The 144,179-nt window shown below is 42.7% G+C and overlaps 1 protein-coding gene across 8 annotated transcripts; it reads right to left on the bottom strand.

Annotated features, from left to right (window-relative positions):
- Positions 1 to 45,644: 45,644 nt before the first annotated feature.
- Positions 45,645 to 137,834, bottom strand: Ktn1 (kinectin 1). Of its 8 annotated transcripts, XM_041634185.1 has the most exons (44): positions 137,588 to 137,834; positions 120,777 to 121,329; positions 117,200 to 117,337; positions 114,638 to 114,808; positions 111,614 to 111,744; positions 107,025 to 107,141; positions 104,929 to 105,069; positions 104,029 to 104,135; positions 102,531 to 102,663; positions 101,020 to 101,107; positions 97,546 to 97,712; positions 96,942 to 97,010; positions 95,495 to 95,532; positions 94,336 to 94,426; positions 93,911 to 93,979; positions 93,197 to 93,234; positions 93,023 to 93,104; positions 91,823 to 91,891; positions 87,962 to 87,996; positions 87,463 to 87,553; positions 86,815 to 86,883; positions 85,565 to 85,602; positions 84,571 to 84,661; positions 84,369 to 84,437; positions 83,049 to 83,086; positions 82,354 to 82,444; positions 82,208 to 82,276; positions 81,519 to 81,556; positions 78,072 to 78,162; positions 76,097 to 76,165; positions 74,004 to 74,038; positions 71,792 to 71,882; positions 69,621 to 69,707; positions 66,439 to 66,528; positions 64,061 to 64,141; positions 63,427 to 63,516; positions 63,207 to 63,299; positions 62,059 to 62,130; positions 61,742 to 61,825; positions 61,502 to 61,585; positions 54,411 to 54,494; positions 52,150 to 52,245; positions 51,430 to 51,546; positions 45,645 to 45,731 (listed from the first exon to the last, which is right to left on the bottom strand). In XM_041634185.1, the coding sequence occupies exons 2-43, from the start codon at positions 121,297 to 121,299 to the stop codon at positions 51,442 to 51,444; spliced, it is 4,053 nt and encodes a 1,350-aa protein (XP_041490119.1). In that variant the 5' UTR covers positions 121,300 to 121,329; positions 137,588 to 137,834; the 3' UTR covers positions 45,645 to 45,731; positions 51,430 to 51,441. The 8 variants fall into 8 exon arrangements, with proteins under 8 accessions (XP_041490119.1, XP_041490117.1, XP_041490118.1 ...); XM_041634183.1 differs by lacking the exons at positions 61,502 to 61,585; positions 137,588 to 137,834; XM_041634184.1 differs by lacking the exons at positions 69,621 to 69,707; positions 137,588 to 137,834.
- Positions 137,835 to 144,179: the final 6,345 nt, after the last annotated feature.

Here is a 144,179-nt window from a genome sequence, read left to right as displayed (position 1 = left end):
CCAAAGCTACAGAGAAATCCTATGGGCGGGGGGGGGGGGGTAGGGGGGGGAGACAACACAAAAACAAAAACAAAACCAGTTGAATGGGAAACCTGGTGGTGAAGCATCCTATAGCACTCGGGCAGCCTCTCCAGCCCAAATGTCAGCAGCTGCAAGGGGACACCCTGCAATGGGTACAGGAGACAGACAGGAAACCTTGAGAGTCGCCATCCCTTTAGCCTTTTAGAAGCCTGTCCCTCCCTAACTAACCTTTTCCAGAGTCACCAAAGCTGAGGCTGTAGAGACAGCCAGTCTGCCAGGGCCTGACTAGGTTTTCAGAACTATTCCAGAACAAAGCCACGTGATACTTACAGTGATCACATTATCATACCTCGCTGGCTTGTCTTCCAGCATAGGCGGTGCACAGTAGAGACATATCAAAACCGGTGTCCCCACTGCAAATCCTTATTCCCTGACTTACAAAATATTCGTTAAGAACCTGGTAAGTTCAAGAAATGGCACCCAATTTCTAAAATGAACTTGTTGCTCACAGGGAGATGGGCCTCTTTGTGCTCAAGCCCAATATGCCATCCAGATGAGAGTCACAGGCCTGGGGCCCTGAGGAAATCACCCCCTGCTGAGACAGGATGGCTTTATTGCTTGCTGGCTCATTGAATACCCTGACCACCTGGGAGCAGATCTGCACAGAACCAAAGGAAGCTCACCCAAGACCACTTCTGCATGGGCTGCAGAGGAACCCAAAGGCACAATCTGGGCATCCTCCCAGACTGACCAAAGCTTCCTTCCACCCATTTCTTGGCCAGGCTTGGCTCCAACCGCTGCCACCTACATTAGGCTAGTTAAAGGGCAGCGAATTCCACCCTCAACATAGCCAGGTGGCCTACCTCCCCTCCCACTCCCCTCTCTCCCCTTACCGCTCCCCTCCCTCCCCTCCCGCTCCCCTCCCTCCCCCTGCTGCTCCCTCCCCTCCCGCACCTCTCCCTCCCCCTCCCTCTCCCCTTCCTCCCCTTACCGCTCCCCTCCCTCCCCCTACCGCTCCCCTCCCTCCCCTACTCTCCAAGCAGCTGTACTGTTTCACAGGGGAAAGGCACTCTAGGGTAGCTTGCCCTGACAGTGAAACTGCTCAGGGGAAGAATTGAGAACATTTTGTGCTCCAGGGCCACAAAAGATTTAAAAGTCATTCTCCCGACTGGAGGTCTCATTTAGACAGGGCAGAAACAACAGCCAAATAAAACTCAGTCAAATGGATTGTGAAATACGGAGCAAATCCGAAGAGGCAAACGGGGTGGGGGTTGGTGGGGGACGGAGGATGACAAACACTGCCTGCAACAGAGAGTTTCCACCTGAGAAACTGAGGCAGCACTCCGCTGAGTATCAAGTAACACAGCTCCCATGCCTCTGCCCAGACCAAAACTCCTGGACATGTCTGTGTGCCTGAGACCTGTTATCAAGGGAAGAGCAGCCAACAGCACCGTGCAGGACCTGTGGTCACAGCAGAAGCCACCATCGTTTTATATGACTTCCTCCTGAGTCTTCAGAATTCTGAGGATCATTCCTCAGGAGAGGCTTCCTCCAAGCCGGGACTCATTCATTCGCCCAGCAAATGCTTTCTGATGTGTACCACTGGCGCCCAGTCTCCCCAGCTAATCCTTTTAACACAAATGATTGTGACCAGTTAGCTACTCAAGGAGCTATTGCTCATGGTTTGTTCCTACCTGCCTTTCTGGGATAGTAAGCCTCTTGAGAACTGGAGACCAATCTGATCTGATAACAGCAGTAGCCTCAGGATCTAGCCACTGCTGGCATTCCCAGGGCCAGCACAGGTTTGTGGGGGGAGGAACACAGAAATAGACTAATTGTCCAGGCCAGTGCCGCACAATGAAAATGCTAGCCATTAATTTTGATGTGATGTTTGTACATTTGCAAAACTGAAGCTTGTTTTTTAGAAAGAGAGGATTCCGGACATGTATATGATATGTCTCGATTATATTTGTCATTTATGCTTGCTTCCCAAACTCCTCCAGGATCCCCTTTCCAGTCCTTACTCCTAACTTCATTTCCTTTTAAAAACAATTCAATATATTTTTAATTATTTATTTAAAAAAGAAAAGAAAATGCTAGCCACAAACTCAAACCATGCTCATTTTAAATTTCCTAAGTCACATTTTAAACTTTAGGAGTTTTGGAGAAAAAGCCAAGTGTGATAGAATCTCAGTTACTCAGGAGGCTGAGACAGGACTGTCACTTGAACCCTTGAGCCAAAGACTGGGTTGAAAGAGGGAGAAATGGAGAAAAAGAGAAAAGGAGCGAGGAGAGGGGAGGGGCAGGAAGAGGAGGGGAGGAGAAATTAATTGCCAATTATATGTTATTTAACCTAATACACAGATGTTCCTCCACTTATGCTAGGACCTTATTCCAGTCACTCATGGTAAGTTGATGATATCAGGAAGTCGAAATTCTCTGAGTGTCCCTAACCTGTTGAGCATGCTAGCGAGCAGCGCAGCCCACTGCAGTCTCCCTGAGTGCCCCTAACCTGCTGAACACGCTAGTGAGCAGTGCAGCCCACTGCAGAGTCCTAGCCCTGTAATTCAGCTGCCTTGCCCCCGTATCAGAGTTCCTAAGAGTAAATTGCTTGGCAGACTTATAAAAGGTTTATTTCTTAGTTTTATTTTATGGGTATGAGTGTTTTTGTTTTTTCTGCACTTAGGTGCTCCATATGCTTACAAACCGTCACCCTAACTAGAACTGGGGTTACCGACATTTGTGGCCCTCCATGTGGATACTGGGAACCAAACCCCAATTGTTTGCAAAAGCAACCAATGCTCTTAATGCTTTGGCCATCTCACCAACCCCCCAAATTCCACCATCTTCTATTCTTTTTATTTATTTTCTCTTGAAGCAAGTTCTCACTATGTAGCCCCGGCTGGCATAGAACTCGCTATATAGACCATACTGACCTCAAATGCACAGTTGGTCCCTGATTCTCAAGTGCTATGGTTAAAGGTGTATGCCACTGTGCCCATCTGGCACAAAGTTTTATAGGTGAGAAATTGCAAATGGAACCATCACAAACTAGGGACAAGTTGTCTTAGCCAGTGTCCTATTGCTATGAAGAGACCACGGCAATTCTTATAAAAGAAAGCATTTAATTGGTGTTTGCTTACAGTTTCAGACATTTAGTCCATTCCTCCAGCCATGGCATCTGACTGCGCACAGGCAGACCCTGAGAGTTCCAAATCCAGATCAGCAGGCAGCAGGAAGAGAAAGACACTGGGCCTGGCTTGGGTCCTTGAAAACTCAAAACCCAGCCCCAGTGACAGACTCCCTCCAACAAGACCACATCTCCTAATCCCTCTTAAGCAGTGCTGCTCCCTAATGACCAAGCATTCGAATATATGAGCCTATGGGGCCATTTTTCTTCAAGCCACCACACAGATTTTACCTAAAAATTATTATTTAGCTAGCCATCAGGGGTCTATGCCTGTTCTTTTAACACTAAGGATGGACACCTAGGCAGGAAGAATGCTTCACAAGAGGCAGCCTGGACTACATAGTGAGACTGGAGAGAGAGAGAGAGAGAGAGAGAGAGAGAGAGAGAAGAGAAGAGGAGAGGAAGGAAGAGGAGGAGGAGGAGAAGGAAGAAGGAGGAGGAGGAGGAGAAGGAAGAAGGAGGAGAAGGAAGAAGGAGGAGGAGGAGAAGGAAGAAGGAGGAGGAGGAGAAGGAAGAAGGAGGAGGAGGAGGAGGAGAAGGAGGAGGAGGAGGAGGAGGAGGAGGAGAAGAAGAAGAAGAAGAAGAAGAAGAAGAAGAAGAAGAAGAAGAAAAGGTAAAAGTTCTTTCTTCTTCTGAACATGGATGGCAGCAGGTTTTCCCGGGAACTGGATGAAGACGACTTTTGCCTCCACATGGACAGCACAACTTTGAGCAGATAACTGAGCACTCTGAGTCTTGGATTCTTTATACTATGATGTGCACAGTCATCATTCCTACACTGTGGAGCTGCTGTGGAAATTAAACCAAGACAATGCATGCCAAAAGTCTGGCCCAGTTATCAGCATCATTATTATTATTATTATTGGCAATTTAAAAACAAGGGCATACAATTAGCCAGGCATATACTTGCCTTATTGGAAAAACCCAAACCCTAGTTCACTGCTTGGAAATTGAGCTTCCCAGAGCCCTTGGGATACTGGGAAGATTGCAGGTGAGACCCTTGAGGGAGCAGATAGCAGACAACTGAGCCTCATCTTGTTCTTCAGCTGGATGAGGCAGCTCCTGTGGCTGAGACTTCCAAGTGGAGGAAGGAGAAAAAAAAAAGACTTTATCTTCTCAAAAGAAATGTGAGTCAGTTTGCCTATTGTCTTTTTGGCCAGATCATTTTAATGCCTATGTCAAAGTCTGTAATAATTTTTATCTCAAAACAAACATAATTAAAGAAGACAATGAATAGTTTGTCAAGATGGCTGACAGTGCCCGCTCATAGAGATAAGGGACTCTTCCCTTCAACATGCCTGGAGTCTGGGACCTGTGCCAAGAGCACCTGCTGCACTCCTGGGGCTTCAGCCTCTTCATCTGCAAGTATACTGCATACGTAATGGAAAACCGGAAAACTGTAAGCAATGGTACTCGATCCAAGGTAGATACTTAAGGACTGTTTCCTTGGGGGAAACGATCTGATGTCTATGCCTTATGAATTATGTCATTATGATCTCATTTTAAAAGCCTTTTTGCTTATTAAAGATAAAGATGTGTCCTAAGTCTGCCCTGATTTGATCATATAGAGTGAGCGATCCCTCAAATATATAAGGGTGCCCTCCCCACAGCTCTTCTTTTCCAGACAAATATTCCAAGTTCCTCCTAAAAGAAAAACAAGCTGATGTCTCTGAAATAACCGTGAACTCTGGGAGTCTAGTGGGTTAAGACAGCACAACACCAGCATCACATCTGGGAACCCCAGGCTTGACCTTGTAAATGACCGATGATATTCACCCCTGATCAGTTTATGGCCTTTGCTAGCCAGCTAAACTTCTCCAGGCCCTCCGCCAGCTCCCAGCGCTACTACACAAACGCTGTTTGGTCTGAAGGGGGCTGTTGCAGGGTCAGCCTGCTCCTCGCGGGTGAAAGCCAGTTCTGGGCCTTTGACATGTCATTTATTGGAGAGTTAGGGAAGGTTGGGGGGGGGGGGGGGTTGAGCATCACAGCTGAGGGTGGTAGCTCAAAGGAAGCTTCAGTTTTAATTGAAGAGCAAATGATCCCCTGTCAGCCAGTTCCAGCAGGTTATGGGTGGGTGTGTCATGTAACTGGCGGCAGAATGTTGAATAGGGACAATCTCTACCTCTGCTAAGAGGAGAGCTTCCATCCTCTGCTTCCATCCTCTGCTTGCAGTTTAAGCTACCCGTGAAAGGAGAGTCCTGTTGACCAGACATTCCTGGGCCGATTAGAATCACAAAGCCTTCTCTTGGTGTCATTTGAGGCCTGTTTTTCCACTCCCTTGTCCTAGCAGCCTCCTCAAGCAGAGCTGAGCCAGAAGTCTGGCAGTGCTGAACCAGAGGGTGGCTAACCCCTCACCACAGTGACCCCTGAGCCCTTGAAATCTGGCTGTTTCAAATCAGGATTGCTCTATGTGTCGGATTAAACCATACAGAATTTCAAAGATTTCTCAAAAAGGTTCTCTTTTAATAACTTTTATGCTATGATGGGGTTAGGATGTGGTTCAGTGGTAGAGTACTTGCCTGGTGTGAGTGGGGCTCTGGCTTTGCCCCCAGCACTACAAAAGATAAAAAGTTCTAATAATCTTTTATCCTGACTGGATACTTAGAATACTTTAAATTTAACTAATCACACACTAAAAGTAATTTCACTGATTTATTATTATTATTATTATTATTATTATCAATTTTATGTATATGGGTACATGTGTGTCTATGTGCTGTGTGCAGAGGCTAGTAGAGGGCCCGGCTGCAGTCATAGGCAGATCATGAGCCGCCATGTCAGTGCTGGGAACCGAATCCTGTCCTCTGTGAAAGCAGCCAGTGCCCTTAACCGCTGAGTCATCTCTCCAGCCCCAACTGCTTTGCTTTGAATCCCAGTGCTGCAAATGCAGAGACAGGCAGATCTCAGGAGCCTGCAGGCCAGCCAGAGTAGCCAAGTGAATGAGCTCCAGGTTTGGTGAGAGACTCTGTATCAGAATTGTTTAACAAAAAACAAAAGGAAAGACATTAAAGTAGGGACCTGTTGGGAACAAGAGGTGGATTCTGTGGGAGGTGGGTGGGTGAGAGGGAATGATGAGGGTAAAACTGACCAGAATACATGATACACTTGTACGGAACTGTCACCGAGAACTACGTTTCTAAAAACCAAGACGGGGAAATAGAGGAATGCCTGCCATCAGCCTCTGACCTCCATATTCACGCTAGCATGTGTGTGTACGCATATACACACTCATATACACACATATGCACACACACACACACACACACACACACACACACACAGCATTATCCTCGACACTGTCAAAGCCCGACAGGGGCCAGAAATTGAACCTCTAATTTTTCCAGGCAGTGGTAGCCAGTTTGGGCTGATTGCACCAATCCTCTCTTAGCCAAGCACTTTCAAGCATGCACCCTGCCAGAGACACAGATGTTTCTTGGCCTGTGGTAGGGTTCCTTCCAGGAGTGGAAAATATCCCATCGTTGCCTACACCTAGCCTGCTGGCCATCTTAACTTCAGTATCTCTCCCTGTAATACGGAGGCTGACCCGGAACTGCTCCTCTCTGCCCTTTGCCCAGTGCTATCAGGGCCTATGCCCCTGTCTGCCACCAACCTGGGAAAAGATAAGACTGTGTATGGCCTCTGTACCTTTAAAAGTTCAAATACCCCACGTCAGGCTGTCATACGGTGGACGTCATCTTGCTGATAAACAATATGTATCCAAATGTAAGTCACATACTAAATATTAGTAATGGTAATTTTTACGTCAAAAAATAAAGAGCATGAGGTGTTTTCTTTCTCCCTCCCAATAAATCATCTTCATTGCGGGGAGGACCGTCACTGAACTACATATTATACTTGTTTTTGTATGGTGTTCCCATCCTTCCCCTCTGCACTTAGAAAACGCCTGAATCATAGCTGGGGAGCTCTTCCAGACCGGCCTCCCTCAGGTGCAGCTGCAGGTTGAGCCGAATCTGAGCACGCCACACAAATGTTACTACTATTGACTTACCGTGAGGAATGTAAATGTTTGTTTAACCTGTCAGCTCCCAAACCCCAAGGCGTCCTTTGCTTGTTTCACCTGTGCCTTGCATGCAACTCCTGGAGCCCAAAACGGATATTTTCTCGGTGTTTGGAAAAAAAAAAAGCAAACTCATGCATACAGTTAATTGATACTTGGAGGGAGCCATTGCCTTCTCTGCAGAAGCAGATTCATCCTGCTGCCGCATGAGAAATGACCCACGCAGAAGAATGCAATGCAAAAAGCCTTAGTGGGCTTTCCATTTGTGTTCCCAAGCTCGTGCCTGATTTATACCAGGGCTATAGCTGGAAGTCAGCGAAGAGTCTAAACAACCAGCAGCATGAAGAGCGGGGTGGGGGTCTTTATAGCTGAACTTTTTAATTATTCAATTGTCTTACAACCAGGACCCCTTGGTCAAGTAATAAAAGATGGTCTTTGAGGCTAGGTGGGTTATTGTAAGGCGGGACAAAGATGGGCAGACCCAGGAAGGTTCAAGGGAGTCAGAGTCATCTGGGTAAGGAGAACATGATGGAAGTGCCAGGAATTACGTGGCTCTAAAGAACCTTTTGAAGCATGGGTCTTGCATGGGGCGTGTGACAGCAAGTGTCTACCCTTTGTGAAGTGGCCTTGTTAGAGGAGGTTTGTTACTGTGGGGGCAAGCTTTGAGGTCTCATATGCTTAGGCTATGCCCAGTGTGGCACACAGTCTCCTGTTGCACACAGATCAACATACAGAACTCTCAGCTCCTTCTCCAGCACCATGTCTGCCTGCATGCTGCCATGCTTCTCACCATAATGAAAATGGACTAAATTTCTGAAACTGTAAGCCAGCCCCAGTTAAATGTTTTCCTTTTTAAGAGTTGCCATGGTCATGGTGTCTCCTTACAGTAATAGAAACCCCAACTAAGACACCCATCTTCATGTTCTAATTGGTAGGACTGAACTCACAGTCCCACTGAAAACGCTTCAGGCTTTTACTAAGGTTCCCTTAACATACTTTGCTAACTGCTGGTTCTGAAAGAAGTTTAAAAAGAAAAGTAAGTTACTACTTTGAAAAGAAGGTGCTTGGGTTACAGAAAGTTGCATCCTAAATACTGAGTCAAATGGCAGTAGGAACCCCAGTGTCTGCTTCAAAGAACTTACAATTGATTTGTGTGTAGTGATAGGTTATACTGCATCACTGTTTGATACACTTGCTACCTGTCTTGCCACATACTTCTTGCTGGACTTTCACACTTCCATTGGAAGACTAAATTCTGCCCAAATCAGTGTGTTTGGTAATCTGACTCACTGGCTTGTGGAATGGGAAAAGGATGGCAAGGGGGCACTTCTGAGCAAAGAGTCGTTACATAGTTTCCTCCAAAACTGAAGCATTCCATCCTGCGTGGAAGCTCCTTAAGTAGGAAGGGAAATGACTCAACACAGCTCCAGGAAGTCCCTGAAACTGACCAGATTCTCTAGACCAAAGATGATTGTGTGAGTTGATAGCAGACAACCTGACACACTATCACGTCCAAAAAAGGCTGTTTGCCATGCTCCTTCATCTCCCTAGCTCTCCCTAAGAGTTGGGATACTAATCTTGGCTCTATGTAGTAGGTTTCCAGATACTTTTATAAAGTTTAGTATATGTCTTGCACTCATCAAGTGATTATTGAATGCCATTATCCATATTTTACAAATAAGATATGCAATGAGAGTCTGAATAACTTCCAAAAGTCCTAATATTGGCACATGTGTGTTTATCTCATTTTTGATGTTTTTTTTTTTTTTTTTTTTTTTTTTTTTTTTGGTTTTTCGAGACAGGGTTTCTCTGTGGTTTTGGAGCCTGTCCTGGAACTAGCTCTTGTAGACCAGGATGTTTTATGATGTTCAACAATATTGACTTACTACAATTTACCTCGGCATTACCATTTTGATGGCTATTTTCAAGTTATATTTTTATCTTTATCACAAACAAGAAATACCCTCATAAAACCATTTTCATATACTATGAAGTATAACTACAACTGAGCATAAATTCTTGGAATTGAATTGCAAGGTCAATGAGTATAGCAATTCAAATTCCAGTTGGTTTTATCAAAGAGTCTTTGCAGATGTATCCTCCTGCCCCTGCAGCATGAGGTTACCCTTTACCCAAGGCTTCACCACACATAATCCTGAACCTTCCCCAACTTGTGCCTCCAGACCAGTTCCCTGGTGCAGCCCACGGGGCACTGTTTTGGCCAGGCTGTTAGGTAGAGGGGCCGTTTGGTTCATCCCCGCTGAATTAAAAACTTCTTTCTCTGCATGGTGCTTTGGATGAGGCAACCGGAAGTGGGCTTTGTTCAGCTCTGAGCTACCCAGGAATAAATCATGTATCTCAAAGGTAACTTGTATATTGATCCAGAAACATTGCAGTAATGTAGCTTTTTCATTGATTATTTGATAATGCGTTATTTCATTTTTATCTACTCCAACCTAACTCAGACTTTAAAAAAAAAAAAAAAAGTAGGTAACTCCAAGCACATAATTTATCTCATTGGAAGGCATTTTGCTGGCCAATTCACGTTAGCTCACAGGGTGAACCCATGAACCTCCAATTCATTCAGAACAAACACTGTAGGGATGGGGCCTCTAACCTGCTTCATTTTTGTTTAATATTTGGGCAAGAAACTAACGGAGTGCCTGGTTTGAAGCAAATTGCCTCTCATATCATCTTGGAGTAAGGCAACATCAAGTCTGCAACATCTCCCAGTGGAGGGAACACACACGGGCAGCAGTGCCTGGAATCGCTGTCCGTGCCTCTTAGCCAGCTTCCAACAGTCATTGAATTAATAACGATCAGCTGGGACTCAGAAAGGCCCAACAGCCAGGGTGCCATTCTGGGGCTGCTGGCCTGATGTTAAAATATTTATTGATGATAGCCTGGTGACAGATAGGCCTGAGCTGAACTAGAAAGAAATGCAATCTGCCTTCACACGCGAAGCCGTATCCTTGGCAGGATCCTCCTTGGGCCACAGAGCTGGAGGACGAAAGACCCTGAGGATCTCGACAATGAGGAAGTTAGGACATAGTTTTCTGGTTGGAAAGACAAATTGTTTGCTTCATGTGTTTTGTCTGCCTCTTTTACCAGATTGTCAACTGAAGAGAGAGAATTTGGAATTCAGTCTTCTGCCTCCTCGTGTTCTGCATCAATCCCCTCCTCCCAAAAATATCTAAGTGCTACCATGCACCAGGTGTTCGATTGGCCTACAGGTCACTAAGATGTGGAAGTCAACATCTGCCAGGCTCACGGGAGACATGTAGATCAATGGAATAGGATAAGGGACTCAAAATACGTCTGCACAGCTATAACCACTGAACTCTTGATGTCAGTATCAAAAACCATGCAGTAAAGGAAAGTCTCTTCTACAAATAGTGCAGATTAGTGGAATCCACATGCAGGAGACCAAAATTAGACTCATAGCTCTCACCTTGCACAAAAATCAGTTCAATGGATCGGACACTTTAGCATAAGACTTGGAGCTTTAAAACTGTTAAAGAAAAGTATAGGCAGCAACTTCAGTGTAGGCACACACAAAGGTTTCTGAACAGTAATCTAGCAGCACTGAAAATAATACCATGACTTGGAGGATTGCAGGGAATTGAAAAGCTTCAACACAACAAATGAAATAATTGAGTGAAGAAGTGGCCTACAGAATGGAAAAATCATTGTTAGCTATACACTAGATAGACGATTAATATCTAGGGTATATAAAGAATTTCAAACAATGAACCTCGAAAATGCAAAGCTGCTTACCTATAAACAGATTGAAGAGTAAACAGGTCTCAGAAGAAGAAATACAAATGGCCAACCAATATTTCTGAAAGTCTTCACTAGGGGAATGCAAATTAAATGTACCTTGAGATTCCATCTCATTCTTGTCAAAATGGCCATCAAGAAAACAAACAGCAACAAACACTGGCAAGGATGTTGGGAGAGAGTAGCCCACATACACCTCTTCTTCGGTAGGAGTAGACACTGGTGCAGTCACTATGGGAACCAGTGTGGAAGTGTCTCTAAAACTCCGTAACTAGAACTGCCGTATGACCCAGCTATATCACTGCTGGGCACACGCCCAAAGGACTCTGAGTCCCACCATAGTGATCCTGCCCATCCATGTTCATTGCTGCTCTGGTCACAACAGCTAAGAAATGGAACCAGCATAGGTATCAATAGAACGAGTACTGAAAATGTGGTGCACATACACAATGGGATTTTATTTAATCATAAAGAAATCATGGCATTTACAGGAAGGTTGGTTGAACAGGAAATCACATTAAGAAAAATGAGCCAGCCGGGCAGTGGTGGCGCACGCCTTTAATCCCAGCACTCGGGAGGCAGAGGCAGGCGGATCTCTGTGAGTTCGAGGCCTGCCTGGTCTACAAGAGCTAGTTCCAGGACAGGCTCCAAAGCCACAGAGAAACCCTGTCTCGAAAAACCCAAAAAAAAGAAAAAGAAAAATGAGCCAGACTCAAAAAGAGAAAAAAACCTCCCTTGTATGAAGAACCTAGAACCTAGATTTAAATTAATGTGTGCGTGCATGCGTGTGCATGTGTTTGTGTGTGCGCATGAATTCACGCGTGTGAGTGTGTGTACATGTGTACTTATGTGTATGTGTGCATGCACGCGTGTGTGCATGTGTGCAAGCATGTGCATGTGTGCGCATGTGTGTATATGTGTGTGCATGTGTGTGCGCATGTGTGTATGTGTGTGTGCATGTGTGCATGTGTGTACATGCGTGCGTGTGTGTACATGTGTGCATGTGTGTACACATGTGTGCGTGTGTGCATGGGTGTGTATGCATGTGTGCGTGCACATGTGTGTGTACGTGAGTGTGTGCATGAATGTACTTATGTGCCTGTGTACATGCATGTGTGTGTGCGTGTGTGCATGCATGTGTGTGTGGTGATGAAATGAGAAAGGAAAACATGGCAGACTAAAGGAGGGAGGGAGAGAAACAAAGCAATATGTGTACATGAAACAGAAAAGGTCTGTGTACTGGGATGAAAAAGCCCAGCAAGGTGCCCAGGAGACAGGGATCGTGTTGAGGGAGGGGCACAAACTGGAGCAAAGCCTAAAAGGAGACGCCACAGTGAAAACTGTTACTTTGTATGCTAACGTAAAACTAATTTTAGAAAATACTTAAAAACTAACAAAAAAAATCTTCCAAGCTCTGCTGCAGTAACAACTCCAGCATCCCAGTGAAAGTATGAAGGCTCCCGTCATGCTCTGTTCGTCCATCTCGGGCATGGGTGTCGGTCAAGGATGTAGCCTGAGGTCAAAGGTCATGGTTTGTAGGTCCATCTCAGGCATGGGTGTCAGTCACGGACACAGTCTGAGGTCAAAGGTCATGCTCTGTGGGTCCATCTCAGGCATGGGTGTCAGTCACGGACACAGTCTGAGGTCAAAGGTCATGCTCTGTGGGTCCATCTCAGGCATGGGTGTCAGTCAAGGACGCAGCCTGAGGTCACAGGTCATGCTCTGTAAGTCCATCTCAGGTGTTGGTGTCAGTCACGGACACAGTCTGAGGTCAAAGGTCATGCTCTGTAGGTCCATCTCGGGCACAGGTGTCAGTCAAGGACGCAGTCTGGGGTCAAAGTCAGTAGGGCTGCAAAAGTGCTCACAGAAAAGTGTTCTGGCCTGGAAGCCTACAGGGCTGGTGGCTGCTCTGAGTCAGGTTGAAAGTAGGGTCTGAATTGCAACACTGCTTCTCCTTATGAATTTGAACTGTTTGCTAAAATTCTTGGAGGCTGAGTCTTATCTTAAAAATGAGAATAAAATCATTTACTCACCAAGCTGCCCTGGAGAATAAATGACATGATAAATATATAGATCCAAGCACAGGAGGGCCTCAGTAAGGAACAGGACTCGGCTTTGCGCTGTGTTCAAAGTTTCCATGGAAGTTGAGCCTAGTGGTGCACGCCTTTAATCCAACACCCTGGAGACAGATTCAGCAGGATCTCTGTGAGCTGGAGATCAGTCTGGTCTGCAGAGCGAGTTCCAGGACAGCCAGGGCTGCATAGCGTGAGCTCCGCTTTTCCTTGTCTCCTTCATTTCACACAAGGATGCTGGAAGTGTGCACCGACAGTGTGGACATGCACCTCAACACGCTCACTGCCACAGGCCGTGCCTTCCTACACAGGACGGCAAGCTGCGAGTGTCTCATGAATCAACACCAAGGCTGCTCCTTGGTTCTGAAGATGCAGCAGCCGACTCTGCGTCCATGATGATCCTCCAAGGTATTCTGTATGAGAGGAAAGAAGGAAGAAGAATGAGCTGTGCCCAACAAGAACCAGTAGATTATCAGGTAGACCTGCTGGCAGACACTTGCTGTCCCAGCTCTCCAGAGGCCAGTCTGTACTGTATCCTGAGACCCTTTCTCGGAGGGGAGAAGGTAGGTGACAGTATTAGTTACTTTTCTCACTGTTCTGACCAAACACCTGACTGACAGCGATGTAAAGGATTATGGGTTTATTTTACATCACAGTGTGGAGGTACAGTGATCTCTCATAAGGAAAGAGGGAGGCTGTCACGCTCTCTCTTGCTCCTGCGCTGGCTTGGACAATAGGAGCAGAGCAGGCAGCTGTTGGTGCTCTTTCCCTCTGGGCAGCCACATCAAGCGTGTCCTGTGTCAGTGAGTGTTCACCCCATTACACACGTAAATCAACTCTTCTGAGCTGCTCCCAGACTGGGGAGTGGGGAATTCTCACCACTCCAAGGCTGTCACAGCAGGAGGCAGCTGGTCGCACTGTGTCAGGAGTCAGGCAGCAGAGGCAGGTGGATGCTGCTGTTCCTTCCACTCCTTTTATCCAGTATGGGTTTCCAGTTCATGGTGTGGCACCATCAGTGTGGGTAGTTCTTCCCTCCACCACACCCTCTGATAACACTCTCACTGACACGCCCATAGGGGTGTTTTCACAGTGATCCCAAATCCAGCTATTGCCAAAATTCCTTCCCAGGGGGAGAGGTAAGCAGGGTCTTCCCTGCCTCGTATGCTCCCAATGGCAAACCAAGGCAAAATTCTGCCAAAGTTCATTCTGAGGAACCAGTGACTTTACTGGGCTTTCTTACAGAGCACAGTTGAGGGGTTACCTAAAGAAATGTGGTGCTCCTCCCACAAAAGGCCACATCAGAAGCGGTGAGGGCTTCCCCATAGTCACGTAGCCCCCGCCCCTCCTCTCCCCTGGCCTAGATACGCCAGCCTTCCCCAAGGATTCCTGCAATTAAGACAGAGTCGCACACCATGGGTGGGAAGGAGCAGGAGCTACTGGACACTCAGCTGAGGGCCTAGTGACCCTCCCCACTCCTCCAGGAGTGCGAATAAACAGCCAACAACACCAGCAAGCTGACAATGAAGAGCCACCATTGCCCAGGGGAGTCTTAGGGCTCCTGTTGCTGTGAAGAGACACAATGATCACAACAACTCTTATAAAAGAACACATTTAATTGGAGCTGGCTTACAGTTTCAGAGGTTTAGTCCATTATCATCATGGTGGGACATGACAGCCTGCAGATAGACAAGGTGCTGGAGAAACAGATGAGAGTTCTATATCTTGACGCTCAGGCAGCAGAAGGAGACTGAGTACACCACACTGGGGTAGCTTGAGCATATGAGACACCAACAGCCACCTCCACAGTGACACACTTCCTCCCCCAAGGCCACACCTAATCCCCCAAGGCCACACCCACTCCAACAAGGCCACACCCAGTCCAACAAGGCCATACCTCCCAGTAATGCCACTCCCTACGGGCCAGACATTCACACACATGAGTCTATGTGGGCCATTTCTAATCAAACTGCCACAAGGGGTATTGCCATTTTTATGTAGTAATAACTTCGCACAAATGTATCTTGATAACCGAAAAAGCTAGAGACTAAAAAATGACTATGATTATAATTTTAAGAACCATAATAAAGGTTGGTGTGTTGGACAGTTATATATCAACTTAACACAAGCTGGCGTTGTCTGACAGGAGAACCTCGACTGAGAAGCTAAGATCGGGTTGTAGGCAGCCTGTAGGGCACTTTCTTAATGATTGATGAGGGAGGACCCAGAACACTGTCAGTGAGGTCATCCCTGGGCTGGTGTCCTGGGATCTATAAGAGAGCAGGCTGGGCGAGCCATGGAGAGCAAGCCAGTAAGCAGCACCCTCCATGGCCTCTGCATCAGCTCCTGCCTCTGAGTTCCTACCCTGCTGGAGCTCCTGTCCTGATTCCTTCAGTGATGAGCAGTGCTGTGGAAGTGAGAGCTAAACAAACCCTTCTCTCCCTGAGCTGCTATGGCCATGGTGTTTCATGGCAGCAATAGCAGCCTAACTAGGAGAGCTGGCTAACATTCTGCAAGCCTTTGAAGGATCATCTACCTCATCTGAGCTACTCTTCCGGAATAATAATTTTGTACACTGTAAAAATGTGCTACTGATTGGTCTAATAAAAAGCTGAATGGCCAAAAGCTAGGCAGGATGGCCAGGTTCACAGAACTCTGGGAAGAAGAAGGCAGAGAAACCAGGAGATTCAGAGCAAGCAGGATGGGCAATTCGGAGATGAGGTAATAATGCCTAAGACAGAATGTAAGTAAATAGAAATGGGTTAATTTAAGCTGTAGGAGCTAGGTACAAACAAGCCCAAGGTAAGGCTGAGCTTTCATAGCTAATGACAAGTCTCTGTGTCATTATGGGGGGCTGACGGTCCCAACAAAAATCTGCTTATGAGATTCACATTATAGCAGAGAGAACCGTGGCGTCAGGAGCTCAAGATCTCCTGTGCATTGAGTGACAGTGTGACAGGACGGTGTGACAGGACGACGGTGTGACAGGACGACAGTGTGACAGGACGACAGTGTGACAGGACGACAGTGTGACAGGATGGTGTGACAGGACGGCAGTGTGACAGGACGACAGTGTGACAGGACGACAGTGTGACAGGACGGTGTGACAGGACGGCAGTGTGACAGGACGGCAGTGTGACAGGACGGCAGTGTGACAGGACGGCAGTGTGACAGGACGACAGTGTGACAGGACGACAGTGTGACAGGACGACAGTGTGACAGGACAGTGTGACAGGACGGTGTGACAGGACGGCAGTGTGACAGGACGACAGTGTGACAGGACGACAGTGTGACAGGACGACAGTGTGACAGGACGACAGTGTGACAGGACGGTGTGACAGGACGACAGTGTGACAGGACGACAGTGTGACAGGACGACAGTGTGACAGGACGACGGTGGGACAGGACGACGGTGTGACAGGACGACGGTGGGACAGGACGACGGTGTGACAGGACGACGGTGTGACAGGACGACGGTGTGACAGGACGACGGTGTGACAGGACGACGGTGTGACAGGATGGTGTGACAGGACGACGGTGTGACAGGACGACAGTGGGACAGGACGACGGTGTGACAGGATGGTGTGACAGGACGACGGTGTGACAGGACGACGGTGGGACAGGACGACGGTGTGACAGGACGACGGTGGGACAGGATCGTGTGACAGGACGACGGTGTGACAGGACGTAGGTGTGACAGGACGACGGTGTGACAGGATCGTGTGACAGGACGACGGTGTGACAGGACGACGGTGGGACAGGACGTAGGTGTGACAGGACGACGGTGTGACAGGACGTAGGTGTGACAGGACGACGGTGGGACAGGACGACGGTGTGACAGGATCGTGTGACAGGACGACGGTGGGACAGGACGACGGTGTGACAGGATCGTGTGACAGGACGTAGGTGTGACAGGACGACGGTGTGACAGGACGACGGTGGGACAGGACGACGGTGGGACAGGACGACGGTGGGACAGGATCGTGTGACAGGACGACGGTGTGACAGGACGACGGTGTGACAGGACGACGGTGGGACAGGACGACGGTGGGACAGGATCGTGTGACAGGACGTAGGTGTGACAGGACGACGGTGGGACAGGACGACGGTGGGACAGGACGACGGTGTGACAGGACGTAGGTGTGACAGGACGACGGTGGGACAGGACGACGGTGGGACAGGACGACGGTGGGACAGGATGGTGTGACAGGACGACGGTGTGACAGGACGACGGTGGGACAGGACGACGGTGGGACAGGATCGTGTGACAGGACGACGGTGTGACAGGACGACGGGGTGACAGGACGACGGTGGGACAGGACGACGGTGGGACAGGATCGTGTGACAGGACGTAGGTGTGACAGGACGACGGTGGGACAGGACGACGGTGGGACAGGACGACGGTGGGACAGGACGACGGTGGGACAGGACGACGGTGGGACAGGACGACGGTGGGACAGGACGACGGTGGGACAGGACGACGGTGTGACAGGATGGTGTGACAGGACGACGGTGTGACAGGACGACGGTGTGACAGGACGACGGTGGGACAGGATCGTGTGACAGGACGACGGTGTGACAGGACGTAGGTGTGACAGGACGACGGTGGGACAGGATCGTGTGACAGGACGACGGTGTGACAGGACGTAGGTGTGACAGGACGACGGTGGGACAGGACGACGGTGGGACAGGACGACGGTGGGACAGGATCGTGTGACAGGACGACGGTGGGACAGGACGACGGTGGGACAGGACGACGGTGGGACAGGACGACGGTGGGACAGGACGACGGTGGGACAGGATGGTGTGACAGGACGACGGTGTGACAGGACGACGGTGTGACAGGACGACGGTGGGACAGGATCGTGTGACAGGACGACGGTGTGACAGGACGACGGTGTGACAGGACGACGGTGGGACAGGACGACGGTGGGACAGGATCGTGTGACAGGACGTAGGTGTGACAGGACGACGGTGGGACAGGACGACGGTGGGACAGGACGACGGTGGGACAGGACGACGGTGGGACAGGACGACGGTGGGACAGGACGACGGTGTGACAGGATGGTGTGACAGGACGACGGTGTGACAGGACGACGGTGTGACAGGACGACGGTGGGACAGGATCGTGTGACAGGACGACGGTGTGACAGGACGTAGGTGTGACAGGACGACGGTGGGACAGGATCGTGTGACAGGACGACGGTGTGACAGGACGTAGGTGTGACAGGACGACGGTGGGACAGGACGACGGTGGGACAGGACGACGGTGGGACAGGATCGTGTGACAGGACGACGGTGGGACAGGATGATGGTGGGACAGGACGACGGTGGGACAGGACGACGGTGGGACAGGACGACGGTGGGACAGGACGACGGTGTGACAGGATGGTGTGACAGGACGACGGTGGGACAGGACGACGGTGGGACAGGACGACGGTGGGACAGGATCGTGTGACAGGACGACGGTGTGACAGGACGTAGGTGTGACAGGACGACGGTGGGACAGGATCGTGTGACAGGACGACGGTGTGACAGGACGTAGGTGTGACAGGACGACGGTGGGACAGGATGACGGTGGGACAGGACGACGGTGGGACAGGATCGTGTGACAGGACGACGGTGGGACAGGACGACGGTGGGACAGGACGACGGTGGGACAGGACGACGGTGGGACAGGACGACGGTGTGACAGGATGGTGTGACAGGACGACGGTGTGACAGGACGACGGTGTGACAGGACGACGGTGGGACAGGATCGTGTGACAGGACGACGGTGTGACAGGACGACGGTGTGACAGGACGACGGTGGGACAGGACGACGGTGGGACAGGATCGTGTGACAGGACGTAGGTGTGACAGGACGACGGTGGGACAGGACGACGGTGGGACAGGACGACGGTGGGACAGGACGACGGTGGGACAGGACGACGGTGGGACAGGACGACGGTGTGACAGGATGGTGTGACAGGACGACGGTGTGACAGGACGACGGTGTGACAGGACGACGGTGGGACAGGATCGTTTGACAGGACGACGGTGTGACAGGACGTAGGTGTGACAGGACGACGGTGGGACAGGATCGTGTGACAGGACGACGGTGTGACAGGACGTAGGTGTGACAGGACGACGGTGGGACAGGACGACGGTGGGACAGGACGACGGTGGGACAGGACGACGGTGGGACAGGACGACGGTGGGACAGGACGACGGTGTGACAGGATGGTGTGACAGGACGACGGTGGGACAGGACGACGGTGTGACAGGATGGTGTGACAGGACGACGGTGGGACAGGACGACGGTGTGACAGGACGGTGTGACAGGACGACGGTGTGACAGGACGGTGTGACAGGACGACGGTGGGACAGGACGACGGTGGGACAGGACGACGGTGTGACAGGACGACGGTGGGACAGGACGACGGTGGGACAGGACGACGGTGGGACAGGACGACGGTGGGACAGGACGACGGTGGGACAGGACGACGGTGGGACAGGACGACGGTGGGACAGGACGACGGTGGGACAGGACGACGGTGTGACAGGACGTAGGTGTGACAGGACGACGGTGGGACAGGACGACGGTGTGACAGGATCGTGTGACTGGACGACGGTGGGACAGGATCGTGTGACACGACGGCAGTGTGACATCACTCTTCTCAGCTTCTGTTCAAACTGCTTGTTTCAAATTGCGTACTTCTGTAAAGACACCCGCAGCTGCTGAGCCAGACGCCAAGATGTGGTTTCCACCTTTTAAAACCCCATGTTCTGGGCCCTTGGGTCTATACCCAGGTCCCTGAACCCTGGGTGAGGTCACACCACCTGGAGTAAAGACTTTCAGCGACTACACAGTGTCCGAGTGGACGTCTCTAGTGGGCTCCATGTAACAGCAGAAACAGGATCGAGGCTTACTGTTTATGAAGAAGCCTGTGTTCTTAGCCCCCTCAGTACGGCTGTCACACACAGCCTGTATTCTGGAATCTTAGTAAATGGAAAAGGCGTGTTAGGAAATGCAATTGGTCCACGGTTTAAAAGGTTGTACTAGGAATTGTCTGTTCATTCAGACGTACTGTTTCACCCCTATCCAGGGCCACACTCGGCATCTCTCTAGCAATAACAACTAACTCAGAGATATGCACTTGAACAAGACAGACCAGGAAAACGGGGCAGATTCTAACCCATGGCTGCAGCTTGGTGAATGTGATGGGAAACCGTCGCCAGCTGAAAGTGGTACTTAACAACATCCCTTTCATCACGAGGGTCATTATCTCATGTCAGCACTTTAACACAAGATACTCCCGCCAGACTCCACATCTTAAACCTCATTACAGCACAGCCTTCTTCTGGACCAAGGTCTAACACTAGGGAAATGTCCAGAGAGAAGCACAGCGGGACAGGGGACACCCCGCAGGTGGAGTAGAGACTCCATCTTGTCCACAGTTGCTATCAGTGTTAAAGGACCAAAAAATGGAAGTCACAATTTAGTACATCTTATTTTAACACACACTAAATAAAGATTTTAATGCTGTATTTATATATTTGTCAAGAAGGACCCAGTAGCTTACACAAGCCCCAAGATGTCAAGGCTATATTCTGTCAAGCAAAACAAATCTCTTCACAGGTGAAAAATATATTTAATGTAATGTAATTCTCTGTGTGTTTTAGATGCAAAACCATTAACAGTTACTCAAGGGTGAAGTAATAGAAATTTCTGGGTTCCCCCTTCCTGAATTCTCAGAAATAATTGCAATTAAATGAGATGGAACTTATTAGAGTAAGCCCATAGGCCATTTCTTTTTTATTTGTTTGTTTACTATGTATGCCATGTTCTGGCTGCATGTATGCCTGTATACCAGCAGACGACAGCACCAGATCTCATTCTAGAGGGCTGTGAGCTACCATGTGGTTGCTGGGAACTAAACTCAGTGCCTTTGGAAGAGCAGTCAGTGTCTTAACCCCTGAACAATCTCTCCAGCCCCCCATAAGCCATTTTTAACCCCATGGCTTAATTTTTTTCTCTTGCATGACAACATGAACAATTTTGTCGTCATAAAGAATGTCACCTCTGGTAAACAGAGACTGCAGGGCTGACGGCAGTCCTCCAGGGCAGTCCCTTTGCTGTTGCTCGAATAATACTTGAAGCTGGCTACTTTACAAAGACAAGAGGTTTGTGATGGCTTTAGAGATTAACAGCCCATCAGGGTGGGAATGGCTGTGAAAATGAGATGGTATTGTGAGACAGGAAGCCAGGGACCCTAGGAAGGAAGGTGTTGCTTCTTTATAACGGCTAAGAACTTTCCAGACAGACTCAGTGCCTGTCTGGGGCAGTACCCCAGGCAGTACCCCACCCCGCTGCCACACTAGAGTGGAAGCTTCTTACGCATCAGCATCTAAGATAAGCTTTCAACCATAGCAGCTAGAATCCCGCACAGGCCTATCAGCCAACAACAACATGGGACCTATCTGCTGCCCTGCCTCCCTAGCTATGCTTGTAGAGAAAGCCTCAGCAACCAGCGAGGTTCGTGAGTAGTCTGTGGACCCACTAGGACTCAGGGGTATGGAGAAGTCTTGCAGAAGGTAGAGGCATATCCAAACTCATAATCCCTACACCAATTATGTAAGTCACCAAAGTTCCCAATTTGCTGTCAATGCCCTTCAAGGCATCCCCTGTACAAGAGAGCCAGGAGATACACGGAGTTCCAACAGCTTTTGACGGTTACAGATCCTTGGTTCGGAAGTGATGGAAGAAACTTCTGCTTGTGTCTGGAGCAGGTTTGTAGCTTCCAAGAAGTCACCTTTCTGCTTCCTGTGCTGTTCTGAGCTTGGGCAGAGGCTGTGGTGAGAATGGGTGCCTCTGTCACCACCATACACATGTCCTACGTGCCCTTATAGAACAGAGCTTGTCCCTTTCTTCCAGGGAGCAAATAGCTCAGCATCAAACGGCTTTGCAGAGACAAGCACTGAGGTTGGTGATACCCCAAAGGCTTTTGTGAAACCAAGGTCTCTACCTAGACTTTAACAGTGTCGTGATGTGGACAGCATCTTTACATTTACGACTACTGTTAGAGCTGTCCACTGTTCTGTGGGTGCAGGGTGCTCTGGAAAGTCCTGTAGAGCACCGCCAAGAAAAGGGGGAGAGAGACGGTCAAAAGGATGGGGACCCATACTACCCCATCCCTCTAACTTCTCTCTTGAATACGCAGGACTGTGGGCTTCCGTCTGGGGAGATGGCAGCTAAAATTGTTTGAAAAATCGCTGTCCCAAGAGCTGCCTGAAAGCTGGAGAGATGGACTTGTATTGAGTGTGACCTAAGATGGAGAAGAGCTGTCTTACAAAAATGTCTTGAGTGTCCTTTGTGAAGGACTTTCCTTTCTCAGCACTGATCCTGGGTACCCTACCAGCACCCCAGCTCTGCTGGGTGCCCTGACAGAACCTTTATCCATTAACCCACCTGAAAAGGAAAAGAAAAACAGGAAGGAAGTCAGAGAGAAAAGATAACATATACCTCAGAAAACCACCAAAATTGGGACACCATAAAAAAAAAAAACTATCTGTCCCCTGCTTTCTGGGACTTACCCAGTCACCATCGCTGAAGGATGACCCAGCCCAGCTATTACAAACGCACACAGAGTGGAGCAAAGGGCCGAGGAGATGCTGTGTCTGCATTTAGAGGGCCTTTGGGGACCATCAACTCCTAGTCACGCTGTCTACTAAGGCAGAGAAACCAGACCCGGGCTGAGTAATCTGTAGTTAATTCTGGACGCAACTCCCAACAAAACAGCAGCCAGACACCCTGGCACCAAAGATATGACCAAGAAAATGTTGAGGACACGTCTCTGTTTACAAGTCTGTGGTCCCCAAAGAGCCCTTTAATAAAAAGTCTTCGATTCCAGATGCATCGGTCTGCTTTAACCTTGGTTGTCCCTGGAAATAGACATGTGCCTGCATCCCTAAAGCATAGAAGTGGTAACCACCATGGAGGAAGGGAATTCTCCTTCCAAAAGAATCAGACTCCGGATCCTAAAAGAATCCTCTTCATTCTAAAAACCTCTGCATGGGAACCATTCTGTCCCCAAGGCTCCCAAATCTATCCTGTCTCTTTTGGAAATCAGACAAAGGCAGTTAGTTAAACAATCCAGAGGGCCAAAGTGGCATTAGAGTTGGCAAGTAGATGGAGAAAGAGACCCAGGGCTTGGACAGTGGAGCCTCGGAACTCAGCCTGTTTCTGAGAAGCTCTTTCATGTAGAAACTGAGGTTTAAGTCTCAGACAGCCTGGGTCATCACCGTTTTCTATCCCTTTCACACCTCCTACTGTTCCGCAGGTACCTCTCAGACTGGGGCTTCTTAGGAGATCGTGGCTTCCAGAGATGCTCTGTTCAGAGGGCCTGATCCCCACACAGCTCCTTGGAACTGACTGCCTGAGATTTTCAGGTGGACTGTGTACTGTGGTTCACTTGCTCTGACCATCAGGACCTTTTCTGTCTGGCCTTTTGTCATCATTCCCCACTTACTCGGACCATCAAAGACCTATTCCTACCCAACCTAAGGGACCCTAAAGCCATAGATGAATCCTTCTTCCTCAAATAAAGCAACTTCTTTTATACAATTGCAAAGGCTTGGTTCCACAGCTGGGTTACAGGACTCCTCCCTGTGATATTTGCAGAAGAACTTGGGGACATTTTCTAAACTCCAAAGGCATGTACTGGGTTTTCAAGATTTATGAATCCATAATATCTTGGGTTATGTCACTGAGATCTGAAATAGAGGCCTCTGGTAACCCCATGGCTTCTCACAATGCGATTGCTCCATAGCCAGGGGCCAGTAGACGGCCAAATGCCTAGCTAAGAGGGAACAGTGTCATCGTGTTCTACTCTTCACATTCCTCTAGCCCAGTAGGTTCAAAGTTCTAATTTTCATTTCTGTCTGTTGACAAAAGTCCTCAGCTCTCTGGAACTCATCTGGGAAGGATCTTGCGGGAACTTGGCAGTCACATCAGAGCAAAGGAACTCAGCGAGATTAGAATGGAAAGTTATGGCCATAATTTTCTAATACCACCAATTCACAGCAGGGATTTGAGGTCCCAGGAGACTGAGTCACCATTTAGCATATTAGGATGGAAAAACACAAAGCTTGGCCAAAGGAATGTGGATAGACTCAATACAATGCCATGTGAAGGCCAAGGGTATGCCTCCAAGTGCACAGACAAAGAAAAAAAAGTGAGGCTACCAAACCAGCACTGGGTAAGCAAGGAATGAAAGACAGTAGCCAGTAACATGATTCTCTACTACTGGGTTCTCCATCCCACCCAACTGGCCAGGAAGAGAGTGGAAAAAAGGCCCCATGCAGAGATCATCCCTCTCCCTTGAGAGCTACCGGGCTCTGCTGTTTAGCCAGCCTGGTCTTAAACTGAAATGTATAGACCACAATAGAGTTGAGACAAAACTTCACTCTAAACACTAAAGCCCATGCCAGTGATCCCCACTCTGGATTCCTTATATAGGGACATACAGTGGCAAGACAGGGAGAGGGGGTGTCGGGCTAGGAAGGGAGTTAGTGCGCTTGGATGCTGTAGTATGCTGTCCACTATTTTCCAACAAGTCTCAAGGAGATGCAGCTATGTCTTGATGAGTACACTTGCTTGGCCACACAGGTCATCGCTGGCCAAACTGTAGAGAAGAAAGAAGCATCATCTGATTAATCTATCCAAGGGAAGACTGGAGAGAGAATGTATTTACTCATCTTCAGTCTTGTTGAGTAATTGATATGGGATTCCCCTCTGTATGCTGTGAATATGTTTTATTACCATTGGTAAATGAATAAAGCTATTTCAGCCAATGGCTTAGCAGGGAAAAGCCAGATGGGAAATCCAAACAAAGATATAGTGAGAAAGTAGGCAGAGTCAAGGAGACGCCATGTAGCTGCTGAAGGAGAAAGATGCCAGAATAGAACCTTACCCGGTAAGCCACAGCTCCGTGGCAATACACAAATTAATAGAAATGGGTTAATTTAAGATGTAAAAGTTAGTTAATAAGAAGCCTGAACTAATAAGCCAAACAGTGTTGTAAGGGATAGAGTTTCTGAGTGATTATTCAGTCTGGCAGCTGGGAAATGAAAGAACAGTCTCTGCCAACAGGTAATTTCTGAGTGGCATCAAATATCCCATTGCCCTAGAGAAGCCAGGATCCCACACCCTGTGGCATGATGTTCAATCATGTCCAGAAGGTAGCAGAAGCAGAGACTCTGAATGTTAGCCTCAGGCATCAGCTTTACATCAGAGCCTTGCCAGAATCAATATTCAAGACCTAGACAGTGCAATCCTTGGAGAATTAATGAGGGCAAGAGAATAAAGGCACCTGAGATGCGTCCGAGAAAATGACAGGATACTTGGCGAAAGGAAACCATTTCCCCTCAGTCCCAGACAGTTATTGTCAACATAGTTGTCTTCAGCTTTTAACCCATCACCGGGATGGACAGAATCTGAAGATTAGGGATCAAAGGGTCCTTATGTGTCTGCCTCTCTGAGTGGCTGATGCTTACTTGTCTGTTACTGAGATAAGCACCAATTTAAGCAACAAAGGAGTTCACTTCAGCTTCCCATTCCAGACAACAATCCATTACCGAGAGATACTGGAGCAGGAACTCAAGGCAGGAACCTGGAGGGGAGACTGTGGTTTTGCCATCCCCATCATGCATTAGCTCAGGTGATTGGGTACAGACTGAGGCTGGCCATGAGGTGAGGACCGACTGTAAAGAACCCTCTGTCCTTGTCTTCAGTAGGAATCTGGGAGAACAGGGAGACATAAAGGGCGAGTCTCACAATCCTGAGAAACCAAGCAATCCAAGCAGGCAAAAGCACCTTGGTCTGAATACTGCCATTTTGACCTCAGGCTCCATTTTACCTGCATGGTGAAATCGAGTTCAGGTTCCCAAGCCCTAGGGGAGCTGAGGACTTCCCAATGACTGACCAATCTCCTCCCTAAACCACAGGAATAGTCGGTATGCACATTTTGTTCTTTAGGAACATCATGGCTGCTCCTAACAACTGTAAGGAGAGATAAATTTGATTGGTTGAACTGAAAGGCGTTCATATCAGTTGACAATGATGGAACATTCAAGGAAGCCCCTAACATCTATGTCCTGATTGGTGAAAATTGTAACTGTAACTTGGCAACAACTATTTGTGGGTTTTGTGCTTATGAACCCCACTTCTGCCCCTGCTCAGGGCTGTGAGAACAAGGCTTCTGAGTCCTTGTCCTGCAGCTCTAATCCATCAGTGACCTGCTAATGTGGTGAGTTATCAAAATCTTTGGAACCATGGGTGCTGTCTCTCAATAATTACTGAGGACTAGGGGTAAGAACATACATAAACAATGAATTATGTTTTGTTTATTTTTAATTTTTCCCTTATTAACTAAACTGTGATTTTGAGTATGGATATACTACTGTGATTTCCTCAATTTTCCTTACACTTTTCTTCTGATAATGGCTTAGACAACAGTTATTGAATGCCTTGCTGATCTCTCGTAATGTGGGACTTTTATACCACTGACTTTTTTGTGTAACTATAATATAATTAGATCATTTATCCTAACCCTCTCCTCCCTCCAAACCCTCTCATATACCTCTCCGTGCTCTCTTTCAAATTCAAGGCCTCTTTTTTCATTTATTGTTGCTATAGGTATAAAATATATATATATATATATATATGCATACATTTTTTCCTAAATACAACCTACTCAGTCAGTGTAACTGTACATGTACGTATGTTTTAGGGACAGACCATGTGGTGTTGGGTATAACTGTACATGTTTTAGGGATGGACCATTTGGTGTTGCATGTAACTGTACATGTAGGTATGTTTCGGGGACGGACCATGTGATGTTGGGTAACCAGTTGCCATGCTCTTCCCAAGGAAGATGGTTTCTGCTACTCCCAGCATTCACTCCTTAGTTGCCTGCATGTCTTTGTGCAGGGTTGCCCCCATGGACTTTTCTTTATCCACTTTGGCCAGTCTGTTGTTGTCTTTGTTTAGGTCATGTATGAGCAGCTGTGTGGTTGAAACATTATGTGTGTAGCTTCTAATATTACTATGAGACACACTCTCATAGCAAGCTCACCAATCCCTCTGATACAACCTTTCCGGCCCCTCTTCCTTAATGTTTCCTGAGCCTTAGGTGTGGGAGTGTTCTGTAGATGTTTCCATAGAGACTGTGTTCCACAACTTTGCATTTTGATTGGTTGTGGATTTACCAATGACTTTTTGAAATGTCTAGGTCAGCTGTTTTTCAGAATATCCCTTGATTTGGATTTCTGTAATTGTTTCTTCTCTGTTAGGTTCAGATTTGCATTTGGGGCAGGAATCTTATGTAGGAAGTGTTGTGTCCACACACCGCCACCACAGAAGTGAAGTCTGGTCATTTAAGTAAGCAGTGTCTGCCAGATTTCACCAGCACCAAAGGTTGCCTTTTCTTGTGTACTTAGTAAGCTTCTATGAGACAATACTTTGAGACTGAATATGCTCCTCTAAACAACCTTTCACTCAGTGACTTTAGCGTATACTAAAAATTCTTTCCTGAATTATTATAAAGATGGTTGAAATGGCACTTTTCAATTCTACCATTCCTTTGTATTGATTAACTGCCATTCTTCTACAAAAAAGGGAGGGGGTAGTGGGGGTGGGGGTGCCTTCCAGGGACTGATGGCTCAGTGGCTGAAACCACTGGCTGCTCTTACAGAGGACCAAAATTCAGTTCCCAGTACCCACAAGGTGCTTCCCAATTGGCGGGAAATATAGTTCCCGGGGATCTAGCACCCTCCTCTGGCTTCTGTGTGCACACGTGGTGCACACAAATCTGTGCAGGTAAAATACCCATACACATAAAATAAGAATACTTATTTTTTGAAGAAGGTGTTCCCTTCTCTCCTCTCTTTTATTTGGTACAAGTATGAACTGAGAGTTTCGTTTGGTTGGCCACAAGAACACCTTAAGTAAATCCCATACCCTTCAGTTTTGAGCACAGTATAATGGTATTTAAAATGGAAGTAATAGCTTGAAGAAATAAACAGAAAGGACCTTGAAGGACTGATAACAGAAAGAGCTATAAAAATGACAAGCCAACAGAGACTCACCCTTGGCCAAGCCATGAAGACATGGCCATGGTCGACATACATGCAGTATTTACCGGTGGGCTTAAGAATACCATCTGCAGCCTGGCGGTGGTGGTGCAGACCTTTAATACAGCACTTGGAGGCAGAGGCAGGCGGATCTCTGTGAGTTCAAGGCCAACCTGGTCTACAAGAGCTAGTTCCAGGACAGGCTCCAAAGCTACAGAGAAACCCTGTCTCGAAAAACCAAAAAGAAGAAGAAGAAGAAGAGGAGGAGGAGGAGGAGGAGGAGGAGAAGAAGAAGAAGAAGAAGAAGAAGAAGAAGAAGAAGAAGAAGAAGAAGAAGAAGGAGAAGAAGAAGGAGAAGAAGAAGAAGACGACGACTATCTGCTTGGCAAATAATCCAGAAAGACACGGAAAGCAAGCACAGCAGCACAACCATTGGATCCTCAGTTGTCGTTGTAGTTTCTTTTCTGTTGCTTCTAAAAACATTCTGACCAAAAGCAACTTAGGGAGAAAAGGATTTGTTTCAGTTACAGCTCATCACTGAAGGAAATCAAGGAAGAATTCAAACAGGAACTGGATATAGGGACCATAGTGATGTCCTTCTGTATATGTGTTGCTTTTATTGATTAATGAATAAAGCTACTTTGGCCTATGGCAGGGCAGAATATAGCCAGAGTAGGCAGAGTCGAAGCAATGCCATGTAGCTGCTGAAGGAGAAAGATGCTGCCAGAACCATACCTGTAGGCCATACCTGGAGCCTCATGGCAATATACAGATTAATAGAAATGGGTTAACTTAAGATGTAAGAGTTAGTTAATAAGAAGTCTGACATAATAGGCCAAACAGTGTTGCAATTAATATAGTTTCTATGTGATTATTTGGGTCTGGGAAGGCAGGAATGAACGAGCAGGCTCAGGAAAGGGTACCACCCACAGTGGGCTGAGATCGCCCCCTTCAACAATCCCCCCAGAGACATGGTCACAGGCCAATCTGATTTAGCCAGTATCTCAGATGAGGCTTCCTAGTTAGCGCTGCTATAGCTGTGGTGATACCGTGACCAAAGCAAGGTGAGGACAGGGTTTATTTCACTCACATCTCCACATCATTGTTCATCACTGAACAGTCAAGACGGGAACTCAAGCAAGGCAGGAACTGGAGGTAGGAGCTGACGCAGAGGCCCTGAAGGAATGCTGCCTACCGGCTTGCTCAATCTGATTTCTTATAGAACCCAGAACCACCAGCCCAGGGATGGCACCAGTCACAATAGGCTGAGACCTCCCCCATTTATTGCCAATTAAGAAAATGCCTTTCAGGTGGATCTTCAGGGGGCATTTTTCTCAATAGAGGTTCCCTCTTTCAGATGGCTCTAGCTTGTGTCGAGCTGACATAAAACTAGAAGCACTCCTTCAGCTGACTCTGGGCTTTGTCAAACTGACAATTAAACCTAACTAGGACAATTGTCTAGGAAGAGCAGGGGTTTTCAAGAGAAATCTGGGGCCACTATGCAAGCCGACCTCTGCTAGCCCTGAGGTAAGGGAGGCAACCAAGAGGAAGCTGAGCCCTGCAGTTCATGGAGGCTCAAGCAAACTGACTCATTTCACTGAAACAAAAAGAAAAAAAAAGAAAAAAAGAGAAAAAGAACAGCCATGCTTCCCTTGGACAGCCTGTTAGGGATTAGATACCAGTGTTCCCCAGATTCTAACTCCTGATGTGATCTGTTAAGAGGTGTAGGCCTTGGGCTGGGTGTGACGGCCTTGGGACTGGGTGTGGTGGCACAGACCTTTAATCCCAGCACCTGTAATGCAGAGGGAGATGGATCTCTATGAGTTTGAGGCCAGCCTGATCTACACGGCAAGTTCCAGGACAGCTAGAACTACATAGAAAGAACCGGTCTCAAATAACAAAACAAAAGGAGAAGTGTGGGCTCTGGGAGATGAACAGGTCATGAAAGTCAAGCCCTTATTAGTGGGATTGGTACCCAAGCGAAAGGGGCCAGGTGCCATCTTGCTTTCTTTTTTAGCACAGAAAGAGAAGTGGGCGGGCACCTATTTTCATGGAGACAAGAAGCAGGCCATCTGCAACCCAAAAGAGGCCCTCACCAGGCCATAGCCATGCCTGCCTTAATCTCAGGTGTCTCACACCCAGAACACAGTCCTGGTGTTTATACCTGTCCACAGAACGGCGCTAAGAGCAATAGCAGACCAGGCATGCTGTGTGGCTTTAGTCCAGGAAAACCACAGAGAAGCCACTGAGGCTGCGATGGGGGTGTCACGCGTACCTGGGGGAGCGGAGCATTCCCCGCAGTGAGGGCATGGTCACAGAACTTTTGAAGGACAGAGAAAAGAGACTGTAGCCAGCCACAAGAACAACTGAGCCAAGAGACAGCAAATCAATGCTACAAAGTAAGCAGCCCTTTCCCAGCAGCAGAGCAGGTCAGCCTCTAGTTACGACCTCTCCTGGCGTGGCAGGGTTCTGCCATACCTCACAGCTAACTAGGCACGAGCTGGTTGGTATCACAGGTCTGGAACACAGCCTGGCAATTCTTTCACCAGGTAGAATGGAAATGAAAACAGATGTAGAATTTCAGAACAATGGAACGAGAAAAGAACGAATCGCTACAGGAAGAGAAGTGGGGATGAAATGACCTGGAACCATCCAGAATAGAATACACAGTATCCAGACAGGCCAAGCTCAGGGACCCCATGCTAGCCACCACTTGGAACCTTGCAGGACAGTTGCTAAGATGGCAACGCAGTGGAATGGAGACTGAGGCACCCCAGAGAAAACCGAAATGGCCACGGGTAGCGCTCCACAGGGAGACAGGCAAGAAGTCAGAGAATAGGAAGGCTGCAGATCTAAAACACTGGAGACAGTGGAAGATGCCTTTGTGTGACCAAAGCTCTAACCTTGATAAGGAGGGCAGCAGCCCTGAAATCAAACCTCTGCTCCCCTATGCTAAGTTCCTAAGCATTGTTTTCAAGAAAACTGTTTTCCCTCCAAGACCAAGTTTGCTTATATGCATTGTCTCTTACCTCCCCCTAGTGTCTGAACACGGGAATGTCGGAGGCATTGGAAGTTAAAGGACCCCAGGAAGGTGATGTCGCTGGTGGTGGTAAGAAGGCTTCTTTTTGCTCCTGTGGTGTTGTAGGTCCCTGGGTGTGCTTCTGCAGGTAACCCCATGTATCTGGGCAGCTCTGGAGAACAGGACATGTTCTCCCACCCACACATCTCACTTGATCACTGCTTTAGACTCAGGCTCCTTCGGTCTTTTGATATCAGAAACCAACGTTATCATCTCCAAATTGACACTTGAGAACTGTGTGATCAAGTTCCAAGAAAAAAAAAATCACAAACATGGGGTTGGAGAGATGGCTTCATCATTTAAGGGCACTTTCTACTTTACAGAGGACCCTAGTTTGGTTCCCAACACCCACATCAGGTGCTCCAAGGGCTCTGTGCCCTTGTCTAGCCCCAAGGTGCAGGCATGTGCATGGTATACATACATACTGCGGTTTGGATGAAATCGACTCCGCACAAGCCCATAGAAAGTGGCACTATTAGAAGGTGTGGTCTTGTTGGAGGAAGCATGCCACAGTGGGGGTGAGTTTTGAGGTCCCCTTTGCTCACGCTTTGCTCAGTGTGACAGTCAGTTCGCTTCCCATCGCCTTGGGATCAAGATGTAGAATCCTCAGCTCCTCCAGCACCACATCTGCCTGTGTGCTGCCATGCCCCACCATGACAATAATGAACTAAACCTCTAAACTGCAAGCCACCCAGTTAAATGTTTTCCTTTATAAGAGTTGCCGTGGTCATGGTGTTCCTTCACATTAGAAACCTTATACATATACACACATATTTATTTTTCACATACTCATACATATTTTACATACACTTATACATATAAGGCACATACACATTTTTAAATTGCAAACAAAACCTGTTAGGATTTATTTGCATGTGTATATGGTGTGGTGTGTGTGCTTGCTACTTTTAGTGTGTGCAGGTGTGTGTGGGTGCACGTGAGGCCAGAGGTGGGCATCAGGTGTCCGTTTCTTTTTGATCGCTCTCCACCTTCTGTGTTATGGCTGTTAATTTATGAGTGTGGACATTTCTCCCGTATGTGTATCTACACCATGTGAGTGCCCAGTGCCCTTGAAGGCCAGAGAAGGACACTGAGTTAGACAGTCATGAGCCACCCATGTGAGTGCTGAGACTTGAACCTGGGTCCTCTGGGAGAGCAGCCAGGGCTCTGAACGAGTACAGCTCTCTAGTTCTTCCAACTTCAGTCTTTGAGACAGGTCCTCTCACTGAATTTGAACCTCATCAATTCGCCTAGGTTGGTATAGTGCTTTTGTTTGTTTAACTTTTTATTGTTTGTCAATTTCACACCGTTCACCCCAATCCCACTCATCTCCCCATCCTTCCATATCTTCCCTCTGCCCTTGCAACCTTCCCCCCAAGAAAACAAAAACAAACAAGATCAATCAATTAAAATTCAATTAAAACAAACAAAAATCTAGCCGTGGAAGCTAGGGTGTGTCACGGTGCTTCACGCAGTCCCCCCCCCGCCCCCGTCAGCCCAAACAGCTTTCCTCACAAACGTTCACTGTGATGATTGGTCTGGCTCCAGGCCTCTGGCTTCTGCTGCACCATCTGTACTGGATCCTCACTGGTGCTCCTCAAGTATCCCTGTGTCTTGGAGATCCTGCAGTTTGGGGTCTGTAGGACTGGCCCCTTCAGTCAGCTCCAGCGGTTTTTAGACGAGGCAGATATTGGGGTGGACCAACTCAAAGCCTTGGATCTGGGCCCTGGTGAGGGGCAGGACCAGCTCACCCACTCTCATGCTCTTGGGGCCAGCTCCCCCCATCAACAGGATCAGATCCATCATGCTGACCAGGGCCCACTGTCCTGAGTGCTGTAGCTAGTGAGGGGCAGGGCTGTCTCTCCACCTAACACAGGTAGTGAGGGGCATCTCTCCTATGCCCACACATCACCAACCAGTTAATGAGAGGTGGGACCATTCTACACAGTTCCCTGACATGGGCAGCCTAGACAGGAATATCCACATGACCGTTGATGGTAACGTGGGCCACGGATATTGATCTAGGCCCCCCGCTGCTGCAGGGTCATGGACCTGGACATGGCTCTTGGTGGCAGCACAAGCCAGGGCAACTTCATGGCCTCAGGTGGCAGCATAGGCTATCACATCAGGCTGTCCCTCATCACCCTCTCATCTCCAGCTCCACCTCTCCTCATAGTGCACAAACCCTTCTACTTCTCCTCTCCCATCTCTCTAACACATACTTGCTTACTGAAGTGGCACCCATGGGACATGAGGTGTAGATAGAGGACCTCTCTGGTGTCATCTGCTCTGCCCAAGCCAGGTGGCTGGGGGTGGGAGCCTCTCAGGTGGTGTGGTGTCCTTGCTCCATTCAAGTTTTCAGTTTTATGAGTGGAACCCACCCTCACTAGTGCAGAGTGTTAGAAAAAACAGCCCATCAACTTAAAAGCTTGTCTTACCTGGGCTCACACTCACAGCAACGTCCAGAATAATGTGCCCCATGTCTAGCCTCGTGTGCGGCGGGCTTTCTTCACTGAGCTCTGCCTGAGCATTCTCCCTGGCTTTCTCATCTTCAGCTCAGGATAGCCATGATGCTCTGTTCCTTCTGATTAGCAGACTTCCAGATGAGTATGAAGCAGGAAGGTCCTTCTGAATGCAGATGCATACACACACTGCCCAGATGAACATCTGTGCAGCGATACTATGCACTGGGTGACAGAGGAAGAAATGGCTACATCTGGCAACCACATGCACCAGAACCCTGATTCTACCTCCTCCTGTTGGTAGGTGTTAATCTCCTCCTAAAAATGAGCACATAATCGGGCCACCCCACAAAAAAGAAATCAAGATTAAAGCAACACTTGACCCCTGAGGACCTCAGTAAAGAGGGGTTTTGTCACTGTCCCCAGTGATCTGGTAAAGGATCCTCCCCTCTGCTGTGTCACCTGCCTGGCCCTGCAGCATCCTTTGCTCTCTTGTGGATGATGGCCCTCCATCACAATTCCTGTTATCTAGCTGTTGGGCTTCATTAACTGTAGAAATCTGCTAGGCACAGCCCTCTCGAGACTTCTACTGTGCCCCCAGAGTGGCGTTCAAGTCTTCATATTAAACCTGAATACGTCTGACTCTTTTTTTCTGACCCCAAGCCTCCTGGGACTCATTGAAAACTATAATCAAAGCCGTATAAGCAGTTGGCACAAGCCAACTAAGGGCAGGCTGCCTCTAATTCTGTTTCTCTTAAGCTTCCTAAAAGGCTTCAGCTCACTTAAATAGTCTTTCTTTCCAGGGATAGAGAAGGATGCTAACATCTTGAAGTTACTCTGCACACTCCCACCAGTTGGATTCCCCGCTCCTGTGAATTCTCACCTTCTTTTCTCCATAACCTTCACACTTCCCTACTATCTAATCTTATCTTGGATAGACAGTTGAAAAACGCTTCTTCCTTCTCTACAGTCTGGCCAGCAATGACCTGTGTGACTAAGCAGGCGTACTCTACCACAGGACGAGCATTCTGTACACACTGCACTCTACCACAGGACGAGCATTCTGTACAAGGTGTACTCTACCACAGGACGAGCATTCTGTACATGGTGCACTCTACCACAGGACGAGCATTCTGTACATGGTGCAGTCTACCACAGGACGAGCATTCTGTACACACTGCACTCTACCACAGGACGAGCATTCTGTACACACTGCACCCTACCACAGGATGAGCATTCTGTACACACTGCACTCTAGCACAGGACGAGCATTCTGTACACGGTGCAGTCTACCACAGGACAAGCATTCTGTACACACTGCACTCTACCACAGGATGAGCATTCTGTACACACTGCACTCTACCACAGGACAAGCATTCTGTACAAGGTGCACTCTAGCACAGGACGAGCATTCTGTACACACTGCACTCTACCACAGGACGAGCATTCTGTACAAGGTGCACTGTAGCACAGGACGAGCATTCTGTACACACTGCACTCTACCACAGGACGAGCATTCTGTACATGGTGCAGTCTACCACAGGACGAGCATTCTGTACACAGTGCACTCTAGCACAGGACGAGCATTCTGTACACACTGCACTCTAGCACAGGACGAGCATTCTGTACACACTGCACTCTACCACAGGACGAGCATTCTGTACACAGTGCACTCTACCACAGGACGAGCATTCTGTACACACTGCACTCTACCACAGGACAAGCATTCTGTACAAGGTGCACTCTAGCACAGGACGAACATTCTGTACATGGTGCAGTCTACCACAGGACGAGCATTCTGTACATGGTGCAGTCTACCACAGGACGAGCATTCTGTACAAGGTGCACTCTAGCACAGGACGAGCATTCTGTACACACTGCACTCTACCACAGGACGAGCATTCTGTACAAGGTGCACTCTACCACAGGATGAGCATTCTGTACACAGTGCACTCTACCACAGGATGAGCATTCTGTACATGGTGCACTCTACCACAGGACGAGCATTCTGTACACAGTGCACTCTACCACAGGATGAGCATTCTGTACACACTGCACTCTACCACAGGACGAGCATTCTGTACAAGGAGCACTCTAGCACAGGACGAGCATTCTGTACACAGTGCACTCTACCACAGGACGAGCATTCTGTACAGGGTGCACTCTAGCACAGGACGAGCATTCTGTACACACTGCACTCTACCACAGGACGAGCATTCTGTACACACTGCACCCTACCACAGGACGAGCATTCTGTACACACTGCACTCTAGCACAGGACGAGCATTCTGTACACACTGCACTCTACCACAGGACGAGCATTCTGTACATGGTGCAGTCTACCACAGGACGAGCATTCTGTACACACTGCACTCTACCACAGGACGAGCATTCTGTACAAGGTGCACTCTACCACAGGATGAGCATTCTGTACACAGTGCACTCTACCACAGGACGAGCATTCTGTACATGGTGCACTCTACCACAGGACGAGCATTCTGTACACAGTGCACTCTACCACAGGATGAGCATTCTGTACACACTGCACTCTACCACAGGACGAGCATTCTGTACAAGGAGCACTCTAGCACAGGACGAGCATTCTGTACACAGTGCACTCTACCACAGGACGAGCATTCTGTACAGGGTGCACTCTACCACAGGACGAGCATTCTGTACACACTGCACTCTACCACAGGACGAGCATTCTGTACAGGGTGCACTCTACCACAGGACGAGCATTCTGTACAAGGTGTACTCTACCACAGAATGAGCATTCTGTACACGGTTCACTCTCCTCCTGTTCAGTCTGCAGATGAGAGAGAAACTCACATGGCTGAAGGTCTTGCCCCAGTCATAAGCTAGTGGATTCCCAAACCCACCTCACTTTCAAGATCTGCCAGTAATCTCCATCCTGTAGTGTCCTCCTTTACTGGCCTCATCCACCCATTTCTCTGATTGGAGGCTGGTTCCCTCTGGCCTGGATTCTCAGTTGCTACTGTCCCTCTGCTGGGCTCATTGCCACCAGTTTCCCCCTCCCCCCATTCACTCATTGAACAAAGTACCAGGAAGTTGTTAGTACGCTCTTAGGATCCAGGCTCAGCAGTAGACTTTGGGGGTCACTGAGATGAGTATAATTGTCTTTGGCGCCAAGGTACTCACAGAATTAGGAAATCTAAGATAGTTGAAAAAAAAAAAAAAAAAAACGAGTACCATCAGTGACTCTGGATGGAAAGCTGTGTTAAGTGTGAAACAAACCACGAAGACTGTTTTTCTAGTGTGGCATGGCAGGACTTGACCAGAGTGGAAATCACTGTGATGTTTTAGTGGGGTTTTTTTTGTGTGTGTGTGTGTGTTTTCTTTTGCATACCCTGAAGTCTGGAGGTAAGCTGTTTCTAAGATGGGACATTTTCAATGGCGATTCTCCCGCAGATTTTGGTCCTTTCCTTCCTGGACACAGGGTGGCTGTTGCACCTCTAGTGGCCCTTCTTTCTTCAGAGTCTTCCTGGACACAGGGTGGCTGTTGCACCTCTAGTGGCCCTTCTTTCTTCAGAGTCTTCTGTTATCACCTGTCTTTGAATCCCTCCTCCCTCTTTCTGCATTTAAAGGACTCTTATAATTTCATTGCCCACTTCACCCCCACCCCACCCCGATAATCCAGAATAACCTGCCAAACACCTCAATTCTACCCACAACTTTATTTCCTCCTCAGAGATTATAACACACGCATCTCTGGGGCCATTATTCTGTCTGCTATACTAGAAGTCAAGAAACACTCTTCTACCCTGGGCTGGCCAAAGGGATGTCCACCATCGCCTGGAGAATCTTCCTGGGGCTGGAGCTGACACTCAGCACGGCTGAGCACCAGTGTATGCATCCCACACATGCTGTTGACAGCTGTTGTCCAGGAGCAAGATGGAAACCTCCAGAACGAGAAGGTGCTCCCAGGCCACATCCCTCCTACACTTTGTGCTGACACAGGTTACTCAGTGCAGCAACTTCGGAGAAAGCTCTAAGACTCAGCTCTCTATTGGCGAATGTGTGGGTGAGCTAGCCCTGAAGATGTAAACACAGAAGAGTTGTCCCCGTTTCTCATTGGGCAGACCAACCTTACAGCTGCCCAAGCCCAGACCCAGAGTTCAGACTTGACCCACCCCTACATCTACCCCACCTATGACCTGCTGGAACACGTGAAGGAACCTGACTCGCAGACCCAAAGCTGCAGGGCCTCCAGAAAGCAGGGCAACAACAGGAAGAGTCCTAGTGAAGGCCCAGCATTGACAGTGTAGAGGCCTTGAAGCAGACCAATGACTCTGCAATAAGCACTTAGAAGATACATGGACGAAGGGGTTTTCGGCATGACTAAGTCACACTGCAGCTTCCATGACAAGATTTTTTTAACTTTTCCCCTTTATTTCTTTCCTTTTTTCTCTTAAATTTTGTTTTATGGCGCGGGGGGGGGGTGTAACAGGGGTGGAGGGCAGATGCAAAGACACATGGAATAAATAAAATTTTTTAAAGAAAGACTCCAGATCTACCTTCCCGTGAACAACGAAAGGCATACGTAGAGCTAACACGCAGCAACGGCCTGGCATTGGGGCAGTAGGCAGGGAGGATGCTCCGCGAGGCTGGTGAGCTCACTGGTCTGAGCTGGAGGCTTTGACGGTGTGCAGCTGAGCCAGCCACCACCTGTGGATGTCATCTGGTGTACCACAGGCCAAGCCATACCCAGGCACACCTGAAAACCCAAAGGCCTTTGGTAAGCTGGGCTCTGGGGAGCATCAAAGGCCAGACTTGTGAATAACACCTAATTCACTAAGGACTTCCAGATACTCCCCAACACTTAAAGAGCCTAAGACATCAAATTACACTTGCTCTTCCTTCTCCTGGACTCCATCCCGTCTAGACTAGCCAACAATCACAGGGAAGGGCACTGGCTCTATCCCGGCATACAACAAACAGTCCCAGCCTCCAACCCTCCTAAACTCTTCACCTAAATGCTCTGGCTAAGAGTCCTCCGGCCAGCTCCACAGGTGGAAGCAGGTAAACAGAATCCCATGAGACAGGCTGGGAGTCAGGTGCGTTCATCAAGTGTGCTATGACACAGATCACTAAAATACTGAAAATCGAAGACTGCGGCCGTCATAAAGATGGTGGGAATAGAATCTGCCATTCAGACTCTGTGCTGCCCAACTGTGCCTGGCTGCCAAAGCTCCCACTGTTCTGTCAATTACTTAGGCTTCCTTAGGAAGTCCATGAGGGTACATTTCCCCTCAAGCCTGTGTGCCTGGCATCTGACAGTCAGGATCGGAGGAACAATATTGAAAACCTAGTAGATAGTTCTACCGTGGAGCTGGTGTCTGGCGTGGTCAAGAAGTGGGTGTTGGGACTTGAAGTAGGAAGGGGAGCAGAAATGACATTAGTGCACGTACTCATGATGCAGGCAAGCATGGGGAAGGCTTAGTAGCCCAGGCCACTGCTTGCCTTATGCTCTAGACATCATTTTTCGTCATCATTTATGCCCCGGCAATGCTTAAGCACACATGGGCAGCCCGTTTATGGCGGATCTCCAGTTGTTCCTATCCTGGGCAGTCCTAGATGCTTGTTACTGTCACACCCAAGGTTCCACAGTCTTCCTTTATACTGACTGACTATCCAGCGTTTTTTTTTTTTGTTTTGTTTTGTTTGTTTTTTTTTGGGGGGGGGGGCTTCCTCTTTGCCTTATTCTGTGCACTCCTTCAAGCTGGGCTGTCTTCGGGTCTCTGCTGTTACTCATTCTCATAGCATGGTCAAAGTATCTCAAGCACCGTTGCTGTACCCTATAGTTTACTTCTTTCTGTAGCTGGAGATGTTTCTTATCTCTTCATGTGAAGTCTAGAATCCTCTTGAGACATGCCATCTCAAGCACATTCAGCCACTGTTCCGAGGAGCGTTGTACTGTGCAGGTTTCAGACAAGCGTCTCAGATACTTGTAACTTTGTTGTCGTTATGCAATAGTGCTCTCAACAACCTTGGACTCCATGGGAAAGGAGAAACAGTACACCCCTCTCCAAACAAAGCAATCAGGTCACTCCAAGCTGTAGCTCCCTCCTTAGAAATCCTTTTAGTGGTCAAACAAAGCCTAAAACATTCCCGAAACTAGGGATAGTAAGCTGGTTGAGGGTACACGCACAATTAGGCAACATGAACTTTAGGAGAATGCATATTTACCATCTTATGCCTATGCATAACAGACCATGAGTATGATTAAAAGCAGATGCATCATAGGAGATGTGTACAGTGAACCTAGACTTAGGTAACAAAAGCCCATGGGTAAGAACAGAGCCTCACCGAAGCTCTTCCCCTACCAATCTATTCTCTTCCTAATCCACAAAAGCAGCTGCGGGCAGCAGTTACAACTCTTGCATAAACCACTCAGAGCCCACTGCTCTCTTCCAGGAAAGACATCCACCATAAATGCTTGCCCTGCTCCTCGCATGGACATCAGGTCCAGACAGACACCAGTAGCATTGCCAGCCTATCTCCTAGCCTCTTCACCTCCCCCACAAAGCGGATAAACCCTGAGTTTGAACAGACCCTACAGGGGCACCAGGGACAAAGCTGACGTGCACTATCCCGAAGGGCGACTCTGGACGTCTCACGTGAGCTTCGTGCTGGGCTGTACACTTAGTTACACAAGTCTTAGAGATAAACGCTCGTGCTTTCTCTGTAACGGCCCAGTCTGAGGAAACAGGTTCATCAGACTGTCCTGGAAGCAAGTCTGTGTCATGTCTCCTGACTGTTACCTGATGTAGAAGGGCCCAGTCCCCTGTGGCCAGTACCACCTATGGGCAAGTGATTCTAGGTGTGAGAAAGGTAACTGAGCGATGAGCCTGACCGAGTCAGCAAGCAGTGTTCCTTCGTCTGCTCCAGACCCACTCCACACCCTGAATTCCCTCAGCGATGGCCTGGGATTATGTCGTGTAAACTGGGTTTGGTCAGTGTTTACCATAGCAACAGAATGCAAATAAGAATATATTCAAACATTCATTCCCAGAGTGGGCCAGCCAATTATAATATACAGTGTACATAGTACAATACACTCAGAAATATAGAACTATGTTTATTACCGTGAGTCAAAGAAACTAGACAAAGCTATACCTGATTCCATATATAAATTTGAGAAAGTTCAAAGTAACCTCAGTGACAGAAGCATATGAACTGCTGGGAACAAGGAAGCAGAGACACAGAAATGTTTTGCAGTTAATGCTTTTGTTCATTTTCTCAGCTGTAGTGCTACAGTGTAGGGATACAGCAAGATGTAGCCAATGGTATACATGTACCACACAGACTGCTGTTAAACAAGTTCATAAGGTCTCTCAGTGCTCTCCCGTGTTGCTGATGAAAGCAATCTAGATCAATCTGTCTGTTTATTTCCTGTGGAATGCAAACTAACCAGCACGCAAACCGCCTAACGGACCCATGTGCACACACCACAAACCAGCTTTAGCCCTCGGCAGACAGCCTCAAGTCTGCTGCTAAACTACAAACGGCACAAAGACCTACACACATTTTCAAAGCATACAAAGCATATTGTTAGGGTATGTGCAGTTCTCTGGGTACATGACAACATGGATTACATGTTCACACAAGATAGTTCAAGTACAGGCTTGTTTAAGTCAAATAAACATGCTAATAACTGATAAATGAGAGGAGGCTGTTTTGCTTCTTATTTCCTATAGGTGTCAAGTACCGTTTTAATATATTCAAAGACAACAAATCCGTACATATAAAAACTTGTAACAAAGTAGTCCAGACAAAAACAGCTTAAAATTAATTTATTTAAAACAAATTTTACACAAAAGTTGTCAAAGAGCAAAATGAAAATTATAAAAATACAAAACAAGATACACTTTTTAAAGTATGGATAATTGCCAGATGCCATCAAAAAACTACAGGAAAGAAACAGTATGCAGAAACAGTGGCTCTCCAATTTTTTGGTCTGAGAATTCCTTCAGATTTAAGAATCTATTCTGTAACAATATTTAATATACTAAAATTAAAACCAAAAAATTATTAAAAACCTTTTTGTCATATAGCATAGCTGATTATGCTTTTCCGTCCCATGATTTCTTCCAAATCCTCCCCGTCCCTCCACCCACCCAACTCCACACCCTCTTAAAAAAAAAGTCCCACCAAAAAACAGAAACCAAAATATACAAGCAAAAGATCAATAAGACAAAAAACACCCAAACAAAGCAAACTAAGAACACCACTGAGCTCATTTTATGACGATACGCCTGGGCATGGAACCTACCCTAAGGTGTAGTTTATATACTCAGTGAGACTCCATTGGAGAAAGATAGTTTTCCTTTGCCAGTGGGTATCAAGTGCAGATTGTTTCTTGGTTAGGGGTAGGAGCCGTGTCCACCTCCCCCCAGCAGTGCTGCGACTCCATCTGGCGAGAACTGGAGCATGCGGCCGCCAGTCTCCGAGTCTCTATATGCACCAGTCCGGTCATGGCTGGAAGACACTGCTTCCTTGGAGTAGCACAAGTGTCCCGGTGAAAAGGGCAAATGGTGTCTTATGAAATTGGTTTTGACCTTCAAGGCCCCTGGTGCCACACTTGGGAGAACCACTGAGGTAGGCAGGAGAAGACGAGGAAGGCACAATGGCACCAGGAACAAATCTCTCTTTTTAAATTGACCTTTCCTGCACAATCTTAAATTTTCTCTAGCTACAATTACATGCACATTATTACAGAGATGTGTATGTAGATATGTATATGTTCACATGTCAGACACAGGCCAGAAGGCTTAGGCTCAGGACTGGCTCTCCTGAGAAGCCAAGACCAGGTTTTCACATCTACAAGGAAGAGGGTGACAGAGGTCTATCCCTTGCCTACCTCAATATAACCTGGTGAAGAATAAAACATGCACTCCAAGTTAAGTGCTTTTAAGCTAGTTAGTACACAATAAATTGGAGCATATTGCTAGATAACTCTACCAACGAACGTGAAATTATTCCAGGGAAGCAGAAAGCAAAACCTGAGTGAAATGATAAACACCTACCAACCAGTCTGTCATCACCTAAACTTAAGTCTTCTTAGCCAATCAGTCTCCACCTCGCCCTGTGTTTTACACAAACACTGACCTTGGCAGCCCAGCTCTGGTAAGAAAGACTGTACTTTCCTTCCTACACTCTCTTGTCTTCTGTGAGGAGCCAGATAATGGACTCTCACAGAGGGTGCTACCGGCAGCCTTCTCCTGGTGGTCTCTGCTCCTCTCACACACAGCAATCTCCTTCCACTGCTGGACATGACAAAAGCCACTTACAGCGGGTTTTATTTTGGACAATGGTTTCTGTCTCTAATTGGCTGACTTCACTGACTGGGGAATAAATATTAAGCCAAAGTGAATGTGTGCTGGAGGCTAGAACCTTTATGATACCCCACCTGCTGGAGGTGAGAACCTTTATGATACATCACCTGCTGGAGGCGAGAACCTTTATGATATATCACCTGCTGGAGGCGAGAACCTTTATGATACATCACCTGCTGGAGGCGAGAACCTTTATGATACATCACCTGCTGGAGGCGAGAACCTTTATGATACATCACCTATCACTAGGGCCACCAGCTGGGGACAAGTCTTCAACACACAGACCTAGGGAGCAAGAGAGCTGTATTTCCTTTCTATAGCATATAGCATCTAGGGAAGTCCTCACAGCACCGGTCATAGCTGCAGTTCTGTGGGTAGTACAGGAACTCCATCACTAGCCTAGGCTTTTACACAGTGTCACTGACTTCTAGGAAACTGGTGCGCTTTCTCACACCAAGGGAAATGGGCTGATTCATGGGCATTCCCACCCATTCCTTCCATACCTCGCCATTCTCTTCCGGAGTATCGACAAGTCTGCTCCCAAACACATACGTTCTAAGACAGTGGAAAGATGAGCACTGGGACTAGCAAAGCCTTTCACTGCCTGTACGACTGCAGCTCTAGGAATATTTAACCTAAGGCCAAAGACTGAGAGCACAGAGCTACAACTGCCCAACTGAGCCATCACTGAATGGGAACATGGTCACCTTTCCCTGTTACTCCAGAAGCTGGCTAGACTGACATTCTCCAGTGACAAAAATTTCTCATATGATTTTATATAAGAAATCATTAAAAATTACACATGCCCCAATAGCATTATCGTGAATATCCCACCACTTCAAAGGCAAAAGATGCATGAATGTGTGCTTACAACATTGAGGGAGGGGGCAAGTAATTGGGGGTTAAGATGACATTTAAAACAAAAGAAGCCAGTTGCTTTGTGATTGGGTCTTACTTTCTAGCCTAGGCTAGCTAACTCATGATCCTCTTGCCTCTACTGATCAACTGAAGTTTGATGAGTGCTGTGGTTGTTTGAATTGGTACGGCCCCATAGACTCATGTTTTAGATGCCTGGCTCTTAGGGAATGGCATTATTAGAAGGTTTGGCCTTGTTGGAGGAAGTGTGTCACTATTGGTCTCATATATGCTTAAGCTATTCCCAAAGCACAGTTCATTTCCTACTGCCGGCAGATTAAGATGTAGGACTCTCAGCTCCTTCTCCAGCCCCATGTCTGCCTACATGCCGCCATGCTTCTCACCTCTGAAACTGCAAGCCACCCCAATTAGATGTTTTCCTTTATAAGAGCTGTCATGGCCACAGTGTCTCTTCACAGCATAGAAACAAACCCTAGCTAAGATAGGCGTACACCACTAAACCTACTTCAAAATAAAACAGCTCTAAACAGAAAGAACATGAAGTGCAAAACCTCTGTGTGGGAGAAGCATGACTCTTTGTCCAAGAAAACAGTAATAAGGGCTGGAAGGATACCTTAGTGGTTAAGAGAACTTCTGCTCTTCCAGGAGACCTTGATTCCCAGCACCCACATGCAGCTCACAAATCTTTAATCTCCAATTCTAGCAGACTCAGTATCTTCTGCCCTCCATAGGCACTATATACATGTGTTACACATACGTGCATGGAAACAATCACTCATGCACAAAAAAATAAAAAACAATTTTTAAAAAAGAAACACCAATAATACTAAAAAGTACTTTAATGCTCGATGGTACAAGATAGTTGTCAACTGTTATTGCCATTTGAAGAAAACAGTGCCGGCCCCTTCTCTCTCTCTCTCTCTCTCTCTCTCTCTCTCTCTCTCTCACACACACACACACACACACACACACACACACACACACACCCTTCCAACAGCAAAGAGAATGCATGACAATATGACAGAGTCTTTGGACAGGAAAATTTCCCAGATGTTGCTTTAAAACAAGAGTAGTGATGGTAAAATAAAGCAGAGCCTCCTCACCCCCCATGGTGGGTGGGACCTGCATGCCTGCACCTTCCTTGTCTTCACCCACACCATGGTACCTGACACAGCCCTGTCCCACAGAGGACACAAAGGTCTAGACAGGACTTGTCTTGTTTGGTGGCTGCAATTAGAAACTGCATTCTAAATGATCCCAAGTGCTAATGACACTGTTAAACTCAACGAGAATCAGAGTGGGTCGTATCTGAATAATAAGTGTCCCTTTATTTGCTGAGTACATTAGCAACAAAAGTGTTTCCTGGAGCAGATGTCAGTGGCAGTTACTTCCCAAATGTTGAGTAAAGCAGTGAACAACATCAGTATTAAAATGTTGAATTTCATGTTGTCTACACCACTTTGATCTTCTGAACAACTGAGCAAAACAAGGTAAACAATGACATTTATTTTATATTTAGGAATGTAAAGGTCTAATTATTCAAACAGTTTTATTATAAAACTAAACTCTGGAGGTGTCTACAGAGTTGGCTTTTTAAAGTGTTTTCTCTTTAAGTCAGTAGTCTAACAAGGGTTAGAAAAGACAAAACTGTTCAGTGTCTGACAAAGTAGAAAGGGTGAAACATAAATAAGGCTTTAATTTGGCAAAATATAATACAATGCCTTCTGTTAACTTCTAAGGAGTAATTTCCCAAAGACTTCACTCTGTAAAAGATAAGAAAGCAATCCATTTAGAACACAGCCAGAAGAGACCCCCATGCTGTATCCCATGCATGTTTCATGGATTACCCCCTGATGGTAATCCAAATGAGAGTCTCAGGATTCAGGAGACTTTTAGGTGTGTCTTAAAAAGAGAACAACCCTGAGAAGTCATTTTACTACTGTTGGTCAGAACAATGCAAACCTAGGGCACCCGTGCTGAACAGACTGAATGCATAAACCACAACATAAGCACAAACACACGCTGGGTCAGGAAGTAGTAGCCAATCTCAAAACATGTTTTTAAAGCCCTTTTCATAGCACCATATCTGCATACTTGCATCTTTTGCCCATATTTCCGATATCTATACCACTCACTATATGCAAAGAAAAGCTTCAGCAAATTATAAATGATGTTGGCAAAGTAGTTTTAGATAGAAGTTATTCTAGAGTAGATGAAGAAATTATAGCAAGGAAAGAAAAAACGGAATGAGAAAAATGACTTATTAGGAATTCTTGTTAATAAGTGAAATAGAAACTTAAAATTTCAAGGTGATGATGGTGCACACCTTTAATCCTAACCCTCGGGAGGCAAAGACGGGCAAACCTCTGTTAAATTCGAGGCTAGCTTGCTACATACAGTGAGTTCCAGAACAGTCAGAGCTATACAGAGAAACCCTGTCTCAAAAAAGTGAAAGAAACAAACAAACAAAAGTTTTATTTAAACAAGCAAACAAACAAAACACTTCAACTGATGATCTGCAGGAGAAACAAGATTAAAGAAAGGAATGTGGTCATACAGAAACAAAGCAGTGAGGCTGAAACCACAGGAAGAAGAGGTGAAAGCAAGACGCTCCCTAGAAACAGAAAGCAAAGCTGTCTGGCGTCTGGGAGAGCAAAGTGCCTGAAACATGACTTGAGAAAACGGAAAAAGGAGCTTACGCTGTCAGGAGTGAGCACTGAGGCGGTTCAGTTTGCTCAGTCTTCGGAGCGGAGGTTAGCATTTCTAATAGTATGAGCATAGGTAGGCTAAAGGTCTCCTGAATAGAAAGTGTGACCGGCATGGCTGCCACATCACAAGTAAGTCTGTCAACTTTTTCACACACCTAACCCATCTATGGGGTGTTATGGTATGGGTTCTGAGTGGCACCTTGAGTTGCCCCTTTATATGGACAGGGTATCACCATTATTTTGGAGCAAACAGTCCCAAAAGAAGACTATCTGAAATATTCTGTGTATATTCAAATGCTCTTCCCTAGGCAGTATGATTTAAATCATTTAAAGAAATCAAAACACTGATAACAAAGCCTCCTCCATTTACCAGCAGGAATACAAGGCATTTTTAAATGCTGCTAAAGCTGAGCTTCTACAGTTATGTAAGCAACAAGAGCGCATACCATGATCTAATGATGGATTTATTATTTCTCCCAAAGCAAAACTCTCACTTAAAGTATAAAAAAGTAGCTTTTAGGGAACCCTGATTGCTTTTCGGGCTGAGGGGGGGGGGGACTTAATTAGGGGAGGGGGAGGGAAATGGGAGGCGGTGGCTGGGAAGAGACAGAAATCTTTAATAAATAAATAAATTTAAAAAAAAAAGTAGCTTTTGTCCCCGGATCATCGGGCTACCAGGCAGCCCTGTTTAGGTACTGAGGAGTTCCATCTGGACAGGCGAGTGTGTGCGATCCAGGGGCGGATTGACCCGGAAGAGACCACAAACCCCCCCTCCCTCAGCTCCTTCTGCAGGGCTGTCTTTCTTACACTCCCCCCCCCCCCCCCCCAACAAGCCTGCATTATCTGCTAGGTCCTTTGCTCAGGAACAGTTTTCTGCTCCTACACTAAGGCTACCTACCCAGAGAGGTGAGTGCCTGCCTACCAGGCAGGCCTCAAGGACTGCCCCCCCCCAAAGGGAGCACGCGCACCTTCAGCTTTTGCGGCAGGGTGTTCTGTGTTCTACTCGTCCCCACCCTGCCCCCCAAGTTCTCCCTTTTGTCTGCAGGTCATTGGACTACCAGGCATCTATGTTTCTGTGCTGAGAAGTTCCATCTGGACTGGATGGTTCCTGCTTCTACACGGAAGAGTTACAACCAGAGAGTCAGTCACAGCAAAGACTGGACCAAGACACCAGGCCTCTCCTGGCTCCATTTGAAGGAAGAGATGGGAAGGCGCCAAGGCAAGAATTCCTCCAACAACCTGAAAGGCAACATGACATCACCAGAATCCAGAGATCCCGAAAAAAGAAGAATTGTACACCCTACTCTAGAAGAATTAGAAGAAATTGACTCAAAAGTGAATTATATGAAAATAATAGAAGACCTTAAACAGGAGGAGAAAAACTGCCATAAACAATTAGAGATCACAAACAAAAAGGTAGAGGAAATGAATAAAGCGCTCAAAGATACCCAAGAAAACCAAGAGAAACAAGAAAAAGCAATCAAACAGGTAAGGGAAGACATGAAGAATGAAATGGAGGCAATGAAGAAAACACAAACCGAGGGAAGGATGGAGATGGAAAATCTGGGTAAACGAACAGGAAATACAGAGACAAGTACTAACAACAGATTACAAGAGATAGAAGAAAGAATTTCAGACACTGAAGATACCATAGAGAAAATAAACACACTGATCAAAGAAAACAGCAAAGCCAACAAATTCTCATCACAAAACATTCAGGAAATCTGGGACACAATAAAAAGACCAAACCTAAGAATAATTGGGGCTGTCTGGGCGCTGGGTCCGAGTACTCGGGGCGCCCGGGCGGGCTGCAGTTCCTTTGTTTCTGTGGCCTGCCTGCACCAAGCGGGGTAGGCACTTTGTTTGCGAGCTGCCCAACCAGCACGGAGGCCTGATCTCTCGGAGTAAGGAGACCCAGCATTGGGGTGAGTTTCTGGCCCGCGGCGCCAGTCGGGGACGGGGAGCTCGGGGGTTCCTTGGCACCCTGTTTTTCTTGGGCTCCCTGCAGGGCCTCTACTCCCTGGGTGCTGCCTCTTTCTTCCTGGCCCACCCAGCTTCCGTCCAGAGCCCTCCCCACTTCGACCCCACCGCCCTCTTTTGGTGCGTGACATCGCCCAGCCCAGCCTGTCTGGTCACTGTGTCCGAATCCTCGGGGCGCCCAAGCGGGCTGCAGTTCCTTTGTTTCTGTGGCCTGCCTGCACCAAGCAGGGTAGGCGCTTTGTTTGCGAGCTGCACAACCAGCACGGAGGCCTGATCTCTTCGCGCCAGGAGAGCCAACATTGGGGAGAGCCAGCGTTGGGTAGGCTAGGAGACCTGATCTGGTAAAAGAAGATCCATAAGGGAGCATTTGGAAGAAGAGATGGGCAGACACCAAGGCAAAAATTCGCCCAACAAGCTGAAAAGCAACCAGAAACCAGCGACCTCACAACGGGAGGACATGAACACCTTAATCAAGAAGAAGGAGAAAAGATTGACTTCATGAAAGTGATTGACACCCTTAAACAGCATGTAAAAAACGCCCTTATAGAAATGGATGAGAAATATAACAGAAAGTTTGAAGAATTGAATAAATCAGTGAATGATACCATAGAAAACCAAGGAAAAACAATCAAACAGATAATGGAAACAGTTCAAGACCTGAAAACTGAAATGGAGGCAAAGAAGAAAACACAAACAGAGGGCCGGCTGGACATGGAAAATCTAGGTAAACGAATAGAGACTACAGAAACAAGCATAACCAGCAGAATACAAGAGATAGAAGAAAGTTTCTCAGGAAATTCGGGATCAACCTACCCCTGGACCCAGCAATACCACTCTTGGGAATATACCCAAGAGATGCCTGATCATATGACAAAAGCATTTGTTCAACTATGCTCATAGCAGTATTATTTGTAATAGCCAGAACATGGAAACAACCTAGATGCCCCTCAATGGAAGAATGGATGAAGAAAGTGTGGAATATCTACACATTAGAGTACTACGCTGCGGTAAAAAACAATGACTTCTCGAATTTTGCATGCAAATGGATGGAAATAGAAAACACTATCCTGAGTGAGGTAACCCAGACCCAAAAAGATGAACATGGGATGTACTTACTCATAATTGGTTTTTAGCCATAAATAAGGGTCACAGAGTCTACAATTGGTGAACCTAAAGAAGCTAAATAAGAAGGTGAACCCAAGGAAAAACATATAGTTATCCTCTTGCCTATGGGAAGTAGACAAAATTGCCGGAGAGGAAAGTGGGATCTTTGGGATGGGGTGGGTTGAGGGTAAGGGGAGATGGGGAGAGAAAAGTGAGAAGGGGAGGATGGGGGGGAACATGGGGAAACAGGATGATTGGGATAAAGGAAGGCTGGCTAGGGGAGCACGGAAGCACAATTCTTAGTTAAGGGAGCCACCTTAGGGCTGCCAAGAGACTTGAACCTAGAATGGCTCCCAGGAGCCCAAGGTGATGTCCCCAGTTAGTTCCTTGGGCAGATGAGGATAGGGAACCTGAAACGACCCTATCCTATAGCAATACTGACGAATATCTTGCATATCACCATAGAACCTTCATCTGGTGATGGATGGAGATAGAGACAGAGACCCACACTGGAGCACTGGACTGAGCTCCCAAGGTCCCAAGGAGGAGCAGAAGGAGGGAGAAGATGAGCAAGGAAGTCAGGACCACGAGGGGTGCACCCACCCACTGAGACAGTGGGGCTGATCTATTGGGAGCTCACCAAGGCCAGCTGGACTATGACTGAAAAAGCATGGGATAAAACTGGACTCTCTGAACATGGCGAACAATGAAGGATGATGAGAACCCAAGGACAATGGCACGGGGTTTTGATCCTACGCAATGTGCTGGCTTTGTGGGAGCCTAGCCAGTTTGGATGTTCACCTTCCTAGACATGGACGGAGGGGGGAGGACCTTGGACTTTCCACAGGGCAGGGAACCCTGACTGCTCTTTGGAGTGGAGAGGGAGGGAGAGAGGAGTGGGGGGAGGGGAAGAAGGGTGGGAGGAGGGGGAGGGAAATGGGAGGCTGGGAGGAGGGGGAAACTTTTTTTTTTCCTTTTCTCATTAAAAAAAAAAAGTATAAAAAAGTAAATTTCTTGGATTATCTACAAAAGCAAACTCAAACAAAACACCAACTTGGTGTGGTGGTACTGCTGTAATTCCAGATCAGTGGGGGCCTAGCCTAAAACTGCGGAGCAAGTCACCACAAAACAAGAAACAAACAAAACAAAACATGCCAAACCCCCTTCCATCTACAGAAACCATGGAAATCTGACGCTGCCATCTTTAGGTATACAATAAATGCTGTGTACACATTTCATGTTTCTAAGTGAGGATGGCTTCATTTTCAGTCCAGCATTGAGAAAACAAAGCCAAAAGCACCACAAGTCATAAAGGGAGGGAAATATCACAGAGACACTTTCCCTAACCTAGGATCAGAATCCACTAATGAGCAATTGAAGGCATCATGACAACAGACGGGCAGCCAAGGCAGGTAGCCAAGTCACAGAGAAGCTGCTAGACAGAAGGCTGAGTAACCATACTAAGATGCTTTTCCTTTAGACCAAAAGACTTCAAAATACACCATGAGAGAAACAAACAAGAAAGGTCACAGCTAAAGCTGGAAACCGACAGGGATGGAAAGGGATCTTCTCTACAGGGAAGGAGAACTGATCTGATGAGAGTACATTTAGACGTACTTCTCCCCCACTATGGTGTTCATAAAGAAGCAGCAGGATTTAGTGTCCATACCCGCAGCCAGGATCATTTCTCCTTCGTGAGCTGTTGATTGACTTCCTGAAGCAGCTGCTGTAACTGAATCACAGTCTGATTGAGACTCACAGACATTGTCTCTTTCTCAGGAGCCTCCTGAAAACACAAAAACAAGAGATGATATTTTAAAAAATATAAATGTGGAAAATATGAACATTTATTTAAAGAATTAGCAATAGTAAAAATTGAACAGAAAAATGCTTGCTGATTAGTGGCATACACTATCTGGCACAGAAGAAACTATCCTGCTTAAAATACCAACCACAGAGGAAAATCTAGTCTATGTATACTGGAAATAATGTATTTTTTCTTTTCAGAAGACAAAAAAATTATGTGAAAAAAAAATAAAATAAAAAAGAAAAGCCACCTGTCCACAAAATAGAGCATGCCTCCAACAACTCTAACCATAACGCCACACACCGGGCTCTGACTGGGTGCCAGAGCTACCCCCTCTTCAAGGTTGTGCCCTCTGACAACCCTAGGACAGGTAGTATTGCCATTTTCTTTTACTGAAGCAGAACAACTAGGGTTCCCCTAGGCCACATAGAGTGTTAATAAGAAACATTTGATCCCTGAGTCTGCCCCCGCCCAAACATGGAAGCACAGCTTGGAGCCAAAGACTGGTCTTGCACATGTCTGTTCTTCAAAACATCCACAGGACAACTGGCCTAGAAAGCTGGGGCTACAGGAAATACACACCACTTCTGGGGAGACAGCACTGTTCCCGATCACGGCATTGTCTCCTGCAGCTTTCAGTGAGATTTTCGAGTGGATAAAGTTCAGTGACTGCTGAGCCTGTAACAAACCAACAGGGAACACAGACATCAAAACACACAGAACAAACAACCCAATGTGTAGTGTACAAAATTAAAGCTCCTCACAGTGTGCAACGTAAAACTTTCCTCACAAAAATGAAAATAGCTACATCTCCAACAAGCTAAAAAAAACATATATTCACACTTTCAAGAATTCAAATACAAGAACTGTATAAAGAAATCAAAACACTGATATTTAGGTTTAGTCTAGATTAAAGTCTAGATTAAAGATTAAGTCCACCAAATCCAACCCACTATCTGCTTTCTACAGCTCACATTTAAGAATAAGTTTTACGTTTTAATTAATTCTGAGATAGCCTGATAGCTCGGATAAGGCTCATGTTGAACTAAGGACGCTCTAGCCCTGCTGCCCGAGTAGCTGAGTCATGTCCATGCGCCACCACACCTGGAGTTCTGTGTCTCTGATGTTTCTAGTTTTCAATACCGAATGAAACACGTAAGAATATCACATGGAGACCGCTAATCCTAAACTGAGTTTGCTGACTCCTGGTCTGAATCCTTCTTTGAACATAAAACACATTTAGAGAAAACTAGCAGGAAATGTCCTGTGAATGGTCTCCACCATGCTTTATGTTTTCAACTGTAGGTTTTCCAAAGTGTTTTGTTAACTCTTTCAGTCTGTAATGTTGATGTGCATTCCAATTCCAAAGAAGTATCCAATGGAGCAGAGGCAGACAGCCGCCACCTGACCTCGTCATTTCATCAGCACACATACTATGGCCTATCTACGTCTCTAAGCACCTGCTTTAGTATCCTCAAAGTTCTGTCTGAGAAACTGCATTGCCAGGCTAAAATTTTATATTTTGATTCATAGGCCAAAACTTAAAATTTAACAGACCAAATTAAATTAAGAGTTTGTACTTTCTCTGGGCATGGTGGCACACACCTTTAATCCTAGCTCAGGAGGCAGTTGGAGGGTAGTTGGTCTACACGGAGAGTTACAGACCAACCAAGGCTACACAGCAGACTCTATCTCAGAGCAAAACAAAACAGAGTTTGCACTTTAACACAAACTTCCTGAATTCCCAGTTAACATTTCATCTGCACTTAAGTAATCTGAAATATTTCAAGTATTTCTCAATTCTTAGTCTTCTGTATTAATAACAATAAGCATTAAGTTTGAAAAACAAAAACTTTTTCCTATTCTTATGAAATGATACGGCACGATACTTAAATAAGAAACTTTTAAAAGATCTGTTAGCATATTTAAATATTTAGCAGTTCCCAGTAATTGGTGCAAGTATCAAAATTTAAGTTGTGTGAATACTTGATTCTGCAATTCCAAGAAAGTGACAGAGGCGATTTTTATGATATATATACAATCTCCCATAAATATCAGCATAGTTCTCGCCATCTTTGTTTTAAAGCTTACATGTTAGGACAACTACACATGTCAGAGTGACAAATCACCTGGAACCAAATGAAGAGCAAGAAACAACCCCAAAATCCTCAATTTGAGTATGAGAATAAGAAAAACATTTGTGTTCAACCTGGCAGCACACATCTGCAATCCAGCTGTTCCTGAGTTCAAGGCCAGCCTCAGATACATATTGAGGCCCTGTCTCAGGAGAAAATGGAAGGAAAGGCAAATGCTGGCACAAAGAACTGAATGAAAGGAACAAACTTCTGAAACTACAGATGTGTACACTTCTTCTTCATAAGCAAACAAATGTACTTTGTAAAGACAATGGCAAATCTTATTTTAGAACTTTGGAGGGCTAGAGAGGTGGCTCAGCAACTAGGAGCAGGGGCTGCTCTTCCAGAGGACATGAGTCTAGTTTGCAGCACGGACATGAAGCTCACAGCCATGTGCAATCCAGTTACAGGGGTCCAAGGCACTCTTCTGGTCTCCAGAGGTACCAAGTACCCATGTGATAAGCAGACATACATGCCAACAAAACAGTTATACACATCAAATAGTAATTCTAAGGAATTTTTCAAAACTAAAGAAACAAAAAGTAAAAACTTTAACATAAAATGGGGAAGTATGTGAAAGTTTTTTCCCCCATGCACCAGAAGCCTAAACTTCTAAGGACCCAAAAGGACAAGAGCAGTTTTCCAGTGTCTGCTCAGGAGGCGTGCACAGCATAGGCGGGGCAGTTTCCTGGCCAGGCAGTGTCTTACCTTATGCAAATCATCAGCCACCTTCTTTCTCTCACTTTGTTCATTCTGAAGTTTTGCACGTGTTTCATTTAGTTGTGTCTTCAACTGTAAAAACACAGGAACAGAATAATTAACTTAATTTGCATACTAATTCGCTTAGGAAGCATGAATACAGAATGAGCTCTTAACAGCCTTTCCACCAAGTGGATTAGATAAGAGCAGACCAAAAGCACAGAAGAACTGGCAGCAGAGGTCCCATCTGCAGAGCAGAACCTGAGAGAAGCTACAGAGTGAACTAGAGTTTAGTGTAGAAACCGTCAACCCCAAACCACAGCCAGAGGCTAGGAAAGTGCCTTTGAAGAGAGTTACTGATCATACTTACTGAAATTATTCCAAACTAAAAGGAGAAGAGGAAATTTTCAATTGGCTTTAAAACACTCCTTTAATCTAAAGTTCTTTAAAAAGTCTGCTGTGAAATAACCTTTTTGTACAATGTGAAGATGTGTCCCTCAGAGTGGTTTAATACAGAGGATGCTGGGAAAAAGCAGGGTGGAGTCACCAGCCAGAGGCAGAAGAAGCAGGACATGCAGCAAGAGAGGTAACACGACAGGACGTAGATTAGTAGAAATTGGCTAACTTAAGTTACAAAGGCTAGCTAGAAACAAGTCTGAACTATAGGCCGAGCTTTCCTAGTTAATAATAAGTCTCTGTGCCATACAGGGAGCCGGTACAAAGAGTCCCACTAGAAATAGCATCCAACATGAAGGCATGTATTTTCACATGAAACTTAAAAAGGTTCTAACACACAAAAACAGAGCCAAATGAAGCTTCCTAGTTCCTCAGTCTCTCATTCGGCCATGGTATAGACACATGTCCCCTAGCCACTGTCTGCATCTCCCAGTCACTGCCTATGGGCACCGTACCAAGAGCTAAGCTGCACAGTGATTTAAGATTTTGCTCGTGCAAACAGAAAAGGTTACAGATAAAAGCAGGCTAAGACAGGGGGGGAAAACCTCTAAACAGGTTATAGTGTATTTAAAATGTGCATAGGCTTAAGAAAAGTAAATGGGTATAGACAGTCAAAGCAAAACAATAGTTTATATATAATAAGATAAAAGCTTTTAAGAAAAAGATAAAATATTAAAAGGAAAGCCACATAAAGATGAAAAATACACAGAGAGTCTGGATCCTGTATGGTATTGTATTGACTTTTAATTTTTTGATTGCTAATGAGTAAACAACAGCTGCTGAGAGACACTGGAATATAAAAACTACTAAATTAAAGCAGCCTATATATTTTTAAATGTCTTTACTTGAAAATGGAATTCAAAAAACTATTTACATTGGAGAAGAGGCTAAACCTTTGTTTCTACAGAAAACAAAAGAGTGTGGATTCACTGAAGGTTGATGAAGATCAGATCTGATTAGGGAAGACTCTCTGAAAATACTTGCTACAGACTAAGGAAATACAGCTTAAACCATAAGACAGGTGGCATGTATTTATTCTACTTACTCAGACATAGAAAAATCACCTTTACCTTTCTTCTGCACACTGCACAGTCCACACTTGTGTTAAGGTACATACGTACGTTACCCTTGAAAATTCAGGTCAGGTATGTTTAAAGATCAAGGGGGCAGACATCAATGAGAACAGGTGACTAAGGTGATCCAGCCTTAGAATGCCTCTGCTGAAGGCTCTCCAGAGTTCTGCATACAGAAGAACTTCAAGACTGCTGGCTGAGATGGTCCAGCCTCACAAACTATTTTAGCCAAGACATAACCATTATCTTAAGTTTTCTCAGGGTCCCCCAAAGATTCCAGAACCCCCAGAAAACAGAAAATAGTCTAGAGAACACAATGCCCATATTCCCAAGAGATGGGGCAGGTGGTTTTTGGTCATTCAGTGGCTTATGGATGTTTGTTGTGGTTTAGTGGGACTGATTTCAAATTATTATTGGTCACGGTCAGATCAAAAAAAAAAAAAGCTGAAAAAGGCGAATCAGGGACCTCTTTCTGAAGAGAAGAAGTGATGTAGGAGGTCCCTCCATATACTGTGAATGTTTTATATTGGTTAACAAAGAAGCTGCTTTGGCCTATAGAAGGACAGAATACAGCTAGGCAGGAAATCCAAAAAAGAGAGACAGGGAGAAAGAAGGCATAGTCGGGGAGACACCAGCAGTGGCCATAGGACTAAGACACGAGAACATTATTGGTAAGCCATGGGGAACATGGCAATATATAGATAATTAGAAGTTAGTTTATTTATACGTAGAGTTAGCCAGTAAGAAGCCTGAGCCATTGACCAAATTATAATATTAAGCCTCCAAATGATTATTCCATAAGTGGCTGTGGGGACTGGTGGGCAGAAGAGAAACCGATCTAGTGGATCTAATGCAACAGAGAAAAGACTTCCAACTACAAAAGGGGGGTTGTGATATAGATATGATGGGGGATAAAATATAGATATGATATAGATATGATGGGGGATAAAATATAGATATGATGTAGATATGATGGGGGATAAAATAAAGATATGATATAGATATGATGGGGATAAAATATAGATATGATGGGTATAAAATATAAATATGATATAGATAGGATGGGGGATAAAATATAGATATGATATAGATATGATGGGGATAAAATATAGATATGATGGGTATAAAATATAAATATGATATAGATAGGATGGGGGATAAAATATAGATATGATATAGATAGGATGGGGGATAAAATATAGATATGATGGGGATAAAATATAGATATAATATAGATATGATGGGGATAAAATATAAATATGATATAAATAAGATGCGGATAAAATATAAATATGATATAGATAGGATGGGGGATAAAATATAGATATGATATAGATAGGATGGGATAAAAGGGTGGATTGCTGAGTCTACTTTTGAACACCCACTAGTCTCAAATATCTTACATCGATAAAGATTTTGGTATATTAATACAAATTTAAAGTTATTCTGGGGGGCTGGTGAGATGGCTCAGTGGTCAAGAGCACTGACTGCTCCTCCAGAGGACCTGGGTTCAATTCCCAGCACCCACATGGTGGCTAGCAGCTGTCTGTAACTCCAGTTCCAGAGAATCTGACATCGTTATACCAATGCGCATGAAATAAAGTTAAATAAAGTTTTTTTAAAAAGTTATTTTTGTTAGAACAGACTGCAAATACATTTCTGGTCTTGTTTAGGGCATTGTACCTATGCAGCTCACTTAACAATTTAATGTAAATTTCTAGTCACTGAAAGTTATTATTACAAACTATTTAGGATAATAAAAAACTGCAGGTTAGTAGTTAGCCATCTATAACTTGTAGTCACGTCAGGTATGTTTTCAAGGTCAAACAGAGATATATTTTAGATAGATGGTCTTCAAACACTTCAAAGACTGGCAAAACATGGCATTTAAAATGTTTGGTTAAAATAGGGCTTTTTATGACAATGAGACAGGTCTGCTCATGGTAGCACTGATTTACTCCAGAGAAGATGGTAGGCATCAAAGAAACTCCACATGGAGTTTGCTTTCAATGTGGCAAGGCTAGCCATTTGGGCAAGAAACTGCATTTGTCCTAACTGCTGACCGTATGCTGTCCAAACTGTAAAATCAGTATACAAAGGAAAAAAACTTTGGAGCTTTGCCCAAGATAAGGCAGGTCAGTCCATGAAATCTCCTGTTTCATAGAAAAGTCTGCCAGACATTCTGCAGGACACACAGGAATGCAGCTGCTGAACTCTGGCAAAACATGGTGTGACAGTCCTTCAAAATTCCTGCTTCACAGAAAAGTCTGTCAGATATTCTAGGCCTGTAGGCCAAGATGGATTCCTCAGCATTGCTGAGAAATCTTGTGACTGTCCAGCTGTTCTTAGTCACCTTGAGGTGTCTGTTTCTGTCGTTTCTTAGTTTTGAAAGTGGCTCGCACTGCCCAAGTCTTTCCCGGATTTGGAGAGTCTACGTAGTAATAGTATAGTTTCCTTAGTTTGACACAAGGTAAATTAGGTACAGAGTTTTGGGCTCATCAAGATAGAATAAATAATGGCATTATTTTCTTCTAATATGCCAGATACAAATGGACTAGACATTGTAAATGTAATTCTTACTTGATAATTGTTCTTATTGTATATAGTTTCATTTGTTAAAGCTAATACCTTTCTTTTCTATTTATTTATTTATTTATTCATTCATTTTTTTGTTTTGTTTTCTTTGTTGTTGTTTTTAAAAATAGGGTTTCTCAGTGTAACAGCTCTGTATGACCTGGAACTCGCTTTGCAGGCCAGGCTGACCTCGAACTCACAGAGACCCACCTGCCTCTGCCTCCCAAGTGTTGGGATTAAAGTGCCACCCGGTCTGATAATTATTCTTATTGTATATAGTTTTACTACGTTAGAGTTAAAATTGTTCCTTTTTATTTAGACAAAAAGAGGGAAATGCTGTGAAATAATCTTTTTGTACACTGTAAAGATGTGTCACTCAGATTGATTTAATAAAAAGCTGAATGGCCAATAGAATAGCTAGGCAGGATTTTCAGGGGATAGATGACACTGGGAAGAAGCAGGGCGGAGTCGCCAGCCAGAAGCAGAGGAAGCAGGATGTACAGGAGGAGAGGTAAGAGCCACAAGCCACATAGAAGGATGTAGAAAAACAGAAATGGGTTAATTTAAGTTCTAAGAGCTAGGAACAACCCTAAGCTATAGCTGAGCTTTCATAAATAATAGTGAGTCTCTGTGTCATTTACTGGAGAGCCAGTGGCCCGATGAAAAACTCCAAATACAAAAGTCAGTTGGGGTACTGAAGAGTTAGCTGTGTTTAAGAGAATATGCTGCTCTTAGAGAGGACCTTGGTTTGATGCTCAGCACCCATATACTGACTTTAACTCTTCTCTCACAACTGTGCTAATTCAATAGAAAGGAAATCATCCATATTGCCTCAAAAGTTAATGCCAGGCATGGTGACGTATACCTTTAATTCCAGCATTTGGGAGGCAGCGGCAGACAGATCTCTGAGTTTGAGGCCACCCTGGTCTACAGAGTGAGTTCTAGGATACCCAGGGCTACACAGAAATCCTGTCCCAAAAATGGAAAGAAAAAAAATTACTGATTTTGCCTCCAAGCCACAGGCATGACTTTCCAAACACCTCTGGAGACTAAATAAGAATAACAAGTAAGTAACAAGCAAACAAATACACTGACATTTAAAATGGAATGGGGAATTTCCACTTGGACAATTTATTTGGGGAACCAAATTTGAATGCCTAAAGCTATTTGCTTTTCTTACTTAACTGAGAGTTCAGTCTCTTTGGCAGAGAAGGTCACCGTTTGGCACAAGAACACAACGATGTGTATATGGCCAAGCAAACTCATTTTATTTTAAAATAAGGCAACTATTACAATCACTTAAAATGGTCTCCTAATAGCAGAAGGAACCTTCTAAACCACATTATAGGCTTACCACGGTGGCATACCACAGGCCTGGCAGGTGTAAAATACAGCAAATACATGCACAAAACTAGTCTTATATTGCAATGGAAATGGGTCTAATTAAAACAAGGGTTTGGTAAGTAAAACAAATTTTAAAAATAGGGGTGGGTGGGTGTGTGGGTGCGCCCACTATACACATACATACACATATACATAGTACTCTGTATTTACTTCTCATACAACTCTTAGAAACTAACTCTAATAAATCACTGGCATGCATCTTGGGCGCCATGGTGCACACCTGTAAGTCTCAGTAAATCACAATGCTCTGCAAGTGGGGGCAGGCAGAGTGCTGCCAGTTCAAGGCTAGCCTGGATTATGTGGCCAAGAATGCCAATTAGGAGCAAACAACCAGGTAGAGGAAACAAGGGAAGACAGGGAAGGGTAGGGAGGAAGAGAACGGTGAGAGGTATGTATGAAGATGCTATGCTGAAACACAGTATTAAGCGTTAACTTAAAAACTTTTAACCATAAAAAGAAACGCATTCCCTAACATAACTGCGGTGACAAAGAGCGCCCAGGAATGGGAGTAAATGAGGTGGAGGTTTTCCTTGAACCTGTGCAGAGCTCAATGAAACAATCTAGTGTGAAGAGAAACCTACTGGATTCTTCCTAAAATTTTACATCACAGGAAGATACAATGATTAGCTATAAAACAGAACAAGACAGCTGTTTCCACCTAACAGCTCAACATGTCAACAATCGGTACAAATCCCTAAAACTTTAACAACAGGAATGCAAAGAACTTCATGTCTTAAAATATTGAGCTGTAGCTAGGCCTGGTAGCACAGCTCCCACCTCTTGGGAGGCTGAGATGACCTGGACTATTAAAATCTCTCAGCTACCTTAGACAATTTAGCAAGACCCTTTATCAAAATAAAAAGGGGGGAGGGGCTGAGGATATACTTCAGAGATAGAATGCCTGACTATTATGCATGAGGTCCTAGGATTAATTCCTAGAACCACAAGAAAGAAAAAGAAGGGAAGGAGGGAATCAGTCAGTCATTTTAGGTTATTATGTGCTAGACAATATATTGATAATGAATACTGGCTCATGTCTGTAGTCCCAGCTAAAATGAGACAGAAGGATTACTGTGAGTACGAGATCAGTCTACGTTAATAAATAGACCCTGTCTCAAAAGAACAAACAGAAAGAACAAATAAATTACTTTTAAAAGTTCTGAAATTTACTTTTAAAACAACTAGTTAGAAGCTTAGGTCACTCCCTTGAACGAAGAACACATATCTGTAAACTTTCACAAGCTTCCTACAGGTCAGACACTTAGGAAGTCCAGTTACCTGTGACAGCTTGAGAAAATAATCTTTGCTACTCCTCCAATCTTTTGTTTCTTTATTCACCAAAAAGTAATACATTGTTTGAGAAATTAGAATAGAAAAGGCAGGAAACTTTGAAATATAGCTGAAAGCCAAACATGCCATAATTAGGAGCTAAGAAAAGAAGAACCATCTTCAGAGACATCAGAAGAGGAAGACTGGCTCCCACTGAACAGAAGTGCCAAGCTAAAGGTGTTAGCCAGGAGTCTGGTGGGGTCACCACCCCAGCACGCGTGTCTCCAGAGCCCACCGGCGCTCAGAGGAAGGCCAGCTGCTTACCAAGTTAAGCTCCTCATTCTGTCTTACTGCTTCAGAATATGAGTCATCAAGCTTTCTCTGCAGCTCAGTCAACAGATCTTTCAGCTGCAATGAAGTTTAAAGTTTAAGATTGAGCGCCATGAGGACCTATACTTGGTAGCTACCTGGAAGCTCTTCTACACAACTTAAACGGAAATAAAACACTCTGTCTCTACTTAATTTGAATTGAAAAGCACTTTAAAGAACTTCTGTCACACGTACCTCTCTGACCTCTGTCACGTAAGTTGACCGTTCAACCTCTGCCTTCTCTAGCTCCATTTCCAAGTGTTCTCGTTCTCTTCTCAGCTGTCACACAAAGCAAGAAAGTCAATACATTTACATTTTCCTTCCATGGTTTTTCCCATAATGGGAGGTGAGGATACTCAGGAATTTAAAACTGTATTAACTCAAACTACTCAAGAGAATAAAAACATAATTATATCATTAGATATAAAAGTAGCCTTAAAATAGATAGTTGGGCAACCCAAAATGATAAAAATGGGTTCACAGGTTACAAGTATAACTATCAAATAACATACATTTTCCATATCTTGGTTTTCTCTTCTTAGTCGCTCCAGCTCTTGCTCTGAGGACGTAAAGGAGGATTGCATCTGAAACATGAGACAGCATAAGAGAGCCATTGGGGACAGAGGCACCCCACTCTCACCACAAGAGTGGACTGCACAAGCTCCCTCTCTCACACAGGTGTCCATATTCTGAACTGGGACATGGTATCATCTATAAATGTTCTATCCTAGATCACAGGGTAGAAATCCTAGCTTAGAGTTTTTTTAGTTTTGCTTTTTAAATTTTTACTTATATTATTTGGGGAAGGGGCAAATATAAGGCACTGTGCATCTGAGGTCAGAGGACAACTTGCAGGAATCAGTTCTCTCCTTCCATAGGGGTCCTGAGGATGGAAGCAGGTTGTCAGGTTTGGCAGCTGCCTTTACCTACGAACCTTTCGCCAACCCCACTTAGAGGTTTCAAAATGCACCCCATACTGAACTGTTCTTAAAAATAAGAGCCTCACTCACATACAACTTCATTTCAATAAAGCTCAGAACCTACCTATTTATATGATCCTGTATTAAGAGCCAGCTAGAATCACTTAATTTTGTTAACATTAATAGCTAATCGCTATATCTAATCCCCAAAGGTGTGTTTTGGTTTTTCTGTAGTTCTTGAGCCTCCTGAAATTCACTCTGTAGAGCAGGCTAGTTCCAGCACAGGCTCCAAAGCTAGAGAGAACAACCTATAGCCTGCTTGCAGCTTGCACACGCAAGGTACCTCATGCATTTGTTTCTTCACTACACCCGTGAAAATAGCAGAAAAGATAAGACTACCAAGAAAAAAACAAAACACAAACAGAAGAATGACTCAGTCTTTTCTTAAATACAATATGCTATGGATAGAGCACTATTTGAAGACTAATTCTGAATCTGGGCTTCTTGACTTTGTTGTCATGTGTGGTACCATCACTTTCAAGGTACTTGTGCCTGCTACCCCGCCCGTTGGTCACTCCAGTGAGTGGTTTTCACACAGAAGACAGAATCAGCCAGGGCTGCTTCACATGATTCCCTACCCCAGCATGGTCTAAGGCATAGCTGATATACCACAGATCCCAGAGGACACTAGTGGGGACCCCACTGCTCGGCACAGCTGCTCTAAGCTTGTCCTTAAATACCTGCTTAATCGTCCTCCGTGACTCGTCAGCTTTAACCTTCCATTTACTTTCTTCTTGTTCCACACTTCGCTGCAGCTTCTGTAAGATCCCTTCCTGTAGACAAAAGCAGAATTAGTCTGAAAAATTCATATTCTAGTGTCAAGATAAAATCACATAGGCCAGGAGAAATACATTAACAACTTATACATAAAATCAAAATGTAATTCAAGTCATTTCCTACCGTTTCTGCGAGGACGGACTTGTACTTTTCACACTCTAGCTGCAGCAGTGTGTGCATCTCATCAGCCTCTTTCAGCCTGTGCTCCAAAACCTGCAGAGAAAAACAATGACAACTAGGAGGGCCACACTTCATATTAGTTTCAATATCAGAGGACATAATAATCGGGAGAAATGACTTATGATAGGAATTAGATTTCAACCTTCGTAAGCAGCAATGCACGCTGATGACCTTTTGGTTACATGATATCCATCTTGAAATTTACAGCAAGGATGTACTCTTTATACAGTGGAACAACTAAGGAGACCCATCAATAAACACTACAGTGCTCATGCCACACAGTAGGCCTGCACTCTCTGTGGTCGAGGCTAAGAAAGAAGCCAGTTTCTGAGTGCGGCTGAAGTTGTCTGGGATGCTTCAGAAGTCAGTGAGACTAGCTACGTATCTCAGCTGATCTTTACTTTCAAAAATTAAACTAAAAAGAAATAACAGTAATTAAACATTTGGCTTTAAAACTGAAGGAACCACATTCTTTTCACTACCCAACTAATCTTTTCATCATCCTTTCACCACCCAACGTTACTGAGAACAAGGTCTGACTGTTCCACCTCACAGTCTGTTTATCTCCTGAACTGACCTTGACCGTCTCCGCATCTGATGTCCCAGCCACACTTGCCTTTGCCTTCTTTTCAAAGCCACGTAACCATTCACTGTAACTCTGTGGGGAGAAAGGTCCAGGTCATCAATTTCCAAAAAAGTCTGATTATTAAAAGAAATATTCAAGCATCTAAAAGCACCAAATCAGACCATTATAAAAGAAAGCTATATACACTGTCGTTATACATATATCAGAGGAGGATATAACTTTCACAGACTGAACATAATCCAGTTTTTAAAAATAAACATCAACAACAACAAAAAACACTAAAAGCCAAATGATGCCACATGCTTATAGCTACACAGCCTAGAAAGCATGAACAGGAAGCTACTGAGTTCAAGGCCAACCTGGGATACTTGTGAGTTTCAAGCCAACCTAGGCTATAAAGGGAAACTATAGCAAAGGAGAGAGGGAGGGAGGGAGGGAGGGAAAAAAGGGAAGAAGAGAAAGGAAAAAAATTGAAACAGGGCCTCAATATGTTGCCTAGCTAAGCTTGAACTCACAAAGAATTCTCCTGCCTCTGCCTCCCAAGTGCTACGATTAAAGACAAATGCCACCATGGCCAGCAATAAATAAGTAAATAAATAATTTAATGTTCACTAAAAATTAAATATGCACACATTACTCTAAAATGAAATGTTTTTTTAACCACACCAAGTTCTTCCCACTGAATTTTGGAAGCGATGGCAACAGACCTCAGCTCAGAACTCATGTCATGCTCTATTGTCCAGAAAAGTATGCATGAGCAAAAAGCTGCCGGGCTTAATCTCTAAGAAACTCAAAATCTAGAATGAGCAGCTTTTCAAAAACTTTTCCAGGTGAAACAATTCTTAAAACGAAGTAGAATTCAAAAATACAAAGTCTAATGAAAGGGGTTCTGTTCAGAGGATTTCAGATTCTTTGAGGGTATTCCAAAGTTCACCTTCAAATTAAAAAACAAAACATGCTTTTGTTTCCACAGGAAATGGGAGGCTGTGGATTCATTTTGGGTTAAGAAAAATCAGGTTTGATCAAGGAAGATGCCCTGAGAAATCTGATAGAGCAGATGACCCAGGTGATTCAACGTTCCAGAGCACCTCTGCTGCAGTTTCCTGTGAGGTCTACACTCAGAACAGCCTCAAGACTGCTGACTGAGATGATCCAGCCTCACAGAAGACTTCAGTCAGGACTTAATCATAAATCCTAAACTTCCTTTGGGTCCCCATAAGAATATCAGTGCCCCCAATCAGCAGGAAGTAGTCTAGAAAACTACACGCACATTCTCAAAAAAATGGATTATGGATGTTTGTTTCAAGTATTGGTTATAAATTGTTATGGATAATGGTCAGGAAAACAAAGCTAAACAAAGGAGATTAAATTCAGAGTTCTTGTTTTGAACAGAAAAAATGAGGGAATGATGTGGGATAATGCTCTTGTACACTGTGTCATGAGTACTGGCCAATAGTCAGACAGAAAATATAGGTAGGGTAAGCAGACTAAGAGAATTCCGGAAAGAAGAAAGGTGTAGAGTCAGTCACCTGCCAGACACAGAGGAAACAAGATGAGAATGTCTTACTAAGAAAATGTACCAAGCCATGTGTTCTCAACATTAAGTAACAAGCCCTCAGCCAAATCTTTATCTCAAAAAAACTATTTATATTACAATACATAGCAGTAGCAAAATTACAGTTATGAAGTAACAAGGAAATAATTTTATGGCTGGGACACCACAGCACGAGGAACTGTATTTACTGAAGGGCAACACAGCAACAGGAAGGCTGAGAACTCTGATAATGGGAAGTCTAAAGACACTCATGTATTAACATGAGTGTGCACAGTGACTCCCAAAGTGAGTCGGTCCTGGGACTGTTATCCCATTGCCTACATTTTTTTATTAAAAATTTAAGAAGGCCTACCTCACCATTTTAGCAACTTCAGGGACATTCCCTGATCGTCTCTGCCCTCAAATACTTGCTGATGTCTGAGCAAGCTACTTTCCTATCCTACTAGAACCATGTTCAACCTCATACCTGGAGTGAAGAATAGATGAAAATCATGGTCGTAGGGTGGAATACATTAAAGGACAGCTGTTAAAACTAAGAAGTAGTCACTTTATTGTTGGTTTTGTTTTCCATTCAGAAAAAAACTCTTTTCCAAACACATCTAAAGCCATTCAATTTGATAAAATACAACAAAAGTTTCAGGCACAGACAGATGAGCTTTGAGCCAAGTTACTTGGAAGCGCACCTGTCTGGTAAGTCACAGGGACACTGAGCGGTTCAGCACGCTAACAAATCAAACTCAGAAATGAAATGCTGCTACAGACAACTTCCTACATAATTAGCGTTAAATGTTAAAAATCAACAGATTCATCTTACCAAATTAGAAGGGACAGACACCATTGGAAATAATCTTTGGAGAAGTTCTTTGGCCTCTAACTCAACAGCTTCCACATGTTGTTGCCTTTCCTAAAGAGAAGACATACCGGGTAAAACTTACATGGTTATACAATTTTTCAAGGGGGTGGGAGGAGCTAAGACCTTTGAAACTCTATTAAGAAAAAAGTCAATTTTTAAAACTTACTTTAATATTAAAAAATATAATTTTGTCACTTTAAGGAAGTAAAACATACTTCCTTAGAGACAAAATCTGCAGAATCTCTAAAACATCCTAAATATTAAATAATACCTTGAGTTCATCAAGCCAAAGCAGTAACTGACAATATGGATTGTCTTTGGTATTAGAAATAAAGTGCTTTGCCCCTCCAGGAACACTTCACACACATCCCTTCCTATCAACTAAACCTCACAGATGACTTTACCAAGACAAACGTACTTGGGAAAAATAAATGAGGCTTAGCGACCAGTAAAGGTTACCGAAAAGAGCAGTGACACTATCCTGTCCTGTTAAACAAAAGGGAAAAATAAATTGTGATGGGAAGTAAGAATGGGGGAGGGGAGGGGCTAATTAGAAACATTAATAAGAATACTTTTGATACACAGTGGGCAGTAAATTTCAACTATTACTAATGTTTAATCTAAATTTCTTGATTTCTTACTCTTACTCCAATTATAAACTCAGAATCATGGTTTGTCAAAATTAGGGAAACAATCTGATCACACACACACATTTCTCTTCAAATCTAATGTTCAAACTATTTCTGTAAGATTCAAAAGCAAACAAAGAGAAAGACACTATAAACCTATAAAAATGTACACCAAAGCCAACAAAATCATTCCACACACTACTGGAGTCCAGGAAATGACAAGAGGGGAGCAAGCAGCACCTCAACCATCTCTCAACTCTTTGAAATCTGTCCCTGACTTAAGACAATTTAAGAAAATGTTAACCTAAACTAGAAATTTCATATTCTATGCACACTAAAAGGTGCTGTACTATTAAAGATTAGTAGTAATGTTCTAGAATAGCTGTTTTACCAAGTATTTTCAATAATTTAGAAAAGTCCAAAAACTTGTACGTATATACCTAACTGCACAAAGTAAGGTATATGAAATAGCAATTAAAGAAAACAATTGCTATTTCAGAGATAATTAAGGTGACTGATCTCATCTGACTACAGGTAACATGAAATAGAAGCATCCTGAACCACAGAGGGAGAAAGATTGGCTTGTAATCAACAGCCACCACACAAACTATTCTACAGAGAATGTTTTAGTTACAAAGTTTTCATTTGACATAAATATGGTTGTAAATAGCAATTTCCATTCAATGCTTGAAAAGGATCTAATTTTAGAAACTGAATTATTTCTTTAGAACCTCCATTGATCAGAATACATACAAAGTATCTTTTATGTAAGTCTGTCATTTACAGTTTCTAACAAGTATCTATTACTATAAACGTAACTCTAGGCTAGGTATGGTAGCTCAATAACAATAAAACCACAAGCTGGTATGATAGAGTTTGTCTGCAATCTCCAAACCTGGGAAGCTGAAGCAGAAGGATCTCAAGTGTCAGGCCAGCATGGACTTCATACTGAGACCCAATCAAAACAACAAAAAAGAAAAAAGAAAGAAAGAAACAAAGAAAAGAAAGAAAACGAAACATCTACAGTCACAGCTATACAAAGAAAGCCTGCTTCAAAATAAATAAATAAATAAACATCTAAGAACAGTGAGCTATCCTTCATTTTGATTTTATTTCTAGCACCTAAAAACACTAAAGGTGCTTTATGTAGTCACATCATAATGTGTAGCACTTAGTAAATCACGCATCACTTTACATCCATGCTGTGAACGGACTCAATTCTGTTAAGGAAAGACTGGAATCTATTCCCCATAAATCATTAGCATCAAGCCAGCATGCACAGACTGGAGTTCCCTCTGTGCATTAGAAGATGCAGCAATGCCTTGTGCAGGAAATGCATGAAGAACACATTAGCTCTAAATAGTGAAAAACCCATACTAGAAAGTCCCCTTTGTGACAGGTGACTGAACAACAGGAACCCTTCACAATTAAACTGCATCTGTGTGGCTAGAGCCTCAGTCTCTGGCCTAAATCCCTCTGGCAGTAATAGCTGCCAACTCTCTCAACCTAAAACTGAATGAAAATTTTCACCAGGTTAAGTACCACAGTAAGCATAAATCTGCTGCACTAGAAAACATAAATACATATAAAATTAGCAAATCATAAAATTATGCTGCTACTAAGAAATTGTTTCAAATATCAAAAGACTTTGTAATTAAAACACAATAGATTACCTTGGCACACAAACACTTTCAGAATGTGGACACATATGCGATCATATAGGGGCATTAATTAACCTGGCTTCAAAATTCAATGTTCATATTGCATTCATACTCAGTTGTCCCACTGTCTATTACTCCACTATTAGGACGCTTCTCCCTAGTGGACAAACAGGGCTCAAGAAGAATGTCCTTTGTCGTTTTGGAAATGAAGGGAACATTTTTGTTGGAAGTATTTTATATACTCATCAAGAGAATTCTCCATTCATACTAATATTCCATACTTTACAGGAAATGTGGGCCACAACTGCCCAGCCACTTCAAAGTACAGAGTTTTAAGTCCCTCTCTTCTGAGGAATCATCCCCAGTAAAATACTTGGAATTGGAACTTTTTCTGTACTATTTAAGATTTTGCTGTATCCTACCTTGCCTGAATCCTCCTGGTATGGTCAGACACCCCACTTTACTATGCACCACAGACACGTGGTGGGTTTCTAAGTCTGTTCCATTCATTCACATCAACTTCTCTGATTGAGGGACTTCATCAAAGTTCTCTCAACTACACCAGAGGCACACAGCATCTGACAAGGAAGGAGGAAGGTCTGCACACACAGCAGGAGTCTGGACTCTACCACTTACAGCTGTGCTCACCAAAACACCAACAAGGTTGCCCAACAGACCAGACTGGCAGAAGTAAGGTCTCAAGGAGCAGACAGAAGAAAGCAGAGATGGTGACGATGACAAATGTGGACAAGGAGAGACTGTGTTTAAAGTGCAGTGAAAGGAAAGTTCTGCCCTGATCTAGACAGGCTGCAGACTTCTCTGTGCACGGGCGTGTCTGGGAGTTAATTACAACCTTGGAAGTCTTGTTCACTTTGTCCTGCAGCATTTTTTCAGTTGATGCCAATGCTTCCATTGCTTCCCAGTTTTTCTCCCGAAGCTCCTAATCATTTTTAGAAAGAATGATTTCAGTTTATCCATTATTGAAAGATTTCTCCTTTAACTTCATCAATATTTTGCACTGCATTTAAATGCTTGTTACTGCAAAATTATTTCAATGGAAAAATGTGTATATTAGCTAAAACAAAAGTAATGTTTAGAAGTTTGAATGAGAAAATAAAGATTCCCATTTCTCATGTTTTAGTATGCAACACCAAATATGCCAGTTTTTAAGAACAATTAACTGTATAAATGTGACAAAGAAGAAAGCATTTGAAGGTAAACACACCAACCACAATTGCAGGCATTAGAGCTAAGGACAGAGCAAATACACAGTACTGGAAAATACTTCTGTAATTTCTGTGAAGTCCAATATCACCCACAGGACTATAAACTGCCGCATAACACTTTTTTCCTCTAACTCTATTTTAAATAAAACTGGTACATTTCCAGTCTTCCTAGGAATAGCAAAGTAACCCTCTGTGTTCTATATCTTGGCAAGGTCAAACATGGACCCCACATGCAATCAGACACAACTGTACTAGCCAGATGACTTAAGTAAATGAGGCAGAGAAACGATAAAACACATTCCGTTAAGGAGAAACAGAGGCCATTTAAACACAAGCTCTGAAAGAAAGCATTTCCTTATCAAGCACAAATAAAAACGATATGCTATAATTCATCTTCAGAATTAGGAATAAACAAAAGTTAAAAGCCAACAATTATCATTTATTGCAAGTTTAGATGCCAAATACTGCATATTTAGCAGGCAACAAATTCTCATTAATCCTTATAATAATTTATGAGATTTTTATTCCCATTTTATAGATGGGAAACTACAGCTCAAAGTTAAGAAATCTGGCCAATGTGGGGAACAAATGAGCGGCAGAACTGGAGCGGGCTGATGCTGCACCCTGCTGGCCTCCACTGCCCTAGGAAGTCCACAGGTTTGAAATCCAGACCAGCAGAGCTGCTGTTGCGATGGTAAATAAACTAAACTCCATTATTGTGTCCTCCTTATTTCAGAATCCCGGCAATAAAGCATTTACAATGTTAGAAATATAGTGTACCATCCATGCCAAATTTTGTGGCTAGGTTAATGACTAACATTACATAACACACAAAGAGCAGTCACATACCTAATTTTGACAAACTCAGGGTACAAGAAAATGCCAACTTGTTAGCAATTCAACACAAGCTTTGAAAGATTTAACTTACATTAAAAATACATTTATTATCGATATTCTCCTATCATCTAAGAACATCTTGATCCTGCTTACAATCAGCAAGCATATTCTCGTGTGGAACACTTCTCCAGCAGGAATACTCACAGCTACAAGTTACTGCCTTTGGGAAGAGGGGACCTGTCTGCTCAGTAAAGGACCAGGACTTATGATCGGAAAGAACTACTCATTCCCATTTTGTTGTTGCTTTGTTGTTGGGTTTTCAAGACACGGTTTCTCTGTTGCTTTGGAGCCTGTCCTGGAACCAACAGCACTTTTTTTTTTTTTTTTGGTAATCATTCCCATTTTAGTAGACATACATTCAGTTCTAAGACCACTAGCAAACTTAATTACCAATATTTTCACTGCCTCTCACTCGAAATAAAAAGAGCAGTCAAGGTAGGCTTTGCAAGCTGAATTACAAAGACTGAACTAATAATTCTTTTAGTCTATCAGAAAAAACTCAAAAATAACAACCAAAGTTTAACCTTGTTTAAGTAAAAGGAAATACCTTTGTTTTTAAAATAACAAGTTTGAAAGATTTATTTTTCTGAGCAAAGATTTTAATACAAAATCAACCAATTTGGGTTTTTTTTTTTTTTAAAGCTCCATACTGGAATTTTTGGGTATTAAAATTCATCATTTTACTACTAAAATTGTTTTCCAATAAAATGATTGCTCTAGTAACATCCCCAAAGACAGGAAGAAATCAAAAGGGCTTTCAAACAAAGATCAAGACATCTAAAAAGGAAAAAAAAATTGACACACACACACACACACACACAAAAAAAAAAAAAAAACCTCTGCCGTTTCAACACTAACGCTCTACAATGGAAAAGTCTGTTGTTCATGAATAGTAGCTTACATTGTTTTTCTTCCTCTGATGTTCAACAGCATTCTTCAAAGAATCTAACTCATTGCGAAGATCAGTTAATTCTTTTTCATTTTCTGAAATTCTAAATCAGAATGTGAATATATTTTAGATATACAACATCTAAAATAAACAATAACACAACTTACATATTAAACAATAAAACCATTCAGATACCTACATTTCAATATTTATAATACAAAAGAAAAACAGGTAATACTGTGAAAAATGTGATAGATCAGTTACTGATCTAAGTAAAATAAAGAACCAATCCTATGAATTCTTAATTTCAAAACTGATTTTTGGGGCTAGAGATGTAGCTCCCGAAGCAGCAAAGGGCTTGCACCAAGCACGCATAAGGCCCTGGGTTCAATCCCACATATGACCCACATGTGTGACTGTGCAGCACCTGCAATACCAGCAATTGGGTAGCAGAGCCAGGAAGACCAGAAGCTCAAGGTTACCCGCACTGAACTGCACCTGTCTGAGCTGTAGAAATGTCTTAATGGGGGCTGGGAGTGAGTTTGAGACAAAGGAGTCTTTAAAAGAATTTTACTTTAAGCAATGAAATCAGTTATGACTAATTAGCTCATTAAACCAACAACATTATATTAAAGTAACCCGGTATCTACTGCTATTTTTACCCAATCTTAGGATTCATGGTTTTGATTTTGCTTGTTGTTCTCCTGGTCCTGCCTTAGTTATTTCCCAGAAATGCAGAAACAAAGACAAAATTTCAGAATTTACTTGTGTTATACTGCAGCAGAATATCTAATTACAAACAACTTTCTGACGACTAAAGTGTTGACTAACAACCAACTTGGTCCTGGAGCTTAAAAGCTGTTTGTTATACTTTGGACATGAAGTTACTTCCTCAAAAAGACTCAAGTGATGGGAGTTTGGCCCCACGTGGTGGTGCTATTTTGAAAGGGTCTGTTAGACCCATATGGGAAAAGATTATCACTAGCAGTGGCCACTGAAAAGTTTACCTTGTTCCCAGTCCAGATCCTCTGAGATGGGGTTCTTAACATCCTCTTCTCCCATTATAGTCCAGCATCAGTAGAGCTAAGGATGATGGACTATCAAGTATCTTGGTCGCAGTAACAAGTCTGACTAATAAAGTAATACTATTGGTTTTGGTTTAGGGGTGGGTTTTTTTGGGGGGGAAAGGGAGGAAGAGCTAAGACAAAATCTGACTATGTTGCCAAGGTCGGTCCAACACTCACTGCTCAAGTAATCCACCTGCCTCATCATGCCAATAGCTGGGATTACGGTGTGCACCACTGTGTCAGTAATTAAAATAGGGGCTAGAGTGATAGATAGGTCAGTGGTTAAGAGCACTTGCTGCTCTTGCTGAGGACACAGCTTCAGTTCCCAGCACCCACATCAGGCCACTCACAACCACTCTGAGGTTTCAGGGAATCCAACATCCTCTTCTGACCTCCATGAAACACAGACAGACAAGCAGCCAAACACACATACATATAAACAAGAATAAACCCACGTGTACACAAAACAGAGTAACAGCATGAAACTGGACTTGCTATGGTTCCTGAAGCCCAAAATACTATCAGCTCATTAGAGAAAATGTCTGCAGTTGAACTCAAAGCTCAGTTAAACAACTAACAACTAGCCTACTAAATGGGCAACTTTGCAAATAAGTCAAGATGGGAAAACATTTAGACTATTATCATTTATTGATATACTTAAAATGGTTCGTATTTTCAAACAAACTGTAAGCAGAAATGACTTTCAATTATTAGCCTCTTAGATAAATCAAAGAGCAATAAGAGTGTTCCAGTATTTTAAAAACAATAAACAAATAAACAAGCCTCTTTCAAGAGAACTGCAACCACTCCAACAAACCCAAAGTCTGCACCATGGGTCCAGAGTGGGCCAAGGAAGAGCAGGCAGAAGAGCTAAGGGCTGTGCTGACCTGAGGCAATCCTGCGGAGTGCAGCTCCGCCCCATCTGAGTTCTCTGAACGTCTACAGAGGACAAGAGTAAGAAAGCAAGCACAAACACCTCCCTCCACAAAACTGGAAGGGAGACATACCTCAAAAGGCGCTTTAGATAGAAAGGCATAACTGCCCACAAGCCAGAAGTCCAGAGCATTTAGACAATCATGAAATTACATTACATTCCTTGTCTAAAGGTAATTCAACATTGTATAACACACCAAACTTTGAATAAATGCATTACTTACACGGTTTGTAATTCTTCCTGAGAGGAAAAAGATGCCTATTAAAAGAATTAAATATTAGTTCAAAATAAAGCTTTCTAGAACATAACAAAATTAAATATTCTATTATGCCAGCATCCCTATCAAGAGGTTTTAATAAAAGCATATACAAACTTATAAGGTGTACTGAGTGGTAAGTTTCATTATCATTCCATAAAGGGTTTACTTTGTATAGCACCAAGGTACTTTTCATATTGGCTCCTAAAACTAAATAAAATCAACAACAAAAATTTAAAAAGCTGATTTTTCTCCCATCCAGTGAAAAAGTGACTTTATTATAACATGCGAAGGAAACACAGTATGCTGACTAGTCTTCTCAAACTCCGCCCAGTTTGTCAACAGGGACTCGGACTGTCTCTGATCTATCCATGCATGTTCAGAGAACAATGGGTGGCACACATGAGGAAGGGCTTAGGACTTTCTCAGTGGTGGTGCACGTGCCTGGCATGCACAAGGCCCAAAATGCCAAAAAAAAAAAAAAGGTGCATATCATATATATCTTCTTAAAATACCTTATGTTTATTCTTACCAAACAGTATTATATATTAAAGAGCATATTAATGCTAGCCCATTACTTATAACATCTATCTTATATATCTATCAGTTTCTTTCCAATTATTGATGTTTTGTTTAAGGAGAAAAGATAGACGTGCACTTAGATTTCAACACACCTGGGCCTAGACATTAGCTGACTTCCTAAGAAAAGCATTCTGTAAGACTGGAGCATATGCAGGCACATTAGCATGTCTATATATAACAAGAGTTGGAACACTGATCAGAGCATACACATGAGTGTAATAAAGCTGGAACACTGACCAGAGTACACATGCACACGTGTGTATATTATAATGGAACTGGAACACTCATCAATGCATATACATACATACATGTTTATATAAGAGCTGTAACATTAATTAGCACACACACGTATATTTATATACATACATAAAGATAGATATAAATATAATAGAGCTGGCCAGGGCACACACATACGTATTATTTTATATGTGTGTGTGTGTGTATGTGTGTGTGTGTATATATGTGTATATATATGTATATATATATACATGTGTATATATACACACACATATATATTAGAGCTATAACTGGTCAGAGCACACACATACATGTTTAATATATGTGTATGTGTGTGTGTGTGTATGTATATATATATATATATATATTAGAACTATAACTGGTCAGGGCACACACATACATGCATATTATTATATATAAAATAGAGCTGTAACTGATCAGGGCACAGACATACATGTGCATGTATATATATTATATTGTGTGTGTGTCCTGACCAGTTATAGCTCATATATATAACTGATCAGGGCACACACATATGTGTATATTATTATATATAAATATAATAGAGCTGGTCAGGGCACACACATACATGTTTATTATTATATATATAAAATAGAGCTGTAATTGGTCAGGGTACACACATATGTGTATATTATAATAGAGCTGTAACACTAATTAGAACACACATATATACATATATACGTATATAACAGTTGGACCACTGATCAAAGCATATATGCACACATATATATTATAATAGAGTTAAAACAATGATCACACATGCACATACACATATACAGCAGAGCTAGAACACTAATCAGAGCACACACACACGCACATATGTATATAATAGAGCTGGAACACTGATCAGAGCATACACACATATAATTGAGCTGGAATACTGACCAGAGCATACATATACATGTGTACATTATTATGGAGTTGGAACACTGATCAGAGCACACAAGTACATACATGAATATAATAGAACTTGAACACTGATCAGAACACACACGCACACATATGTATATAATAGAACTAGAACACTATTCAAAGCACACTCCCACACGCGTGCACATACAGTAGACTTGGAACACTGATCAGAGAACACACGTGTATGTATGTAATCAAGTTGGAACACTGATAGTAACATTACTTTTACTCTCCGTGAACATGTAAAAACAAGAGTAACTGGAAACAGCTACCATATAGGAAAAGGTGAGACTTGGAATAATCCCTACCTGTTGGTGGTTCTGTTGAGTAAGCTGTTCAACTTGGGATTTAAATAATTTATTTTCATCTTGTACTTCCTATAAACAAAAATTAAACATGAATACCTAAACAGATTTTTATTTTTCTATAAGGTTTTAAAATGTCATACAGTCTAGGAAAACTCCAAAACAGTAACAATTTAAAAAAGATGGAAAAGTCCAAATTAAAAAGCACTACTAGCCAGGCAGTGTTGGCGCACTCCTTTAATCTCAGCACTCGGGCGGCAGAGGCAGGAGGATCTCTGTGAGTTTGAGGCCAGCCTGGTTTATAAGAGCTAGTTCCAGGACAGCTAGGGCTGTAAGAGAAACCCTGTCTCGAAAAACCAAAAAAGCACCACTAAATTAAAATACAGTAACTTTATTTAGTTCTAGTCTTGGAAGGGATATGTTTCAGTAGAATAAACTGACCCAACACCTTTAAGACTCTAGTATAGGGTGGCATGCATCTGCCAGGGCAAGGTTCTCAAGCACCACACTGCAGCATCCATCGTTGCAGGCTCTTCTGTCATCTAGTAATATAAACAGACTCCAGACAGGGGCAGCGACAACCTGAGATGCCTGCTGCTACCGTTATAAAATCCCGTGTGGAACACTGCAGTGCTGACAGATAGTTTACTGCACAGTTAGCTTCCCTTCCTAAGGTTAGAACGCTATTCTCACCACTCAGTGTGGTAAACTACATGATAAAATTCTACTTATTAAAAGGAAACACAAAAGTGTTCAAAATCACAAAATGAGAGTGCTTTCTTCCTGTGACTTCAAACAGGAACTGCTTATATTTCAATGTATAAACACTCAATTTTAGAAGAGAGGACGGGAGTCAAAGATAGTCAAACCTCACAGAATAACAAAACATTCATTTTCAATTTTTAATATGATACAAAAAGATCTTAAAGTTAGGTTCTTTTTTTAAGTCATCCCAGAAGAACAATTGTGGAACAAAATTAAAAGATCAATTAACATACACATGACTTAAACATACTAAGAAATCTCAACTTCTCTCAATCTAAAGCCATTTAAAATGATCCTTCTTTTTAGGTATGACATCATGTCTACACCAATGCTGGACATGAAGGGGAAACAGTCCTGTTGGCAAGAGTGTAGCTTAAGTAAGAACACATTCAAGGAGCATTTCAGCATGGCCTAACAAAACTGAACATACTTAGTGAGAGAGGGCTTGTGACAGAACAACGGCTCCACCTAGAGCACAAACATGGACCAGGCTGCTCCAAGGTACTGCACGCTGCTACAGACTCACTGCCCCTTCAGGCTAATGTCCGTGGCTACTTTGAGTATTAAGTACACAGAAAGTGCAAACTGAGTTTCTCTTTAAACTACTAATCGCTCTGAAAACAAAGTAAACTTGTTTAAACCATTAACACAGAATGTTACTTCTAGGAAAGTATAAGACAAATAGTATTCAAAATATGTTTGCAACAATAGCTAATGAAGTGTACTTGTAACTAGAGAACAACCCTAAATACCCAGGTATCTTCATCAGCTGTGATTGCTTATACAGTACATAATGAACAAACTCACTAAAGGTAAAGGGCAGCTGGGCATGCTGACTCACATGCCTTTAATTCCAATACTCCTGCTCAGAGGTAAGAGGAGGACCACAAGTTAGAGGCTAGCCAGGGTTACATAGCAAGTTCAAGGCCAGGCTGAGACACTGTCTCAAAAAAAACTTTAAAAATCAAAAACTAGTGATGTAGATAAGTATAGATGGAGCATTTGTCTTGCATGTACAAGGCCTTAGATTCCCTGGATTTGGTCAATATGAAACAAAACAAACTGTTAAAAAAAAAAAATCAAGAAAGGCATTTCTATGAAAAGTCTTAACACTAGAACTTAAACTGAGCACGTTCTCAAAAGACAGAACCAGCCCACAACCTGAACAATCAAAGAACTCATCTACTAATTAATTTTAAGTACTCACACTTACCTGTAACAGCTTTGATTTGTTGTAAAGATCACTCTCTGTATCTTTTAATATAGCTTCTATTCTCTTAATTTCATATTCCTTTTCTTTCAACCTAGAATTTTTACAAGGACCTTATTTAGTACTGTACAAAGAAAAACCAGACTATGCTATCGTCCCTGAGAAAAAGACAGCACAATCAATGTCTACCAGCCATTTCTCTATTCTATCTACTTAGGATTTGTTTTAAAAGACAGTACTTCCAAGAGCTTTATATTTCCTCGTCCAAAACAATCTAAAACAACATACTTTATTCTAATACTTCTTAAGTAAATATGGCATTGCACAAGAGAAAAAACTAAAATGCTAAATACAAAACAGCATTTCAGCTACTTACTGTAAAAAAATGTCTTAGCCACAATTCATTAACCCTAGAAGTTAGAAAACAATCCTTGTACTAAAGATATATACATACTGTTTAATTTGATACTTCTACTTCTTTCAACTTTGTAGTTTATTTCTAAAGACAGAGTGAAGGGTAGGTAGGTATACAGACACCACGGCACACACCAAAAGCCAGGAAATAACTGACAGGAAGTCAATTATCTCCCACCGGGTGTGGGGCATGATGCCCTGGGTGACTATGTACCATAGTACCAAGAAGTCAGTTTCTCTCTCAACCAGAGTTTTAGCCTTGGGAGCAAGCACCTTTACCCAGTGAGCCTTCCCTCACATACGTAAGGCTTCAATTTAGCCCAAGCCAATTCCAACTGCCCTTTCCATTCTAAACAACAGAGTTCTCAAAACACCTAACACCACTAAAGGATGTGTCTACTTTCTCAGGGCTAGAACCTATCTTTATCCTTTTCAGTATCCTCCGTGTCTAAAGACATATGTCTTTAGACTCATCAAGTACTTTTATCCTTCATTAATTTAGAAAGTATCAAGAAATTATAGGTATTTACAAAAAAATGACACAAAGGCATACATAAACAGTAAAATTTTTAAAAATGCAAAGAAAGCCAGACATATGGGTACATGAGTGCATTCAAGAGGCTGAGGTAGCTCGAGGCCAGCCTGGTCTACAAGAGCTAGTTCCAGGACAGGCTCCAAAAAGCTACGGAGAAACCCTGTCTCGAAAATCAAAAAAAAAAAAAAAAAAAAAAAGAGGCTGAGGTAAGAAGACTACAAGTACGTTCAAGGCCAGCCTGCAGCCTGGGCTACAGAGGACACCTTGTTTCCTGAATGAAAAAGAAAGAAGGAAAAAGGTGGAGGAAGAGAAGAGGGGAGGGGAGGAATAAAAACAAAGTAAGAAAAGGGAAAAAAAGGAATGGATGGTGGAAAAGGCAGGGCGAGTCTTAGATGCATTCCCCTAAGTGAAGTCAATCTAAGAAGGTCGTGTGTACTGTATGGCTCCAACCAGGTCCCTCCCTCCGGAGACGGTAATCTACAGAGGAAGGCAGTCCGTGCATGCCAGGTTTCAAGGGAGATACTGGTTGGAGAGTGAATGGGGAGGGGAGAAGGTGGGAGGGATGAAAAGGTTAACAAGAGGGATCCTTGAAGGAGAGGAAAACTTGACCTGCATGACACAGTGATGATGCATTTTTCTTAAACTTTTGCTGAGAGCTAATGGAAAACACAGTGTTCCGCTGCTAACAACCATAGCTTTTTGTTCAGCGGTGGTAAGGGGTATACTGCATCAATGTTGACATGTTAGTAACAGGAGGAAACGGGAGTGGTAATATGGAAACTAGACTTCTCAATCTTTTCTGGAGATCTAAAAGGGTTTCTCCCCAAATAAAGTCTATTATTTACCAAAGGAAAGGTCAAGAACCACTGTACACACCTATAGGTCCCAGAACTTAGGAGGCAGAGACAGGGAGATCGTCTAAGCCCCAGGCCACTCAATGCTACACAGTGGGACCCTGTCTTAAAAAGGTAATAACAGGGCAGGTCAAGAAAAATTAAGGATAAAAATAATCCTAAAACTATATACTTTAGTGATTATAAGAGGCCATAAATGTATCTCTAAGCTCCTACTAGCAGATGAGAGAGAAATATCCTGATAGCTACTCAGTCTATAAATACATACACAATCATGATGCCCAGAAAGCCAGTCCCTTGTATTCAAAAACACAACCTGCAATCTTCATAATCTTAAAGACACTGTTCAAAGAAGGCTCTTCTTAAACAAATGTCAATCAATGCTGACAAAAGTAATCCTCCTCTGGCCAATGAGATGGCCCATCAAACAAGTGGAGGCGCTTGACAACAAGCCTGACACCCTCAATTCGATTCACATAACATGGCTGAGGGAGAAAATTGATTCCTGTAAGTTGTCCCTGCAGCCTACACACATGCGCCATGGCTCACAAAACCACACGTACACATACAATGAATGTTTAAAGTGATTCTCCAAAAACATGGGACCTAGTTTTAATTCTTTAGTTTGTGGTGTAGTTTAAGAAAAACAACTGTGAGCTGGGCGGTGGTAGTGCACACCTATAATCTCAGCACTCGTGAGGGAGAGGCAGGCGGATCTCTGTGCCTTTGAAGCCAGCCTGGTCTGCAAGAGCTAGTTCCAGGACAGGCTCCAAAGCTAGACAGGGACACCTTGTCTCAAAACAAAAACAAAAACAAAACAAAAACAAAAACGGAAGGAAGGAAGGAAGGAAGGAAGGAAGAAAGGAAGGAAGGAAACATGGAAAAATTTATTGGGTGTGGTGGTGATCTACTGAGTAAGTCTGAAGCCAGCCTGGGCAACAAAGTGAGACTCTGTCTCAAAAAATAATGACTTTTGCAGGATAAAAACAATGCTATAATACTATTCTGGTATGAACACCTAAGAAGGCAGATCTCTATGATCTAAGTGGTGGTGATATTTTTATTATTCAGCATGGAACTAGCTTGACAAGATCCATGCTTCCTAAAAGCAAGTACAATTATGATATGGCCACGATCAGTTATGGCTAGGATTATTTACTGATTAAATGGAAATCAACTGATTTCCTCTTTATAATAATTGAACAATTTGCTTGTGGAAAAAGTCTATATTTACAGAAAGAATACTGGAGAAAATGGGCAAGTCTTTAGGTATTCTTAAACATTTAAAGGGTCTCTGCTAGCCGGGCGATGGTGGCGCACGCCTTTAATCCCAGCACTCGGGAGGCAGAGGTAGGCGGATCTCTGTGAGTTCGAGACCAGCCTGGTCTATAGAGCTAGTTCCAGGACAGGCTCCAAAGCCACAAAGAAACCCTATCTCGAAAAAAAAAAAAAAAAAAAAAAAAAAAAAAAAAAAATAAAGGGTCTCTGCTTTACTACTCAGCAAGCAGGAATTTCTCTTATCTGTCTCTAGACTATAATTAATACTTGACCATGAAATCAATGACCATGAAATCAGAGACCCATAAAAATTAATTTTAAGCACATTATGGCACACCTCATCAAAATACTAGCTAAAAGCATACTTACATATTTTCAAGTTCTTCAAACCGTGGTGTTGAACACACCTAAGAAACAGATTTACCTTTTAATGTTAGCATCAAAACAAATCATCATCAAAACAAATGCATGCCGACATTATACCCAACTATAAAATAAAAATATAATCATGCTAAATTTAAGATTAGGTTGTTTATTTATCCCTTTCTGTAGATTTTTGAAACAGAGCTCACTATGTAGCCCAGGCTGGCTCAAGGCCACAGTGACTCTTTTACTTCAGCCTTCCAGGGTTTGGGATCAAGGTGTGAGCCAACAAGCCTAGGAGGAATGAGTTTTCCTGATCACACTTATCTTTTAAAAAGTATTTTTTTAAACCATGTGGTGGCAGTGCAGGCCTTTAATCCCAGCACTTGGAAGGCAGAGTCAAGAGGATCTCTGAGTTGGAAGCCAGCCTGGTCTACAGAGTGAGTTCCGGGATCCTGGATTAGTGTACCAAATAAGCAGCACAGTTAAGCATAAGCCTGAAGTCTATCTGACAAAGAAAGGAGAAAGAAATGCTTACACTATTAGCTTGACAAATCAGGCAGTTAAACTTGGCTTGACAGTAATAAAAGTTAACAAGAGCAATAACACACAAACTGAGAAGATCTCCCCTCTTACTCTCTAGAGTGTTACATGGGATGCACACTGCTTCCGTAGCACTCTTGTTTCTACTGTACCTCTGACAAAGCAGGCAGCGCCACCTCCTGAACATGAGCCTTTAAAGATTCGTTTTCTTCTTGAAGATCCTTAAAAAGAATAGATATGAATTGATACTCAACTATCAGAGAAAGGGTTGCTCTCACTGCTGTTTGCAGCTTCTCACCTGTATACATTTTCCTCTATCTGTCAGGTCTCTGTCTTTGTCTTCTAACGCAGCCTTCATAGTGTTCACCTCTTCTTCCTTGCCTCTTAATCTGGCAAGTTATTAAGAGGGACAAGTAAAAATTTTACATGATCTTAAATACCCAGGTGTTTTTGTAGTCCACATCTACTGTACTATTGTAGAAATAAATATTTCTACAAACCATTTTAATATAAAGGAATACAAGATTTGAGATATAAAATTAAAAAGGGTAAGATAAGCAAAGTCAAGCTATCACTGAACATTGAATGGAGGAATTAATGGAGCTCTACTCTTACCACACCATCCCATCTAGGCAGTATCAAGAAATTCACACAGCTTAGCAAATCGGCTCAGGTGTCAATTCCATGGCCAGTTTTACATGGTAATTAAAATATGCAAGAAGCAACATCTCCATTTAAGGTATACTACGATTATAACTCCAAAGAATAGGGATTTTCATACCACCACCTCCTTCCCACAAAAAACTAGTAGCTGTTAAAATATGATGAGAACCAAAGACTTACAAAAAACAAAAACAAAAATCCTAAGGACTTTTGAAAAAACTCAGTATTTTCCAGAACAATGAAATCAAATTATAAAAAAGCTACAATTTTCATTAAATTTAACTTATAGAAAAGAGATATTTATAGGGAAATGAGATAAATGTTACTTACAAGTTCTGAAGCTCCTGAACTTGAGAGGTGACAGATAACTAAAACACAAAGGACAGAAAAAGCAATTCAAAATTCTTTCTCTAAACTAATCAAGCTTTATGTTGTAAATCTTTAAAATGTGTTATACTTCAAAATATAAATTCCAAGCTAAATTGTCCATGCCAAAATTAGATGAGTTTACATTTCACCTCTTCTAGTTCCAGTGACAGTTAAACTAACAAAGTAAATAATAATAGGGCAGGGTCAAAGTAACAGTGATTATTATAAATAGCACACCTGCATAAAGAGGTTAAAGAGGTATCACCACAGTTAAGAACATGAGTCTTCCCATCTCCACACACTTCCATGCACTATCAGAGTTTTCCAGCCTGGTCCTCAGGAATGTTTGCTCTACAGTGCTCTGTGTTTTCCTTAATTTCTTACTTATTTATGTATGTTATTTGTTTATGATTGAAATGTGCATGCATCCACAAATGTGCAAGAGGCAGAGGTCAACATGGTTAATCTACACTCATCTACTGTTCTTCACGTTATGTTCTGAAACAGTCTCTTTACTGAACCTGATGCTTGGATCTGGTTAACCTGACTGGCCAGGGAGGTCCTAAGATCTTCCTGTTTCTATCCTCCAGCTGTCTACTGCCATGCTCAGCTTCTACAGAAAAGCGGGAGATCTGAATTCTAATCCTGTGCTGGTACAATGAGCACTTTACCCTCCCCAGCCCTGGGCTTCCTTTCTAGAAAGTCACTGGCAATCTAACACTGTATCCCATTCACTCATGGCCTTGATTCAGATGTCAGCTCCTCAGAAGGAGCCTCTCATGAAGGTTCAGTCACAAAACACTATCTCCAATCCTAGCATGGGGCTTTGACAGGCTGTCGCATTAATCCAATGGATGAACAAATCATCTCTTCCACACAATCTCATCATTTTAATGAAGACTTATCAGATTAAATTTAATAAAACCCATCTACCAAGTAAAGTCTACTTCTAGAATCTCCAAGGAAACTCATTTTTTTTTTTTTTGCTACATTCAGAGGATGAATACACATTCTATAACAACACATTCTGGTCCATGCAGTTTGTTTTACCAGTGTTCTGTATTTTGCATTTTTTAAATGGATTAAAATGAAACACTAATACAGAGAACTTGTTCTAGAAGAGGGCCTTGGTAAAAGGTTTTAAAAAGGAATAAAAATAAATATACTTGTAGTAAGCTATTAAAGGGCTTTTCTGAATAGCAAGAAGAACCAAATTTAAAGTAGCTCATATATAACATAGGCACTACTGAGTCTGTCATGCTGTGGCTCTGGGATTTTTACCTGGTGAGCCTTTTCAAGCTGGGCATTTCCTATTTCTTCTTTTAGAACCTCTATTTCCTGTTTCAAAGCCTTGACAATGATAAAACAGACAAGATTGGACAATGGAAAACACACTGAAGTTGACAACATATAAACACATGGAATCAAATGGTATTAACTAGAGTTGAACAGAAAGCCCAGACACTGTTCTCTCTCCTAATACCTGAACAGTTTTCTCCTTATTAGCAACTTTGAGAAGTTCAACTTCTAGAAGCTCTTCCACAGACTTGATCTGTCCATCTTTCTCATGGATCCTTAAACAAACAAATCAAATATTAACTTGACTAGAAACTGCTGAGACCCACCAACTAAGCATAAAAACAGCACCATGGCATGAGAACTCTCCAAGCCAACTCCATCATTGAAAGTGAAACAGTACCCAACTTCACAGACAAGCAGAGAAAATACTTAACACTTCTTTCAGGAAGAATGTAATCAATAGCTACTAGAAATCTGTGCATACAAGAAGATGGTGGTGTGCTTCAAAATACACAGGACACCCACCATGTGTGCCATTAAAATCCCAACACCAGGGAGGATCAAGCTCCATCCAAGGACATGGGCTTATAGGACTTTGAGCTTACTACACAATATGACATCAAAGCTGGTAGGTACCTTACAAGGGGAACGCATGCTCGAAACTGTATCTGTGTGCAACATAAGCTCATCTGTAATAGCTTCTGCTAAACACGGAAAATTAACAATTGATGTCACATAAAAAAAGAATCAATTATGAAAATGGATTTTAAAAAGATGAAATCTTTCAATTTGGATAGCACTGCTAATCTCCCTTAGTTCACTGATAGAAATTCTAGAATGCAGGTTCAACCGAGTCAGGAGTGGTGTATGCACTCTCTCAGCCCTCAGGAAGGTGACAGAAAAGCAGTAGGAGTTAAGACACCAGGCCCCAGTGGAAGGGAAAACCCCGGCCAGACTGAACTAGAAAGGCAGAGGGGGTGAAAAATAGGGGGAAGTTGGGGAGTAATGTATGTCACTTATAGAAGATAGGTAGGTAGGTAGGCAGAGAGATAGATATGGATGGATGGATGGATAGATAGATATAATAATGTATGTCAACTATTACAAATAAATAAAATTCCATTTAATAGCACTAAGAAAATAAGTTAAAAAAAATTTATAACAATGTTATCACTTACACTCTCCTAAGCTCTTCAACTAGAGACACAAAAGAAACCTAGAAATAGAAAGATGCATAATTTAGTAACTTTTAAAATTATGAATGAGTCAGAGAAATATACATAATCCTTAAATTTGTTATTATACAAATTCAAATCAAAAAGGAAAAAGAAAGCCCAGAAATTCTAGATTTTCTTAACATCATAATGGTAAAAGTGAGGAACATTGTGAAAATAAGCAGATTTGAGCATGGCCCAGAAGAATAATCATTAGATAAATGCTTAATTACTTAGTCATTCTAACCAGGTGAAAAAATTACACCTAAGAAATTGTCTCAATTCTTGTAGTCTTTTTGCCGTCATTAGACTTGATTTATATATGTAGTCAAAACCCTTTGTTGTTGTATTAAAAAAAAAAAAAGAAAAGAAAAGAAAATGGCCAGCAAGATGGCTCAGAGGGTAAATGCTTGTCACCCAAGCCTGATGATGTACATGAATGTGGATGGAGAGAGCACTTCCTAAGTTGTCCTGTGACCTCCACAAGCGATCCCTGGTACATTTGAACCTTCATATATCCTACAAACAGCAACACCAACAATAATAATAATTTTTTTGGGGGGGGGGGATTTTTTCAAGACAGGGTTTCTCTGTAGCTTTGGTTCCTGTCCTGGAACTAGCTCTTGTAGACCAGGCTGGCCTCGAACTCCCAGAGATCCGCCTGCCTCTGCCTCCCGAGTGCTGGAATTAAAGGCGTGTGCCACCACCGCCTGGCAATAATTTTTTTTTAAATAAAAAAAAAGTTGGGCTGGAGGGATGGCTCAAAAGTTGAAAGCACTGGCTACTCTTTCAGAGAACCCAAGTTCAGTATCTAGCACCCACGTAGCTGCTCACAACCATCTCAAACTCCAGACCCAGGACATCTGATGCCCTCTACTGACCTCTAAGAGGCACTGCCTGCACGTGATGCATGGACACATATACAAGCAAAACACTCATATACATAAAATATAAGTAAATTTAACTAGTTAAAGAAAAAAATGAAATCCTATTTGGAGTAGTTCATAGAGTGCCTACCTAGCATGCAGACAGTTTTCAATAAACAGCAGCTTCTATTACCACTCAAGTCACTAATGATTCATTGATTAAAAGTTTAATTGAAAAATTCAGCCTTGGAAAAGAAACAACTGGGTGTTGCAATTCAAGCACCAGCTGTGCCTACTATAAGGAGAAATGTATAAGATCAACAATATGCATTACACAATATGAATTACCTGATCACTCTGCTTGGCCTTTAATTCTTGAACTTCTTTCGTCAGGGTTGAGTTTTCTGTTCTTATGGCCTGTTTTAAAACCATAAGCACAACATACTTTTTTATTCTTAAAACACTCGTTAGTTCAAACTAAGCTAGTCTATTCTTCCTCTTCTACCCTTTTCCCTATAACCTGATAGTTAGTCAACCATTCTGAAATTCAGTTATCACCACATACATTTCCACTGAAGTGCCGACACCCTCAAAGACCCAGAGTGCTATTTCTCAGCTAAGCCACAGCAGTTATAAATTCAATTACATCTTTTAATCTACTTTCCCAAAGGTCCGTGTTAATTTAGTAAGGGGCAGTGAGCACAGAGCAGTTGTACCTGACTTGCTCACCCCACAGCCAGTCGCAGACTTAGGATGTCTGCTGGTTATAATCTGAACACGGGTGCCAGAGGAACACACACACTACAAACTGTAGTGACAGCATCTATCTAACTGAGGTGGTGAATACTACAATCATCTACCCATTTTCAGTTTCTAAAGAACTACCATTTAAATTATATGAAATTTTTCCTGAACTTGTAACATACAGCACACAATCAGAGAAACCCTCCATACTGACAAAATGACACAAGGAAAACAAGCTGGAAAATGCTTTACATTAAGCTCCTCCTCTTTCGTGGCCACCTGAATGAGTCCAGTTTCAAGTAATTCTTCTACCGTCTTTAACTTTTCATCTTTTTCTTGAATGCTGAAATTATAAATTTAAAATATATGTATGAACTACTTGATCAAGGTAAATATCATTCCTAAGTATTTTACATAGATCAGCCCCTCTGTCCCTCATTCATTATGAACTTTTCATTCTAGAAAGATTTCTGAGGATCTCAATCATGGTGTTAAGGTGGACTCCTCACCAATAATTAAAACATGCTCAGGTAATATATGGATGACAACTGCCTGAACAAGTCAATCCATATCACATGACACCCACAAACATACCATACAGTAACCCTGACTAAACCACAGTCCAGAACACCCTTTTCTACCACAAAACACAAATAGAACTTTAAGAACCTAGATTATTACAGCTAACTATTCTGTCACCACAAATTTGGTAGGAATGAGTCACTAAAGTAATGAAAAGTTAAACTCTTACCATTTTTCCATTTGTTCCATAATATCTTTATTAGGCTAAAAACAAAAACAACAAAAAGGCTTAATTCTACCAAGTTTGCATAAGATAAAATTAGTTTACAATTCACAATCCCAGAGAACCTAGACAACAAAGAGGATCCTGAAAGAGACATACATAGATCTAATCTACATGGGAAGTAGAAAAGACAAGATCTCTTGAGTAAACTGGGAGCATGGGGACCATGAGAGAGGGTAGACTGGAAAGGAAAAGGGAGAGGAAGAGAGGGGAGCAGAGAAAAATATATAGCTCAATAAAAATAATTTTAAAAAAGATCAATTTAGAAAAAGACTGTGGAAATACTTCAGGATTCTAAGTAATTCCAAAATTTAGTCCTTCTTTGAGGACTAAATTTAACAATTACAAATTTTTTAATCAAAGGAGCAGAAAAAAACATCTAGGTCCAGGAAACAAAAGGAGGGACATGGCATCAGCAACTTAAGGGTAATTTTCAGTCACTAAGTGACAATGGAAAGATTTCCTCAAATATAAAAAAATTTAGGCATTTAAAGGCTAAAGTCACAAGGGACCGTTTCTTTTTTTGTTGTTGTTGTTTTTAGGGTTTTGTTTGTTTGTTTGTTTGTTTGGTTGGTTGGTTTGGTTTGGTTTTTTTGAGACAGGGTTTCTCTGTAGTTTTCTGGCCTGTCCTGGAACTAGCTCTTGTAGACCAGGCTGGCCTCGAACTCCCAGAGACCCGCCTGCCTCTGCCTCCCGAGTGCTGGGATTAAAGGCGAGCGCCACCACCATCAGGCGTGGCCTTTCCTTTTTTCAACTGTTTTACCCAACCAACACTGAAGTCTAACACAAATTCAATTGCATAAATCTTGTTTATAATCAGTGGGTTTTGAACAAGTAGATAGATATAATAAAAGTTACCAGACCACAACAGAGACTATATTAAAAAGTGCGTGTGCACTGCAGAAGCAGTACACAATACATCTCCTTATAAAGCATGGAAAACATGACATTAAAACTGGTCATACGCACTTGACCTTTCAGTCCTAGAACCTAGCATGTGCTCACCTACAAATGTCTGGGGTTACTAATATACGTATGGAAGCAAAGCTTTCTCCCTCCGCATTCTTACTCAGGCAATTTAGTATCTGGCCAAACAGGTCTGGAGTTTTCTATCCATACCTCATTAAACAATCTCCTAATTCTGTTCATTTCCGATTTTTTAAGTCTATCTCATTATACTCATTTTCAAAAATAAAACTAATGTTCCACTGCAAAATCTGAGGCCTAAGATTCCACCTCTTCTATATTTTTACATCATTCCCTTCTCTTTGGTGCCTAAATGCAGGTCCTCATCTTTACTCATCCTGAACACAACAATGCCCTAAATTCTGTCTGTACTTCATAAAAATTGTTTCGTTAGCTGCAAAGGAAAAGTTTCCCAATGAGGAAAAATTGTTCCATTATGAAAAAAAGGAGAGAAGAAATTCCCAGTATGATAGTGTAGAAACAACTCTGACAGGTTACTTTTTAAAAACTTAAAACTCTCATGGAAAGTCTTTAATCCGCATTTGTATCAATGAACCCCACCTTACAAAACAGACAACACTATAAAGCCCAGCTTACCTGTGCCTTAACTATTTAGTTGTCCTAGGCTCTCACTGGATCCTACTGCTTCTCTGACTCCTACCTTCAGACACCTCACTTCCATCACTGTGAGTTCTCTCACACGTAGAGTAAATGTTTGTCCATCCTTGCAATGATCTTCATGGTTACATCGGGTTCACAAGCCTTACACAATGAACAAAGCTTTTCCTAATTAGGCCCTAGCAAGTCTTTCTCTAGCCCCACCCCTATTCTCTGCACTCACACAGCATCTCTGCATGTTCCTGCTGTACACCAGCATGCAGTTGGGAGTTTTCTCCCAGCCACGGCCCCTCAATGTTCAGCAAACTCCTGGCTAAGCTGTCCCATGTTACCTTTCCACTCTTCAAATGAAATCTTACTGTAAACCTAGATACAGCTCAATAATCTAACTCACCATGCTTTTCTTCTATACACGGCTATCTGCACATTAAGTCATAGCCTCAAGCCAAGAATCAAGTTCCAAGCACCTTCAGAGCCTCAGCATAGACATAAATATCTAGGGTACACTCAACAAACACTCAAGGAACTCAACTTCCCTAATAAAATCTAATTGTAATTAGTTAAGTACACTGGTTCTTTGGTTCAAATACTGACCAACATTTTTATTTTACTACATTCTTTATCATCCTAATCCAGTCCTATTGCTCCAGCACGATAAACCTAAACCTTCAATAATTCAGTATGATCATGAATAGGTGTCAGGCAAAGAAAAGCAATTTCCCATGATTTTTACTTAGTAACCCTGATCACAACTCTTAAAAACCTTCTGGAGCAAAAATAAAGGCATGCTGCTGCTCGGCTATCACATCTGCAAGCACGCCCAGTCACCCCTAGGCATTAGCTAGTGAGCCGCAAACCTGCACACATTCAGCCTCCCTCTCCTCAGTGTCTGAGCACACTCCCATACCTGGGGCTCTGGCCTTTGCCTTCCTACACCTGAAGAAACAACAACATGGCGATGTTACCGGCTTCTCCTTCAATAAGTTCAACCTCTTCCTCCAGAATAAAACCATCGGCAAGAGAGAGGGAAATCTTACATCACAAACTCGTTCTCTCTTAACTGTCATTTGGAATTCTAACTGCTGGACAGGAAGCGGGAGGTTAAAGAAAGGTGGAAATGAAAAGAAACTTAGGGACACTTTCTTTATCTCTTATTTCACAGTCAGTGAAAATAGAAAGGCGACTGCAAGTTGTAGAAGAGTAAGGCTGGAGGACGGCCCAGAAGTGAGTGTGCCTGTCGCCAAGCTAATGCCCAGGTTCAAGGTGGAGAACTGATTCCTCAACTACACTGCAAGCTGTTCTCTATGTGTGCGCACTAGATACATGTTTAAAGCAAATGACAAGCTGTCCTGACTTGCGAAGACAAAGGCCTCAGGCACATATTAAGTTTTAAAATAAGCATACAAGTCACTCATGGATGGGTAGAAAACACTTTTATCTGCTAAGCTATCTAGCCAGCTCTGAGAACACTTTGTACAATTATAACTTGAGGGGTTTATGTGAGAAAAAGGTGAAAGCAACACCAGGGAAGCAGCAGAGAAAAGACATCACTAGAGGTTGGCTTATGAAGCAGTGTCATTCGTTAGGAAGACAGATATTGGTAAGTTAGATGACTGGGAGCGTGTGTGTGTGTGTGTGTGTGTGTGTGTGTGTGTGTACATACATATGTTACTTTTTAAGAATATGTGGTGTATTAATTGTAAAAGGAGCATGTGTGTGCGTATTCCTTATCATCCTAATTGCTACTATATACATACGTACGTACACATGTGTACACACACATACACACACATTTTAAACAAAAAGAAATGACTTGGATGTGGCCTATATGCAAAAAAATGAGACTAAGCAATGTATTTAAGTTTTGTCATTCAATTCTAAGAGATCGTTTAGTACCACACTGGTGTGAAAGACTAAGTGAAAGGACAAAGAAATGTTAGCAATTTCAAAATGCTCCAAAGTTGCAAACCCACACTCCTTTTGAGAAAACATATTGCCTGTATGAAAAGATTAAGGCTCCAAAAACAGACTTTTCTTTCTTTTTGTAAAATACTTAATGAAAAGATTAATATTTGCTTCATCTCAGAGACACAAAACTTTAATTCTGAAACCTGGTAAGCACAAAATGGGCAGGTGCAATGGGAAGACACATCTAACTTTAGCACAATTTCTCCATCAGTTGGTTTCTCACTAGACCTTCTTACACTACATGGAAACCCTCACCTGTTGAGAAACAGCAGCCTGTAGCTTCTGAACTTCCAACTGTAATGCTTTGTTCTGGTCGTTCAGAATCTGGAGGGATAAAACCCAATTTACTTTTTGAGAAAGAGAAAGGCAGTAATCATTTGAATTGAGATTTTCAACAAGCAACCCCATACTGTTCATAGCAATGCTACAATTACATACATGCATGCTGTGGGACAATGGTTTGTACCCTGTCAATTTTATTTTAAAAAAGCGCTAATTGGCCAATAGCCAGGCAAGAAGTATAGGGGTGACAACCAGGCAGGAAGGGGGAGCAACTAGAAAAGTAGAATTCTGGGAAAAGGAAAGCTCTTTCTGCAGTCCTGACCCAGCTGCAGAGGAAGCAAGATGTGACTGCCTCACCAAAAAAGGTACCAAGCCACATGGCTAACTAAGACAAGAATTATGAGCTAATGTAAGTTATAAGAATTAGTTAATAAGAAGCCTGAGCTAATGGGCCAATCAACTTATAAATAATGTAGACCTCTGTGTGATTCTTTGGGACTTAATGACCACAGGACCTTAGATAACACATACATACATAAAAGTTCAGAGCTCAACAGAGATTAGCACCTCAGCAACAGCGTAGACATCAAAAACTGTGCACAAATGTAAAGTACTCATTTAAAGATTGCCAAGGAATGCTTGGGGCAAAATAAATTTCAAACATTTATTTAAAGATAAAAAGTCTAAGCCAGGCGGTAGTGGCGCGCGCCTTTAATCCCAGCACTAGGGAGGCAGAGGCAGGCGGATCTCTGGGAGTTCGAGGCCAGCCTGGTCACAAGGGCTAGTTCCAGGACAGGAACCAAAAACTACAGAGAAACCCTGTCTCAAAAAATCAAAAAAAAAAAAAATCTATTAAAAATTCACTATTCACAGCCAGGTAGTAGTGCACACCTTTAATCCCAGCACTCAGGAGGCAGAGGCAGAAGCAGGCGGATCTCTGTGAGTTCAAGGCCAGCCTGGTCTATAAGAGCTAGTTCCAGGACAAACTCAAGGTACAGAGAAACCCTGCCTCGAAAAACAAAACAAAAACAAAAAAAATTACTAAGTCACCACATAAACTAAGGAAATAATGTTTCCAAATGGCTGTGTTAATAAATAGCATTTTTTGTCATTATAACTAAACTCATAAGAAGTTGTTCTGAGAAAGCTGAGTTCACAAGCTTAATCACACACCTTAAATTCCTCCATTTTGCTTGCAATCTGACGCTGCAGCTGCTCCTCAAGCACTCGTATTTTGTCATCCTTCACATAGATGCTACAAGGAGAAGAGCAGCAGTTACCACCAGCTGAAGCGGCGTGGCACATGGATGTGAGCACCAGTTTCTCTGCACAGAATGGAGCACTCACCTCTTCTGCATCTTCTCTACCTCATGCACTGCAGCGGCCTGTGTGCAGAATAAAGGGAAAACCTTATTATTTCTGAGAAAACCATAAAACTATTCATCTATCCATTCAAAAACTGTATTTCCATACATTTGAGTTAAAGATAACAAAACTATGTGCTTGTCTTATTATTGTCCCTTAGTTTTTACTTCTCAGAGGTCAATTTTTCCTAATAAAAAGTTTCACTTTTATACATTAAAAGGAAAACACTAAGCAAGCAGTACATTAAGACTGTTTTAACAATCTCTTTTCTCTCAGAAATGAGGAATTCATTGTATCATATGAACATTCCAATATGAATAGGTGACATCTAGGTGGTCTGTCAGAGGATCTCAATAATACATCCCAAAGCCAAACATAAGTAACCATTATAGACAGTATTTATACACAGAAAGCTGGGCTCACAGCCTCAAACAAACAAGAAAAGGCAAATCAAAATTCTGCAGAGGATGGGGCTGGAGAGATAGCTCAGTGGTTAAGAGCATTGCCCGCTCTTCCAAAAGTTCTGAGTTCAACTCCCAGCAACCACATGGTGGCTCACAACCATCTGTAATGAGGTCTGGTGCCCTCTTCTGGCCTGCAGGCATACACACAAACAGAATATTGTATATATAATAAGTAAATAAATAAATATTTAAAAAAAAATTCTGCGGAGGTAAATAAGCAATACCAATCTACCTGCTCATTAGCCAGGGACTGCAATTTCTGCACTTCAGCTTTTAATAAGAAATTCATATTCTGTATATCCTAGAGCAAGAGAAAAGTACACAGTATTAAAAGAGTTTGATAGAATTTACTTTAAACTTGTGGCAGCATATCTGTCCTACTTTAAGTGTTAGGTAAAAGTCTGAAATTACAAATTTCCTAAAACAAAAAGAAAGATCATCAATTTCTGTTACTTGCCAAATTTCTGAAATTGTTATGAAATGCATCATCTGAGTAAAACCTTTTGGGTTTTTCCTCTTAAAGTATTTATAGCTCAGAAATAAGAAGCACTTTGTGATGCATTCCAGAGCCTTTGTCATCCTTTATATAACACATACTGACTACAGTCTTCAATCTGAGTCCTATAAAATACCGCAGCAGAAGCTGAGTTACTGTACCTTGAGCTCCTCCTCTTTGCTTGCTAAGTGGTCATGTTCACTTGCTAAAGAATCTTCAGTCTGCTTTAGCTGCTTGTCCTTTTCTGCAATCCTTCAAAAAGAAAATACATTTGTGCTTTTAATAAGCATTACCAAAGGACTGAGAATTACCTAGAAAGAATAATCTTATTAATCACATAACTTAAGTTTCTCTTTCTACACTCTTAGTCTACGAGTAACTGTCACAAAGCATAGCACCCTAAAATATCAAGCGTGCGTGCATGTGTGTGCATGTGTGACAGAAGACAATGTGTGTGCATGCGTAAGACTGTGTGTGTACATGCGTGCGTGACATAAGACAGTGTTTGTGTATGTACACGTGCGTGCGCCAGAGGACTGTGTGCACGTGTGTACATGACAGAAGACAGTGTGTGTCTGAGTGCGTGTGTGACAGAAGACAGTGTGTGGGTGCATGCACATGCGTGTGTGACAGAAGACAATGTGTGTGCGCACACGTGTGTGGCAGAAGACAATTTGCGAAAGTCTGCTTCCTCCTTCCAGCATGTGAGACCAGAGGATAAAATCTGGGTCATCAGACTTGACAGTGAGAGCCTTTTTTGTGAAGGTATTCCTGCAGTCCAAAATAGACCTTTTTCATAGCAGGATGATGGCTCACACCTGTACTCAAGAGGCTAAGGCAGGAGGATCAGCACAAACTCAATCACAAATACACAGATGGATACACAGAAAGATCCACTGTTTTATACATTAAGAAGTCTGGCATCAAACCCAGATTAGAGATCTCTGCAAACAACTGAGCCGTATCTGTAGTTATGCACCAGACAACAACGCATATCCTGGTGTACAGGCTACTGTCACAGGGCTAGTGCAGAAGAGCCACAACAAGCACTAACTTCGTTCTACTACTCTGAAAACGCAATTGCCTCTTCCACATAATCATCAATAACCAAATGAAGGAACATTTGCCAGGCTCTTTCTACAATAACAACAAAAACATGCAATGTTTGGAGACTAAACAAACACAGGCTAACAGAAAAGAGCAAATAGAGTTTAGAGTAATTTTTCAAACAGATCAGAGCATGAAGTTAATTCTGAATTGTATCAAACAAGTATGTTAGTCACTATGACACAGTTATAGAAGTGTGGAATGCACGCTTACACTTTATGTAATTCTTCTGCTAGAACTGAAGCGGAGGTCTGAGAAAGAAAAACATTATCAACATAAGAGCAATTGAGAAAAAGCTTAAAAGCTGTATAATAATAATCACAACAGAGCTTTTAAAAAAAACAAGAGAAATTAACATATAAAGTTGTTAAAGACATATCTGGCCTACGGTGAGTAGCCATCGTTCTGAAAGCACATCTGATCCCCAACAGCCACTATTAGGAAATTACACACCACATCATGGACTATAAGATTTAAGCAAGTGGGCAGGCTGGGAACTATGAAAGTGACACGCAACAAGTACGTAAGGCGCAGGTCCATTCACAAAGGCCATCACTACCCCTGTGCATCTCTTCCTCAGCAACGTCTCCTGAAATGATTAAGACAATGCGAGGAAGCACGTGCTCCCCTGCCCCTGCTAACGGCTCTCAGCACTCCCTAACATTTCTGACCAAGTCGGCCAGCTGATGATAAAGATCTCAATCCAACCTCAGTGAATTTTAAACTATCACCTCTAAAAGAAAGCAATTCAGAAAAATACGTTTATGTGCAAAAAACTTTGGAGTTTGAACTCTAAAAGACACTTTTATTCACTTTTAACATAAGAGTCAAATTTCTTTTTTAAAGATTTGTTTTTATTTTGAATATTGTAAGTTGGGGGGGCACGGACACATGTGCTCAGAGATGGAGGGGGCCATTAAGTCCCCTGGAGTTGGTGTTACAGGCAGTTGTGAATTGCCAAATACAGGTGCTGGGAACTGAACTCGGATCCTCTCGAACAGCAGCAGGCACATTCTACAGCTGAGCCACCTCTCCAGCCCACGACTCAAATTTCAAGTATTTGTTGCTACAAATAATTTTGATAATTTAAAAGTTGAACAGAAATTTATGGTATGTGTGTTTGTGGAAACTTTTACTTTTTCTAAATGTTCTATCACTTATATTCCAAAGCATTGATTGATATATCAATCAATCAAAGCATGGGGCAATGATGTCAAATCACAGGTCTTACCATACCGTAAAAAAGCAAAAACAAAAACCTGTGCAATGTTTACCATTAACTAAACTGAAGCACACATTTTATATACATTTTGGGAGCTGTAGCTAACACAGCTGCCCTCTGTCATCTGGAGATTCTTAAGGCTCAGTTACTGTGCTGTGGCAGTCCCTACTCTGGGCTCCACTTGGCTCCCTTTTGCTCTGTGACAGAGTTGGAAGCATTTTTCCAGGGGAGAGTGCTTTCACATAATCCTTCTAATTATACAGATTTGGGGTTCTTAGTGCTTCCCAAGCACTAAGTGTCTGAAACACGGGCCACTACATACTGATTCAATGACTGTTCTCCCAACTACTGAAGGCTGCACTACACAGGTGTTCAGATAATTGTTCAAACAGCTGGAGAGTTAGGATTAACGGTAAGCAAGTAAAAGTGCACCATTACCTGGGCAGCTATCTGGGAATGAAACTGCTGAATCTGAGCTTTCAAAGACTCATTTTGTTCCAAAATATCCTTTTCATCAACAGGAAAAAAAAGAGGGGACAAATGTGTTATTAATAAATATCCACATGCACATGAACATGATGATTTACATGTTCTTGGTATATCTTTAAACTGTCTTTATTTAAAGCAGTTAAGCATTTCATTTTGTTAATTTACAAGGGAGACATCTAGGCTGTTTTACTGTCCCTGATACTATCACAAGAAGTCCTAAGGAAGTGGATGAGCTCATCTTTAAACAAATGCTCAAAGATTAAATGTTAATTATTTACCACTATTTAGAATTAAGATATATCACATTTATCCTAATTCCATTTTCTTAATGATTTAGACATTGAAACAAAAGTTTATTTGAATATAATGTATTCATATAAGTTTTACATTTTCTTTTTTGCAATTTTTAAATTAAAATATAATTACACCATTCCCCCAACCTCTCCAAAGGCTTCTCTCCCTCTCTCTCAAATTCATAATCTTTCTTTATTACTGTTACACATGTAAACAAATAAATACACCCCCTTATTTTTAAATAAAGAAAAACAAATACCTGAACTTGAATTTGCAAAGACTCTTCTTTGCTCACCCTCTTTTGCTCTGACTCCATTAATTGCATTAGTCTTTGCTCCAACTGTTGTTTTGATACCAAGGTGTCTGTGAGCTTACTATGCAGACTCTGGACTTCATTTTCTTTGGCCACAAATTTACTTTGTAAATCTGCAGCAAACAAAAATACTAAATCTTACAAAATGCCTTTCTTTGACCCCTTCCATCCCTGGTATGTGTCACCTTCTCTGGAGCACTTGCATGGACCTTCCCCTTCCCCTCTGTAGTCTCAGCAGACTGTCCTTCCCTGTATAACACTAGCCACCCTGTCTAATTCCTGTTGCTCTTAAGGGTCAGAGATTGCCTTGCCTCTATAGCCAAAGCTGTGCCCAAAGACATAGCACAAAGCTCAATAAACATTAACTAAATGGAATATAAAAATCTTAAATGATTCTACCAGTTCTTAAAAGTACTTTTTATTTCCCCCAGAGATATATGAATAATTATGCTAGCAATTCATGTAAATTCCTTGAACTTTGCCACACAGAAAGACACCAAGGAAATCTACTATGTAAAAGCTGACATTTAAAATGCCATTTAAATAATTTGAAATGAAAGGTAACTTTTCTGTTTGCTTTTCATCCTCCCCACAGATAACACCCCCCAAAAAAATATCAAAAAAAAATTACATATAAGCCATCCTAATGCAAAATCACAATAAATGAGGACAAAGTAAATTTAAAGACAACCACTAACTTGGCAGAGAAGAAGAAGGGAAACACCCTAAATCAAAAAGATCAATGAGAGAAGATAGCAGGCAGCATGAGAACCATCAGCCTTTCTCATGAACAAACAAGCCCACAGGTCGGAGGGAGCATTACCACAGACAGAAACATGTAGCATGAGCATGTGTCTCCATTAAGAAAGGTAAGTTCTCATATCTATAAAACAATAACTCAAAAAGAACTCCTGAAAATTAAAATATAATAGACATATCTGGGATTATTACTCAAGATATTTACTACCACCAGTTAAAGCATTAAGTTCATGATGTCAAAATTCTGTAGATGAAATTATTGCTGACTTACAACTCATCACAAAAAGGTCTAGAATGAACAGAACTGAGCCTACAATCAAACCAATCCAATACGGTAAAGATGCACTTCCAGGCATACTCATATGTGGCTAGTGAAAACCAAGCTTTATTCAATGAAAGAAGGAGACCATGGCAGCGACACAGACTCCAAACAGAATGGAGAGAGGACAAAGTCTTAGGAAGGCACCTGTGGAGGAACCTGGAAGTAACAGGCACTACAGAAGACCGACCTCCAGAAAGGACCATGAAGAAAATGTAACCCAACTCCCTGCCTCTAGCACCTAAGATGTTGAGGGGCAGTGGATTAAAAGATATTTAACATTAGACAAAAATTTTAAAATAAAATAGCATCAAGCAAGAGCAAAGCAAAGTAATAATAAGCTTCAGGAAATAAACAGAGCAAAGGAACAAATCAGTTTTAACAAATATCCTACATCACCATCCCATTATTGTTATGCTGACAAAAACATGAATCCTGATGTCATGAAAATCCATCAGTTCAGGACAATAAGATACAAGGAGAGGAGTGAGATTAAGACTTTACTCTCTGTAACAAGAAGTCAGTTTCTGTCGAGAGGAAGCACTTCTTTATTGTTGCTTTACTCACTATAGCAAAGAATCAAAACCAACCCAGATGTCCATCATGGCACATACACACACATGCACAAGGGGTTTTTTGGTGGAGAATAAATGCATATAAAGGTATTTGGTAGTGAAGGTGTAAACAGAGCTCCTCAGCTCTGGAATAACTACTCTGAGTTCATTGAAATATAAAATTGCATCTGTTTGATTTACAAGGTTTTTTTCTATAATAAGGTTTATTTTAAAAAAGAAACACCAAAAAAAAAAAAAAAAAGAATACTAAGGATCAGGATTACATTTGTTTAAAAATATGGAGTAAAATACTGAGATTCTAACAGCAAGATCAGTTAGAGCACAACAGTTAAATAAAAATAAGAGGTAAATCACAAAAAGTAAAAGAGCACAGTTATGGGGCTGAGGGTGGCTCAGGAGTTAGGAGCACTTGTGGCTCTTACAGAGGACCAGTTTTGGTTTCCAGCACACAGCAGCTCACAACCATTTATAACTCCAGCTCCAGGGGATTCCATGCCTTCTTCTGACCTTTTTGGACACTATGCATGCATGTACATGATACACATCAACACATACACACACACATATACACATACACACACATATATATGTATGTATGCATGCATGCATGCAAAATACATACATACAATAAAGAAGATAAACCTATGAAAATCTTTAAATAGAGTGCCATTTTACTCTATAGCTATTTGGTTTATACTGGCAGCTTTCTTAGCAAGATTCCTGTGTTTTAATGATAAAATGTTAAATTTCTAAGTAAGTATCTTCACAGAAATACCAACTTTCTATAAAAGTAGAAGTCTTAAAGTACATTGTGTGCACTCAGAGGAAAACAGAGCTGACAAGTCAGAACTCTTATCTACCCTAAGTGGAGCCATATTCAAGCACGAAAGATATGCTAGCTAGTTTTCATGTCCATCTAACAAAGATGGAGTCACCTAGGAAAAAGAAATCATAAGCAACTGTTCCCAAAGGACTGGCTTGTGGACAAACCCATAGGGTATTTTCTTGTTTGATGACTCATATGGAAGGGCCCAGGGTGGTGCCCCCATGGAGCTGGTGGTTCTGGGTGCTATAAGAAGGTAGAATGAGACGAGGTGGTGGTGGCGGCACATATCTTTAATCCCGGCACAGGAGGCAGAGGCAGGCCAGCCTGGTCTACAGAGCAAGTTCCAGGATAGCCAGCCCTACCCAGAGAAACCCTGTCTCGAAAAACCAAAACAAAGAAGAAAAAGACATCATGAGAAGCAAGCCAGTAAGCAGTGTTCATCCATGGCCTCTGCATCAGTTCTTGCCTTAAATTCTTACCCTGACTGCCCCACATGATAGACTACAGCTCTAAGCTGATATAAACCCTTTCCTCCCCAAGCTGACTTTGGTAACAGCAACAAAACCCTAACTAAGACAAAAGGCAATGGCAGGACTAAAAACAGCAGACATGAATGCATCAAATTATGGATGAGAAGACAAAGTTAACAACTACTAAGGTAGACAGATTCAAGAAAGCAACTTGCTTCTTCCCAAGTCTAAGAATCCTGACAAGACCAAAGGCAAACCACAGAAAAAACGGATGTCATGACCATGCTTTTCTGCCCTATCAGGTGCTCATTCTCCTGCAGACAAGGCTACAAGGTTGCTCATTTTAAAATACCTAACAAATATTGAAAAGATAAGACAATCCAAAAGGACAAAACCTAATATTATTTGGCTCTACTAAATGACAATAACCCTTCTCCGCGGGTAGACGAGACAGGAGTTCCCAGTATGCACCTTGCTGTGCAGCCTCGTGTTCTGCCGTTCTCTTTCTGATGTAGCTCTGAACTTCTTCCCACCTTCTCTCAGCTTCTTGTAGTTGAGCCTTGATATTTAAAGAGAGAAAGAAAAAAGGGGGAAAAGAAAGTCAACACAAACAGACAAGATTTCAATTGTAAAAAAAGTGGGGGCATTTGTTATGCACATCCACCATCTCCTCCAACATCTCAGACACTCAATGTCTGGCAGATCAAGACAGAGGCTGCTACTATGTCCTTATCTCATCCACCTGCACGACCTACCATAAGCTTTTAGGAGACAAGCTAGAACCTTTATTGCTAAATCTCAATATTAAAATTCCTATTTAGAAATATACATATGACAAAAACTAAGATTATTAATTGTAATGCCATGTCTTATTTATTCATATCTATAGAGAACACATTCCCTCATCCACGTCAGCAGTAAATCCCCCAGGAAACCCAGTATTAAAGGAAAGATCATTTTCACAAAGGGTTCATCAAAACACACACACAAAAAAGAAAGAAATCAAATTATATAACTTCTAAAGGTAATTATATAACCATCTGGAACCAGCCTCTGGGTGTACTATATATCAATATGGATGAAGGATCTAACAGTGAGATTGCATATAACCTCTATAAATTGAACTATACATATTTTTAAAAATCTTTTTTCGCGGGCTGGAGAGATGGCTCAGCGGTTAACGGCATTGCCTGCTTTTCCAAAGGTCCTGAGTTCAATTCCCGGCAACCACATGGTGGCTCACAACCATCTGTAATGAAGTCTGGTGCCCTCTTCTGGCCTACAGGCATACACACAGAATATTGTATACATAGTAAATAAATTAAAAAAAAATCTGTTTTCTCAGTAAAAGGAGGAATGGGTAGCTGTCATTCCTCAAAACACATAACAGAGTTCATGTAATATGAGAGAATAAGTCTGCTCGTCCTTCAGTCAGCCTGGGCAAGCCTCCACAACTCCTGAGAGTGTAAGCACCTCTGCACACAAACCATCATTCTGGGATCGGGAAAACAGTAAGATTTTTGTACACCATGGGCTCAAGTGCAAACCCCTGGAGTACTTTAGTGCCGTGTTCAAAGGAAGGGAAAAACAAACTATTACAACACTGGGGGAATTCCAATGCTGGGAGGGGTTCTATCGAAATTGATGAGGAATTCAAGTTACAGATGATCAAAGCAATGCTAAAGGTTCTTTTCTAAAATAATTTTTGCCTTACATGTGTAGACTCTAACCACCTTATATAAAACAAAATTCTACCCTTATGCGTATAACACTTGATTTCATTTTTAATTATCTTCAGTCTTTAGCTTCAAATCCAGGCCTACATTCTTTTATCAAAATAAAACTTTGAAGAAGTAGAGCCGTACAGCATGGGTCTCATTAAACTCCATCCTAAGTTTCTGAACTCCACATACACATTCAAGTTATGAAGCTGGACATCGACAGCACTGACGAAATGGAATAAAGAGGCAGGATGGTGTCACCTTCAGCTGGGTAGCAGCTTGCTCGGCGTTCTTCTTCTGAACTCCCTCCTGCTGCAGCTTCCCTGTCTTCTCATTCAGCTCACTCACCAGCCTCCCACAGTCCTGGCGCAGTTTATTTAGCTCAGCAGACTGCCTGAAAACAGTGGCTAGATTAGGGGCTTTGCATTGTTACACACACAATGAACTCACAAGAACAACATATTCTATGCTAGTTGTGCTGAGCTAGCACCCCACTTACAGGCAAATGTAAAGGAAAGTGACTAACTGGGAATACTGTTCCCCTAAGTGTACTAGTGTACTCCTAAATAATTCAAATCAAAATGGCAAACTCTAAAAGGAAGGCTACAGAGCAGAAAGGATAGCCAAGAGAGTAAGAGCTACACGCTACACAGCCCAACCACCTGAGTGCCATCCCCAGATTCCATGGTGGCAAGAGCTATTTTGTGAATGCCATACACAAAGACCATGGAACACAGGACAGGAAACTCATGCTGTGGCATATACTGAACAATAACAAAATAACTTTAAATTTGAAAATCATTATAAAATATTCTTAAAACAGAAAACCAAAAACTCAGGAGCATGAACAGACAATGGTGCCATTAAACTAATCTAAAAGCTCCTAAAATGGAGGTTGGAGAGAAAGACCAGAGGTTAAGAGAGCACTTGTTGCTTTTGAAGAAGGCCCAGGTTTAGTTCCCATCACCCACATTGGTTCAAAACCATCCTTAATTCTAGTTTTAGGGAATTCAACACCCTTTTCTGACCCCCCATAGGCAGCAAGCATACATGTGGTACACAGAGGCAAATACTCATAAACTAAATTAAATCTTTTTAAAAAAAATCACCTTCCTAATACCAATATCACTGTAACAGGACTTGTCCTATTGTCAGGAAGAAGAGAGCATTTTGAATTCTAATGAATAAGCTTTTACTTCATTATTGAAAAAACTCACCAGTTAAGACTGCTTACTTTGGGTCAGGTGGTGGTGGCGCACACCTTTAATCCCAGCACTCAGGAGGCAGAGACAGGGTGATCTCTGTGAGTTTGAAGCCAGTCTAGTCTACAGAGCGAGTTCCAGTACAGTCTCCAAAGCTACACAGAGAAACCCTATCTCGAAAAAAAAAGTGCTTACTTTGTGTAAAACTACTAGACTCTCTAAGAAATGGTTTCTCCACTCTAGGCCCCTGGATCACAATCTGTATAGAGGCAGGAAGACCAGGACTATGCTTTTAAATTAGTGATGGAAGTCAGGAGTGCTGGACCGGAAACAGACGGCTCCAACATGTGTGAGCTGCTCCACAGCAACAGCGATGCTGGGGGCTGCAGCTGCACAGAGGCTTACCAAGAGCCAGAGCCCTTCACGCAGAGAAACAGTTGTTCTTAGAACAAGTTTAGAAGCAAATGGAACAAGTCTAACCAGTTACTATCAAGATCCTTTTGACGACAGAAGAAAAGAGCTTGCCATTTAGTGGAGAAGGAGAACTGGAGACATACTTGCTTTCCAGCTGGCTGGCAGTGTTGCTGACAGCGTCCCTCAGTATACCGTTTTCCTGCTTCAGATGAGCTATCTCTGCTTCCATTTGCTCCCGAACTTGCTGAAACTATTTTAAAATATAAGATTTATATACAATATACATATATCAATACAATATATGTCAATACATAAAAATGTTTTTTTTTCTGAAAATACATAATCTTTAATACAAGTATAGACTCTGCATTGTACACAAGTCATCCAAAGTTTTTTTGTTTTTTGTTTTGTTTTGTTTTTATTGAGAAAAGGAGAAAAAAAAAACAAACAAGTTTCCACCTCCTCCCAGCCTCCCATTTACCTCCCCCTCCTCCCACCCTTCTTCCCCTCCTCTCCCCCTCCCTCTCCAGTCCAAAGAGCAGTCCGGGTTCCCTGCCCTGTGGTAAGTCCTAGGTCCTCCCCCCTCCGTCCATATCTAGGAAGGTGAACATCCAAACTGGCTAGGCTCCCACAAAGCCAGAACATGAAGTAGGATCAAAACCCCGTGCCATTGTCCTTGGTGTCTCATCAGCCCTCATTGTCCGCCATGTTCAAAGAGTCTCTCTTGACAAAGTTAATTCAGAAGACTCAACACAGTCTGAATACTGTGTCTAAAAACTCTTCTCTCTACTATCAACACTGTCCCACCTTCCCTCCTCCACTGCGGCAAAGCACCCGGTGCTCACCTCTACTGCAATGGAGTATTTCCCTATCAGGTTCCAGCCTTCCTACTTACCTCCATACAAAACACTTACTTACTTTAGCATGAAGAGTGAGTTTAACTCGCCACTCTATGTCAATGCCCACCCCGTACAAGGCACTTAAAAGTTTATAAATTAAATGGACAGAAATATTTCCTCTTACTTTCGAAGACTTCAACATACCTTCATCTGCATCTGCTGAGCATCCTGGTAACTGACGTGCATTTTGTTTTGAAATATATTATGTTCCTTTTCTAGTGTTCCAATCCGATCTTTCATCCTTGCTATAACTACACTGCTTCTTTCTTTCTCTGTCATCAATTCCTAGAATAGAAAATCAGAAAAGAAATTTATGAAGAACTTGTTATGAAAAAGGTATTATAACACTATCAAAGATGCAATGTTTTAAGAGTATCAAACTCGTGAATGCACAATCAGAGCTTGGGCACAAAGCAGAGTTGGGATTAAAAACCAAGAAACCAGGAGTCTTCTGTATCTCCCCACTCTTCCCAACTCCTTCATAGTACAGACACTCATTAGTGTGCTTCTATTTCAAATGCACTTTCTGATTTACTAATTAAAGATTGTAAACCTAAAATAAACCCTAAAAAATATAATTTGAGGCAAAATAGTGATTGTTTGTTCCTCTCCTTTGAAGTTCAGTGAAAGACCGGGAAGGATACTAGAAGGGGAAAGCAAGGGAGGCCTCTCTTTGGACAGTGTATGTCTACAGCAGAAGAGACGTGAAAACAGCTAAGTAAGGAAGCAAAAGCAAGTTTAGTTACCTGAAGGTATGACTAGAGTCCAGCTTTAAGAAACTGGGGCAGAAATTAAGTTTTCATAAAATTTATGAAGCTATTTATATACTTCACTTCATTTTTAAGACTTATATTTAAAAGCTGTTATATCAACATACAATACACATAAAAATTTCTTTTTAAAGAACTACACTAAGCCAGGAGGTGGTGCCACACACTTTTAATCCCAGCACTTGGGAGGCAGGTGAGACTCTGAATTTGAGGCAAGGCTGGTCTAAGTTCCAGGACAGCCAGAGCCGTTACACAGAGAAACCTGTCTCCAAAAAAAAATTACACTAAATGTATTTACACAAAAGCACCATACTAAAGCCAGGTAGGTGGTGCACACATCTATAATCCCAGCATATGGAAGTGGAGTCAGGAGATCAAGAGTTCAAGGTTATTCTCAGCTATACAGCCAGTTTTAGCTAAGACTGTCCAAAAATAAAACAGAAAAAAAAGTACTGCACTTTATTTAACTCCACATAAAATATGGTGCTCAAAAGCATTAGTAAGTTTTATTTAAAGGTAATTAAGTCAGATTAATTTTTTCACCAGCTATTTAACTGGTGTGGGATGCCCCTCTGTATGCTATGAATATGTTTTATTAGCACTGGTTAATAAAGATGCTGCTTTAACATGTAACGGAAAAATATAGGTAGATGGGAAAACTAAACTGAATGCAGGGAGAAAGAAGGCAGAGTCAGGCAGACTCCACATAGCTGCCAAAAAAGAGAGACGCCACAAGCCTGTCCCCAAAGAAATAAGACATGTAGAAAATGAGGCAATGTCATGGCCACATGGCAATACATAAACTAATAGAAATGGGTTAATTTAAGATGTAAGAGCTAGTTAGGAAAATGCTTGAGCCATTGGCCAAACAGTGTTGAAATTAATATAGTTTCTGGGTGATTATTCAGCTCGGGTGTCTGGGAAAGGAAAAAGCAGTCTGTTTACATGTACACATCCCCAGTATACAGGATGATTAGTCACTAAAAACAGCTCAGTGGGATGGGGAAATAATTAGCCATTAAAGACTGGGCTCATAACCAAAATGTCAAAAAGTAACTTATCTATTTTTTTAAACTTAAATCAACAGTATTAAATGATATTCACCATCAAACTATATTAAAGCTCAGTATAAGGAAGCAGGCTTACAGACTCTGTGCTCCCACTGACTTCTCATTAGTCAGAAGCACACAAAGGCTTTACACTGTCAAGTGGGTGGTAAAGAGATGGCACATGCCAGGTCGGGGCGCACGCCTTTAATCCCAGCACTTGGGAGGCAGAGGCAGGCAGATCTCTGGGAATTCAAGGCCAGCCTGGTCTACAAGACCTAGTTCCAGGACAGGCCCCAAAGCAACAGAGAAACCTTGTGTGTGTGTGGGGGGGGGGGGGGGTTACATCAAGGGTTGTGGGTGCTCTTTAAGATCTCACTGCTCTGACTCAGGAAGCTCAGCCCTTAACTAAGAATGTCTTCACCTGCGTTAACTGCTTACAGCGCTCCTTTGTGGCAGCAGCGTCCTCTTTCACGGCAGAGAGCAGCCTTTCCTTTTCCTGAAGCTGATGCACAAGAGAACTCAATTCTCCTTTATTCGACTGTAATTGGAAATCAATATAGAATGAGTAAGTTAACATGACCCACTGAAAACTGAGAGTGAGCTATCTGGCATCAGAGCCCTTGGGTCAATGGGAAGGACAACATCTAAAATAGAATGACTCCTAAATACCAGTCAGTCACTCCAATAGTGCATATTCTAACACAGTGCATACCCTAAAATTAGTAGAGGACAATTAGAGTAGAAACATATTTTAACAAAGAAGTATACACTTACAAGCCCAAAAGTCAAAACCAGCAATTTCCCTCCTTATTTTTCCAGAAGATTAAGAGACTATGAAATCAAATTTGACCTCTCACCATAAAGCAATCATGTGCCCTCCCAAAGCCTAGTAAAGAAAAGACAGGCTGTAGGAATATTATTTTAGGGTGTGTGACTTTTGTTATGCTGCATTTGTTTAACTCTGTGAAGCTGTGATTCTTTGCCTGTCTAAAACACCTGATGGTCTAATAGAGCGGAATGGTCAATAGCAAGGAAGGAGCAAGGATAGGCAGGGCTAGTGGGCAGAGAGGATGAATCGGAGAAATCTGAAAGAGAAAAGGAGCAATGAGGAGGACTTCAGGGGCCAGTCACCCAAATACACAGACAGATATGGGGTAAGAACTAGTAAAGAAAAGGTATAGAGAGATGGAAAAAAGAGAAAAGCCCCAAGGCCAAACATAGAGGAGATAATTTAAGAGAAGCTGGCAAGAAACAAGCCAAGCTAAGGCCAGGCATTCAAAACTAAGAATAAGCCTCTGTGTATGATTTATTGGGGAGCTGGGTGGTGGGCCCCCAAAATGCCAAAAGACTAAAATGCCAACTACAATAGACAGAGCAGGGCAGATCAAACACAGTGCTCAACAACTCTCATCACAACACACCCAGATGCCACCAGTGCCCAGTTCTCTGACATCAACAGGCACTATTCCCAATAGAAGAAAAAAAAGCAAAACCAGAATGTCCCATTTGATATGAGGAAGAAATTTATATCGTAGTTCTTTTTTAAAAGATAATTGAATATGTAAATGAAAAAATGTTAATTTTACTTTTTATTTATTTCTATCAGCAATGGACACTGAACCTGAATGCCAGTGTGTCCTTTTCTGCCTGTTTACAACCAGACCACCAAACAATGTTACTTTTATTTCCACTCTGAGTTTTACCATCAAATGTTCTCCTTAATAACTACTTAACTTCTAGCTAGGCCTACCTAAACTAAAAAAAAAAAAAAAATCAAAGGTACTCTGACTTGTCATTCAGTTTTAAGACTTCAAAAGTGCTTCATATAAAATAACTATCTTCACATGTCAGCAGCAACATCCTTAATAAGACAGACACTTAAAAGCAGTTGATTGTAACTTTAAGGACAGTAATTTTAAACAGCTAGGTAGTAATGTCACCTGAAATCACTCATGTGCTACAAACTTCCCACATCCCACAAATAACTAAAACCTCTTCAGAAACATTTACCCATCTACAATAAAAATGAATCAAAGAACAAATTCTTTAACCAAGAATACCAAGAAAGCTGAACAGTGGTGGTGCACACTTTTGATCAACACTCAAGAGGCTGAGGCAGGTGCATCTCCAAGTTTGGGCCAGCCTGGTCTACAAAATGAGTTCCAGGACAGCCGGGGTTATACTAAGAAACCTTGTCAGGAAAAACAAAAAACTAAAAGAATACCAAGAAGTTCACTGCAATGGAACAATCTGAGTTTAGATTCAAAGTAACTTATATTTGTTGATTGTCTTAAACACGTCACTTACACTAGACTACTGTTAGTACAACCACACAGTCTAGGTAGCATACTACATGTATTTATTATGTATGCATGTTTGTATGTAGCTAGCACACTAAAATGTAAGATGTCATATTTGCTAGATGCACTGTTCACATACCCAGAAGTACGGACAGGTTTGCAAAGCTGTGACAAGAAACCCTCCATAGTTTCTGACAGAACAGCAATCGAATATTAGCACTCAAGTTAGGCACACATGAGAAAGTGACATTGGCAAGGAGGGGAGAGACTGCTGTGCTGGAAGAGTCAAAGAGCTGGTTCAAGTACCATGCAATGGGTGCTAAGAAAAATGTCACTAAACACAACTACAAAGAAAAAAGATGCATAAATCTCACTCTGAAGGGGAAACAGAGCAGACAATGCTAGTGGAAGGGGCTGGAAGGGAGAGTGGGGATGGGAACAGGAGGGATCAGGTAAGGGAAGGATGGAGGGAGAGAGCACTGGGAGAGAACTGGAATCAGAAGGCATCTCTGGGATGAGCTAGAAACCTAGAGCAACAGAAATCCAGGCAAGACTTCTAGTGGAGGGACTGGGACACTAACGCAGCCACAAGCCCTTTGACCTACAATTTGTCCTGCCTGAAAGATGTGGTAAACAAGGTGCAGAAATTATGGGAATGGCCTACTAATGACTGGCCCACCTGGAGGCCCATATCCTGAGAAGGAACCCACCCCTGAGGGCCAGGACCCAGAGACTGGACAGCCCAGAGACCTAGGATAGAAGCAAACACAACTGGAAGAAAAAAAAAGTCAATGAAATGATTCCTAATGATATTCTGCTATACTCCCAGATTGATGCCTAGCCCAACTGTTATCAAAGAGGCTTTCACCCAGCAACTGATGGAAACAGATGCAGAGATCCAAAGCCAAACATTAAGTGGAACTCAGGGAATTCTGTGGAAGATGGGGTTAAGGACACCATAAGAAAACCCACAGGACCAACTAACCTGGGCTCACAGAGACTGAACCAACCATCAGGGAGCTTGCATGGGACTGACCGTGGTCCTCTGCACGTGTGTTACAACTTGGCCTTCTCATGAGACTCCTAACAGTGAGAGTAGGGGCTGTCTCTGACTCTGCTGCCTGCTTCTAGGCAGATTCCTCCTACCAGATTGCCTCATCCAGCCTTGATAGAAGAGGTGCCTAGTCTCACTGCAACTTGACATACAATGGTTGGCTGATATCCATGGGAGGAGGTGGGTGGGAGGAGAAGCTAAAGGGGAAACTTTGGGATGTAAAAGCAAACAAACATTCTCAAGGAAAATAAAGTTTAAAAAACATAAATTTCAAAAATAACAAAGGAGAAACACTGCAGGGGAAAATAAGAAATAAAAAAGTCCTTTTAAAAAAGTGTACTAGTCTACATGCAGAAAAAAGTAAAAATGGGGTTTTTAAACGATGAGTAAGTAACCTGGTTTTCCTCTTGCAGATAACCTCATAGATACACAGAAAAACAAACGAAAGGTCTAAGAAAATACTAGCTAGATGATGCAGGTGACAGGGGATAACTCCCACTGGCATGGTCTTCCAGATAAAACCCAAGTGGGTTTAAAAGCCAGCTAAGTGGGTAGATGTGTGAGTGTACATGACTGAAAGTAAGGAAAACTAAGTCAACCACAGGACACTGAACCCCAGAACGCCAGGTCATCTTTGATACAAGTTAATAGCTGCGAACCTGCCACTTTTTCCGTATGACACAGCATACACAACAGTATAGTGAGCATGGACCATAAACGCAATGTTAGTTGCAAGGGTTTTGTTTTGGAGGTTTTTTATTTTACATTTTTTGTTAGTCGCAGCAGTGTAGACTGTCTAAGCGGGGGAGGGGCGTTACACAAAAGTGTAGAGGTCATCAGATGATACTTCTCAGGAAGGTCATCAACCTTGTTTGTTTGAGGCAGGGTCTCTCCCTTAGTCCTAGGGCTCAAAGACTCAGCCAGGCTGGCCAGCTGGCAAACTAGTGAACACGGCAAATCCTCCACAGGGACCTCCTGTCTTTGGCTCCCTGGCACTAAGCCTGTAAGGACATGCCACACATTCAGTACTTAACATAAGTCCTAGCGATGAGAGACTGGGGCACTAACCGTTTATTAAATGATCGTGGTTTCCATGTACCCAGGGATGGGTTCTAGAAATCACACTCAGACTCTACGCTTGTGCATCAGCAGTTTACAGACTAAGACACCTGCTCAGCCCAAAACCATGTGTTCTTGAAGAGAAACGAGATAGAGATAGAGAGAGAGATAGAGAGAGGGGGGGGGGGAGGGAGGGGCTCTAGCACTGTACGCAAGGTCCTAGGGTCTTTCCAATGTGAAATCTTGGATCACAAAAGTACTATCTGTTTTCTATCTAGAAATCACCTGATGCTGACTTCATCAGGACTTCTAGTTAAAGCAAAGCAGGATCCAACTTAAGAGCCAAGTGACTTCAAAGTCATAAAAATCTTGCCTAATTTTAAGTAATTGGCTTTTGTGAAAGCAGCAGATGACTCAAAGGATGCTTGACTTAAACAAGTGCATAAATTATGCATAAATTAGGATATATGAAATGATTTCTAAAGCATTCCTGAATATTTAGATGTGACTATAAGGGCATTAAAAACAGAAATATCAAATAATTACAATAGCAGCTCTCATTTGGAAAACTGTGCCATAATAGAAAGCTATGCTTACCTGCTTTAAAGCATCTTTTACGGCACCAGACTTCTCCTTCAGCAGGTCTACAACACAAAGAGCCTCATCGTCAGAAAACACCATGGTCTTCAGGGACAGAAGGAAATCTTTAAACTTCACTTCAGCATTTTCTTAATCAAAACACAAAAGGAGGAGAAAGTTAGCAGTAGAGACCCAACCCAAGCAATACTATGAGCAAAGGTAAACATAAAAAAATTCCTGACCCAGAAAGTCAATAACCACAAGAAAATGGACTTTTCAGGTCAAGTAACAATAGATACTTTAGTCAAGAGGGAAAGCAAGTGTTTATCATCTGCACCTAGGAAAAGTTACATCAGCTAAAAGTTTTCCCAGACTGAAGGATACTAAATGGCCAGTATGTTCTCGCTTTTTATTCTATTTATTTATTTGTTTATTCAGGAGGGGAGCAAACATGAGCAATTCAGAAGACAACTTGCTTGAGGTTCTATCCTTCCACCATGTTTGAATCCCAAGGCTTGAACTCAGGTCACCAGGCTTGACAAACACCTTTACCTACTGAGGAATTCTACTAGTACTACCTCACTTTTAAAAAACATTTAGGCATTTAGTATGCGCCAGCACTTGCACCAGGTCTAGTCACAGTATCCTCATTTAGTACACGCCAGCATCTACCAGGTCTAGTCACAGTATCCTCATTTAGTACACGCCAGCATCTGTACCAGACATAGTCACAGTATCCTCATTTAGTACACGCCAGCATCTGTACCAGGTCTAGTCACAGTATCCTCATTTTGTACACGCCAGCATCTGTACCAGGTCTAGTCACAGTATCCTCATTTTGTACACGCCAGCATCTGTACCAGACATAGTCACAGTATCCTCATTTAGTACACGCCAGCATCTGTATCAGACATAGTCACAGTATCCTCACTTAGTACACGCCAGCATCTGTACCAGACAGTCACAGTATCCTCACTTAGTACACGCCAGCATCTGTACCAGACATAGTCACAGTATCCTCACTTAGTACACGCCAGCATCTGTACCAGACATAGTCACAGTATCCTCATTTAGTACACGCCAGCATCTGTACCAGGTCTAGTCACAGTATCCTCACTTAGTACACGCCAGCATCTGTACCAGGCATAGTCACAGTATCCTCATTTAACTCTAATAGCTGTGACTTTGTAAACCAAATTCCACTGATGAGAAATAAGTCTAAGATAATTATAAGAAGGCAATCTACATCTAAAGAGATCTAATAAATACAAATATATATTAAAACATTGTATGCAGTAATGTCTCCTGGGTTTGCCTGTTCTAATTTCCCTAGGACTCCATGTTAAGCAACAAATTCCCTTTCTTCAAGGAACTTCTACCCGAGACCCAAAGCAACCAGTCTAAGCCTCTTACACATCAGCTGCACTACTTGTTTAAAATAATAATTGTGTGCATATGTGTAATGAAGAGTAAATGAAAACTCTGCATTTCCTACTTAATTTTGATATAAACTTAAAACTGATCTTAAATATATAGAGACCATATCTCTTTATGTAGCCCCAGTTGGTCGTTCTTACTCTCTAGAGTATTAAAAGTACAGGAATGTGCCCAACTAACACAGTCTTTTAGGGGCTGAAGAGATGGCTCAGTAGTTAAGAGCAATGGCTATTCTTCCAGAAGACCCAGGGTCCGTTCCCAGCACCCACACACAGGCTCACAGCTATCTATAACAGTCCCAGATCACACACCCTCTTCAGGGAAGGAAGTCAGCACAAATGTCTCTTACTGTCTTGTTCCCCATGGCTTGCTCAGTCTACTTTCTTATATAACCAAGGGCCCCCCTCCTGGGGTGTCGCTGCCCACAGAAAACTAGACCTGTCCACGTCCATCAGGAAAATGCCCCACAGACTCGCCTACAGGCCAATCTGATGGAGGAAGTACCTTCTCAACTGAGGAACCCTCTTCCTAAATGACCCCAGCTTGTACACAAATGTCAAAACAGACAAACAAAGACCACAGCAGAGGCCTGGAAGAAACACAGAGTCTTTACAGCACACACCAGTTCCTCTGCTCTTACAGACACAATGGTCTAGTGACAGAAGACGAGGAACTGGTGCTTTCCCGCTGTCATTTCCTAGAATGTTCTCTAGATTATGTTGTTAGAATGCTTGATTTTTTTTAAAATCATGTTTCAGTTACCAACTTGAGGTTTCATTTTTTTAGTACTAAATGAATTTTGGCTTAGGATTAGGACAGAATTCCCAATATTTCTGAAATGGCCCTAAATAAATATACTTCTGCCATTTTGTACTACATATTTATATGAAGCCACATTCTCAGCATAGAGAATTTTAAAATCAAAATATCAACCAATTCAGAAAGATACAGATGTCCTGCAATACCAAATATTTAACATTTAAGAATAACATAATTCTTTATGTAAAAATAAACAAGCATATCCATCTCCTTAAAACACAAATTTCCTTTCAGCTTTAATCAATGGTAAAGTTGTATGTATACCAAAGAATTGTGGAAACAAATTCCTTTGACTTATTAACAGTAAATGTTTCGTTGGCATACCAGTTTTATATACCTACAATTGCAAGCTGAACATAGCGGACAATGAGGAATACTGAGAACTCAAGAACAATCGCAGTTGGTTTTTGATCCTACTGCACGTACTGGCTTTGGGGGAGCCTAGGCAGTTTGGATGCTCACCTTAGGAGACCTAGATAGAGGTGGGAACCCTGATTGCTCTTCGAGCAGATGAGGAAGGGGACTTGATCGGGGGAGGGGGAGGGAAATGGGAAGCAGTTGCGAAGAGGCAGAAATCCTTAATAAATAAATAAATTTAAAAAAAAAATCTCTCAAGAGAAAGATGGTCAGATACTTAAAAGTTAAAAAATCCTGAACTAGATAGAAGTCTTTTACTTCAATGTTTGCTAGTCTTTTCCAATTTTCTGAGCCTATAAGAAAATGCATACCAGTCCAAGCCTCAAAATCCTAATTTTATAATGTAACAGAACACATTTCTCATACTACCTTTGTCAGTTTCAATCTTCAGCTTTTTATGTCCAGATTTATGGATCCCTTCCACATGGTCTGGTTTAATCATATCAATAATTTCTCTCTTGTTCATCACAAGATTTGAGTTAGCATTATCCATCGAAGGAATGGAAGTAGTTGCATGAATAAAGGGCTCATCTACCAAGACTGTAATTTAAGTCATAAGATCATAATTACTAAGTTGTTATAACAGAGTAAACAATACACAGCACAAGTAAATTTAATTGCAAATGCAGTGATTCTAAAATCTTTACTATTAGCTCAATTTTGTTTCAAATTCCCACTTCATCATTTAATATGACTTTGAGAGTAACACCTTAAAATTCTTAAGTCATTCAAGTCATCTTAAAATGGGGTATATCAGTCGGGCGGTGGTGGCGCACGCCTTTAATCCTAGTACTCGGGAGGCAGAGGCAGGAGGATCTCTGTGAGTTCGAGGCCAGCCAGGACAGGCTCCAAAGCTACAGAGAAACCCTGTCTTGAAAAAAAGAAGGAAGGAAGGAAGGAAGGCAGGCAGGCAGGCAAATAAAAGGGGGAGGAGGGATGACGTCTTCTCTGATAATATTGAAAACTTTTTACATCTACCCTTTAGCTAACTCTTGTTTAATCTTTCTGAAGTTGCCTTCTAAGATGAGATCTCACTGTATAGCCCAGAATAACCCTGAATGCGGGATCCTCACGCCTCAAGCTTCTAAGAGATGAAATTATAAATTTACTACAACGCCAACCACTTCTGTCAGAGCAGAAGCTAACCTTTTCCATCATTAGTGCTCTTGGGCAGTTCATTTTTATCTACAGTGATGAATTACTCTTATAAAAGGCACTGACCACTATCAAGCCCGGGGTGGCTCTAATGATTCCCTAGGCAGTATGCACGTCCGTGCCCTGGTTTTAGTAGTGCTGGGGATTAAACCTATAACGTTCTGCATGCTTGCCAACCCAGAAGTGAATGAAGTTTCTTTCCTACGCTAGGTACAAAATCAGTCATTTATGTTTACAGATAGCTTCTCATTTTAAGGTCATATTAATTTCTATGGCACACCCTACTATATGTATCAAGACTAGAAAAAAGGCTAGTGTGCATGCCTTTAATCCCAGCACTCAGGAGGCACAGACAGAATCTTGACTTTGAGGCCAACCTGGTCTACACAGTGTGTTCCAGAAAAGACAAGGTTATACAGAAAGGTCCTGTCTGGAAGGGGGTGTGTGTGAGATGGAGGGTAGCTTGATAATCCTAGTCCCAAACTTCATGAGAAACTCAGCAAAGAATCTGACTAGTACCTTGTTTAGAGAGAACAAGTATTTGTACCCAGATGAAAACCTTGATACATTCCGGTACAATCCAACTTTCAGGGCATGAGGATGATCTCAGTGGCCATGCACTTCTAGCATGCATAAGGCCTGGGTTTACTCTTATACAGCCTTCCCCATAAGGACTTTGTATTAATAATTCTTATCTCTTATTTTAAGTTAGTGAAGTTTAACTGTATCAAAATATCCAGGTAATATTGTCTCATAACTTATGTGTGAAACATCATAATTTTAATGTACATGAAATTTCATCATTTCTCTTTCCAAACACTGTCTTCTAGCACTGAGTAATATGACAGCCTAATACCATTTATAAACACTGCTGTGTGATCTCCGTAAACCTAATAATCAAGCTTTCTCTGGAAAGTTCTGCAATCTAAGATTGCTTTGTCACTTCTAACTGGATGCCTACCATAAATCCATGCAAATCTGTAGGACAGAATAAGAAATTCAGGGTAACACTAGGTCTAACACATGTGGATTATAATTTTCAAATGATATTAAAAAGCATTAATATTGCACGTATTCTCTCATCTGCAAAAACTAACTACCTTGAAAACAGAAGCATGACTATGCAGGAAGAGCAGAGCCCAGAGGAGAAAGGAGGGGCATTGGGAAGGAAAGATGATAAGGCTCAAAATGACATATGTGTGAACACCTCACAGCACACATGTCACATTAAAGCCCATTCCTGGAGCTGGAGATGCAGCTCGGTTAGCACAGTGCTCATCTAACACACAAAAGCCCTGGGTTCAATTCTCAGCATTACACAGAATCCAGACGAGTAAGGTGAACGTAGCACTGGGGAGCTGCAGACAGGAGAATCAAAGTTCAAAAGTCCCCCTAAACTACACCTAGGTCAGCAGACAACCTGAACATGAGGTAGTCTCAAAACAAATAAATAATTTTAAAAAATTGTAAGTGTATCCAATTAACAGGTTAATAATTGTAACAAAAATAAAATGTTTGGAAAAAATTTAAGTATAAACATTTGGGGAATATTTTTACTCTATATAGCTCGTATATACTGTTATTTTTCAAAACCAAAAATGATTACTTAAACACAAGCATTCTTAGCACATCTGTAAAGCAAGGCAAGCTATACAGTGAAAATCACTTTAGACTTGCACTAGAATTCCAGTGGCTACAAAACACGAGCAGTCTCCGGAGCTGCGACCCACACTTCTCTACAGTTAGCATTCCTAAGAGCTCCTCCGCACATCTCACCATTTTCTGTCTTTTGCTTCTTTGACACACCTTTCTTCTTTCCCAGCCCACCTTCCGGTTTAGTCTCATGAGGGAACAGTGACATGTCTTGCTTTTTTGAAGGTGTCATCAGTATTTCCACATTTTTATCTTGGTCATCTTCAGTAAACATAAGTGGGAGAAAAATCATGGCAAACAATGAACACAGCAGAAAACAAGAAATTATTACAAATTCCCAGCATGCTTTACCACAAAAAGCTTAATCTCATATTCAATCTCTCTTACCAAAACTTTCCCTTCCAACTTTCTTACTCTCCAGTATCAAATCCTTACTACACTGGCCCTTTCTTCTCACTTCAGAGCCATTCCCAGCCCTTCTCACCCCACAGTACAGTCAATTATAATTTGAAAGTTGAAAACCTTCCCTACCACTGCCAATTTCCATCTTCCATATCCATTCCCAAGGACAAAATAACAGCCTGTGCTTTCTTTCTACAGACCACTAACTGCACCTTAATTTTTATCTCTCCCATTCCAATAAAGGATTAACTAAAATCTGACTCCCAAATTTTACTACAATTAAAAAAAATTAAGCTCCCCAATTCTCTTCTTACTTTCCTTCCGAGTGTCCTTTGTGAACTGCTTCAAAGGAACACCTCACATGCTGGTGTTCATCACACTGAACGACTATGCCCACGACTTCAACTACTACCTTCACACTCTGGCATCTAAGCCTGCACTGTGCCTGCGTGGAGACACAGCAACAGCATTTTCCCCCCCTCTCACCTCCACGCTCTCCAACACTCCTTCCTTCAGGGCTAAGAAACATGTGCCTACTCACAAACTGGGAATGTTTCTTTATTCTGAGGACCACCCCATGCTGCAGTACCACAACCATGAACGTTTGTATCGACCACTGTTACAGCTGGTCACAAACACACAAGTGGCTGTGATCAAAATAGTTTTATGGGACCTGAAGCCTAGCTGATAATTTCTACATTTCTCTAAGTATCATTTTTTGATTCTTTTCTGCAATCATTTAAAACAAAAAAAAATCTATTCTTGCAACAAAAGTCAAGATGACTTAGCTCACAGACTTAGGCCTGCTAAACCTATTCTAACTTAGACTCAATCAGCTTTGAGCCTATCTTCTTTAATCTCTCTCTCTCTCTCTCTCTCTCTTTCTCTCTCTCTCTCCCTCTCTCCGAAATAAGGTTGATCATTCTCTACATCAGTGCCTTTTGGCACTACCACAATCTGGTCCCATGACCTAGCTCTGGAATACTGTCTGAACAGTCTTTCTGCCCATATGAAAATGCCTCTGAAATCTGTTCTTAGAAATTCTGTCCAAGAATTCTAAAATCTAAATCTAATCAGGGACTAGAGAGATGGCTCATCAGTTATGAATTCTGCAAAGGACCTGGTTCAATCACCAGAAACTGCATCATGGTAGCTCACAATCATCTGTAAAACTCCAGTTCCAGAAAATCTGACACACTTCAGGCACCAGGAACGCAACTGGCACACAAATATACATGTAGGTAAACACTAAGATACATGTAAAATAAATTCTTAAAAATATGCATATAGTTCTTTAAATATACTTACATTATATAAATCAAATGCAATCTAACATTGCGCAACTCATTGTTCCCCTACAATGTACACGAAAGATGGATTCATAGATGGATGGAAGGATGATGGATGGATGATAGCAAAATTAAAAAACTGACTATATTAACCTGACCGAAAACTCTAGTAGTAATTAATATAAGCCCTACTTTCTGGGATGTTTACAAAAAACATCACTACCTAAGTATTGTGACCACCTCGACTTTGTCCACTGCACTCTCAAAAGTACTCTATACTCATAGCCAGGCGGTGGTGGCACACGCCTTTAATCCCAGCATTCAGGGAGGGAGAGGCAGACGGATCTCTATGAGTTTGAGGCCAGCCTGGTCTACAAAGCAAGTTCCAGGAAAGCCTAAGATACAGAGAAACTCTATCTCAAAAAAACAAAACAGCCGGGCGCGGCAGCACATGCCTGTAGTCCCAGCTACTAGGGAGGCTGAGACAGGAGGATCGCTTGAGTCCAGGAGTTCTGGGCTGTAGTGCGCTATGCCGATCGGGTGTCCGAACTAAGTTCGGCATCAATATGGAGACCTCCCAGGAGCGGGGGACCACCAGGTTGCCTAAGGAGGGATGAACCGGCCCAGGTCAGAAACGGAGCAGGTCAAAACTCCTGTGCTGATCAGTAGTGGGATCGCGCCTATGAATAGCCACTGCACTCCAGCCTGGGCAACATAGCGAGACCCCGTCTCTTTAAAAAAAAAAAAAAAAAAAAAAACAAAAGAAAGAAAAGAAAAGAAAAGAAAAATACTCTATATTCATGTATCTCTCCTGGGCCCTGAGAAGCAGCTTTCTGTCAATGAAGGGAAAGACCTTCCTCCATAAACTCTTTACCCATAAATACCATTATTTATGTAGGTATCACTATTGCTGACTTCTGTATTTCTTCTACATTATTTCTTCCACACTTCTACCTGGCTCACACATTCTCCTTCCTAAGGCATGTGGTGCTTCCTATTATTTCTCTAGTACCATATGTGGTCATAGCTGCAAGCAAGTCCTTTAAGTCAACCTAACCATTAACACATAAATAAGGCTACACAAAGAATGTCAGTCCCTTCATACAATGCCAACTCTCTGCAGCTGCACACATCAATCGCCATTTCTCAGGAACTGTTCACTGTACACTCGTTCTGACACCCATGGGGGGACAGTTCTAGAAAGCACCACCAATACCAAAGCCTGAGTGCTCAGCCCCCTACAGAAAATGACATGTATTTCACTACAGCCCATGAACTTCTCCTGTATACTTTAAATCTCTCTAAATTACTTATAATAACACATTATAAAAAGTGGACATTATGTAAATAGTTGTTGTAGCATATTATATAGGGAATGGTGACAATTTTAAGTTAATACCCACACTGAAAATGGACACTCTTTATGAGATATTTTCACAGAAACAATCTTTTTTCAAGTATTTTGTATCCAATGATTATATAGATACATATATGTGCATACATAAACAAATACGTACTTATATACAATCACAACTAGCCAGCACTTTCTCAAGCTTTAAAAGTAATGCCTGGCACTGCATGTTCCAAGGGGCTTGCCTTGGAAGTCCTGAGACCCAGATCACCTGATCTTATTCTGCCACCATGACCTCTTATTCTAGTGTCTACAGCTGGCATATGACTCATCTCTGCAGGCCCAGTGCCTCCAGATATGGAACTGTTTGAAAGCCGAATCAGAAGTGAAAAGCAATGTTTCACCTTTCCAACCCTATCACATTGATTACAAAGTGTTCACTGAAATGTACTGTGAGTAACTACAAGCCCTTAAGTCCCCGAAGTCAGGTGTATCCATTTCCAGCGAGTCTTTACATAGTTCTGGATGTTTAAAGTGTTTCTTTAATCACTGCTAATTTCTATTGGCAATTCCTATTAGTCAAAGCAAGCAGTTAGGTGAACAATCTGTTTCAGACTCATTAAATGCAATCATGCAATGAGTTAAAAAGATTATGTACCGCTTCCATTTTTAGACTTCTTCTGCCCTGCTTTCTTCTTCAAGGCAGCTGCTTCGGGAGGCGGGGCCGGCGGATTTGTAACTAGGACGGGCTCTACTTTTTTGCCCGGAGTCTTTGATGCATCACTTTCTTTGATGATCTGTTCCTCAAGTGAAGGTTTTTGTTTCTTTTCCTTCTTCTTTCTTTCCCTAACACTGCTGGACGTTTCAAACATATTCAAAGGAGCAGGTACAAACTGCTCATCCTCTACAACCGAAGCGTTAGATAATTTAAAGTCCCGAGGTACGTTCTCAGAATCAGATTCATGAATGGTCCCATTCTGGATTTCTTTCTTCTTATTCTTTTTCTTTTCTGCCTTCTTTTTATCTGTCTTTGTAGAAATCAGCTTTTGTTCTTTTTTCTGTTTTGCAAGAACTTCATCATATAATGTTTCTTTCATGAAAAGCCAGAAGAAAAGGAAAATGATGGTAATAACCACTGAAGGGATAAGGAAAACAAAATATGTGGACTCATAAAACTCCATGGTGTTTCTCTTAGCGTGAGCCTGGGAAATCTAAATGGGGGAGGCAAAAAAGACAAAGAAAAATCCCAGTCAGTCAGTTAGAAAAAAAAACTTATAACAACCTGTCCGTTCAATTAGCATTTCAAATCCAATCCAATTTACAAACATAGCCCAAAACAATAAGCAATAAAAACATGGGCTCTACAACTGAACTATACTAAGAAAGGGAAATGGGTGATGACCAAAGAATGGAGATGTCCTTTCCTTCTCAAACCACATGACAAGATCCTAAAAGGGGGAGGAGGGGGAGGGTAGTTCTTCTCCACTGCCCAACGGGGTAGGAGGGGAAAGACAAGTCAGGAGAAATACTGCTAGGAATTCAACCCAGAACATCCCAAATATATGTATGCCATTTACTGTTGTGGACTAATCCTCTGGCACACTGTAAAGATGTGCTGCTCTCACTGGTTTAATAAAGAGCTGACTGACCTATAGCTAGGCAGGAAGAGGTTAGGCGGGCGAGCCAGACTGTTCTGAACGCTGTTCCTGAAGACGAAGGACAGAGCCGACAGCCAGACAGAGAATGGGGAGATGAGGTGACAAGCCATTAGCCTGTGGCAGCACGTAAGTTAATACATATGTATTAATTCAAGTTGTGAAAGCTAGTTAATAACAAGCATAAGCTTTTGGCCAACCACTTATAATCAATACTAAGTCTCTGGGTGATTACTTGGGAGCTGGCAGGCAGGACAGAATATTCCACCTATAATACACTATACCTCCAGCCTCACTTTAGGTACTTATTTTAGTACTTAGAATCCCCCATTTCAGTATATAATATATACTACTTACTACATGTGAAAATAAAGACATATTAGCAATAACCAACATTAAAAGTACCAAACTTTTAGAGACTGGCCATGGTGGCACACATTTTTAATCTCAGCACTCGAGAGGCAGAGACAGATGGATCAAGGCCAGCTTGGTCTACAGAGTGAGTTCCAAGACAGCCAGGGCTACAAAGAGAAACCCTGTCTTGAAGAAATAAAAAATATATATATATATATAAGGAAAAGATGGGGGAGATTAAGACAATTGCTAACAAATGTATTCCTCTAACAACCAGTCTCATGATGCGTTGAGATACAGCAAGAAAATGGAAACTGAAGTTAAAAAAAAAAAAATCACCACGATGTGATATGGTATTGACATTACAAGCACAAAGAAGATGCTTTTCTCAAATCCTCTGATCTTACTCTGATGTGGGAGGGTCTTCTATTTTGTGTTGATTTCATTGGTTAATAAAGAAACTGCCTTGGCCCTTTGATAGGACAGAAAATTAGGTAGGCAGAGTAAACAGAACAGAATGTTGGAAAGAAGGGAAGTTAGGCAGATACCATGCCTCTCTTCTCCAGGGCAGACGCCATGGAGCCAGCCACCAGGTCAGACATGCTGAATCTTTCCTGGTAAGCCAGCACCTCGTGGTGCTACACAGATTATTAGAAATGGGTTAATCAAGATGTGAGAACTAGCCAATAAGAGGCTAGAACTAATGGGCCAAGCAGTGTTTAAATGAATACAATTTGTGTGTTGTTATTTAGGGGCATAAGCTAGCCAGGCGGCCGGGAGCTGGGTGGCAGGAACACAGCGCACAGCTCTTTCTACATTACTCCATGGATGACACAATTCACCATGCACTGCCAGTCTTCTACAAGGCTCTACCTCAGCAGCAGTGCCTGACACCTGCTATCTGATGACTCGGTGCTGCAGTGCTGCGTGAAGGAGTACGCTCATTACCTGGCCACATCTGCCTTGAACACAGACATCATAGGCCTCACCTCCTGGAGTTTCTGCAGAACTTAAACTCAAAGTAAAAGTGATGTGGGAGTTTAGATTCTAGATATCAGTATTCCCATATATATGTCTATGCTACATTTATTCTTTCTGTTTTTTGTAGCTTTGGAGCCTGTCCTGGAACTCACTCTATAGACCAGACTGACCTTAAACTCAGAGATCTGCCTGCCTCTGCCTCCCAAGTGCTGGGATTAAAGGTGAGCCACCACCAACTGGCTGTTAAATGTATTCTTATGTTACCTCCACTATGTTGTAAAAAACAGAGCATGTGTAACACAGATATAGTTACTATGACACACTTATATTAAAGCAAATTGAAGCAAGCTAACCTTTGTATTTTTAAAAAAGATTTATCTTCGTGTGTGTGTGTGTGTGGTGCACACACACCTGAATGTAGGTGTCCTCAAAGGCCAGAAGCATCGGAGTTCCTGGAGCTAGGATTACAGGTCTGTCACCTGACTTGAGAACCAAATTCAGGTCCTCTACAAGAGCAGCTCATGTTCTTAACCACAGAGCCATCTCCCCAATCCCAATTTATGCACATTTAATGTAAAATAAATGTAAGAATATTTAGGCTTTTTAACTGATGGTCTTAAGATGATTCAAGAAGTCAAATTCTGGGGGCTGGAGAGATGACTCAGAAGTTAAGAGAACTGACTGCTCTTCCGGAGGTCCTGAGTTTAATTCCCAACAACCACATGGTGGTCACAACCATCTATAATGAGATCTGGTGCCTTCTTCTGGTCTGCAGGCATACATGGAGGCTGAACAAATAAATTAAAAAAAAATCTGAGGCTGATAATGGATCTACTGGTAGGCCTAACAGTCACAAAGCCCTGGGTTTGAGCTCCAGCACCTCATAAAAACCAAGCTTGGTAGTACAAGTCCCTAAGCCCAGCACTCTAAAGATAGAGCAGGAGCATCTTACATCCCAGATTACCTCTAACTACATAGTGAACTTAAAACTAGCCTATTATACCTGAGATCTTTTTCTTAATTGAAGTAATCAATTAATATGTAAATGTGTTATTTTTAAAGGGGATGGTCTAGGGATGTAAACAGTGGACAGAGTGTTTGCCTACCATACACAGAGCAGTTTGATAATCCTCATGAACTGGACATAGTGATACATGACTCTAGAATCCCAGAGTCAGGCCTGGTGCCAGGACAATAAGAAGTTCAAGTTCCCTGACACCAAGTTAGGCCAAAGAAGAAAAGAGCAAACACACAAACAAATTCTTCCTAAATGTAGAATCATTGTTCTTAGTTACTTTAGAACTTTGGTTTACTGAAATTTTTACAAACTTACAAATATTACCAGCCAAAATAAAGGTATCCAGTGTGATGATGCACACCTACAATCCCAGCATTTGGGAGACAGAGGTAGAAGGATCAAGAATTGAAACCCAATCTGGGCAGTGGTGGTGCACACCTTTAATCCTACCATTCAGGAGGCAGAGGCAGAACTCTTTGTGAGTTCAAGGCCAGCCTGGTCTACAGAGTCAGTTCCAGGACAGGCTCCAAAGCTACATAGAGAAACGGTCTTAGGGACTGGGGGAAGAGTTGAAAACCAACCTGAGCTACATGAGATCCTCCCTGAACACATATTAGTATTTTTTTGTTGTTGTTGTTTTTCAAGACAGGGTTTCTCTGTGGTTTTGGAGCCTGTCCTGGAACTAGCTCTTGTAGACCAGGCTGGTCTCGAACTCACAAAGATCTGCCTGCCTCTGCCTCCCAAGTGCTGGGATTAAAGGTGTGCACCACCACTGCCCGGCTCTGAACATATATTAGTAAAAGAGCCATTTGTCTGTGTTAATTGCCAAGCCAAACAGAATAACTGTATATCTAATCATAAACAGCTTTAAGCTTATTAAAATCAACTTTGTCTTTCAATTAACTTATAGCTCATCTTAAAACCAGCATTCTTAATTCAAGTTACACCAGCAATGACCCACATCTAAAGTTGAAACAGAACCTGAAAACAAAATAGTTCCACAGGCACAACAGAGATTACTCTGACTAAAAGTCACATTTCCACAAGCATTTTACTACAATAACATCTCGTAAGTTCAAGGGGGTGGGGGGGGATCACATGGTAACTGTTTAATATTGTTCCTCCCTAACAACTCATCTAGTTTGTGAGTCAATTAAACACTGTTTGCTGTGCCGGCCTGTGTTCAACTGAAATGTTCTTAAAGATTGGTGTTCGGTGTTTTATTTTTTTAAATATCCACAGGATATACAACTGTACTGGGCCACTGAGAGAAGAAAAATGAATGGTACACATTTCAAACTTTTACTTATCAGCAGACAGACACTAAAAGAGTAAGCTAAACCTATACACCTATACATACATAGGCTTCCAGAGTCTTCCTCTGTGATCACGGTGACCAACTTCATTCAGATAGAAAGGAAGAGCAGCAAATGCTCGTGGAAAAAGCCCAATGTCAGAGCACAGAGCCTGAAACACTGTCCTCAGAGTTCTGCTCAGTTTCGATGGCCGTTTGCAGGGCCCACAGAGCTGAAGGAATGGTGCTACCTTCCTTTGGATTTTCATGGACTCCCTCAAGACTTTCGCTGGAACTCCTATGTATGTGGAGGAGCATGACCACACTGTCAGGACACATAGCAGCATCACATACAAACTGCAGACACCAAACACTCAGTGTCAAAACCAACTCAAAGTGTATCTATAAGAACTACAAGTACTTGGGGGTGGCTCAGTTGGTAGAGTGCTTGCTGGCACAAGATTCAATCCTGAGAACCTTTTAAAACTGGATGTGCTGGTACAAATTCAAAGCCAGCTTGGGTGACACAAGACTCTATCTAAAAAAGATAAAACAACAACTACAAATGCTGTGACTCTTGGTTAAATCCAGTTCTACTGAAGTCAGAAATCACGTCTTTAATTCCAACACTTGGGAGGCAGAAGCAGGGGGGATCTCAGAATTCGAGGCAGCCTGGCCTACAGAGTGAGTCCAGGACACAGAGAAAACCTATCTCAAAGAAAGGGCAGCGGATAGTGTTTCATAAATCAGGCAGAGTAGCACATCTTTAATCCCAGCACTCGGGAGACAGAGGCAAGTGGATCTTGAGTTCGAGGCCTGGGTACATAATGAGTTCCAGGACAGCCAGAGCAACTCAGTGAAACCCACCCTGTCTTGGGCACAGTATTTGGGAGAGGGGAGAGATGTGTTACATATAATAAATTTAATAACTAAAGTTTAAAAGTCATGATGATTAAGATATGTTACATATAATAAATTCAATAACTAAAACTGGTGATAGAGCACTGTCAGAATCACCTGCCTTAAAATATTGAGCTTTGACTTAAAAGATTACAAAATGTTCAATTCCATATTTGTAGCAGGTAAAATAAATGCTTAATACATAAGCATGGATTATATCCATTACTACACCTCAAGCTCAAATTGTATCTGCAAGCGACAGGGTTACAGATTAAGGGGGAAAGATGGCAATAAAGGCCTAGGAACAAAATAAAAAGTGAACTCAAAAAAAAATTAACTAAATAATGAATTTGCCATGTGAAGAGGTAATGGGAAAGGGGCTGAGACAAAGTTAATTAAGCTGTAGTTGACAGAAACACTATGATTAAAATTTTCTAAGGCCATAGTATGCAATTCATTATGTTTGAACTGGTAACAGAGACTAGACAGACTTGGCAAAATGACGGATGTAACCTCTTCCTTTCAGGTACAGAGTATTAATCACCTTTCTAAACTAACCACATGTGAATTTTAATGGATTCTATTCTGAATGCTGTAACAGCCAATAAATAGCAACTGAAATTTCTGTTAAGTAAATCAGAAGTGAAATTTGCACAGGATCACAAGAAATCAAGCCTAAATTCTGCTCAAGGCACAGTCCACACCAACTGTCATCTATATTTTACTCAAGCTAAATTTTTCACCAAAGTGATGAGATATACCTAGTGTTTCTTTTTCTACAAAAAAATAAAGTATACCCACTAATGTTTACAAATATTTCCCAGGTTCTTTCAAGGGAAAACATACATCTCTGCACAAAAACCTTGTTCTAAAATAAGAATCAAGGATTTCAACCCTACAGTCCATTTAAAGAATTCCAAAAATATTAGCAATATAGAAGATGGAATTACTCAATGGTAAAGCATGTGCCTGGCATGTGTGACTTCCACAGCACTCCAAACAGAAAAACTGGAGGGCAAGCTCACATGCTGTATTTCAGAGCACATATCATGAGTTACCTGGGAATCACCTTGCTGTTAAATGTGACTGAAGCCTACTCCTGCAGGCTGACACAGGAAGATCACCAGTCAAGACGCCAGCCTACACCACAGAGGGAGACCTGGCCCAAAGACATTTAAGTCTAAAAATAATTTTAAGAATTCCAATCAAACCACTTAACTGGCAAGAGTATATGTGTGTATACACACAGAGAAAAGTGTATTTCACTGTTTTCAATAGGAAAACAAATTATTTCAATGTGGAATATCTACAGAAATATTACACAACAGAGTTAAGACTGCAATATAGAAAAATACACAAAAGATCATTTATATTGAACATAACAGTTACATAAACCAAGACTATGAATAAAAAAGAATCATTACATTTTTAAATAGAATGAAATCATAAATAGCTAAATTTCTTTCACATTAAAACAGAAATTTAAGTAATCACTTTTTTATTGTTTGTTTTTCAAGATAAGGTTCTTTTCTGTGTGGTCCTGACTGCCCTGGAACTGGCTCTGTAGACCAAGCTGGCCTCACACTCAAGATTCACCTGCCTCTGTTTCCTTTGGTTCTCAAAGTAAGACAGGGTTTCTCAGTATAACAGCCTGAGCTGTTCTAAAACTAGTTAGATAGACCAGGGTGGCCTTCAACAGAGACACAGAAAGATCCAAAAAAAGGGTTTTTTTTGGGGGGGAGGGGGGTGAGGTTCGAGACAGGGTTTCACTTTGTAGTCCTGGCTATCCTGGAACTCGCTTTGTAGACCAGGCTGGCCTCGAACTCAGAGATCCACCTGCCTCTGCCTCCCGAGTGCTGGGATTAAAAGCATGCACCATCCACCACTGCTAGCCAAAGCAGTGGTTCTTGAACAACCCTTTCATAGGGATCGCATATCAGATATTTATATTACCATTCAAAACTAGTAAAATTAGTTATGAAGTAGCAACAAAATAATTTTATGGTTGGGGGGTCACCACAACCTGAGGAACTGTATTAAAGAAGGTTGAAAACGACCTCCACTATTAAAGCTATGTGCCACCACTCCCTGGCCTCTGGTGGCAAGCTTTATTTGTTAAAACATAAAATATTACTACAAGGAACTTAAAATTCCTTAACTATAAAGCAATGGCATAGGGACAACTAACTGAATACAGCTTTAGAAAATGTGCATGTCAGGAGTTAGCCCACAGCATGCTCTTCAATGGACAAGGTAGTTAGCAAGAGCTGTGAGGTCTACACTAAGCAAGTTTATTACTACATCCTAGTAAACAAGCTAGAATCGGATCACCAAGCCTAAATATTCTGCATCCCGCACAGATCTCCACTGTATCATGCTTCCAGTCCTTTAAGACTGCAATACCTAATTTTATGTTGCTTTTTTTAAGCCAAAAGCATTTTTTTAGAAAAGTTTTTCGTTTATAGTCAGTATGCCATAGTGACACGCAATATGTATTACTGGTGGCCAAAATATCCAAAAGCAACACTCAGAAAAAGGAACATTGCTAGAGCTATCACAATGCCTGGTTTCAGCTTAAACTACAGAGCCCCAGCAACAAATACAGCATGGTACTGGCATAAAAATAACCATGGAGCCAATTTAAACATTCAGAAACAAACCCAAGCATGTATGGCCAATCGTCAACAGAAGTGCAAAAACACGTACTGGAGAAAAGGCAGCCTCCTTCTGTGCTAGGAAAACCAGACATGCAGAAGACTGAAGCTAGAGTCATCTCTCTCACCCTACCTGGAAATCCACTCACAACAAATCAAGAGCCTGGAACCCTTTCACTGCCAGCAGAGAACACGTCAAGATATAGGCACAGGCAATGATTATACATTACCCCAACAGCTCAGGAAGGACTAGGAAGTGACCAACGAGATTGCATCAAACTATGGAGCAAAGGAAACAGTGAAAAAAACATCTAAAAAACCTCAAGGAAATCTCTACAGACTACTCATCTGACAGAGGACTAATATCTAGGACTTAGTCAATCACTTAAAAAAAAATTACACCAAAAGATGGTACTTGGGGGAGGGATATAATATAAACTATTTGATATAATATAAACTATTTGAAAATTTGTATGAGGGACTCTAGAAAGATAAAAATAGAACTATCATAGCCTGCTATACCACTCCCTAAGTAAATACTAAAGGAATCAAAACAGCACACAGTAAAGTTACGCACACATCCATGTCTACTGCAACAATATTCATAACAGCCAAGTTTATGGAATCACTCAGGTGTCGATCAACTAAGAAAATGTAGCATATACCAGTAGAGAATTCTTTCAGCCATAAAGAAGAAAATCATCTTGTCTGCAGAACAGACAGAACTAGAGACAATCATGTGAGCAGAATAAAACCAGACAGAGAAAGACAAGTATCAAATATTTTCTCCTATGTAGAATAAAGGAAGAAAAACACATGAAATGTAGAAAGGGCACTACCAGGAAGAAGGGCATTACAGGGAAGGACACAGACAGATGAGGCATGAATATGATCCATGCATGACAATGTCACAGTGATAAACGCTGTGCTATGACAAATAGGATAGACACTGGAGTCGTTTTGGAAAAAGGAACTTCAACTGAGAAAATACAACCAGATAGGCCTGTGGGCAAGCCCATGGGGGTTGGTGATCATGTATGCAATGAAGAAGGCAGCTTGAGCAAGTCATAAGGAGCAAGCAGCCAACAGCACTCCTCCACGGCCTCTACATTAGTTCTTGCCTCTGGGCTCCTGCCTTCAGGCTTCTGCCACAATTTCTAATCTGATTTCCCTGGATGATGGACTATAATCTGTAAAATCAAACTGTCGTGTTCCTAAAGACACCCAGGACAAGTCTCAGTACCTGGGGCTCCTCCCAGCACTTCTCACCCTGCCCTCACCCTAAACCTCTCCAGCCACTGGGGATAGGGCTTCCTTTCCCTTCCCCCAGACTCTGATCCCTCTGTAACTCAGCCATTTTGGCTACATGCACTGTTGGCTCCCATGCACTCTCTTGGCCCCTTGGTTCCTCTCTCATTCTCCCTTCCCAAAGCCTGGTTTAGTCTGCTGGCCATGGTCAGTCTGGACCCTTCCAGATGCCTCTGGCTGTTTGTTCTCTACGTCACATCTACAATAAAAAGCCTCCTCAACCACACCCGGGAGAGGTCCATTCAAAGCCATCCTACCCACACTTGAGACTCACGGTATTGACTCCAGCAACAGAAGCCCTGGACAAAAAGCACTCAATAGGAGAAAGTGACTTCACAAATAGGAATTAGGATTTCTGCAAAATAAAAAGCAATCAAAAATTTAAAACTAATAAATGATTAAAAATAGTTTTAAAGGCCTGGGTATGGTGGCACAAGCCTAATAACACCAGCACGTAGAGGGCTAATTCAGGCAGACGGACAGATTGAGGCCAGCCTGGAATAGAAAGTATGAGCCTGTCAAGGACATCCATTAACTTGCCTTCAGTTAGATTAGAGGAGAGACACAGTAATGGAATACAACCACTTACAAGACAAGGTCACCTTGTAAATTAAGAGGAGCCCAAAATAACTATGTATTTTGCAAGATTCCATAAATGAAAAAAATTACACACGCATAGACACACAAAGAATAAAAGTAAATATTTTCTTTCAGTAATTAAAAAAAAAAAAAGTCGGGTGGTGGTGGTGCACACCTTTAATCCCAGCACTTGGGAGGCAGGGGCAGGTGGATCTCTGTGAGTTCGAGGCCAGCCTGGTCTACAAAAGCTAGTTCCAGGATAGGCTCCAAAGCTACAGAGAAACCCTGTCTCGGGGAAAAAAAAAATCCGAGAGGCTCAGGTACCTGGTGATGCTGCGGAAACTTATGAACCAGGGCCCTGCTAGACAAGCAGAGCACTAGTGGCCTTACCCAACTTCCGGCTCTCCTGGCTTCCTGTATACACAGGGGTGTGATCTCCCGCTTCCTTTGGCCACACCTTCCCTTCAGAACCCACTACACCTTTTCTTCCCTAACTTGTTTTTGTTTTTTTGGGTCTTCTGGGTTTTTTTGGTCAAGGTATTTTATCAATACACAAGTACCTGACACCACCCAAGCCTGCCCACTGCCAAGTCTGATTCCTTGATTCCCTGGTGGAAGGACATACAATTCCAGTCAGCTTCTTTCTTTTGCTTTTTTTTTTGTTGTTTGTTTGTTTGTGGGTTTTTCTTGGGGGGGGGGGCTTTTTTTGGTTTGGGTTTTTTCAAGACAAGGTTTCTCCAGGCCTGGCTGTCCTGGAATTTGCTCTGTAGACCACACTGGAATTAAAGGCATGTACCACCACAGCCCAGCGTAATTTGTTTTCTGACCTCTGCTCATGCACTGTGGCTCATGTGTACCCACACATACACATCGTAACATTCTAAATAAATCCAAAGTTTTATAAGTAGAAAGCAAAGTACTCAAAACCTGATAAAATAATGAGTTGCTTTTCTACAAGCTAAAGGTTTACAAATACACTACATTTGCCAGTACGAGATCTTTAAAAAAGACTGATATAAACCAATTTGTGAAAGATAAATAACATGCGCTGAAGAAATGGCTCAGCAGTTAAGTGCACCAACTGCTCTTCCAGAGGACCCAGGTTCAATTCCCAGCACTCATAGCTGCTAACATCAGTCTGTAACTACAAGATCTGACACCCTAACACAGACATACATGTAGGCAAAACACTGATGCAAGTAAAATAAAAATAATTTTTTAAAAATGTAATTAACACAAAAGACAATATAAACGAAGCACTAACCTTACCTGAAATGACCATCAAAATGCAAAATTTTACCTAAAACCATATTCTACTCATCAGACTGGCTTGTAGGGATTTTCTTCCCCCTCCCCACTTTCTGGTTTCTGTGCTGAGTCTCAGGCAGGCACCACACCATGCCCACACAGCCACATATGTATTTCCCAAGCCACCTCAGTAACACTAAGATAAGCAAACTGAAACACTGTAACACCTTTTTTAGTTGGGCAACCAGGGCAAAAGAAAACCAGGTGCCCTGAGAATGGGACTCACTTCGCTGGCACAGCGGCACTATACACAAATGGGCTTATTGTGGGCTAGAGGTCAGGAAACCATCAGAAAATTACATTTAAAAGTATTATCACCTTTCACTAGTGTTGGTAAATATTTAAAGGCATGGACTGGGAAGAAAACTTTCACAATTACTAGTTTGAGTACAATTAATTCAATCACAAGAGAACTTTGGAAAGGCATAACAAAATATAAAAATAAGACTGGCAAGATAGTCAGTGGATAAAGGGCCCTGCCACCAAGCCTGACAACCTGAGTTCAATCCCCAGAACCCATGTAATTAAAGAGGAAAACTGACTCCAAAAAATTTTTCTCTGGCCTCCACACACCTGCATACACACGTACACCCATACACACACACACACACACACACACACACACACACACAATAAATAAATAAACAAACAAACAAATTTAGTAAGTACAAAAATAATGTGTCCTATTCAACAGAAAATTTCTTTCCTGGTGGTTCATGCTAAGGACACTCTCTCAGGTGGGCAAACTCAAGGGTGCTCACTGATTCGTGCTTACGATCTAATCTGTAGTCTACACTTGAATTCTGACTTTAACGTCAGTCCACAGCAAACTCCCAGCAGCCTATGTAAGGGAAGCAGAGTTGGAAAGTCTGCACACAGTGGACTCCAGCACAGCTCTGCTAGAAGAGCGGTGGAGACAGCACAGAGAAGAGCACACAGAGAAAGTGCTCCTCAGACTGACTAGGCACAAGTCCTGACAAGGCCTGCTCTGAGATGTTTACAATCTTTCACATTTCATATGGGCGTGGGGTTTGATATTTCAAACTACTTAACTATCTATACTTTCTTAAAGAATTCTACATAATTAATGAAGCAAAACATGCATACAATTCTCAAAACAGCCCTACACTGTAGGGAACTACTAAGGAATCTAGTAAGCAAACACAACTTACAGCTGGAAAACTAAAAACCTGACACAGTGCAGAGTTTGCAGAGAAAGAAACCATCGCATGAAAGAAGAAATCACAAAGTCAACTTCAGGAACAGAACTATGAGAAAGCACAGAAACTTTGGAAGAAAAATGCAAGAATATCCTCATACTCTTGATCTTAATACTGGGCCATTAGCAAAGCAGAACGACTGGATTCTCATCGTGTTATTAGGACAAGAAAAATCAGAGCATGTCAAGCATAAAACAGATGAGCAGAGATAACGCCAACATTCTTTGCCAGACCATTAGATGGATGGCATCAGCTGTAAAGGGGTTCAAGCATCGGAAGAAGCAGATGGAGAAGAAACAGGGAAACTCAGTTTGAGTGGAAAAAAGACCTAACACTGTCTGAAGTGCAGAGGGAAATCAGACTAGACATACAAACAGCTATTTGAGCCATGACACGGATGAGACTGCCAGAAAAACAGAAAGAGAAAATGAATCAAGGATTGCACATATCCTTTTACAGGAAGACCAATAAAGAAAAAGTGCACATTAGTGAGATGGAACCCAATACACTGAAAACCCTGGAAGAAAGGAGTACAAACAATTGCAACAATTAGTGAACAAATCACTTGGCTGAAATCAGACTTAACGTGTAGTTAAAAGTTCTCAATTCTTCTGTAGTAGTTAAATGATGGAGATGAGCAATACAACACTTGCCTACCATATACAGGGTGCGGGGTCAGTCCTCAGTGTGGGGGGAGGGGGCATAAATGATATGCACAGCAGCAAAACCCGGCTTAAAGAGCTGAGCGATTCCTATACCTTTTCTAGGAATGTTATATTTCCAATCAGAATCGCTACCAAAATTATTTTTTTTTATTGAAAGTTTGTCTGGCTTCTTCATATATAAAAGCAATTAAAAGCCCACAGGAGTCAGGTGTACTGCACTAGAGGCAGCTGCAGAGACAAGGATCTCTGAGTTCAAAGCCAACCAGGGCTATACAATGAGTACCTTTGTTTTTTGTTGTTGTTGTTTTTTGTTTGTTTTAGTACCAAAGTGTTACATTAATTTATTTTATAAACTTTAATTTTAAAAATTGCAAATAAAAACATCAAACACCAAAATTCACCAGACCCAAAGTATATACAACTTAATGAGCTTCTATACAGTTAGGATTGACATTCGAAATGGAAGTTGTGAAGCTATACATTAATTTTACACTTTCAGTGCCTATCTACCACCAAAAATAAAAAAATCCTTGTCAGAATTAGAACTAGAGAAGCAACTGGCCTCATAACCTCAATCATAACTCATGTCAATCACCTGCACTATCCTTCCTCATTCCCATATTTAGTCTTCCTTGTTCTTTTGCCTTCATGTTGTTTGTATATACATGAGCACTGTTTCACATATGGAATAGGTATTATAGGCTAGACTACGCTTACGAGAGAGAACATTCAGTTATTCCTTTCTAGGATTGTATGCCCTTAATTACTAGTATATATTCCAAGTCTATCAATCTTCCTGCAAATTTTTGACAACATCATTTCTCCTTAGAGCTGGGCAGCATTCTGTTTTATACAGAGACCTATTTTTCATTATCCACTCACTGTTGATAGACAACTAGGTTGATTCCAATTCTTTGCTATAGTGAATAAACATGGGGGTCCTATTACCTTTATAGTAGAGACTAGACCCTTTAACAAACTCGGGTACAACTATCTCTATGGTAGAGACTAGACCCTTTCTTTTAAAGGTGGATGAGGGGACAGTGTTAAAAGTTAAAGCTCACAACCTTTTTTTATTTTTATTTTGGAAACAGGGTCTTACTATGTGACCTTAGTTGGCACCTGTCTCTGGCTTGTGCTGGGATTAAAGACCCCATCATACCCAACAGTATTTTTTCAAAGTGAAAAGGATTAAAAGCAACTTATTACATTGTCAGCTCTTTCAAAGACACTGTAAGCACCAATCCATTCACCTGACAAACATTTGCAAATTATGACTTTTCTCTTCCAGACTTTAGAGATAGCGGAGTTAAGCAAACTCTTTGGTTCATGGCACCTTTATTAAATTTCTATGTATAGTTCATACTTTTAGACCAATTTCCCCCAGGCACTTACACAAAAATTACACCTTTTTTATCAGAACACCCCAAATAATGTTCCTAAGAACTGAAGCAGCATGAAGTTTATAAATAAGCAATCACTGTCACCTCTAGACAGTTGCTTCTAGCCTCTATGCATACTTCAGATTTGCCTTCAAAGTTCTTTCCAAACACACAAGCACCTACAAGGTTATTGGCAAACACCTAAACAACCATGAGTAGCGTGGCCATTTCCTGCACTTCCTTACTACCCGTAAGTCAGATTCCTAAACCAAACCGTCCTGGAACCATTACGTTTACTACCAAGTAGTGAAAAACCTTTTTAATCAAAATTTTGCTATAAAAAAAAAAGCATAGAAGTAACAATACATATCCCAGGGCCAGAGGTATCACTCCAAAGTACAGTGTTTGTCAGACATTCTCAAGATTTTGGTTCATCCCAAAGCACCCCTCCCTGCAAAAACAATACATCCTCCAAATGTTTCAAGGAAAATTCCAGCTAAAAGCTGACCAATCTTAATGTTAAGCCTCAGAATGCAACTCTACTCTTTAGGTGTTTAGAAAAACCTAACAAGAAAATCAAAACCTACAAACTAGCAAGTCTGTGAACCGCTTGAGTGGAGAGGGTTTGGGATATATTTTGATTTTGTTTATCGGGTTCTGTTTGTTTAGGGGGAACTACAACAGAGGAGACATGGGGGGGGGGAGAATTACAACAGGCTGCTAATACTTAGGGAGGACACAGAAATAACCCAATGCAATAAAAAAAAAGAAACTAATGCCTCTTCATAATGCTGACAATGAATCAAGAAAGGATAAACCGGGTAGCCTTTATGACACTGAAGCGTTTCAGACATTTGAGGCATTTTTTCCAATAGGTCCCGTTATATTTGAAGTTTCAGTGTGTCTCTCAGTAAAGTAGAACACCTTATTCTCTAAACGCATCTGATACTTACGACACTTTATGTCTACTGAGGGCAACAAAATTAAGAGATGCGTCTAATTCAAAGTAGGCATGGGAAAGAAACCTACATTATTTAAGCCCGGCTATTTCAAGTAAAATCCATTTTAAAAAGGCATGGGGGCGGGGCTTATTTATCAAATATGAACAGTTCTTGAGGGACATACAAAATACAGGTCATCCAGAATGCTCCAGCTCAGCCCAAGGGAAGAGTATCTCAAGTCTCAAGCCACAGTGGAGCCGCTGTTGCCGCTGGTCTCTGGGTGAGGTGGGCAAACATTCAAATGACCCTAAGTCATCTGCTAACTACACAACGCAGTGTCTAGTCCACCTTTGGGATGTTCCCCTTTCCCTGCGTGTGGGGTGTAAATTTCTCAAAACACCCTACAACTCTGAACTGTTCAGCCGTGGCTTTTGGAGATAGGCTTACTCCAGTAGCTGCTTGGGAATCCGCGTGTAGCAGAGGCCCCGCTGTTAGAACCCCGTTTTCCTCCTCCTCCTCCCCCCCCCCCCCCCCGCCAGGACCGGCTGACACTAGCAACAGCCCACTTTCCAACCTGATCGCGGTGCAGCCGGACAAAGGAGAGGACGCTGCTCCCCCTCGAGTCCCGGTCTGAGGTGGCCGGACTCTGCTCCCTCACCCCCCGCACGGGGCCCGGTCCGGGACGCCCCATATCCCATTGTTGGGACTGAGGCGGACACACCCCTGGGAGGAAGGGGAACTTCCCGGGTTTCCCCCAACTCGGCGCACCGGGCGGTGGGAGGGGCCGCGCTCCGGGACTGGCGGGAGGCGAGCGGCTCCGGCGTGGCGTCACGCGTGGCCCGGCCGCGGCCCAGGGCGCCCGGGGCGAGGCGCTCCCTCCGTCCACCTTCCTCAGAGCCTTAATCCGCCCGCCCTCCCGGGGGCCCGCGGGCACGGCTAAAAATAGGCTCCACGGTCACCCCGCGGCCCGAGCGGCCCGACCTCGCCCTCGGGAGGCGGCCCCGGAGCGCCGGCGGTGGCGGAGCACGGGTCGGGCCTCGCGGTCCCGGGAAGGCCGAGGCGGAACCCCGGAGCCCGACCCCGCAGGCGGAACCAGAGCGGGCCGGCGGCGGCGAGGCCTGGGCGGACGCTGCAGACTGCGACCCCCGGGCCGAGGCCTACCAGGCGGACGCGCTCGAGCGCACGGAAGCCCCCGCGCCCCGCTCCTCACCCTGCACAGCCGAGAACCGGGCCGGGACGAGCGGCGCGGGCTCCACCGCCGGGTCAGCGCGCTCCAGGCCCCGCCGCAGCAGCTCAGGTGCCGTCGCGCCGCCCCGCAGGAAACGGGCGGCTTCGGGGCGGGGCGGCTCCGCACGTCCGGGCGTCGCGGCCAGAGCGGCCCGGAGTTCGGCCTCTTAAAGGGACAGGCCCGCGCGGCCGGCGACCTCGAGACGCCCCGCCGCCATGCGGAGACGGCGCCCCTCAGCCTGGAAGTCTATGGAATCCCTTCATCGACTCAGCGCTGTTCTTCCTCCCCGCCCCCCCAGTCGGCCGTGGTCTCACGTGACCCTCGCACAAGCGTACCACTTGGCCCCGACATCAGATAATTCCTTTTAACCGAACTCAAAGTTGCTAGAAATCACGCGCACTCACACTCAGCTGGGTGTGAGTTATTCTCAGAAACTGAAAAAAAAAAAAAAAAACCGAACTCTGCCTTTGCTGAGTGTCTATAGAGTTCTCTCTGAATTCTCTTTGGGGCACCGACCTAAATAGTGTGCTAACACTGTGAGGCTGCAGTGTCTGCTGGCTCGTGGTCATTCCTTAAGCCGGGGGAAATAACGAGAACGGTCAGCGCGAAGAGGGATTGACCTTAAAATCCCTCTTCTCTCTGCTGTAAGGATGGAAGTGGGGTGTTGGTTTTTAGTGGTTATTTTGTTTCACTTTTCTCAGAGAATGGGGGTCACTACCCATAAGGTATCTTCCAAATACTCTACGCTATTCTTAAAAGTTACCAAATGATTGACACACTTCTGGAGTGGGGGTAGAGACACGGGAATCACCTACATCCTGACCAGGGACATTCCTTAAGGATTTGAGCTGCAGAAAGGTCTCAATATTAACAGAATATCCTCATTATAGGCTAGTTCAAAGAATACTGTGCATCTGTATTCAGTTCAGTTCTGTCCAAGTTCTCCAGAGCACCTCAAAAGCAGAAATAAAAACTAAAGCAGAGGCGGCGGCAGCCTGATGAGCTGTTGAGAATTCTGCCCTGATCTAGTCAACGCTTTCTCCACGGCGAAATCCTATCAGATTTTAACCCAAGGAGCCTGCTCTTCCTAGTTTCTCACAAGTATTACTCAGCCCTCAGCGGCTCCAAGACCCACAAAATACTGTTTCTAAGCTGTTGTCTCCTGAGCCTGTGAATGCCAGAAGATCCGGCTTTGTTGGGAAGTGAAGCCATTAGCGGCTTAATACAAAGGGGGACTGTATCATTTCTGTAATGGAATTTAAAGGTTCTTGAACAGCTTACAAACAACTCTAACTACACAAAAAAGGGAAGGAGAAAAAATACGTTTCCAAGTAGAATTAATTTTTTTCTATCTGACTTTAGGAAAAGGACACCATTATTTTACACACGATTAATACTTAGGTGCATTTGTTAGACAGTAAAATGGTCTTTAGGGAAACGGTTCTCTAAATGTACTACTGCTTATGGTTGATTAAACAGTACAAATGCACCAGCCTCTTCATCTTCTCTGGATGAACTTTGACTTTTCAAAGGGAAGTGGCTGATGCTTCATTCTTTGTAAACTTTCTAATTGCTCACAACAAAGCCAAAAGAGTGCCCCCCGGCAGTAGTGCACACCTTTAATCTCAGCACTCGGGAGGCAGAGGCAGGCAGATCTCTGTGAGTTCCAGCCCAGCCTGGTCTACAAGAGCTAGTTCCAGGGCAGGCTCCAAAGCTACAGAGAAGCCCTGTCTCGAAAAAACAAAATAAATAAAAAAGAGTTACCAGAAATGTTACAGGTGGCAATCCCTGTTGGGACTTAAGACTGACCCTCGTAAGTTTTGAAGTATAGTAAAATGTAACATAATTAACTGTAATTAACACATATAATTAGCATAAGTTATAACTAACTTTGCTGCTTACTTCCCTCCAATGTTGCCAGAAACCACAACTAACTTGCTAAAAAGGATTAGCACTCAGCATTAAAATAACCAAGAAATTAAACCTTATTGAAAACTGTAAGATAGAATGTAGTTACCTAAAAAGTATTTCTCCTTCTACCCCTCATTTGACAAAAGTCCAGTTTACTGCTTTTAGTATGGAGCAATTTCTATCTTCCTGGATTCTGAAAAAGATTTAGAGACATGGAATATACAGACAGAGGAGGAGACGCCTGCTACTCCTGCAACATATGAATAAGAGAAGATTGTATCTCCTAACCCCACCAGCTCAGGGGAGACAGAGATGGACATACGTGCGAGGCAGGGCACAGACCTGGGAGGGAGGATTCCAGGCCCACCTTCACTTGAACAATGGAGTAAGAAGGTTCTTAGAAACTTCAGCTGCACATCTACAAGTAACCAGCTCTTAAAAGAGTTGCCATGCAATGCTGGAGTACGCCTTTAAACCCAGCACTTGGGAGACAGATGCAGGTGAATGGCTGTGAGTTTGAGGTCAGTCTGGTCAAAAAGCGAGTTCAAGGACAGCTGGGGCTACACAGAGAAACTGTCTTGAGAAACACACATACACACATACAGGGGCTAGTGTACAGATGGGAATCTGTGTTGTGCCCCTCATACAGGTAATCTTTTCAAACATGTGGCATGCAAGGGCTTGCATAACAAAGAGGGTCACTCTGGATGTATGTTCCCATTCTTGAATCTGGGCGGGCTCTGTAATAGCTGTAACCAATCAAAGGCAGCAGAACTGACATTATGCCAAGCATCAGGCCTGCATCGTTCCACTCACTGTCTCTTGGAGCTACTAATCTTAGAGCTCTAAGTTCCCTCTAAAGAAATCCCACTCTGTTGCTGAAGGGACGACTTTGAGAGACCCTGAGATTGGATGAAGAGGGAAATAGCTCAACTGGACCCCCAGTCTCTCCAGCAACTGTCCCCTCCAAGGTGCCACATTAATGAATGAGTTTGCCAAGCACCACCATACACAGCTGGTTGAGAAGGTTTTTTTCGTCTTTTTTTTTAATTTATTTATTTATTAAAGATTTCTGTCTCTTTCCCACCACTGCTTCCCATTTCCCTCCCCCTCCCCCAATCAATTCCCCCTCCCTCGTCAGCCCAAAGAGCAATCAGGGTTCCCTGCCCTGTGGGAAGTCCAAGGTCCTCCCCCCTCAATCCAGGTCTAGTAAGGTGAGCATCCAAACTGTCTAGGTTCCTACAAAGCCAGTACGTGCAGTAGGATCAAAAACCCATTGCTATTGATCTTGAGTTCTCAGTAGTCCTCAGGTTGAGAAGTTTTGAAAAGCTACCTTTGGGTACTTCTATATATTGTTTAGGAAATGTCACACTTTTGAGAAGGAGTAAGCAGATTCCAAGCTCCGTTGCAAGTCATTATTCTGTGAAGGCTACAGAATAATCTTTCTAGACGACAAGCCCCATGACTCAGAGCTCTGGCTGTCAGCCCTCTGGCATCCTGAGGTTCTCACTCCTTCAGCATGCCCTCCTGGCTCTGGTTCCTATGCTCTCGCTCTCTCTGTCAGTCATGTGAGAGGTGCTCACCTGACAGTGTGTTCTCTCTCCCCATTTGATACCCATCCTGCGGCAATCTGCTCCTATGCCCACAGCTAGATCCTGCAGGACTCCTTAGCAAAGTGATCAGTGACATTCCTGGGGACAGCCATGCAGCTCTTACAGTTCATCTGGTACAGATTGTTTCTTGAACAGCTCCTCTTTCTTTGTCTTCCGTCACATGACTTTTCTGAAATACAAGATGCCACGCTTCTGAGATGGGAGCCCATTTCCCATCAGAAAGAGTCATGTCACAGCTAAGACCTGAAGTGTTTACCAGAAGTAGCTGATGTGACTGAGTGGTGGGAAATGACTGCTAAAGACACAGTTCAGGAGATGACCAAGAGACATGGTAGCTTGCAACACTGGAGTGTTGCTCTACACCTCTCTCTCTCTCTCTCTCTCTCTCTCTCTCTCTCTCTCTCTCACACACACACACACACACACACACACACACACTGCCCTCTATTATTTGCAGATTTCGAGATCTCCATTCCAATGAGAGGAAGGCAGCTACTGGGAGACATCTATCTACTTGGACAGAAACTAGAGGCCTCCATCTTGCCTATTTTTGTTTCTAAAAGCAGCAAACAACACAGAAGGTGGGTGCTCTTCTGATTTGGAGGTCATGGCTCTCTGTTAGCAAGATCTGATTTCTGATTGGGTCTCTCATGATGTCTGAGACTTTCTCTGCTCTCTCACAGAATCATATTCTAGGGAATTTTTCAATCCTGGGAAAACTGGAACCGTTGATCTTCCATCTTATTTTCCCCAACCATCAAAAATATAGAATACAATTGCTTTCAAATGGTTCTTCCATATGTCTGCCCCTGCATTTCAAAGTTCATCCTTCATGACACTCAAACTTCTTTTGTGACCCAGGGAGAAAATATTAAAAGATAAAACTGGATTGCCATCTTTACTTGGTTACTCTGTTCACAGACATCTTTGTGGCTTGAATTCATTTCATTACAGCAACTTGATGGGAAAGTGCTGAAGAATACACAGTTCAGCTCATTTCAGCTCTCTTTTCTAATCTCTCTCTATATGTGTGTGTATGTATGCACACACATGCACATTTATATGTACCAGGGTAGAAGATGAACACTCGCCCACACAGGCCAGAGAATGATCTCAGGAGTCCTTCATCAATTATGCCTCCACCTGATTTTTTGAGACAGGCTCTCTCACTGAACCTGGAGCCCAACATTTGACTAGACAGCCTGGCCAACAAGCCCAGAATTCATCTGTTTGGGTCCCCCCATCCATGGGGCCACGGGTGTGTGCTCCTGGAGACCCACACTCAGAGCCTCGCACTTGTGTTGTGAACGCTCTAGTCACCCAGTCCCTCCCAGTCCCAGTGTCTTCCAGTCCCATCATGATCTTGACTTTTTTGTGTAAATTTTCTTCACATAATTTTTTTCAGTACTACGAGATTGTAGAGAGTATCCCAAACTCAGACACACAGGTTCATGCATAATTTTTCCACTGTTAAACTCGATTCCTTGCCTTTTGGTTTACATATTGTCGTGCTGCTCAGGCATTCCGGCAGATACAACAGGACACTTGCATCTCTCACCCAGCAGGCCATGGCTTTCTGCTTGGACAACACTGACGACCTGTGACTCACTTCCTCAGTGTTCTCCAGCATCTCACTGGCTATCACTGCTCTCCGAGAGTTTGTTCGAAAGGGGCCTCCACCTTCTAGGTTTCACACCAGTGTCATTCCCTGGTGTGCCAGGGCAATGCCATCTGTGACTATCAGAAGAGAAGCTTTCAGATGGGCTCGGATGACTGCACCACACATGGAGGAAGATTCGGTTCATTTCAGGGGAGAAACAACTAGGGTAGATCAATGCTTTCCCGGTAAACTCAAGCAAAAAAACAGCTTAAGTCAATCGCTCATCTCGAGTTATGTTCTTACAAATAGGTTCTCTAATTTTCCTAGGATGACAATAAAGAACAGCAGGTCCTGCAGAAACAACTGGGTGTGGCTTTTCAATGCTAACCCAGTTTGCTTAGAAACTCAACCAATTTGAGAGAGTCTGTCTCCTAAGAAAAGGACCTGGGAGAAAAGAGCTCATGATTTTTTTTTATTATTATTAAAAATCTTATTATTTTATATGTTTAGCCTTTTATTTGTGGGCAATGGGGTGGCCATGAGGCAAGTCAGTTCCTACTGGTTCCTGACTTTGCATAGAAACTGAGATTATAGAAGCACAAAGGCTAACAGCAACAATGTCCTCTTCAGTGTCTGACCAGACAATGGAGAATAGAAATCAAAACTGCTCAGCAGCGTATCTAACGCTGACCCAGGAGAGTTCTGGGAATACTCGTGCTAGAAATCACTTAGGATAGAAAAGGAAAAAGAACAGAAAGAAGCAAGTGCCGCAGTTTAAAAGGCTTTTGTTGTTGTTTTGCTTTGAACCAGCTGCTGAAAGCTTAGTAAAAAACAAAAATAACCCTTCCTGTTTAAATGTCCCTAGACATTTTCCAGCTTCTTTTCACACTCTTGTGCTTGATCTTATCTCACCACCTTGAGAGTCTGTTACAGGTGCAAGAAACCTTCAATGGCTTTGGAGCAAAATGGAAGTCCAGAACAGAGTTGTAAGATCTGATTAGGATGTCAGTAGAAAGGTTAGAGAGATGGCTCAGTGGTTAAGGGCACTGGCTGCTCTTCAAGAGGACCTGGGTTCAATTCCCAGCACCAGCATGGTGGTTCCCAACTGTTTGTAATTCCTGTTTCAGGTGAAATTCTCTGTCTCTCTCTGTCTCTGTCTCTGTCTCTGTCTCTCTCTCTCTCTCTCTCTCTCTCTCTCTCTCTCACACACACACACACACACATGCACGCACAGAGAGAGGGAGAGAGAAAGAGAGAGAGAGATAGGTGTAGGGAGGAAAGGAAGGAGAGAAAACAGAAAGATAGGTTAGGTTAATTGGACTCCATCAAAACTAAAAGATTCTTTCTGAGACATGGTCATGGTGTGTTCAAGCACTGCTCACAGCTCTGTCTGCCCCTGTCCTGATTCTCACGCACCCCCACTCCCACGGAGAAGAAAGCTGGTCCAGGC

The sequence above is a fragment of the Microtus oregoni genome, unplaced genomic scaffold (assembly GCF_018167655.1).
Source record: "Microtus oregoni isolate MIOR12 unplaced genomic scaffold, Mior012 000045F_ref0000178, whole genome shotgun sequence".
Classification (NCBI taxonomy): Eukaryota; Metazoa; Chordata; class Mammalia; order Rodentia; family Cricetidae; genus Microtus; species Microtus oregoni.
This window is presented reverse-complemented; position numbering and strand designations above follow the sequence as displayed.

Coding starts and splice junctions, on each gene's coding strand:
- Ktn1 (XM_041634185.1), bottom strand. CDS start 121,299: ATGGAGTTTTATGAGTCCACATATTTTGTTTTCCTTATCCCTTCAGTG. Junction 81,557..82,207: donor CGCTGCCTGCTTTGTCAGAG/GTACAGTAGAAA, acceptor TCTGTTTCTTAG/GTGTGTTCAACACCACGGTT. Junction 62,131..63,206: donor CACGGAGGACGATTAAGCAG/GTATTTAAGGAC, acceptor CTCATGTTTCAG/ATGCAATCCTCCTTTACGTC.